Raw genomic sequence first — 144179 nt, 5'->3', positions numbered from 1 at the left:
CAAGACAAACAAAAGCTGTTTTGAATGCCAACAGTTTTCCTATAACCCTGATAGTGAAGGATGACGGAACATCTGTTAAGACATCAGGAAGTAACTTCCATGGTACTAGAGGAAGCTGTAGAGGGTAAGAACTATAGAGAAAGACAGAGATTGGAATACATCCAGCAAATAATTGAGGATGTCCGTTGCAAGTGCTACTCTGAGATGAAGTAGTCGGCATGGGAGAGGAACTCGTAGGGGGCCGCTTCAAACCAGTAAGAAGACTGGTGACTCAAAAAATGAGAGTGAGGAAAAAATGTGTTGGTGTTTACAAGTTTTTGGCTGTCCCCTGTATACAAATTGCCATGTAATTGTAGGAATCCTTAGGTCTTTGCAGAGACTTCAGCAAGATGATCAGTTGTCAACTTTACGCATTATCTTTACCACATGCTTCTGTAGAATAAGTAGTTTTTTTCACATTACTTACATTATTCCAGAAGGTTATGCTGTAAGACATTGTGTGGAAGTATGAAAAATATGCCAGTAATCCTATCTGCAGATCAACAAAAAGAGAGACTTCTCAGTGCAAAACAGGCACAACTGAGATTTTCTGTATTTACTAGCTGCTGCCATCTCAGTTTACTGTCCATCAGGATGTCAAATATTCACAACAGAGTGTCATCCAGTATGTGCTCTTTGAACTTTACTTCTGCTACACTGAAAGTTATTTTCATTTTTTGGAATTGCGTAATGTGAGTCTTTATAAAATTAAGGGTTAAACTGTTTGCTGTGAACCAGTGTCTGGTGTGAATGTGTTTGACTCATTATCAGTACACTAATGTCATTGCCAAACAGGTAAATCTTTTACGAGAGCTGAGAACAGAAGGAGACCATGTACCAGACATTTTGGGACACTGTATTTAGTGTCTCCTCACTCCAAATTTAGTCTTGGTCCTGTTGTATCATTTGTCAAAATGACCATTCGTTGTGTCAACTTTTATCAATGCCAGTGGAAGGATTTTAAGGGCATTCTATTATAGTTTTTCTTTTAGAATTTTATGCTCTACGAAAACTAAGGCCTTGGTAATATCACAGACTATGCCAGTAGAATAGCTTTTCCTTGTTTAACTCTACCAGAGTTGAATTGTCAGACATTACTTTCTCCATAGAGGAGCCTTTACAGAAGCTGAAATGAGCTGCTATTAAAATATTATTCTCGGAGAGGTATACTGTGGTAAAGTACCTTCTCAAAAATTATTGAGAACATGTGACAAAGGGATGTGGGCCTATAACTAGAGGTCACTTGATACCAACATGAAACATGAAAGGATGTTAAAAAGCATATTTTCAGCAGAGAAACTAGTCCTCTCAGAACACCCTCCTCTGCCTAAAATATAAAGGCATATCAGAAAGTCTTTGCCCTTATTTCTTATTAGCCAAAGTAAGGTACATAAAGGTACTTATAAATATATGTGCTATTCTATACATCTTACACTATTTTTCCATTTAGTCCTTACTCTGGTTCAGACATTTGCCCCATGGCGGCACTATATTTAAGATGTCCCTGTGATATTATTTGTCTGGATGACTGGAATCACTATTGAGCTGCTATCTTGGCTTTGTTATTGCATGTGAATTGCTGTCCTGCCAGAAACTCTTCAACAGACTGATAGCTTGGAAATCACTACAGGAGCAAAATCTGGACTGTGTGGTGGGTGGTCCAGACTATCCTATTGAAATGACTGGAGCCTGTCTGCAGTTCTGATTGCCGAATGTCACCTTGTATTGTGGATAACCACATTGCCCACATTGAGAATCCCTGAGTGCTTCTTCCTGATGGCAGCCCGCAGATATTACAGTGTGGAACATTAACTTTTGACATTGGTAGTTGCACATAGAAGCATGAATTCCAGCAGGTGCACTCCTAGCCTGTTTATTAAATGACAAACTTCAGTAAAATCTCATATAAAGATGTGAAACAAATACTAACAAAGAGATAGAGGGCCTGGCCAGTACTTACCTCAGCTCAGTACAGCCGATAGATACACATAAAACAGAACCGAAAATTTACGTTCCTAGCTTTCGGAACAAATGTTCCTTCATCGGGGAGGAGAGAGGGGAAAGAAAGGGAAGAAGGGAAAGGAGATTCAGTTACTCACAAACCAGGTTATGAAGCAATAGGGAAAGGAAAATATGGAGGGTAGCAAGGATGGAGGCATGGTTGTCAGAGGGAAGCCAAAGATATTCTACTATAAGTACTGTGCCAGCTTCAAACCAAAGCGGATGCATACAGAAGTAAAGAGGTATATAGTATAAAGATAAACACAACTATGTAGGATGAAAAGATGCGTGAATGGCTAAAGAGGAAAGGGAAAGAGGAGAAGACTGAAGAGTGAATGGGAGTGAGGTTGTTTAACGTAGCTTCAGTCCAGGGGGATGGCGGGATGAAAGGATGTGTTGGAGTGCAAGTTCCCATCTCCGCAGTTCAGAGGGACTGGTGTTGGGTGGGAGAAGCCAAATGGCACATATGGTGTAGCAGGTTCCTAGGTCCCTAGAATTATGCTGGAGGGCATGCTCCTCTACTGGGATTGGGCATCTCCTAGGCGGACAGTTCGTCTGTGTCCGTTCATGCGCTCAGCCAGTTTAGTTGTTGTCATGCCGATGTAAAAGGCTGTGCAGTGCAGGCATGTCAGTTGATAAATGACATGTGTAGTTTCACACGTAGCCCTGCCTTGAATTGTGTACATTTTACCAGTAGCGGGGCTGGAGTAGGTGGTTGTGGGGGGATGCATGGGGCAGGTTTTGCAGCGGGGTCAGTTACAGGGGTAGGAACCTCTGGGTAGAGAAGGTAGTCTGGGAATATTATAGGGTTTAACAAGGATGTTACGGAGGTTAGGGGGGCGACGAAATGCAACTCTGGGTGGTGTGGGGAGAATTTTGTCAAGGAATGATCTCATTTCAGGGGTTGACTTGAGAAAGTCATATCCCTGGCGGAGTAATTTGTTGATGTTTTCGAGGCCAGGATAATATTGGGTGACAAGGGGGATGCTTCTGTGTGGTCTGGGGGTAGGAACATTGTTGTTGGACTGGGAGGAATGTATTGCTCGGGAAATCTGTTTGTGGACAAGGTCTGCAGGATAGTTGCAGGAGAGGAAAGCACTGGTCAGGTTATTGGTGTAATTGTTGAGGGATTCATCACTGGAGCAGATACGTTTGCCACGAATACCTAGGCTGTAGGGAAGGGAGCGTTTGATGTGGAAAGGATGGCAGCTATCAAAGTGAAGGTACTGTTGTTTGTTTGTGGGTTTGATATGGACAGAGGTGTGGATGTGAGCTTCAACAAGATGAAGGTCAACATCCAGGAAGGTGGCTTGGGTTTTGGAGAAGAACCAGGTGAAATTCAGATTCGAAAAGGAGTTGAGGTTATGGAGGAAATTAAGGAGTGTTTCTTCACCATGAGTCCAGACCACAAAGATGTCATCTATAATCCTATACCAGGCCAGGGGAAGCAGCTGTTGGGTCTTCAGGAAAGCCTCCTCCATGCGGCCCATGAAGAGGTTGGCATAGGACGGAGCCATCCTGGTTCCCATGGCCATTCCCCTGATTTGTTTGTAGGTCTGGCCTTCAAAAGTGAAGTAATTATGGGTGAGGATGAAGTTGGTAAGTGTGACAAGGAACGAGGTTTTTGGAAGATCTTCGGGTGGGCGTTGGGAGAGGTAGTGCTCAAGGGCAGAGAGACCGTGGGTATGTGGGATGTTTGTGTAAAGGGATGTAACATCTATGGTGACAAGAAAGGTTTCAGGTGGGAGAGGAGTGGGAATGGATTTGAGGCATTCTAGGAAGTGGTTTGTGTCTTTGATGTAGGATGGGAGTCTGCGGGTGATAGGTTGTAGGTGCTGGTCTACCAGAGCTGAGATACGTTCGGTTGGGGCTTTGAAGCCTGCTACAATGGGATGGCCAGGATGGTTCTCTTTGTGGATTTTGGGTAATAGGTAGAAGGTAGGGGTATGTGGCTCAGGTGGAGTGAGTAAGTCTATGGAAGCCTTTGTGAGGCCTTGTGAGGGACCTTGGATTTTTAGGATATTTTGCAGCTCAGTCTGGATGGAGGGAATGGGGTCCTGGGTAACAGCTTTGTAGGTTGAGGTGTCAGAGAGTTGACGCAGTCCTTCTGCCACATACTCCACACGGTCGAGTACGACAGTTGTGAAGCCTTTATCCGCCGGGAGGATGACAATAGTGCGGTCTATTTTCAGCTCCTTAATGGCACGGGATTCAGCTGGGGTGATGTTGGTGGTTGTCGGGATGTTCTTCAAGAAGAACTGGGAGGCAACACTGGATGTGAGGAATTCCTGAAATGTCTGCAAGGGATGGTTTTGGGGGAGGGGAGGAGGATCCCTTTGAGAAGGCAGTCGGAATTGTTCTAGACAGGGATCAACACTGGGTCCAGTATTTGGGGGCTGTGTTTGGGTAGTGAAGTGATATTTCCAGTTGAGGTTCCGGGTGAATGAGAGGAGATCTCTAACCAGGGCAGTGTGGTTGAATTTAGGTGTGGGGCTAAAGGTTAAGCCTTTTGATAGAGCAGATGTCTCTGGAGGAGAGAGGGATCTGTATGAGAGGTTTAGGACTGAATTGGGACTGGTGATATGTGGCATTTGACTGTGGTTATAGTTGAGATTTGGTCTGTGTGGGGTGTGTGCTGGGATGGGGAGATTGAGTAGGGTGGCTAGGCTAGGTTTGTTGGCTATGAGGGGGGTTTGTTGAAGGTTCTGTTGTGGCATGACAACAACTAAACTGGCTGAGCGCATGAACGGACTCAGACGAACTGTCCGCCTAGGAGATGCCCAATACCCAGTAGAGGAGCATGCCCTCCAGCATAAATCTAGGGACCTAGGAACCTGCTACACCGTATGTGCCATTTGGCTACTCCCACCCAACACCAGTCCCTCTGAACTGCGGAGATGGGAACTTGCACTCCAACACATCCTTTCATCCCGCCATCCCCCTGGACTGAACCTATGTTAAACAACCTCACTCCCATTCACTCTTCAGTCTTCTACTCTTTCCCTTTCCTCTTTAGCCATTCACACATCTTTTCATCCTACATAGTTGTGTTTATCTATATACTATATACCTCTTTACTTCTGTTTGCATCCGCTTTGGTTTGAAGCTGGCACAGTACTTACAGTAGAATATCTTTGGCTTCCCTCTGACAACCATGCCTCCATCCTTGCTACCCTCCCTATTTTCCTTCCCCTGTTGCTTCATAACCTGGGTTGTGAGTAACTGAATCTCCTTTCCCTTCTTCCCTTTCTTTCCCCTCTCTCCTCCCCGATGAAGGAACATTTGTTCCGAAAGCTAGGAACGTAAATTTTCGGTTCTGTTTTATGTGTATCTATTGGCTGTACTGAGCTGAGGTAAGTATTGGCCAGCCCCTCTATCTCTTTGTTAGTATTTGTTTCACATCTTTATATGAGATTTTCCATTATTTAGTGGTCTCCCTATGGTATTGAACATTACCAACACAATTTCTTTCCTTCTCGTCCTTCCCTCCGTGTTTTATTCCTTCTTATGACTACTATTTCAACTTTAGTTATTTAATTTCCCTACCCACCAGTTACCCACTATGTACCCTAATCCTATACCACATTATTTACATTCATTCCGGAAACATGCATTCACCGTAGCCAAACTGCAATCCCACATACTTTTCCTCCGGTCCTGCTTAACCTTTGGAATTACCCCTAAAGGGCTTACCTTAAAAGTTCCCATCTGCGGGTGCAATTCCTCCTTCCACCAGTCTCTCCTGGACTTCCAGAACCTTCAATCCTTAGTCCTTACCCAACTTGTCCTGAATCTCTACACTACTTCATGTAACCACCACTCCCAACAGTTCCTATCTCTCTTCAAAGTCCTCCACCTCTCAAACCCTTGCTTGGAGAACACACTCAGGAACATCATCCTAGAAGCCAGCTGCAAACTTGAGTTCCATGCCACACACCACCTGAAAAAACTATCCACAGTGCTAGTGCAACACGTAAGAAGTGGGGTCCCTCTCCCTATCCATCACAAACACCAACCACAACAGAACCTTCAACAAACCCCCCTCATAGCCAACAAACCTAGCCTAGCCACCCTACTCAATCTCCCCATCCCAGCACACACCCCACACAGACCAAATCTCAACTATAACCACAGTCAAATGCTACATATCACCAGTCCCAATTCAGTCCTAAACCTCTCATACAGATCCCTCTCTCCTCCAGAGACATCTGCTCTATCAAAAGGCTTAACCTTTAGCCCCACACCTAAATTCAACCACACTGCCCTGGTTAGAGATCTCCTCTCATTCACCCGGAACCTCAACTGGAAATATCACTTCACTACCCAAACACAGCCCCCAAATACTAGACCCAGTGTTGAGACCTGTTTAGAACAGTTCCGACTGCCTTCTCAAAGGGATCCTCCTCCCCCTCCCCCAAAACAATCCCTTGCAGACATTTCAGGAATTCCTCACATCCAGTGTTGCCTCCCAGTTCTTCTTGAAGAACATCCCGACAACCACCAACATCATCCCAGCTGAATCCTGTGCCATTAAGGAGCTGAAAATAGACCGCACTATTGTCATCCTCCCGGTGGATAAAGACTCCACAACTGTCGTACTCGACCGTGTGGAGTATGTGGCAGAAGGACTGCGTCAACTCTCTGACACCTCAACCTACAAAGCTGTTACCCAGGACCCCATTCCCTCCATCCAGACTGAGCTGCAAAATATCCTAAAAATCCAAGGTCCCTCACAAGGCCTCACAAAGGCTTCCATAGACTTACTCACTCCACCTGAGTCACGTACCCCTACCTTCTACCTATTACCCAAAATCCACAAAGAGAACCATCCTGGCCGTCCCATTGTAGCAGGCTTCAAAGCCCCAACCGAACGTATCTCAGCTCTGGTAGACCGGCACCTACAACCTATCACCCGCAGACTCCCATCCTACATCAAAGACACAAACCACTTCCTAGAATGCCTCAAATCCATTCCCACTCCTCTCCCACCTGAAACCTTTCTTGTCACCATAGATGTTACATCCCTTTACACAAACATCCCACATACCCACGGTTTCTCTGCCCTTGAGCACTACCTCTCCCAACGCCCACCCGAAGATCTTCCAAAAACCTCGTTCCTTATCACACTTACCAACTTCATCCTCACCCATAATTACTTCACTTTTGAAGGCCAGACCTACAAACAAATCAGGGGAATGGCCATGGGAACCAGGATGGCTCCGTCCTATGCCAACCTCTTCATGGGCCGCATGGAGGAGGCTTTCCTGAAGACCCAACAGCTGCTTCCCCTGGCCTGGTATAGGATTATAGATGACATCTTTGTGGTCTGGACTCATGGTGAAGAAACACTCCTTAATTTCCTCCATAACCTCAACTCCTTTTCGAATCTGAATTTCACCTGGTTCTTCTCCAAAACCCAAGCCACCTTCCTGGATGTTGACCTTAATCTTGTTGAAGCTCACATCCACACCTCTGTCCATATCAAACCCACAAACAAACAACAGTACCTTCACTTTGATAGCTGCCATCCTTTCCACATCAAACGCTCCCTTCCCTACAGCCTAGGTATTCGTGGCAAACGTATCTGCTCCAGTGATGAATCCCTCAACAATTACACCAATAACCTGACCAGTGCTTTCCTCTCCTGCAACTATCCTGCAGACCTTGTCCTCAAACAGATTTCCCGAGCAATACATTCCTCCCAGTCCAACAACAATGTTCCTACCCCCAGACCACACAGAAGCATCCCCCTTGTCACCCAATATTATCCTGGCCTCGAAAACATCAACAAATTACTCCGCCAGGGATATGACTTTCTCAAGTCAACCCCTGAAATGAGATCATCCCTTGACAAAATTCTCCCCACACCACCCAGAGTTGCATTTCGTCGCCCCCCTAACCTCCGTAACATCCTTGTTAAACCCTATAATATTCCCAGACTACCTTCTCTACCCAGAGGTTCCTACCCCTGTAACTGACCCCGCTGCAAAACCTGCCCCATGCATCCCCCCACAACCACCTACTCCAGCCCCGCTACTGGTAAAACGTACACAATTCAAGGCAGGGCTACGTATGAAACTACACATGTCATTTATCAACTGACATGCCTGCACTGCACAGCCTTTTACATCGGCATGACAAAAACTAAACTGGCTGAGCGCATGAACGGACACAGACGAACTGTCCGCCTAGGAGGTGCCCAATCCCAGTAGCGGAGCATGCCCTCCAGCATAATTCTAGGGACCTAGGAACCTGCTACACCGTATGTGCCATTTGGCTTCTCCCACCCAACACCAGTCCCTCTGAACTGCGGAGATGGGAACTTGCACTCCAACACATCCTTTCATCCCGCCATCCCCCTGGACTGAAGCTACGTTAAACAACCTCACTCCCATTCACTCTTCAGTCTTCTCCTCTTTCCCTTTCCTCTTTAGCTATTCACGCATCTTTTCATCCTACATAGTTGTGTTTATCTTTATACTATATACCTCTTTACTTCTGTATGCATCCTCTTTGGTTTGAAGCTGGCACAGTACTTACAGTATAATATATTTGGCTTCCCTCTGACAACCATGCCTCCATCCTTGCTACCCTCCCTATTTTCCTTTCCCTGTTGCTTCATAACCTGGGTTGTGAGTAACTGAATCTCCTTTCCCTTCTTCCCTTTCTTTCCCCTCTCTCCTCCCCGATGAAGGAACATTTGTTCCGAAAGCTAGGAACGTAAATTTTCGGTTCTGTTTTATGTGTATCTATCGGCTGTACTGAGCTGAGGTAAGTACTGGCCAGCCCCTCTATCTCTTTGTTAGTTAAACTTCAGTAAAATTCACTTCAACCAAAAATATTGAAACATGCTTTAATTAGTTGAATAGCAGAATTTCTTATACAGTTGCAAGAGCCATCCCAATGGAAGGCAAGCTATGCACCAATGATTACAATCTTGCTGTAGGCTGGGAAACATACTGCGTGGTCAGCATTGTCAGTGAAATAATAAGCTCATATTACTAGCAGTGCCAAGCTCCTGTTCTGGAATACTCTGTTTGTATATTCACAGGCAAATGGCAAAAATTAAATGTAAAAAATAAACAAAGAAGTGCTATCTTGAGTACAATATGCTTGAGACCTCCAAACATGGCAGTCACATGACACACGGATGGGTTCCTTCTACAGCAGGAGGACCCACCAGCATTTCATGAACTGCCATTCTGCAGTAGGCTACCAATGAATCATAGCCTATAATTTGCTTTTTCTACAACTGAACGTCAGCTGCATCAATGTTGATTAAAAAGTAAGATAACAAAGGGTCTTGTGGTGATGGTTAAAATTTAATCACAGTTAAATTGTCTCTGTACTGCACCAAATGCCAGTTAGCAAAACATATTCTGCTAACAAGAAATTTAACCACAGTTAAGTCTATGGCTTACAAAGTGCCTGTAATACATTCAAAATAACGATAATCATTGTCTGTTGCAATTATGTGCAGTTTTCAGTTTGTCATCATAACAGGTATTGTTATTGTGCTATGGAGAGCAAGAAAAGGAGGCAAAATTTTTTAAAATTTGGAACTGAAAGTGAAAATTTTAGAATGCAAAAAAATGGACAGATGTGTTAAGAAGATTCTGGACTTGTTGATGGCTTGAACAGCAAATGATGCTGTACTACAATCTGTAATAAATACTAGTAGAAGTTATTCATTAATTCAATTGAAAGTTCATCCCATTTTTGGCTTTAAATTCAATACAGGTAAGGCATAGTGACTAATGTCAGTTTGCATTTGCTCATGCATAATATACATATTCCCGATGTTGCATTGGCTACCATAACTCGGAAGTAACATACTTCATCACATAGAGTTGAAGATGATAAGTCCTTTTGCAGTTGCATTTGAATGAAAGAGGAGACTTTTTTTTAAGCTACTCATCATCATTGAAAAGATACTTACTGACAAGATACAAACATGAGGCACTCCATGAAACAAAGAGAGAGGTATATATATAACATGAAGTTTCATCATAACAAAAACTTCCAAAGTGTGTAACTTGTGTTTACTTTCTGATATAGACTGACATTTATGTTAATATTACTGGCCAGTGGGGTAACATTCCAGACACTGACCTTTGCAATGAGAATAACAGCAAATAGATTATTTATAATAAATAACATCTACTACTACATGTAATACTTCTATTACATTAAGAAGAAAGGCACAGGACATCTTTAGAAAAAAAGTTATAAAAAAATTTGGAAGGAGGTAGATGCAAACCTGCTACCTTCCTCTTCATAGCTCACTATGCTAACAATTAAGCTACAGTTTCAACACAGCAGCCAGCTCTCAGTATCAGTATACATTGTGTACTTACCTTGTCTGCAAACATTATTATTTTGAAACTTCTTGGCAGATTAAAACTGTGTGCCCGACCGAGACTCGAACTCGGGACCTTTGCCTTTCGCGGGAAAGTGCTCTACCAACTGAGCTACCGAAGCACGACTCACGTCCGGTACACACAGCTTCACTTCTGCCAGTACCTCGTCTCCTACCTTCCAAACTTTACAGAAGCTCTCCTGCGAAACTTGCAGAACTAGCAGTCCTGAAAGAAAGGATATTGCGGAGACATGGCTTAGCCACAGCCTGGGGGATGTTTTCAGAATGAGATTTTCACTCTGCAGCGGAGTGTGCGCTGATATGAAACTTCCTGGCAGATTAAAACTGTGTGCCCGACGGAGACTCGAACTCGGGACCTTTGCCTTTCGCGGGCAAGTGCTCTACCAACTGAGCTACCGAAGCACGACTCACGTCCGGTACACACTGCTTCACTTCTGCCAGTACCTCGTCTCCTACCTTCCAAACTTTACAGAAGCTCTCCTGCGAAACTTGCAGAACTAGCACTCCTGAAAGAAAGGATATTGCGGAGACATGGCTTAGCCACAGTCTGGGGGATGTTTCCAGAATGAGCTTTTCACTCTGCAGCGGAGTGTGCGCTGATATGAAACTTCCTGGCAGATTAAAACTGTGTGCCCGACCGAGACTCGAACTCGGGACCTTTGCCTTTCGCGGGCAAGTGCTCTACCAACTGAGCTACCGAAGCACGACTCGCATCCAGTACACACAGCTTCTTCTGTAAAGTTTGGAAGGTAGGAGATGAGGTACTGGCAGAAGTGAAGCTGTGTGTACCGGACGTGAGTCGTGCTTCGGTAGCTCAGTTGGTAGAGCACTTGCCCGCGAAAGGCAAAGGTCCTGAGTTCGAGTCTCGGTCGGGCACACAGTTTTAATCTGCCAGGAAGTTTCATAGCAGCGCACACTCTGCTGTAGAGTGAAAATCTCATTCTGGAATCATCCCCCAGGCTGTGGCTAGGCCATGTCTCCGCAATATGCTTTCTTTCAGGAGTGCTAGTTCTGCAAGTTTCGCTGGAGAGCTTCTGTAAAGTTTGGAAGGTAGGAGACGAGGTACTGGCAGAAGTGAATCTGTGTGTATCGGATGTGAGTCGTGCTTCGGTAGCTCAGTTGGTAGAGCACATGCCCGCGGAAGGCAAAGGTCCCGAGTTCGAGTCTCGGTCGGGCGCACAGTTTTAATCTGCCAGGAAGTTTCATATCAGCACACACTCCGCTGCAGAGTGAAAATCTCATTCTGGATTATTATTTTGTATTTAAGAATGATAAGTTAGTGACATGCTTTTGATAGATCAGCATTGTGCTGTAGCATTGAAATCTACTGTACCAATGACTCCAGGAAATCCACCCAACTCACTGAAACCGTCCACTACAGAGTGTAATTCTGCTTGAGGAGGAAACTTTATATATTGTGGTGGTATGACCCCAATACATCACTGATAAGTCTTTTCACTGTTATACTATGAACATTAGCACTGTCACCAATAAGTATATTAAATGCACCAGTTGCATACACCCTTAATGTCATTAGAAGTCGGTTCATGGGCAAAACAGGATTAACCCTATAAATAGGAAATTCCAACCTCTCACTGATTTGACCTCATAATCACCACACTGTTTCTTTTGAATGACAAAATCTCTCTTCAAATGTTCTGTCCCTGTAATTTTCAAAATAATTTGCCCTTTTCACAAGTACACCAATATGGTTGCAATGATGATTTACATGTTTAAGATATAACATTTTTCGTCTCCTGTGCCATCTAAAACATCAAAATGCATCACCCTCTTAATACGATACATGTTTACTTTATTCTAACAATAATCACTTCAATATAAATGATCGTTCAACATTGGTCGACTTTAACCGTGATCAACTCCCTTGTTCAACTTTAACCGAGGTTGGTGCAGTCAAATTTTGTGTTGACAAGGGTTGAATGCTTACATAACTGTGGTTAACTTTTAGTCAAAGTTGGTGCAATCAGCCCATGTGGTCATTCTACTTCGTTGTTACCTTCAGATATTTCTGAAATGACTGAATCTATATGTGACTCGTTAATCCTGTAGTCAAAGAATACTGGGCTTTTGCAGTTCATGAAGTGCACAGCTTTTGCAATTTTCTAAATTGATAGTTGCCAGTCTTTGCACTGGGCTGATATTTTTGCCAAACAGAATTCCCTCACAGATAATTGTATCATTTCCAGAGAGTCTGAGATTGTAACTAACACTATCTGTCAATTCATTAATGTAACACTATACATGAAGTCAATGTATAATAGAACAGTAATTGTTCTATCTATCATACATCCCTCCAGGCAGGGCTGGTTTCAGCCTCAAGTAACACAAGTGGCCACTTGCAGTGTCAAACCGAGAGGGGCAAGAGAGGTGCATCTAGTGCAAAAATTGTCCACAGATTGTATTGAAAACAACCCGTTTCTATGCTCACCATATTTAGATTCAGTTTTAAAGATCCTACCAAGAGCCCTAGATATAGCAACTAGTGTATGAGGGAGGGGAAGGGGGTGCCAAATTATATGTTGCTTGTGTGGAAAAATAGAGAGGGAATCACCAAATTATATGTCGTGTGTGTGAGAAAATATTCTTGAACCAGCTCTGCCTCCAAATATTGCTTCAGTGTTTGTAGATAACATGTGGCCTCCTGCCTGTAAAGAAATTTTTGATCAAGTTGCAGATCTGGTTATATATCACTTATAAAAATATTTCCTTTAAGAGGTGTCAGAATCAGACTGAACAAACTGCTTTCTGAAAGCCTATAAATACCAAATTTACCTGGATTCTTTTATCCTTGGCTCTGTGGATATGGTGAATCAAGTTTCGTATGAATGGTGTTTCCAAAACACATGCTGATTTCCATGAAGGCCATTTTGTTCCTGATAGCTCATTATGTTTGTACTCTGAACACAGTCTGGAATTCTACTGCAAATAGAAGTGAGTGATTAAGATGGCAGTTCTACGGATCTGTTTTACTTCCATTATTTTAGAGGTATGTGAACTATACTTTTTTCAAGTCACTGGGAATGTTTCTCTGTTCGAGGGACCTGATCAATTTTGTGCAAAGTGATTTATTTGATAAATTAAAGGCATAGATGGACCATGATAATGCAGTAGAATGATTTATTTACTAAAAATATACGGAGAAAGAATTAATGGTTAAATACCTAACATTTTGTAAAATAATTTAAAGAAAGAGGCATAGTTTCATTATCATGGTTGCACTAAAAACAATTCAAGATGTAGTTTGTGAATTGTTTGTTTCAAAAATCTTTCAATTTTCACTTATGTTCTGTTTTAATCTAGAGTCCTTTTTCCACTTCTATTATTTGTGAGTAGTCTAACCCACTTTGGAGTGAGATTTCAGACAGTCAGGTCTTATTGAGCTTAATAGTTAAGCAAGTTTTGGGCAACTTGGTTTTAAATTCTAACAAAGGTGAAATTATGTCTGATACAGTCATAGACAATCAAGAGCCAATATGAAAAATGACAAAGTGCATCTCTTGTGTTACAATGCAGTTTGTGAAATTTGAAAAACAGTACAAAAGTATATAGAGAGAATTTAGTCATGGTTGGGTTTTGTAATTTTCCAAGGTTGTCTGCAGATGGCTTTCAATACAGGTGAAACTGTCACAAATGAAAAACTAATAAATCCATCTTAATTGCAACCATGACTGATTTCAATCTGTAACATTACCACGGTTGCTGTACCGGTGCCACAGAGTTTGGGAATGGAGTGGAATGACTTTTAATAAGTCCCTTGTCTCATTCCATTTCCAGTCAGTGAGCAGGAAGACAGACTGGTGATAGACCTCAGTAAGGTCCTGAATTTCTCCAGCTTCACATTCTTGTTCATGACTTTTTTACAGGAACATTTTCAGAGCTTTAAGAGTAACTTATTTTTGTGATCCACAATGCCTTTTTAAAGCATTCTAACTATTGTTTATTATGAAACACTAGTTAGAGAGAAACTGCTTACTTAGAATTAAGTCAAAATGGCCGAGATTGTAAAAGTGTGTAATTCTAACGTGAGGAAAAGCTACAGTTCTGTCATTAAAAATGAAATTTGTAAAAACTACAATGTCAAAGTAACAAATTTAAGTGTCTGAAGCTTACAATTTTGAGCCAACTCTTTAAGAAGCGAAATCAATGAAATCGACACTGAAAACCGGGAGCTAAGGGTGAAGCAAAAATATAGTGAAGTGACTCGAGGCAAAAGTAATCAAGTGTCCAAAGGGAAAGAAGTGATTCACGAAGTTAAGAGTTTAGTTACAACAAGAACAATGATCTGGTACATTTATGGATAAAACAAATATCATTTTCTGCAATTAAGTTGCCACATTAAGGATTATGCAAATGACCGAGAACTTGCAAAACACAGTGCACTGAAAATGAAGGGAAATACAGAAAAAATTATGATAACAAGCAAGGATTATCAGGTAAAAAGACTAGTGTGATTTTTCTAACAGATAAGAATGTCAAAAAACTATCTAGTATGTTTTGAGAAATAAATCAAGATGTACCTCTGAATAACGTGGTCAAACCGTGATCAGAAACTTAACACGCTGTCAGTACAGGCCTTCAAACAAAAACCACACAAGAAAATGACTGTTTTATGCATAATGGAGTCCAATGATGTAACAAAAAATGAAACAGGTGTCTGCGTAAAACCTCTGCAGAATTTTCTAGGAAAGAATAAAAAAGAAACACAGGAGTTACTATAGTTACACACAGGCACAATCTAATCTATAGTTCATGTCTAAATAAAAAAATTCGAAGGATGAATATTAAAATAAAGAAACTGTGTACTAATTAAGCAAACTGTGATGTGGTTGATCACTGCTGTGTAGCTTTTACGCCACACATGGCTTCCACCTGAACTATGAAGGGAAAAAGTTTGTATGTTATGATGTCAGTGAAATAATTAAAGAAAAACTCAAACAGAATAAAACTGCCTATGAATTTAGTGGTTTGAATAAGAACAGGAATATATTTAGGATAAAAGACAGTGACTCAACAGGCAATAAATCTCTTAGTCTTGAGCTAGATACAAGAAGCACCAATCGAAAGGGTGAGTGTTCACAGACAATAAATCTAAATCCATTACTGTAGTGCAAATGAACATTTGCTCAATTTGGAAAAATATTAGAATTAGCACATTTTTGTAGTACTGAAAATGTTGATGTTTTATGGGTATCAGACAATGGATGATAGATCATGTAGAATATTTTATTCCTCAGGTCTATACTTTTGGTGACATTATGTGTAAATGTCAAAGAAAGAATGGAGGTGCACTAATGTTTGTTAGAGATACAGTAATGTTGTCTAAGATAGATGTTAGCCCTTACTGTACTGAACTACACAGAGAATTTAGCTGTACAAGACATAGTATAGAGAATACTACAATTGGTAGTTTATATAGATCTCCATGAGGAGCTTGTTTCTCAAAAGGAGCTTGTTTCCCAAAAGGTACCAAATCAAAAAAATGAGTTAGATATAGCAGCCCCTACCTAATGGCTTGTTGGATCTAACAAGTAATATTTTCTTGCAAAAAGTACCAAATCTTGTATACAGAGATCATCAAATCTTGTGTTTTATATGAAAGTATACCAAATCCCTTTGAACTTCCATACCAAGATGTTCGTTTATGGTGAACAATTACAATGAATTCTGGTATGTCCGATGAATGTGCCAGAATTAACAGAAAAGCCAAGGAAATGTAAAAGATCCATTAATATGTGGAAATGGAGTGTTTTGAAACACGAAAAACATAATGCTGCTGCAAGTGCAAAATCTCAAATCATGCTGACAAGTTTTGCAAAGCATTATGTGTATCAGAAGATGATGTGATATGTGAATATACCAGATACTGGAACATTACAAATGCTGTGAGTCAACACTATAAATGCTGTGAATCAGAGAAACTTTTTAATGGGGTATATTCAAGTGAACTAACCTAAAAGAAGAAGGCCTAATTGAGGTAAGAAAGACTGTTCTAGAAAGAGAAACTAAACGCTACAGCATGCAAACTGCTCTTCAGTGTAAGGTCCCTGTTTGTAATCTGCATTCCTAAGTATTTTTATTGTTGGAAGAAGGAAGGTTGAGCATGCAGCTGATGAGAAAATGAATAGTGGAGCAAGAGTTTCTGAAACAAGAGGTGATGCAAGGCTTCACGTTGATATGAAGAAGCTCCAGGCTGAAATATAGCTCACATAACAGGTTTTAAATGCAGAGAACAGCACTGGGGAAGAAAAAAAAGACGCCTTAAAAAATGCTCGCCTCCAGAATTAACCATATGTAAGATGTGGAATTTATTTTGCGAAGAGAGAGCAGCTGACAGTACAATTTCAACAAATCTACTTATGCTATGTATTATAAAGTGAGCAATAAATTAATTATCTAGTAGACATGGTATCATGAGTTGACAGTAAAAAAGTTAGATTCATATTATGCGTAAAATTTATGTAAAGATCATTGCATACTAGAAGGCAGTTTCTAATGTTTTGTCATCAGATTCAGTCTGAGGCTTGGCAACATAAAACAGGACATCTGCAATGACTCCCTAGCATTCAGTGTTCATTTAAAAGCTGCTACTGAGGATATCAAAAAATAGCTTTCTGTGGAAAGACTTGCTCATAAACTAAAAGCAAAGTCTTTTTTTTATGAACTTAATACACTCCTGGAAATTGAAATAAGAACACCGTGAATTCATTGTCCCAGGAAGGGGAAACTTTATTGACACATTCCTGGGGTCAGATACATCACATGATCACACTGACAGAACCACAGGCACATAGACACAGGCAACAGAGCATGCACAATGTCGGCACTAGTACAGTGTATATCCACCTTTCGCAGCAATGCAGGCTGCTATTCTCCCATGGAGACGATCGTAGAGATGCTGGATGTAGTCCTGTGGAACGGCTTGCCATGCCATATCCACCTGGCGCCTCAGTTGGACCAGCGTTCGTGCTGGACGTGCAGACCGCGTGAGACGACGCTTCATCCAGTCCCAAACATGCTCAATGGGGGACAGATCTGGAGATCTTGCTGGCCAGGGTACTTGACTTACACCTTCTAGAGCACGTTGGGTGGCACGGGATACATGCGGACGTGCATTGTCCTGTTGGAACAGCAAGTTCCCTTGCCGGTCTAGGAATGGTAGAACGATGGGTTCGATGACGGTTTGGATGTACCGTGCACTATTCAGTGTCCCCTCGACGATCACCAGTGGTGTACGGCCAGTGTAGGAGATCGCTTCCCACACCATGATGCCGGGTGTTGGCCCTGTGTGCCTCGGTCGTATGCAGTCCTGATTGTGGCACTCACCTGCACTGCGCCAAACACACATACGACCATCATTGGCACCAAGGCAGAAGCGAATCTCATCGCTGAAGACGACACATCTCCATTCGTCCCTCCATTCACGCCTGTCGCGACACCACTGGAGGCGGGCTGCACGATGTTGGGGCGTGAGCGGAAGACGGCCTAACGGTGTGCGGGACCGTAGCCCAGCTTCATGGAGACGGTTGCGAATGGTCCTCGCCGATACCCCAGGAGCAACAGTGTCAATAATTTGCTGGGAAGTGGCGGTGCGGTCCCCTACGGCACTGCATAGGATCCTACGGTCTTGGCGTGCATCCGTGCGTCGCTGCGGTCCGGTCCCAGGTCGACGGGCACGTGCACCTTCCGCCGACCACTGGCGACAACATCGATGTACTGTGGAGACCTCACGCCCCACGTGTTGAGCAATTCGGCGGTACGTCCACCCGGCCTCCCGCATGCCCACTATACGCCCTCGCTCAAAGTCCGTCAACTGCACATACGGTTCACGTCCACGCTGTCGCGGCATGCTACCAGTGTTAAAGATTGCGGTGGAGCTCCGTATGCCACGGCAAACTGGCTGACACTGACGGCGGCGGTGCACAAATGCTGCGCAGCTAGCGCCATTCGACGGCCAACACCGCGGTTCCTGGTGTGTCCGCTGTGCCGTGCGTGTGATCATTGCTTGTACAGCCCTCTCGCAGTGTCCGGAGCAAGTATGGTGGGTCTGACACACTGGTGTCAATGTGTTCTTTTTTCCATTTCCAGGAGTGTATATTCCCAGATGGCAGTGTAACTATGAATTGATGCAGAATCAGTCTTTACCAAAAACACAAATTAGTAGAGTGTATTATTTGCACCAATTATATTATCATGTGTTGGGAATAGTTATTCATGAGGAGTGCAAAATTATTTCACCAAACATGATACACATTTTTGTAGTTGGCTCAAGAGTGAAGGTGAAAAGTCCAAAGGAAATTAGATATTGTCTGTGGCATTTTTTCAAGTCAGTCTTAAAACCATAATGTGATGTAAATAATGTTAAGTGTATTCATTTGTTTTGTGACAGTTGTGCATCTCAAAACAAAAATTATTGTATTTTTTGTGTTCTGTGTGATTGCATGACAATATATATTTCAAAATGCATGATTCATCAATATATATTGCCATTCGTACATGCCTGCAGATAGGTCCTTTGATATTGTACAAAAGAAACTCCCAAAACTTGAAACTGTAATGCTCCCAGAGGAATACGATGGTGTATTTCTGACAGTAGAAACACTTCACTCCCAGAATTCTGATTTTTCCTTGGGCAATTGGTAAGAAGTCAGTCAAATATCAGTTAAAAAAAATAGTGAAGCTAAACATCTCACTATTTATTATACATCACCAGTGGTTGCTCTGCATGTTGCATATGCAATGACACCAGTGTACAAACACAAAACGATCAGAAGTAAAAGATTTACCAAATAGTAGTCATGTACAACATGCAAAGGGGGAAAAAAAAGAAGGACTTGGTATCTGCACTTTCTGCAGTGATCTATAAATTAAACCAAATTCCTTTCTACAAAAGTGTGGTACAGAATAATAATGTATGACTAGTTAAATGGCCGGCCGGGGTGGCCGAGTGGTTCTAGGCGCTACAGTCTGGAACCGCATGACCGCTACGGTCGCAGGTTCGAATCCTGCCTCGGGCATGGATGTGGGTGATGTCTTTAGGTTAGTTAGGTTTAAGTAGTTCTAAGTTCTAGGGGACTGATGACCTCGGAAGTTAAGTCCCATAGTGCTCAGAGCCATTTGAACCATTTGACTAGTTAATGAGGATGGAGACAGTGATAACATAGACATTCACTAGGATGACCGATGTTTTGTGATGTGCTGGCAAATGTGCCAACACCTTGTAGATAGAGGAGGCCGAAATGCATGCTATCTAACGCAGACGGGCGTGAAGTCTGGAACAGGATATGTATGAATGCACTAAAGAAAAGTACGTAGCTTCTGTTTACTTAACTTTAATTCATCCTTGTGGTACATCGCTCTTGACTATACAAATGAGACTCTCTCCAGATATGGTTAATGGCGCCTTGCTAGGTCGTAGCCATGGACTTAGCTGAAGGCTATTCTAACTGTCTCTCGGCAAATGAGAGAAAGGCTTCGTCAGTGTAGTCGCTAGCAAAGTCGTCGTACAACTGGGGCGAGTGCTAGTACGTCTTTCTAGACCTGCCATGTGGTGGCACTAGGTCTGCAATTACTGACAGTGGCGACACGCGGGTCCGACATGTACTAATGGACCGCGGCCGATTTAAAGCTACCACCTAGCAAGTGTGGTGTCTGGCGGTGACACCACATTTTGAACAAAAGGTTGGTAATACTACAAAAAATTAGTTTCTGTATGTGTAATCATTATTAATGTAGTATCACTTAATGAATCAAATAAAATAATTCTGTAAGACTTTAATTAAATCCCATTCTAAAGGGCCCAGTAGAAATAAGTTATGCTGTAAGTAAGACAAATATTCACAAAATATTTTTGTACTGAGCATTCTTTGTTCATAAAATATAATTTCAGGGTGTATATCATCTGGGGCAACCTGGAGATCTGGGAAAAACCCAGGAATTGTTTTAGTTTTCAGTTAAATTTTTATAACTTTAACTGGTAAGAACCAATACTCTAACAAAGTATATTACTGTTTCTCGCTACCGCAGAATAATGCTGCAGCAATAAAACATGAATGACAGAAAAAAAAGAAAATAAAACTTAAGTTGCAAAGGAAATGTGCCATATACAACAACAAAACAGTCCTCATACAAGCATCTGCCAAGAGCAAAATGTGTCAAACACTTGAGAAAGACTATGCAATGCTTCACAACAACAAATTGCCTCCGATCAGTCTGACTTCACAACCACTTAAATTAGATTCATTTGAGCAGTTGTGAGCAGCGAGCTCATGTGCATGCGCCATTGAGTCGTGTATGAGTAGTACCTTGTCCTGCTTCTGGCTACTGAAGTGTGGCAGTTAACTTTATAAGCAATAGTAGCAAACAGCCAGATGCTACCTGGAAAAATTTTACTGGTGCGCCTAAGCTGCCAGATTCACACATGCACAACAGGGCAGGATCTAGGGGGCAGGGGACAAAACAGGATATCTGTCCCGGGCATTTCCGGGAGGGGGGGGGGGGGGAGCACCAATTTCATATTCTTGAGGAAAAAAACCTTGTTTCACAAAGTGCCTAGCATCCAGCGTACATTGGTCTATCGATTATTCATATGATTTTGAAACATGTCTTTTAGTTTTTGAACAAATTCTAAGTTAATTTCTAAACGAATAAGTTGATTTTTGAATGCGTGCGTAGTGTATGTGATGTCTCTGCCATGTGAATTCCCATTGCATCTAGAAATAAACTTTCCTCCAGGCAAAAGGTGACAGGACTATATGAGCTGAGTGGAATAAAGCCGAACGGGTGAATGCTGATCACTGATTATGTGGTTGACTGGGTTTGCAAATGATCAGCGTTGTTGTAATTAGGCCGGCCGAAGTGGCCGTGCGGTTAAAGGCGCTGCAGTCTGGAACCGCAAGACCGCTACGGTCGCAGGTTCAAATCCTGCCTCGGGCATGGATGTTTGTGATGTCCTTAGGTTAGTTAGGTTTAACTAGTTCTAAGTTCTAGGGGACTAATGACCTCAGAAGTTGAGTCCCATAGTGCTCAGAACCATTTGAACCATTTTTTTGTTGTAATTACTAGTGAAATCTACAGATTCAGACTACTAGAGTGGAAATAAATGACTAACAGAAATAACAGGTAAGAAAGGTTACGTATTATCTTCCTGGTGTATCCGAGAAAATGAAATTTTTACAGAAAATTTTTGGCCAGACTGCTACACCAGTAAGGGCCAGTTGGACTGTCACCGGCTAGCAGCCACTGGTGTTCTATTCTGGGAGTAATGTGGAAAACTCATTATCTGTGGTGATTTCAACAATGAAATGGCCAATAAGGACGAACATGTTATAAGAACATTTTTAATATATTAAGATCTCTAAATCTACATGCTAAAAACTACAAGCCCACATGGATAAAGTTAAAATTAATTTTTCTATAGATATGTACAATGTCAGACTCATTAGTATGGACTAGCGGACCATGAACCCTTAATTTTGACATTCTGCTGAGATCAGTAATCTAAGTCAGACACAGTAACCAGTATCAAGTGCAATACTACATGGATAAGAGGCCAGAAAGATGAATATATTAATCTATTTATTGATAGATTAACTGATGTTAGCTTTGTATACAACAAGGAGACTGGGAACGGCACTGGGCAAGCAATGTCTGGTAATTTCCCCAGGGGGGGGGGGGGGGGGGGGGGGAATATCCACTGAAATATGCTACTCTTGTTCACCATTAATCAAAATTAGCCCTAAGCATAAACAGAAAAGGAACAATTAAAATGGTGTACAGATACGCTAGTTCATATAAGGGAAGATATGCTCAGACTACAGGATATATAAAAATTCTTGTAAACAAGAGCATGAGCTGGATGACACCTCGTGTAGAGTTTATTTACAACATAAAATGAACTACAAAGACAAACTGACCCTGTCCAAAAAGCTTACATAAAAGATCCAAACCCATACACAAGACGCAGCACTGGACCTTGAATAAGTTACCAATTACTTTATAACCTTTGTGAGCAAGCTGAAAGACAAAATTAATCAAACTGGCACTTGTGCTTCGATATCCTTGGTGCTAAGCCACAGAAGTGGTATGCCTTCCACTGGAATGTTGTCACCCTCGAGGATATTATAAAAGCTGTGTCAGGATTCTCAAACTCCAGAAATATGGACTGTTATTGGTCCTCCAACTACGTGATAAAAAAAAATAATACATCTCATCTATCAACCTCTTTCTGTCAGCTTCAGTACGTATTTAGAATCTGGAGTGTTTCCTTGTGCACTCAAAATTGGTAAAGTGATACCAGTCTTGAAAAAGGAAGATATGCATCTGCCCCAAAACTACTGATCAGTTTTTATTGTCTCAATTTTCTCCAGATTTTTTTGAGAATCTAATGTAAAACCAGCTAAATAGCTATTTCAGAAAGCATGACCTCCTCTCCAACAGGTAGTTTGTATTCCAACATCCCAAAAATACCACTACTGATGTTTCTGAAGTTGTTAACTAAGAGTTAACTGCATTTGAACACAAGGATCTAGTACTACTTGACTTCGTTATGTCAGCAAAGCCTTCAACAGTGTACTGTTCAACACCATACTTGCAAAATTGGTGTATTATGGCATAAACAACCCATCTTTAGATGTAATCAAGTCAAAGAAACAGAAGGCAGTTTGTATTAGTCAAAAACAGATGCTCTTCTTTGAAGGAAGTTTGGACTGGAGTGCCACATGGCTCGATCATAAGTCCCTTTCTGTTCATCATTGCAGTTAATGATCTGCCTAACCATGTAGGAGCAGGTTCCATGGTGCATTATGCAGATGACACAACACTGCTCAATACCAACCATGACATGACAGAACTGAATCTGGCATCACAGGAAAAATTTGAACTAGCAATGAACTGTTTTTCTTCCAGTGAACTTCTATGCAATTGTGATAAAACACAGTAACTAATTCTGGGTATGGCTCCAGCTGTGGAAAGTAAATCTGTTAGGCTTTCACATTGATTTGAAATTAAACTGGGAGGAACGTCTTAGTCATGTCTACAAGAGAATAGCAAGAGTAAGCTATCTCATGTGGAAACTGACAGATGCAGCCACTGGTGAGTATCTGAAGGTTGCATATTTTGGTCTATTTCAATAGCATATTTTGTATGGCATACTGCTGTAGAGACATTCCATTTATGTCAACGAAATTCTGAAAATTAGAAAAAAGAAAAAAAAGTTATCAGAAAATAAGCAAAGTTACACCAAATGAACACTGCTATCCTCTCTTTATCAAGCTCCAGATATAAACTGTTGTTAATCTATACATATATACACTGTTGTTTTATGTCAAAAGCAACATAAATGAGTTCAACACCATAGACGATGCATCTACACAATACCAGAGGCAAACTGAATCTGGATATACTGAGACATAAACTCACAAAGACTACAAACTTGCACAAAATAACATGACTAAAACTTTTTAATGAACTTCCAATATCTGCTCAGATATTGCCCTATAATATTTTAAAGTTAAGAAGTATGACTGGTTACTCAAACACCAATTTTGCAAGATAGTCAAAATATGTGAAATAAATATGACTGACATTAGTACTCAAGGAAATTCCTAAACGATATGGAACTAAATTATAAAACCTTCACTGCAAAAATTACCCTTAATATAAGTGGTCAATGGTGAATAAACAGAATACTGAAACTGAATACTCTCTTATCAAGTGCTAGCATGTGTTAGTTTCTGCGAGAAGTTTTCAACTGGGCACTGTTTATTAAAATACTATGAACACTTACTTACATTTATGAAGTAAGTATCAAAATAGCTGTTCAGATATGGGAAAGATAATCACTTGACTGCAGGTTATGTTTTTGCATCAAATAACTATATGACTGTGGAATTATAACATTTGTACACATTTATTTTACAAGATACATATTTCTCTTTTTATATCATTCTTACAAAAATTAACATTCTTTATGAAACACTAAATCATCTGTAGACAGTAAAAGTACATATATCCTGAAATATCAGTCTCTTAACATTTATATAAATATCCTACATTTGTAACAGGTTTTTTACATTTGGAAAACAATACCAGCCTTTGGTCCAGGTAGTTTAGAAGCTCATTATAAATTATACATGAGGGTCAAGAACTGCATGATTAGGACCAATTTATAACTAACCACATTATACATGCTGCTGTATTTCGGTGGTACACAAATTTCAACAATAACAATCCTATGTCATTACTTACATTTCATGCCTATCTCTCTCTGCACACACACACACACACACACAGAAACTGACATTTATAACTCACAGATACAATACTTATTTTATAATATGATTGTACAATTGCAATTGTAGCCAGCTTAAAAAAGATAAATAAATAAGAAACAGGGAGTCAGTTTTAAACAGAACCTTCCATTTAGCTGTAAGCTTTATGATGTGAACTTGTATTCTTTGTATGGCAATGAAGTAGAATTAAGAACTGAGAAATGAAGAGGAGCACAAGTTAAAAACTGGCTGGGACAGTGTAAACAATGTGATGTGAAAACCATTTTATATTTGCTATGCTTCCCTTTTGTCAATCTTAGCTACTTGTTTTGACAATCCTAATCAGGACATCAAATCCACATTCTATACACTCTTCACAAGAAAGCTAGAGTATCTAGCCAACCTCAAATATAATGGAAAAGTTGGAACAGATGCTTCACACTCTCATATCATTTTCTAAAGACCAAGGCTTTCAGTACTCATAAATATCAGTGCAGTTAAGAGGAATAATACAGTTGCAATATCAAAACAACTCATTTTGCCAAGAAGGTTGGAATTTCCACTTACTATATTACCACTGACAAAGATATCAACCACACCAGACAGTGCACCTAAAGGAACAATGACAATAGATTGCTAGTGTCTACAGTGCATCTGTATCTGTGTTACATAAAATAATTATAAAATTAAGAAATGTATAACACAGTTATTTCTTTTTTAGATCAATGCTGATGACTGACACAAACAATTTGGTTGTAGAATGTGCATGCAGCATTTATTTCTTTTTTTATTCTTTCCTCTTCATTTTCTATGAAACAAAAATGTCCAAAAAAGCATTGCCTTCAAGTAGTAAATACAGAAGTTCTCAAGAACTATGCTAAAAATCTTGGTTAGTTAATAACAATCTACAGATTTTTTTAAAATGATTACCTTTCGAATATGTACATATATTCCAGTTACCAACAAGACTTTTAATAAAGGTCTGATTTCTTTTGTAGCAACTTTTTCCATCACAAGATAATTCTAATTGCACCTGAAATTGTTGAAATATGTATGTCAATGATGACCTGTGTTCTGCAGTGACTGCAGACCAGAAAAGAATGAGTTTAATGTTACACTCTTGAAAGCAGTACTTTAAGATGAAGTAAGAATTGAATAAAAAAGATAATTTCAAAAAGGCTATCAAGAGATTGAAATTTTAAAGCATATCACAATTATTTTTCATATCCTTTCTCTGAGAATGTCTTTAATTAAACTGAGATTCGATATGTTGCACAGAGTACTATTTTTCTCTCAGAACTTAATGTAACTGCAGATACATGATATAAAAAATAAAGTCTAGTAAATTACCAGTTGGGTGGTAAAGCTCTATGCATGCAGAATAATAGTTATTTTGTATGGAATATTATAAACTACTAATTTCCATCACTCAGTCAGAACAATTTTATATAAGCTTCAGGAAGAAAATAGTTGTGCTAATGTACCATTGCCATAAATCTCTGCTATAGCATCAACTATTTTGAAATGCCCATATCTATTTTTCTTTAAAATTCTAATGTTGTTGTGTAGTGAATGCCATTTTCATGATGTGATACAATTTTTGCTGCAGTAAATAAACAATAAATTTTAGAAGACTTTCTGATGCATAAGAGAGAAATCATAAAGCTCACAATATACAACTTGTTATCTGTTCAATGTGTACTAAGTAGTAGTCAACATCATTAGGACAAAGATAGATGGCAAGGTTGGTGACAGCAATTTTTGAGAAGCTGAAGGAATATCTTAATATTTTAGTCATGTACAAATAAAGATATCAACACATAATTAATCTTCTGGCATCATTTTCTACTCTCTTCCATACTTTCTCCAACACAGTTTACAACTGTGTACAATTTTTCCAATGTTGGCTAGGTCTCTATCACTTTATGTATTAGATCCCCACAAGTACTGAAACTTAATTACAAAAATGTAACACAATGGTACATTTCCATTATATAAATTTACAATTTAACTGAGCAGTCACAGTTCTTTTCCCTACCCTGCGTGCGAGCACCACTAGCCAAACATTTTTCTCACAAATTCTGGATTTTTAGTTTCAGAAAATAAGTCCTCAGCCACAATAGAAACAACATTATTGTATTAAGCTGTTTCACATATCTCTTATTTCATTATTACAACAAATATCATCCATGGATGATGCCATTTTGTTTCCCGTATTGCACACAATACTATTCCTAATGATAATGGAAACCACTTACATATTACAAAGTATATATCTTTTTTAAAAAGCTAGTAACGTTTTTGGAAGACAATAACAATGCAACATCTCCCTAAAATGATTGCCTTTTGGAAGACACTAATATGGTGAAACTTAACACTTTCAGTTTGCAATTGATTACAGTATTTTTTTATATAACTGAAGCACAGTTAAGAAGATAAACTGATGACAAAAAATTAAATTTATACACTCAACACTCACTTTCACATATAACAGAAGCACTGGTACTGTAAGAACAAAACAGTTTTGCAGCACATATAATGAATGATTCAGTCCTCACTCTCACTGTAGCTATAATCAACACTGTGAGGGTGGTTGCTGTTGATGTCCAAAACCTCCAGGGAACTTCACAGATGTGGGTGGAGGCCTAGAAGTGGGAATTGGGGGTGGGGGCTGTTTAGAAGCCCTCAGCCTGGGAAGGGGTGCTGTGTTACTGTCTCTGGAAGCACCCCTCGACTTACTCGAACCCCCACATTCATCTGCACCCATTGAAACTACATCTTCCAGGAAGCTGACTACTCTAGCTGGCTGCATCTGAAATGGAGTAAAGTAAACTCAGAATTATATACTAATGGTCAGCAATGTGATAAGTTCCTCAGCTAGAAGAAAACTGGCAGTACAGACAGATTCTGCTTGCTAAATTAATGCAAAGTACAGGAAAACCTCAATAACTGTGCTTTCATTACTCACGAGTTTTACTGTTGGTAACATATGCATAAGGGTATGTTGAGTAAAACAGTTGCAGCATTATCTGTCATTAAGTAGAAACAATAATACGTTATGTCTGCTCATCTTTTATCATTATAATACCATTGCAGCAGATCCATAGCCGTAAGTGAGCAAGTTTCATTTTCAAAACTGGAGGAGAAAAGAAAAGTAATGGGCCTGACAAGGTGAAATAGCTTGTACTAATGTTGTATTTGACAGAAAATATATTAGCATTTTTTATTGCTAAGAAAAATATGGATGTATTATTGACATTGAGGTTGGTAAGTTACTTGGCAAAGCAACTGTGAGAAGTATTCCTAACAACGAGGAATTAATTTTAAAAACTGCAGAATGTTCAGCCCACCTCAGTCCGACAAGAGTGACAATCTCATTTTGGAAAAGATTTGACAACTTTCCTTAAATGCTCATAAGTGTAAAATTGTGCACTTGACAAAACAAAAAAATGTAGTATCCTATGCCTAAAATATCACCGAGACATACAATTGCTTGGCTGTAACTATTTGTAGGGATATGAAATGAAGGGATCACACAGGATCAATTCAATGTTAGGAGGTGACAGACTTTGATTGATTTGTAGAATATAAGGGAAATGCAATCAGTCAACAATGGAGATCGAATTTGGGCACCTTCATAGAACACAGTTCAAGTCTGTGGGATCCATACAAAACAGGACTAACATGGGATACTGAATGTATGCAAAGAATGTCAACACAGGTGGTTATAGATGTGTCTAAGCCATGGGAAAATGTCACAGATATGCTGAAAAACCGAATGGCAGATCCAGACTCTCACATGAAAGCCTACTAAATTTGATGAACTAGCTTTAAGTGATGAATCTAGCAATATACTACACCCTGCTATGTATTGCTCTCATAGGAATTACGAAGACAATATTAAGTAGTTACAGTATACGTAGGGTGTTTAAGTGATCTTTCTTCCTGTGCTCCATATGTAAATGGAATAGGAAAAAGTCCTAATAACTGCTACAATGGGACATCCCTCTGCCATACACTTCACAGTGGTTTGTAGATTATGATGTTGAGCCACACAATGCAGTAAAATAATGACCAGCACACAATTTATTCCAAATTATTCTCTATTTATGTATGAACACATGTAATAATTCAGTAAAATGGGCACTCAATAATTACATAAATACATTAAACACACACACACATACACATATGATGACCCAACACCTAAACCTTTCACTGAGTTGTTATATTTACTCCTAAAATTATTTACATTCTATCAGGACCTTCCATTACCATACTAACAACTGTATTTTCCAAAATTTCTTGTAGAAGTGTGACTGCTCTACGAAAATGTTTCCCATGTATGCTATTTCTCAAAGCAGATGCTTCAGTATAATGTAGTCATGTTTAATTCTTTGTTAGGCATCTTCACAATTATCCTGGGCAGTTTTGTGCACCCAGATGAATTAAGCAATGCACAAGTTCTCTCCATCTGCTCCTTTCGCCTCATTGTCATGTCTTTCACTCTTTGACCTTAACTTCCTTTAATTTTTTGATATATATTCCTTCATCATCTATGTCTCAATCTCCTTTTTCATTCTTTTTCCTTTTTTATTATATTACTATGAATCATAACAAGTTGGAGTTACTTCATCTGATCTTCATCCTGCCTTTATACAGTTATCTACATAATTTATATGTGTTATGTACATAAAAATTTCAAGATTCCAATCACTGTCATTATACTTTTGTTGATCCAATTTTTATGTACAAGGTGGCATACTTCACTAACTGATAAAGCCATTTAATTAAGACTGTTGCCTAATTTACTATGATTTTTGATATGGCACTTACACCTGTAAGAGGCTATTCCCAACACAGAGGCACAAAACAGTTTCATAAACTTTTCTGATATCATAGGTCACAATATATTTCATTCACTACGCTAAGATTCCCACAAAGTATACTTATTGGTACCTGAGAAAACTTAGGTGGTGGTGCCTAAGAACCCACTAGCAAATTTTCTTATTTAAATTTATAATTTTTTGACTAAATTGTGTTGTGAATAATGGGAAAGTCAGACTGTTATTTTTATGGAACCATTGATTATTGTGTGTTTTGACCTTTGCTAAAGAATGGACTGAGTGAAACATCTATGTGTAATGTTCTTGGGTGGTTCTCTACAAAACACTGTGCTTACTGTGACAATTGATGTGAAGGTGAAATCTGTTCTGTGCCATACTAAATATTTTGTGTTGAAGACTTTTATAACAACAATCACTTCACTGATAGTTATCTAAAAACTGTGCATCAACAATATCATAGTTTATCTGTTAAATTCTGCCACTGGACTGTTGTTGAATGTGGCTAGCCTGATTTATGTGCTACTTGTGTTGCAAAGTTAAGGAACTGATTATCGTCTCAACAATGTGACATCAAATTTAATAAATTTGTAAAAAAGTTAATCAAAAACTATGGAGTTGCATACAGAATGAGGTAAACATCATGCACTATTCATTAAGGTTAGTTTCATGGTTCCTGACTACAGCACTACCAAAGAGGCAAAGAAGAAGAGACAATAAAAATCAGGTTGGTTATCTTACAGCTGGTATGAAAAAAAGACAGGTAACACTTAAACATGTACTGATAAATCATGATAATTGGAAGTAATAGTACTGAAGTTCAGTCACTGAAAGCAACATAAACAACACTGAAAGCTCTGCTTGCATCTGTCCAGAAGCTATAACAGTTCTCAATGTTGTTTATGTACCTTTGACAACTCAGCACCTTTACTTTTCAGTGAAAAATTTGTTATTCACACAAGAATAAGATTTGTTACCTCTTGAAATTTAATCCTACACAAAGTCTGCCTTTTAGTTCATATCTTTAGAAACATTTCGTGAAACTAGCAACTGCTTGTTAAATATTTTACTTGTGACATAATAAAGAAAATATAATCTTAATTATAATTAAGTAGAAATGCTGATATACTTGCCTTCTGATCATCCTGTCCAAAATAAATTCCTGGATTTGCCCTCGTTAAAAGTGAGGGCTTGTTGTAGGAGCCTGCACTGCACTGTGAATCTGCAATAGATCGCCCATCTCCTTCGTCTCTGCGACTCAGTTCACTGCACGGAGAGCCACCAGTTGCACGAACCTTACTTTCGGCAAGGAGATCAGCAGTAGACAGATCTCCACCACTCTGTTGGAACTGTTGCAGTGATAGCCACGGTGCCTTCGATGTCGACGTGTCTGTGCCTGACTTAGACTCCTCGGACAGCAATCCCAGTTTATCAAGACCAGCTGCGAGAAGTGCTTCACCGGTACCAGATTCCACTTCATTTCCGTGCTGCTGGTTCTCTTTGGCACCAACTGTACCCGCGGCTTGTCGAGATGGCAAGAGCAACTTCGACAGGGGCGGTGCGAGGCCGAGGCCAATGTTGCGCTCGTGGTACACGTCTGATATTGTCGGCGTCAGTTCACGATTCAGGCGCCTGAGTTGCGTTGCAATTATCTGGTCTTGTATGCTGTTGCTGTTGTTGTTCTGAGTGCTACTGCTACTAGCATTATTGCTGTTAGATGCCATTACATCAGGTGTCTCTTCAAATGTCTTGCTTTCACTTGTATCATTACTATCTGCAACAGGGAAGTAATGAATACGTGATGATGAATCTTTAATATTTGGTAAAGTCCCTTCATCACCAGAACTCAACGCCAGTGGTTTTCTAGACCCGGCACTTCCCAGATTCCCGAGCTCAGTTCTCACACTCAGCCTTTCTAACATTGAAGCTTGCTGTGGGTTTTGCACGGACGATGTTGCAGAGGTGGACTGAAGCTTGAGGGTGGGTGCATTATGGTAGTTTGATCTTGTCGTCTTGAAGACAGACTTCACTGGACTACCAAAGTCAGAATCTGAGCTGTGCTGCGACTCGCCTCCAGGGTTATACAGTGTCGAAGGTGGCAGAGGGTGCAGAGCCTCGACCACAGGTGCTGGCGGGGCGGGTACTTGTCGCGGAGGGGGCAGTGGAGGCAAGGGCATCTGCTGTGCCGCCCTGCGGAGCACTGTGTTGTGTCCGGATCCCTCCCAGTCTGTGGCAGAGCTCGCTGAACTGGAACTGGCAGGCCTGCTGCAGCGCAGTAGCGCCACGCTCGTCTCACCGGATGGAGGTGATCCGTCACCTCCTCCACCACCGCCCTTGCCACTGCCTGCAATATTGCCTGAGTACAGTGTACGTATACGTGTCTGGTGTGCGAGTGTAAGTGTTGCGATGTCTTGAACGACCGGTGGACTTGGAGTGAATGCGGCATCACTCTCACCACCACCTCCAGGTCTCCCAACGATGGTGGGTTTGGCTGGAGGAGCTGCAGCTGTTGAAGTGGTACTGCTGGTGTTTGCTGTGACAGTGGCAGCAGTCACTGTTTCTGGTGCACACGCTGTATGGCCGTCGGGTTCTCCTCTCCTACGGACATAGCTTGTGAAGGCTCCACCAGTACTGCGGTGTCCAGGCAGCAGAGAGAAAGGCAGTGGGGGTGGTGGCATTGCTACAGGTGGTGGGGACCTGGATCGTAGGCCTCCAGATCCACCTCCAACCCTCTCATCCTCTCCGTCTAGTGACGTCAAGCTCTCCAGTGAACTTGATGAGTCCAAACTGAGGCTCTTGGGTGCTTCTTGTGTATCTGAAAAAGTTGAAACATGCTAACTGATTCAAGCTTATATTTAATATCAATGAAATGTAAAAATACTGTGCGAAAATATAGAAGATTGTCTTGCATATCCAGGGGCAAACATAAGTTGTACACTAGACTCTCGCTAATCTGGCCCTCAGTAGTCTGGTCTCTCAGTAATCTGGCTCACATCGAAAAACATGTGCACAATGAATAACTGTGCGCAACAATGCTTAGTTAAACAATGTTTTATATACTGTTCTTGAAACTGTAGCTTTCTTTACTGTTTGGAATCATATCTTCTAAAAGGAAACACGTAACGCTAGACCTCATGAAGAAACTCGAGGTCCTTCGCAGAAAGCCGTTGCTATTGAGTTCAATGATGGACGATCAACTATTTATGACATTGAAAAGAAAGGAGATGATATTCGACAGTACTCAACACAAATGGATAGTGAGTTGGGAAAACAGAACATTATGTGAAAGAGTGAGAATGAAGAACTGGACGTAACTGTTTACAGATGATTCATACAACAATGCAGTAAAGGAATTCCAATCAGTGGCCTTATTATAAAGGAAAAAGCAGCTGCATTTAACAAACAGCTTGGCGGTAGTAACTTGTTTGCAGCGAATGAAGGTTGACTATCTAACTGGAAAGAATGACATGGCATTCAGCAGCTGACAGTCTTCGGGGAAAGTCACTCAGCTAATGATAAGGATGCTGATGAGTTTGTAAGCAAGATACAGAAGGTAGCAGAGGGAGAAGATTTAACTGCTGATGACTTGTATAATGTTGATGAAACAGGACTCTTTTACAAGATGTTTCCTTCAAAAACAATAGCTGCCAAGAATGAGAAGGAAGCTCATGGTTACAAGCAACAGAAACAGCCTCTAACATGAATGGTGTGTTGTAATGCAAATGGGAGTCATAAACTACCACTTGTAGTGACTGGAAAATCCCAGCATCCATGTTGTTTTCAACACACTGACATAAATACTCTACGTGCAGTATTGTGCTCAGAAGAAAGCGTGGATGGGCGGACAAATATTCTCTTGTTGGTTCCATGAAACATTTGTACCAGCAGTAAGAAAAGAGCTAAAGAAGAAAAAGCTTCCACTGAAAGTTATCGTTATAATTGACAATGCTCCCAGTCATCCTTCAGATGTTTCTCTATAGTCTGATGGTATACAAGCACTCTTTCTCCCACCCAGTGTAACAGCCCTAATTCAGGGCGTGGAAAGCAATTAACATACGTGATAAAGCATGGGATAAAGTGGAGAGCGCTACCATAATGAAGAGCTGGAGAAAATTGTGGCCATCCATTGATCCCAAGTTGGATCCAGTAGTCAGTGACAGCAATGAGTATGTCAATTCGGAATTATCAATTACTTTGTACACTGACATGTTCCACAGCCTTCCAGGAGGAGAAGAAATTGATGATGAAGATGATGAAGAAGTGGCTGAATGAGGAAAACTGTGATACGGGCCAAACTTTGACAGATGAAGAAATAATCAAAAGCGTGCAAGAAAGTAATGAGATGAAAGTGATGAAGAAGAGGACACAGGTGGAGAGATCATGAAGATTTCTCATACAACTGGTGCTGAGGCTGGAGTCTTCCTGGAGTACATTATGAAACAACCAGATACATGCACTACCAATGTAATGCTTGTAAAGCGGTTCCATGATAAACCATGCCACTGTAGCGTATCATCATTGCGACAGTTAAAAATTAGGGACATGTTTCATAGTGAGTGATACAACTGTATAATTATGTACAGTATATTGTACACTCAAGGACTACATTTTCTTTGAAAATTAATGTATTTTTAGATTTAATAAAGTATATCGTCTATGTTTTAAAATTGCATTCTTCGATGTAATAAAGTACAGCAACTATATTCTCTATGTTTTCAAAATAAATAAAAAACAAAATAAATTTCAGACACTCAATAATCCGGCACTTCTGCTAATCCACCCCCGTATGTGCCAGGAATGGCCGGATTAGCGAGAGTCTTAGTGTACTTCCAGTGACAAAGAGTCAGCACATGCAGTTTTCTTTTATTAAATCTACCATAGTTTCCATTCATGTCTTCACAGATTATCTCCCTCTAGTCCTGCTTCTTATTTCACACATTTATCAGTGCTCTGTGTAAGTAACATGCATCTTAGTGATACAACTATTATATAACACAACTGCTGTTACAAATAAATAGGCTTTGTAAAAGAGCAGATAATACACAGTGGCACGATTCAGCATATAAGTGGTAATTATAAGATACAGAATTAATAACGAGGAGCTTAGAATGTACAGTATTTAGTTGTAAATAGGAAACTATGTCCTTTTAATGGAAATTGAAATTTTTGTGTGTCTGGAACACCGTGGAGAAGAGTTCTCATATTCACTTCAACTCGTGCTGTAGTGGAGTGTGCTCTGATATGCAACTTCCTGATGGATTAAACTGTGTGCCGGACCAAGGTTCAAATTCAGGACCTTTGACTTTTGCAAGCAAGTGCTCTACCAATGGCTCCAAAAAAGGCAAAAGTCCTAAGTTCAAATCTCGGTCTGGCACACAGCTTTAATCTGTCAAGAAGTTTTAAGAGGAGCTGTTGTTGTCAAAAAATCACCCACCGTAAAACATGTATATACAGATGCTAAATATTCTGCTTGTGGTATTAAGAATCAAAACACTTTATTTTTCCATGACAAATCAATTTTTCTTCCTTTAACCTCCCTGACTCATCTTTTCTGGTGTTGCATATTTCACATTACTTTGTATTTTCTTCTTACATAACTCACTTGCCTCTGTCTTCACATCTGACAGCTGTTCACTTTACTTTGCTAATTGCTTTATTCAAAAGCATTTCCATCAGAGCCAGAAGCCAGATGGAAAAAGTAAGCAGATTAGATTCACTTTAGACATCAGGTTGTTTTTTCTTTTCTCTTTTAATAAACAAGAGAGGACAAAATGTTTACAAAATTATTAAGGCTTTCTTGGCCACTTGTCGACAAACTGCCTATTGGCTTCTGTCTCGAGTTCTTCGGCCGACGTTCATCTGATGATTTTACTGACGTTTCACCAGCAGGAGTGGCTGGCATTGCCAGAGGTGAACTAAGCCAAGTTCATGGCCGTAGACTATATGTACATGGCGTGCCAACATCCGAGGGCTTCTACGCGCTCATTTCTGGCACAGTTCTCCTCTTGCTACCTGCGACGGTCATTTGCTGCAGTACGGGAAGCCAGGATCTGTTTACCTTAAGGCTTTCTTCTTTCTTGTTGAAGCTATTCGCGTGCCATACATTCCCAGAGTGACAGACAGAACTGGCCGTACATTGAGCAAACATGGCGTAAAGATGATTTTCAAACCAACAAGGAAGATCAAAGAGTGTCTTAGATCGGCAAAGGAGACAAGGGACCCAATTGCATTGTCATGAATATACCGTGTACCGTGCACATGCAGAAAAGTTTATGTCAGAATGACTGGATGATCAATCAACACCAGGATCAAAGAACATAAGCGGCATAGCAGGTTGGGGCAGGTGGAGAAATTGGCCATGGCAGAGACTGAGTGAGACCGACCACGTAATAAAATTTGCTGACATGGAATTTCTGGCTGTAGAGAAGCATTATCACATCTGCTTGTTCAGAGAAGCTGTAGAAAAACAAAAACATGCGAACAGCTTCAAGAAGAAAGAGGAAAGCCTTAAGGTAAATGGATCCTGGCTCCCCGCTCCCCGTACTGCAGCAAATGACCGTCGCATGTAGCAAGAGGAGAACCACACCGGAAATGAGTGCGGAGAAGCACTCAAACGTTGGCGCGCCAGGTACATATAGTCTGCGGCCGCGAGCTTGGCTCCAGTTCACCACCGGCAATGGAAGGTGAAGCTTTGACAGTGCCAGCCACTCATGCTGGTGAAACATCAGTAAAATCATTAGATGAACATCGGCCAAAGAACCCGAGACAGAAGCCAATAGGCAGTTTGCTAAGATTTACTTCTTAGATGAAGTAGAATATGCATGCATGCATGCATTTTGTTTATGGTTCTCTAAAGAAAGCTGTGGTATATCAAATGCTAACTTGACTAATTCCTAGATTGGTGCAGTGTACTCACTGGACATTATATTTGCTGATTAGGGTAAAGGTCTTTGTTGATTACTACAAAGTTGGTGATTTATCACAAAGAATTTCTGGTGTACTGGTATGATTGCTCTAAATGCAATGATTGGGTTAGTTTCTTACACTGTCTAATAACAAGACTACTGATTCATTGTAGACAATTCAGAGCATATGTTGAAAGGGAAAAGTCAGAGGGTGACAGAGAATACAATATTTAATGAGTTGTGACTAATTACTTCTTGGCACATTTTGTAAAATACAAGGCAAAACAAATACAAATGTGCTTACCAAATAATGCAAGTAAGGCCTGGAGAACAAACTGAATGTTTCTTCTGTTTGCCTGCTTGCCTGTTCTTAAAGTAACCTCATCTTGGCCAACTTCCATGAGGTCAAAACCTAAAACAAACAATGTATCCATCACTTTAATGTAAATTATATATTTCTGCAGCATTCATACAACTAGGTAAATGGCACAAATTAACAAAAACTGAACCAAAACTTTCTCACAATACAATATATGCTTCATGAAATTTAAACTTTACAATACTTCTAAGCGATCACCTGGATAGCTGAGCACACTGAAGTGCCTGCTTCTGGAACACAGTGAGGCATGTTGACCCTGTATAAAATCTGCCTGGTGGATTAATGATGAGGGCCGGTATGCTGGCCAGCCTGGATGTAGTTTTTAAGTGGTTTTCCACGTTCATCGAGGGAAATACTCAGTTTTTTCCTATCTCCCACCTCAGTTATATAATTCACAAACACTTTGAAACACAGTGGCAGATAGGTAACAATTCTGCACAGGGGCAGTACTCTCGCACATGTGGGAAGTTCTCTCATCTCATTGCACAGTTCTCCCACTACCACGCCATCCTTTCTGAGCAGAGGAGAGTGAAGAGTGGTAACTGCAAACATGCTGCGTTTATATGGCAGTGCAGTTGCACATGCAACATTGAAAAGCTAGCATGTGGCTTGGTTTCATATTTCTTAATGACATACATCACAAACAAAACAAATGTTTTTCCTTCCTTCTCATCCCATCCGGTAAGTCCACCCTGAACTAGGGTTCTAGGTGACTTTTCTAAACTGTAGCCATTTCCCTAAACCTCTCCAGTCCTTTTCCTTCATCCCGTCTTCCTTTCCCTTCAACTCTTCCACCAGAAGGAGCCACTGGTTCCGAAAGCTTGTGAAAGTTCAATCCTTTTGTGTATATGTTCCCCTGCTACCGCTTGCTGAGTAAATTTTTTTATCTGTCCATTTACATTACAAAACAAATGTTCAGTATTATTTATGGCACACAGAAGACATATGAAAATTTTTATTCTATTGGCATACGGACAATTGGAGATCATTTCACCAACTTTTGAGCCCAAATTTACTGAGAGAGTGGGTGGTGGGGGAGGGGAGGGGGCAGGAGGGGGGGCAGTAAGGAGCTTTAAAATGTTTTTGGGAGTGGTGAGTGGTGACCCCATCTTAATAACAGCCTATATGCAGGTATGGTTGTTTCTCTGGGTAATTGGAGACACACCGTGCAAGTTACAACTCAACATACGTTGGATGAAGGGTACTGAAACGGATGGATGGATTATTCATAAGTACACATAATTGTTGGCAATTTTCACGTTATAAACAATGTTCCACACTCTGCAAAACAACATTGTTATGACATCCAGTTTATGATGAATTGTGCCAAAACACACTCCTTACAACATAACCTCTTTTTTAGACATTACACATCTGATTATTTTTGGAAAGATGTAATGTTTCAACTATTTTTCAGCCACAGATTAGGAACTAATAATCCAATGTTGACAAGTTATGTCACCTACCACCATCTTCTCCTTGCTGCATGTTTTTGTACTCTTTATTATACGTATGTATCGCCATTACTTTAACTGAAAAGATACTGCTGGAAGTGGTGTGTTGTGTATAAAGAACAGTTAACTAAATGTTGGGCAGCAGAGCTGCTTTTATTTGTTCATCATACCGTGTGCCTCAATTTCAGAGAACTGAGGATTGTGAGAAGCTGTGTTTTCATGCAATATTTGATCCTGTTACTATATTTTAATCAGAAAGCAAATTAAGATAACAAAATGATCATACCTAGGGAAGCAAGTAATTCATGGCAGCCAGGAACCCTCCATAGTTTCACACTGATAGGTATTTCTACACTATCTGTTTCAGGATTCTTCATGCTGAACTGTCCTATAACTTGTCGTATGACTCCAATGATGTCATCTGCCACTTCCACATTCGACATGAGTTTAGACAGAGCATACAAAGATGTACCTGTTAAACCTGCAGACAGGAACAGCAATGTAGCACTTACACATATGTGATGTAATCCAATTGAATAAAAGTGTATAATACTTATATTTACTGATATTAAAGACAACAGTAATTCTACAGCCACAACTTAAAGTTTCCATTGCAATTAATTCCTTCTGCTGGAGCAGAGAGAAAGAAAAGAATCTGGAGACAGATGGATTTGATCATTTAGACTGCTGGAGACAGAAATGCGGGGGTGGTACATTAGATTAAACAGTGATCAAAGGATAAAACAATGCCAAGGAAGAGGAATAGAAAGGGTCAGTAATGAATCAGATATAAATGGAAGCAGGAAGGCCAAGTGTTCATAAAAGATGATAGAAACAATATACACTCAAATATAAGAATAAAAGTCTACAAGAGAAATAAAATTAGGTTGAAGTACCACACAACATGAAAAGAAGGGGAAAAAGAAGCAAAGGATGAGAAGAGAAACATAAACAGGAAAAAGCAGTGTGTGAGGGTTAGCTAGTCACCAGGACGATGGAGACGAGTGAAATCAAGATTTCCTTAGCAGTAACAAAACCCTTGATGTGGAGTGAGTTTCCACATAACCATCTTGGTGATGGTTTACCCCTCAAATATGTTGCATTTTCTGGAGATGCATCACAGAATGACTCACAACTTCAATCCCTCAATGGCATTCTTACTTTTTCAAGCTCCACAGAGGCTATCCTGCACATCTGGTAGGTATAGTATGGCTGGGAAAGAAACATATGAAAGAGAACAACTTAGGCACAGGACAGATCTATATGTCAGAACACTGCCTGCAAATGGCAAAGATCAAAATTCAAGTCGCAATCTTCAAATGTCACGAAGGTTTATTTTAATACGCCACTAGAGATGTGATGATGACTAAACTTTGACTGAGGTTGTGTAACAGAAACACCCCCCCCCCCCCCACCTCCCCCCTTTCTGTGCACTACCCCAGCAAAGTCTTCAAGAGTGTTTCTGTGGCATTTCAGAAGGTAGATGAGAGGTAATAGTGAAGTGTATAATTGGTGTACAAACTATTTGCATGCATCAATTTATTCTTGTAGATTGTAAATGGCAGTCATGTTCATGCTTAAAGCTGAACATCACTGCACTAGATGCAATATCTGATGTAAATACTCTCACACATGGCCCCCATTTTATGAGAAGACAGTGTCAATTTTGGGGGCAAAGTGTAAGTACTGCATGAAGTAATTCACAAGAACACAAACTATATGGTAAATGGACTTAAGGAGCATACGATTTCACAATAATGTTGTGAGGACTGCAGAAAACAATGCAGTGTGGCACGAAGAAACTTGGGTAACATAAGAGATGCTTGTGCCGGGAAAGCTTTAAACATCACATAAGAGATGCTGCTTGGATACACGCTAAAAGATCAGTGAGGCCGGTAGATAGTACTTACTCTGCAATGAGTATGATTTTCTAAAATCTTATTCTGGAAAGAGGCCTGCTTTGTTTAAAAGTCTACTTACTCCACCAGAATATCAGTTTGTTATCTGCCCATACACTTGGAACTGCCTTGTGAGATTTTATGGTCTCATTCCAACTTATTTCTTTGCCAGACCATTGATACTACTGAAAAATCTGTTCTATGCACATTCCATTATGGCTACTTCATCAGAGTAGTATTATCTGTATTCTATTACAGCTCATGTACAATCATTCTACATGAATGACATGATGAATAAGTACACATAGATAGTGTGTGCACATAACATGCAGCACTCTGCATGACCAAGCCAATCTTCAGAAAATTCTTGGCACTTTGCATTGCTTTCTTTCTGTCATCATTTCCTCCCTACTCTGTTTCATCATTGTTTCATCCAGTATTTTTATTTCCTCTACTATTTTGTCCTCCTGAAATTTCTATTGATCCTCTGCCTCCTTCTTGTACAGTTTCCAGCTTGTTGTGTGCTCATCTCTCACATGTCAACTGCCTCTGCCTCGTTTTTTGCAGCTTTTTTTTTCTAATGTGACAGTTCATGAATCTTATTTGGCACACTCCACTGTTAACTTTTGTGCTATCTTACTGCTCTATACTTTTCTTGATGCAGTTCCCTATGCAAACATAATGTTATCTGTCTCCATTTTAATTACATTTTCAACATCATTCACTTTTACGCTTTCCTCTCTCCTCCAACAGAATGAACTACTGTTTCTGAAAGTAAAAGATGGTTTTCCTTGAGAACCTGTTGCCATCTTTTATACTGATAAGACAATTTTTTTCATCTCTACTTTGCCTAATATTTTAATTTTTGACTATTTTTGAAGTTTTATATTTAATTGTATTTTTATTACTCTGTTGAACAATGCAATATTCATGTGGCACAGAATCAACTCAGGGTGCAGACTGTTAGATTATTATATAATTACATTTGTGTTTATAATAACAGAAGATAAAAAGGACACTGTTATGAAACACATTAATAACACATCCAAGGCACAGCGGAGATGCAGGAATCATAGGAACCTCATCAAGCCCCAACACTCACATACTTAGTGTTGCATTGTTAATGAATGTCAGAATTTCATGTGAGGTCAAATTTTTAATTTGTTTATCATAATTTAGAATGTATGTTTTTTCCCAGTTTACTGAACCCAAATAAACACAGGGATTTCTTAAATGAGGGCTACATATGTTCCTCATAGAATGGATCTTTGGGTAGCAAACCAGTGTGACTGTGTCATAATCAAAGGCCACAGCTGTTTCCATGAACCACATCAACTGCTAAGAAGGTTGCTACCTCTGTGGAATATACATGTAGGAAATAGCTCCATCTTCAGAGTACAAACCATACTCAAAACACCAGGAAATCATGAATGAAAAGAAGAAAGTAGAATTTGAGAGAGAAAATGCTAGACAGATAAAAAAGTTCAGAAGGGGAATAAAGAAAGGGTGAGAAGTAATGGAACAGTAAAGAATGGTGCAGACATCCTATATGTCAAACTTGGCCATGAATTGACAGTGTTAAAAGCAGTTTTAAGAACAATTATATAAAATTACTGTTGACTTTTGTAAGGTGGTAAAACTATATTGACTGTTTATCTGTAACATCCTAGAATCTGTTTGTTGACATTATAAAATACAGTACTTTTTTCAGTATGACACCAAGACATACTCATATTACAAGAGTTCAGGTACTTGAATTTTTAAACAAATATTTGTAAAGATCTGAGATAACTGTTATGTGAGAATACTAACACTAAATAAACTATGGAATCAAAGTACTCAATCTCTACAGATCACAACTGTTCTTGGCATTATCATTTTCTAAGATTCTGTAACAACACAGATACGAATTTCCAAGTTTAATATATTGTTACCTAACAAAGCCTGCAAACTGGCACTACACTGAGTTAACCTTTCCTCTGGGTCACTCTGAGGAAAGAACACAGATGATGGAATGCCATTGGCTGCAGGTTCAAATCTGAATCCCACAGACATCAACAGCTCTTTCCATCCATTTACATGGCCCACTTTATTTTCTATGCTCTTTTGCGTTGTGTACATGGCATTCTTCTGGCCACGGTGGATTCTTTGCAGTGACTTTTCAACCTGAAATGATAAATTTTATTTTAAGTTAATCAGTAAAGAAATGAATCAGCATTCCATGAACTTACAACAGTAACAGTGCCAATAATATTTTCAAAATCTGTTATTCAAAATTCACTTGGGAAGCAGGTTTTTAATGGCCTCTATGGAGGGCAACAAATATGAAAGATGGCATGGGGTGGTGGGGAGGGAGGAGGGAGAGGAGGAGGGGGAGGGAGGGGGAGGGGTAATCCTCAAATGGAATAAAGGTAATATTAACTAATGGAAAATAAAACAATTCATATATGAAAAAGAACAAGAGAAAGTTGCATCGAAAGGGTGATAAAAGTGGAAGAGGGTCATAAAATGAGAGAGTGGTTAGAAAATGGTGAACAACAAGAAGAAAGTTTAACATTGTTTAACATACACTAAGTAAACTAGGTATTCAACAGAGAAATTTATGAAAACCACTGAAAACCAGAACAGAATAGCAGTTTGGAGATTTGAACACAGTTGTGACTTCCATGTCTTAACCACTATATCATCTCAGTCCTGATGCCTGATAGAAAAAACTACAGAATAAGAAAACTTTTTTACTGTACTTGACAAAGCAAGAGGGCCAAATTATTTGACAACAGACTTAAAAACCATTGCAAAGCATTGATATATTAGCCTCATCTGCAATGGCACACACATAAAATGGGTAAAATAGAAAACTGCAGTATAATCTGACAGTAAAACAGATTGTTACAAAGGACAATAAGAGGAGCAACATGTCAAGGTTCAAGATACGAATGAAACTAATAAAGATTCTTATTGTAACATTAGCATATATTGTACATCTTCAGTATTAATTAAAGAATGGCCCAGCTAATATTCTCCACAGTTGCAATTACTTACCAAATGGAGAGTGACTCTGAGAGCATCACGACACTTGTCAGGACTCTTGAGGAGCTCACACAGAGCCTGGCCCATGAGGGCCACCTTGTTTGATAGGCGCACGTCTGTTCCTACCAATAGGAAACCAGCCCAGTTGGCAGGATGAGCAAAATGCTTAGTATGTTGCACAGTTAGCATGGCTTCTGCTAGAGCTTTTGATACACGTGAACCCTGTGAATAGAGTTAAAACATTTCTATGGAACCATCAAAACAATTAAAAATTGAATATCAGTACTATCACTCACCTGTACGCAAAAGAAAAACTCTAAGTCAACTATATGTTCACAGAATGAAGACACATACACAAAATTACAGCTATTGTTCTCACTCAGTAAATTTCATCAACATCAGTGCACCAAAGATGAGCAATAATTTTGGTTTATCTCACTTGCAATGGTGGAAGAATGGAAGCACAGTTGCTCCACATCTCTTCCGTTTGACATTGCAAACAAAAAATCAATTGTTTTGCACCCATTTTGAGAATATATGTGTAGATAAACTGATCAAAGTGATTTTGTACAGTAGAAATCCACTAATCTGACCTTGATGGTGCTGGCTACTGAAAATGCCAGATTACCAAGTATCTTTAAAAATAGTGGTGTACCGAGGGAGACACAAGGTAAACAATGTCCAACTAGTGACCAGCCTTAGATTGTTTATCGTACATGCCGTGCTTCCGTTAAAGTGATAGAAAAATGTGTACTGTACAACACAACATTTTAGAGAACAAATGAAAAAAAAAATCACTGGACACATCCTGTACTGTAATTTCGAAATTTTACGTTAAATTCTGGACAGTACAGTAGTATACTGTAAAATATTACTGTGTATGTTTCACACTACAATACATACATAATTTCTATATTTTATTCACTCTAAACAAGACTCAATGTCCTTTTTTTTTTTAGTTCAATTTTTTCTTCAAAAACTCGTTGCGCATAGTACATAAATTTACAAATTCTGCAGTGTTGTACAATTTGCTGCTTTCAGCAAATCTTAAAAGTTTATCAATAGCAGCGGTTGCTTCATTCCAGATAAGTGAAGGTGTGGAGTTTGCCATGTCAGCACCTTCTTCTTCACTGGATTTGATATCTGGTTGTTGAAATCCTTGTTTGGCCCTGTCACACTTTCTACGATTAGTTCACCTGATGTTGTTGTTGTTGTTGTGGTCTTCAGTCCTGAGACTGGTTTGATGCAGCTCTCCATGCTACTCTATCCTGTGCAAGCTTCTTCATCTCCCAGTACCTACCACAACCCACATGCTTCTGAATCTGCTTAGTGTATTCATCTCTTGGTCTCCCTCTATGATTTTTACCCTCCACACTGCCCTCCAATGCTAAATTTGTGATCCCTTGATGCCTCAGAACATGTCCTACCAACTTGTCCCTTCTTCTTGTCAAGTTGTGCCACAAAATCCTCTTCTCCCCAATCCTATTCAATACTTCCTCATTAGTTATGTGATCTACCCATCTAATCTTCAGCATTCTTCTGTAGCACCACATTTCGAAAGCTTCTATTCTCTTCTTGTCCAAACTATTTATCGTCCATGTTTCACTTCCATACATGGCTACACTCCATACAAATACTTTCAGAAATGACTTCCTGACACTTAAATCTATGCTCCATGTTAACAAATTTCTCTTCTTCAGAAACGCTTTCCTTGCCATTGCCAGTCTACATTTTATATCCTCTTTACTTCAACTATCATCAGTTATTTTGCTCCCCAAATAGCAAAACTCCTTTACTACTTTAAATGTCTCATTTTCTAATCTAATTCCCTCAGCATCACCCGACCTAATTCGACAACATTCCATTATCCTCGTTTTGCTTTTGTTGATGTTCATCTTATATCCTCCTTTCAAGACACTGTCCATTCCGTTCAACTGCTCTTCCTTTGCTGTCTCTGACAGAATTACAATGTCATCGGCAAACCTCAACGTTTTTATTTATTCTCCATGGACTTTAATACCTACTCCAAACTTTTCTTTTGTTTGCATTACTGCTTGCCCAATATACAGATTGAATAACATCGGGGACAGGCTACAACCCTGTCTCACTCCCTTCCCAACCGCTGCTTCCCTTTCATGCCCCTTGACTCTTATAACTGCCATCTGGTTTCTGTACAAATTGTAAATAGCCTTTCGCTCCCTGTATTTTACCCCTGCCACCTTTAGAATTTGAAAGAGAGTATTCCAGTCAACATTGTCAAAAGCTTTCTCTAAGTCCACAAATGCTAGAAATGTAGGTTTGCCTTTCCTTAATCTATTTTCTAAGATAAGTCGTAGGGTCAGTATTGCCTCACGTGTTCCAACATTTCTGCGGAATCCAAACTGATCTTCCCCGAGGTCGGCTTCTACCAGTTTTTCCATTCATCTGTAAAGAATTCGCATTAGTATTTTGCATAAACTGATAGTTCGGTAATTTTCACATCTGTCAACACCTGCTTTCTTTGGGATTGGAATTATTATATTCTTCTTGAAGTCTGAGGGTATTTCGCCTGTTTCATACATCACCTGATATCTTTTCGAATACAGGTTCTTTATTCTCAATGTCTATCCAGTCCAAAACTTCATCTCGCAGCAGATTCCTTACTTCGTTTTGAGCAACATCTAGCTGTTTAAGAACAGCAGCATTTTCGATTGGAATAGTGGAATCTGTTTCTTCTTTGTAGGCTTTTGGCCAGAGTTTGCACCAGGGCATCCAAAGAGAAGCAGGGTTAATTTCATTCCACACCAAAATGGTTCCAAAAACATTTTTAATGTTAATTTTTAAAAAAATCCACCAATGAACAGTTTGAATTGATGGGCTCTTGAATAAAAGAAGCTCTGTAAATAATCCATAATTTTTAATTACTCCCTGATCCATTACCTGAATCAGAGAAGTCACTTTTGCTGGAAGATACGTGATGAATATATTCCCCGAGATCAATTCAGAAGCTGGAGAGTGAGCTCTGCAGTTATTTAGCAACACAACCCTTCTCTGTTCAGGCAAATATTTTTTTTTCTTTTTTTCCTTAATTATTTCTTACAGAAGGTACAAAATTGTTGGAAAACCAATTCTAACAATTCTGAAGTTACCCATGCACTGGAATGGGCTCCATAAATTACAGGAAGATTTATTAAAATGTCTTTAAAATCCCTTGTCATTTTTTACTTGCCAATAACATAAGGAATCAGCATGTGGTCACCAGAAGCACTTGACCACAATAAAACTGTCAACTGACCCCTTCTTCTTCTTCTTCTTCTTCTTCTCTCTCTCTCTCTCTCTCTCTCTCTCTCTCTCTCTCTCTCTCTCTCTCTCTCTTTTTTTTAGTTGAACATGGTAAACAACATCGAAGTACACTCATTTCATTGGCATTGTAGATTTTGCTAGCAAGTAAGTTATGATGCCTAATTTGCAAAAAGTTTCTCTGTATTCTTCAGATGCATTTTGATGTGCTGATCATGATTCCCCACCAACACCAAGCTTCCAAATTCCATGACGAGTTTTAAATCAGTGTAGCCAACCATAAGCAAATACACATTCAGTTTCTAATAAACTCAAGTCATCACAGAACTGTTTATTTTTTCCATAATCATAGTGCCAGTTGCACGGTTTCCTTCAGACCGTTTGGCAGAGTACTGCAACTCTCTATGAGGCAAACTTTCAAGGTTGGCCTTTATTTTTTTAACATCATAGATTGTTGGAGATCCAACTTTATATTCTTCCAGAACTTTATTTCTATTCATACCTTTCTCAATCTGATTAATGATGTCAAGCTTTTGTTGTATTGTAAGCGTAACATGTTTATGTTTCACTTCCACTTTGTTTTCAGAGTTGCTCAGTTTAGAAAACATTCCCACAACAATAAGAAACACAACTGTAATTGTGATATAGAACAGCACTGATTGTAATTACACTTTAATAAAACAGGATGTTTTAGTTGCTATAGGCAACTCATGCATGGCAGATGCTATTTGACATGTGATTGAAACTATTACTGGCAGTAGAGAACCCTAAATTTGCTGACCATTGCTGAGTGTGACTAAATTCTACCAAATGTGTTGAAAATATTCGGTATATATGAAGTGATGCTGGATTATTGAATGTTCCGGACTGTTGGATGCCAGATTAATGAGCTTTTCTGTTCTACAATTCTATCCACAATCTCTATATGTGTAACAAAGAACACGTGTCCACATGCAAGATTATAGAAGCAAATGGGAAAAAATACTTACATATGGAAATATCACTTACACAAAATGAATTGCTCTCTAAATGTCAAAAATAAATGTACAGTATGAGTGAGATGTCCCCATACCACTGTAACCCCTGTTTAGTATAAAATGTTACTATTCAGGATGGTAGCAATATTACTTGCTATCGATTGTTGAAATCCGTTGGAATTCGTGTTTACATGTTTCCACAGTTGCAGTCAAGTTTTAATTTGTAGCCGTGGCAAATGTGAGTGGTCATAGTTACACTATTGAGGAGCAGTTAATGACAACTGCGTGCGTGCATGAATGACAACACACACAGCTGACAATGATACATATTATGGGAGCATTCCAGGAAATATCTAATAAAGCTGCACCGCGGAAGGCAATATTTCTGGATTGAGAAAGATGAGCTTTTACTTTTGGCAGTGTTAATTACAGGCCACGGAGTGGAAGGAAGAAGGCACAAGAAGAAAAATGAGCAAGAGTCTCTGCTTTGATTTAACAATCTCCTATGAAGTTAACACATAAACACGCTTCAGAACTCAGTATACCAAGGGCAACACATGAAAAAAGATCTTAAGGTCAGACCTTTTAAACTGACGTTTGTAAATGAGTTAATGCTTTGTTAACTCAATTTCCAAATGCAGTGAACTATGCCAAGATTATGTTTTCAGATGAACATGCAATTTATCACAGTTCACATGCTACAAATTTTGTCGTTTGAGCCAAAGATAATCATCATCACACAGTTGAGTTAAAAAGGGACCTCACTCACAAATGATACGGGCAGGGATGACACCACAACATCTGCTTAGACCATACTTTTTTTAAGAGACTCAGAATGGTGCAAATTATTTACATGTTGCAAACATGGTTAATGCTTCAGCTTGAGGAAACGGGCCTCCCAGAACACTTATGGCTGCAGCAAGATGGAGCACCTCCTCACAATGCTCTTACAGTGCATGGTTCCTAAATGAATGATTTCCAGGATGGTGGAGATGTCATGGTTCATCAGCAATACCAGCACCCTTGAAATGGCCACCAAGTAGCCCTGACCTCATCATACCTGGTACTTTGTTACGGGGCATCATTAAGGCATGTCATTATGCTACAAATGAAGAATTGCGCAATGCTGCTGAGCACGCATTTCACACTACTACACCTGACATGCTCAAAAATATGTCAAGAAGAATATGGAAATATATTTACAGCATGAGGGGGAACATATAGATGTATTGAACACTTAATATGTAAGTAAATACTTGCACTAAAACAAATAAAATCAATTAGCATTTGATACAAGGTGACAGGGGGATGTCTCGTCCACCCTGTACATTGCAGGCAAGGGGATGAAGACTCTTAGGATGTGGTAATAACACATTCTGGTAGTTAATCATACATTTACATATTTCATTAATATCGAGGACTGACAAAAATGGTGACAGTCAATAGGAAGTGTATTATTCACAATACATCACTACATTTAACATAATAATTTCTATCATGTATACAATCATTAGATCAAAAGTATTTTTTGGAATTCATACCTGCAAGAGGGCAGAGTAGAAAGCTCTGAGTAGGAGGCGTGCTGCCGTGTCCGGCACGGGCCAGAGTGAGACCAAGACACATTGAGCGCCGGCAGCGAGCAGCGCCCTTGTCAGGCCGACCACACCGTCAGCACTTGCCCAGCCATGGTGGTCCCTCGTGTGGCTGCTGCTCACCACGACCAGCCGGGCGGACAGCCGCAGCTGCAGCAGGTCTGCCGCCGTGAGCAGGAACTCGCTGGGCGCCGGCAGCTCCGTAGTGCTCGACACCTGACACATTGGATTTTTGATAAAAGCTTTGTGACAATGCAGTTTTTTCAGTATTGCTCTTAGTTGCTAATAGTCTTTACAGACATCTTAAACATTTATTGTGATAATGGACATTTCTGGATGGTGGAACAAAGGTAATAACTGACAATCAAGACAGCCACTCATCCGAGGAATACTGGAAATGTGTGTCTACATATATAAACAACCTTTTGCTTTTAAGATGGAAGAAAGTTTGATAACAAAGAAGTAACTATTTTCTTTTAGTGTGCCTTCTTGCCTCCTACTACTTCGTCTATAAAAGGTCTCATTCATTCTCTATAAAACCATTTCACTATTATTTACTGGTTGAGATTGTGTCATTATGCCAGGAAAAGACTATATTAAAAATTAAATGTTATTTGAACACCTTTTTGTAAGTTGAATGTCTGATAGCTGGAACTTCTACGACAACATTAAAGTATGCTAGCAGATGTGGCCACAGCAGCTTCTAGTATAAGCATCCCTTTCAATAAGATGTACTGTATAGTTCCAAATGGCACTGGCAATGCAGCTTTACTGTTCTGAAAAAGCTGGAAGTGGAGGGACAGACACTGATGAAACCTCGGCAATAATTGGACTACTATATAAATATCTGTCCTATTACAGATGAGAATCAAACACAGTTCATCAAAGATCAGTGGCCAGATTAAAAACTTCATTGTTGGGGTGGTGGTGAGATAATGTATTCAAGTTCAGGGTTTGTCAAAATATAATATTACCTTATAATTTAGTAATATTTCTAAGTCTTTACATTTATAAATGCTGTAAATATTTTTTTCACTTATATTCAAATCTTTATACTTACCAAGCATACTGGATTTCCATAATGGATAGCAAAAAAAACAACAACAAATCTGAGTTCAAGGGTGAGTTATAAATCTTCCATTTGAAATAAAACTAAATGCAGGAGGGGAAATGGTATACTGGCCTTGTTAAATTCATTGTTATTTAAGTATGTTACTGTTTTATATAGTATCTCCTTAATATTTTTAGCATCAAAGAAGAAAGAGCAACTAACAGTATTTCTACAAATACAGGGAGCTGAACATCAAGTCAGTCTAACTCACAGGAGCATACAAACTTTGATATGAAAGGTGCATCTAATTGTCTCAGACTTTTCAATTTTAATTTAAAAAAATTACATCTTACAGATAAAAAACACCAAACAATATAATATGGGCAGCTACTATCCATTAAGAGAACACATGGACAATGTTATGTGTGAGACAACTAACAATTATACTTCTACTAGCCAAGTACCCAGCATGTGTTGCAATGCCAACCACAGAAACAAAGTATTTGAATTTAAATTCTGCTGCTTTTGGATATACAATTTTTGTCTCCGTCTGGTGCAAATGTGAATAAATCACAATGTTTTCCAATGCTTGAGTAAACCACTTACAGCTGACCATAGGAGAAGCATGGATTTGTCAAATTTAGTCCACTCTTGTAGTAATTGTTCCTGTGCATTGTTGATTGTCATTGCAAATGCAAGTCACTCTGAACGCTGCAATCATTTGAATTCAAATGATATATTTTTCAGAATTGGGATGTGTAGTAACAGTACGTCTTTTCCTGTAAATTTAAAATTTTAACTTTGGTGGCACTGTTCATTGTCTTTTTCACTGAAAGCCTGGTACCACTGCAAAGTTGTGGTGGATTTATGTTTCCGAGAAGAATGATATGCATCCCAATTTCCAATACTAAAACTTGTGGCAGCATGCCTGGCAAATCAAGTGCATTCAAGAATTCAGCTGGATAATGGACAACTTAATCCTGATTCATTGATGTATAGATAGACTGATATATTTTTGCTCCCACTGATAATTCATTCTGAATGCTGAATGGCATTAACATAGTTGTTTTTGGCTGCTAATACAGCAAGTATGTTTTTTGTAGTTCTGTGTGATTTTTTGGAGAAACTTTTTGAATCAAGTTCTCTGTGGTTGCTGTGATTTTAGAGAAGTTTGTTTGCAATGTAATGCATTATGTGGGTTCATTGGCTATTTTGCCATTCACAAAATCCAAAATTATTTTTATGGGATATGGAGTGTCATGTTGTAGTTGTACATGCATACTGGTCTTCATACATGCACACTGGTCTTCAAAGTTAATTTCTGTATGTGTTGTCAAAAAACTGACAATTTTAGACATGCATTAAGTTCACCAAAGGCTACTGAAAGTGTTATGCTGGTAAAGTTTGTCGAAAATCACCAGAGAGTAAAAGAAGTGTGCCATAGAAGAACTTTTCATTTTATCTCAAATATCTGAGGGTACAATGAAGTGGTTTCAATATTTTTTTGTGCACCATAGTACATTCATCCCCTACAATGAGTTGACATTATAGCAGTACTTTAGCCATTCCATAATTTTTGTTGAGATTGCTTGTTGGTGTGTCTGTGGTCTGGCTATTCAATGGAAATTTCAGTGCTGAATGCACTGTCTGCCACTAACCAAAGGAGTCGCCACAATTCCAAATGATGCACTAGCCTGTGCAATAATTTATCATGATCGTATAGTTGCCAAAGTAAGGAAAATGAGAAAAGTTTTGCCTATATCTCCGGGTGCATCTAGAAAAACAACCCATAATCCTGTCATAAGCTATGTGCTGTTCTGGGATCAGTTTCAAAAGGTTCATTTGAACAAATGTACCCAATTTCTTGACATCAAAGTGTGTTTCTCATTGCAAATCATGACTGAAAACATTGTTTGCAGATTAATTTGGCATTGTTCGCTGATCCATTCCATGTGTAGTATGTTGGCACTTTAGAGTAAAGTAGCATCCCAGGAAACATATCATGTCTGCACAATGAGAAAATTGCAGTTAACATTGTTGATGGTGGGTACAATGCTCTCGCACATACATTTTCTATTGTGAAGTACATGTACCATCCATTTCCAAAGTGCACTGCCAAATGAACAACTGGTAGATGTTGTTTACAGACTGAAAAAAATAAAACCTAACAAACAACACCATACTGCTTCATTGCTGCTAATGATGTAATATCCCAGTTGATACTGGTCAATTACACTGCTAGATTCTGTTGCATTTCCCACTCTAAAAGTCGCCATATCATTCCTTTGTAGACATATTTGCAATTTCATCACACTACAGTACTCAATAGTGATGTGTGCTTTGTTGTACATTTTCATGAGTAATCGTGAACATGATACAATCCAACAATTATCGACTTCAGCATCATTACTTCATACTTTCAAGTGATGATCTGCCACCATCTTCAGTTGCTCATCAATGATACAGTTGATGTCCGCCATTGCCAGTATATGTCTCAGCAATACAACTCTTGGGTATCATGATATGCATTTCACATCACATTCATGGTGAACTTTTGTTGAATACGCAACATGGACTATGAATCATGTTTCTGGTGATAACTTCAAATAAGTCTGGAGTTGTTCAGTTTCAGTTTTCACATTTATATTGACAGTGTATTGATGGATGGAACAATTGTCAAGATCTCAAGATATGATTTTCAGTGTTTTTATAAATCATCAGTCGATATGCACACAGTATTTATTTCCTCTCATCTGTCTGCAGACTTCTCAATTTGATTTTGAAATGATATCCACTGTTCCTCACCAAATTAAAACTGGATACTGCAATCTACAGTATGAGCGATGTGTTTCTGAGACTCGAACTACGCCACTTCTATGATGAAAAATTATATCACAAGTTAAATTCTTCACCAGTTATAAAGAACATCACTTGATCAATTGTTGATGCATGTCCTGTCTTTCATGTTAACTGACAGGTGTTTTGTCTGTTCTAACTACTACTTTGTGCAATCATCAGCTGCTATTTGTTCTGGGACAGTTCTGAATAATCGAATTAATCTATCATGTTCATTGAATAAAGTTTGAGATCCAACAAAATTTCTTCCATTTTTTTTTTTTTCCATATTGAATCAAGAATGCTGCCTAAACTGCTCATCAACGTTTTCCCAAGAAATAAATTTAAAGATATTTGTGATCTGTATTCAGCAGTGGTAGAACCGGTCTTGCACAATGATAAGTTTGCCCTTGCACTTTGAATGTTGTCGTGTATTATTCATGCACAATATTTGTTGCACTGAGCAATGTCATTTGGAAAAATGAGTTGTACTTGCATATGTTTGTCTAGAAATGTTTCGACTGGCTTGTGTCACTTGATACGAATGGCTGAATGGCTCAAGTATCAAATATAATTCTGAAACATACCTGGTTTTCATTCTTAAATTTGAGAGCACTACAATACATGGATACTTCATCCACTTTTCCACTAGACACACTTGGATGAAGACTGCATGTAATGAAAATATTATCATTGTACTGGAATGCAGCAAGCTGTAAATCAGTGTGCAATGTTCATCTGAACTTATCAGTACATACTCAAATGGTATACAGTCTTACTTCCTATTGCTTGACTGTTCCAGATGAACAGGCTTGAGCATTGTGTATTCAAGTCATTTCCAGTCTTGATTCCCATTGTTCATCCGTTTTACATGAATGGGTTTGAGCAGTGTGTATTTGAATGATTTCAAGTCTCACTTCCCATTGTTCATCTGTTTCTAACATTTTCTTTCATGCATGTCATTTAAATTGACCAGTCACTTGTCCTTTGGGTGGCATAACTGATTTCACAGTGAAACTGATGCTTTGTGATGACTATTACAAATTCACTTTGAAAAAGAAAAGAAAACATGATATCTACTAGCTAATGTCAGTCAGCAATTGGAATTTCATAATCAACACCACTTGTTACATCAAACAGAACTGAAATGTTACTATTTGCATACAATTCAATTCAATTATGTCTTGTGCTCACATTCGCACACCGAAACCACATGAACTGCTGCTAAAATATATTAAATACACACATTTCTTGCAACAACTCATGAACCAATTGTAAAATTAATGGCATATGAATTCATATGGGACAAACAAAGAAACATTCATTAAAATGAAGAATCCTTCAATCACGTCAGTCTGAACTGAAATGCACTTAGTGTTGTATGTGATCTGAATATGTGAATGAAACAGAAGAAACTGCTAATGATTGGTACAATGGGACATACCCTCTGCCATGCTCTTCACAGTAGTTTGCAGAGTATAGCTGCATGTCTTTAATGCACATGGACATGGGCTACCAAAATAGTAAATTTTCATTTTTTAAAATGTTGTGTACCAAAAAAGGTCATTTACCTTTAGTTTCAAAATGGGAGGTCACTAGGATTTTCCTTCACGAATAATATGCATGGGATGACACCTGATATTTGAGTGTAAGGGAGAGAGAGAGAGAGAGAGAGAGAGAGAGAGAGAGAGAGAGCAGATTTTTTAAAAGTAGTCTAAGGTCTTTTCTTGTTCTTCATTGCAATAAAATTAAATGATATTTTTGAACTTTGCTAACATAAGGAAAGCAATTACCCAAGGCTTTGTGTTGCAGAACAATTAACGTTTGACTGAAAAGTTTAAATCAAAATGTCTGGAGGGAACCTGGATCACAACTACAATATTAACGGACACATGGTGATAACAAGAATTTTTGAAATTATCTGGAAAGGTGTCACTGTACAGGCCAATATATAATTTATATTTGCTTGTACTTTCGTGTGTCACAACATTCATGAGTTGCTTTCATGTTCCATTGAGATTATTAGTTTCTAAAAGAAAAAGTGAAGTAACATTGTAAGCTGGCTACTTATTTATGTTTGATAAATAGAATATATGATCTATATAATAACAAAATCATCCAAGGCACACACACCCAGTGATCTCTAGAGTACACAAATAAATATTATTGATATTGTAAAGGTTCTAACAATGCATTGTTGACATTTTCCTGTGAAAGAACTAAGTGTCATAAATCATCGACTTCCACTTAAATGTAACATTTCTTTTATCCAAAACGAACAACAATTTTCACATAAAGCATAACTAACAAACAGTCAATAACACCTTTTTATAGTTGTGAATTAGACTCCTGCAATATTAAGTGGCTAGAGATGACTTCTGTAAAAGTAGTAAATTAGTCAATACCTCTGATCCCTCTTCATCTCCCTGCTCATGTCCAGGATCAGATCCTGCAGTGGCAAAGTACCTCTTTGGCTGTTGTGAGTCAACCACATCTCCTGGAGAGAGTACAATAGCTGACAACTTCCAGGACACATGTGTAGCTAGATGTACACATTCAGCTTCACCGATCTGTCGTAATACTGCTTCCTTGCTAGCCTGTAAAATAATTAATTAATTTCGTCTTTATTTGGCCTAGAGACTGTATACTGAAAAAGCTCCATGTGTTGATATATTGTCTCTGTATTAGCATCATTAAACAAAGATATTGATAATTCTTGTTTCTTGCTGTAAAAATTCACAAATATTCAATTGGAAACATGTGTACATCCTGCTCAACAGTACTAATAACTCTGAAACACATACAACACACTTAAAGCCGATGAACCAATGAGACTCACTGCCAGTTAATGCAACACACACACAAAATGTAACTATACAATACAAAATTATGTTGAAAATGTGCTCTATTAACTGTGATAAAAAATATTGAAAAATAATTTTGTGTATTTACTTAAAAAGTATCCGGACTTTGTTTCATGTTATGTTTAAAGCAAAATCCCATTTAAAAGGAAAAATCACTTGTCAACAAACAAATAATAGTATATGGCAAGAGAAAATAATACTCCTGTGTGTGTCATTGCCCACTTGCACCTTTCTCAGCAGCTCCTGTATCAAGTGTCTTAAATTATCTGTGTAGTGCAGGTGACTAATGGGGCCTCAATAGAGGGTAGTTATATTTCTATAGAGGGGATGATGAAGAGATGGGGGACGGGGTGGGATTATGTGAAGACTATTGCTAGCACACAGACTGCTCTTCCTGTATAACACAAAGAGTGTCCATTATGTTTAAGGCCACCACATGGCAGACAGCTTACCACCTACAGTGCTATCTGTCCTCATCCCACGAGAGAGACTGTAGAGATATTCATAACATAACACTGGGCACTGACAAATAGTCTGTTAGCCACAAACAGTAAGACACCAGTATCATCTCTCTGCCAGCCAAACACTGATTATGAAAATTTGTGCTATTATCAGAGATCAAGCTGGTTACTGGCACAGCAATTGCCACTACAATAACATACTTCAACTATCTCAGTTATGGCGGTTGATGACACTCGCCAGTAAATATATGTCATTCTTTCCAATGTCATTACCAGTGAACACCGAACCAAGGCCTTTCTTCCAACTAATATGTCATCATTGAATACAATGAGCTATAATTCTTTTTCAACTAGTAAGAGAAGGGTAGTTCACTAGAAATAAATATTCATGGAATTTTGGACAACTGAATCATAAGCTGCTTAAAGAAAACCAACATAATACATAATGTGCCATATTTCCATTATGTTACACCTGTTCTTTTTTTATTCTTCATATAGATTTCAGTCTCTTTATTTTATTTCTAAATTGAAATACTAATTCCATCCATGTGTTTTTCTTCTGAATCTACAGAGATACTGCCTTATGTATAAGTCCAGTACAATACAACAGTAACAGTATATCAAGAAAGTATTAACTCTCTCATATCCTTTCCAAATGTCTCTCCCTTGACCCAGGAAGCACAGTTACCTGATTCTTTAATAATTAAGATTCTTCACAGCATTTTCCTCTTTTGCTGACTGATGTAGCCTTTGGTTCTGAAAGCACTTCTGGGAGTGGGTGTATTATTAGTTTGCTTCTGCTTGGTTGAAAAAATGGTTCTTTCATAGTTATTTTGTTGAAGAGTTGTTCTGGGGATTCTTTTACTTCAAATACACTAACAACTTAAGTGAAATAATCACATTTATGAAAATAACAGATGAAGATAGGATATATAATCTTACGATCTCAGAATAATTGGGTTGTCTCTCCAATGTTAAGAAGAAAAAAGAAGAAAGACATGGAGAACTGCAAAACAGTGCAATTATTCCAAAATGCCTTTTATAAAAAGATGCACAACGTTTAGATCAAAATGGGCAATTTGATCTGCAACACATCCTGTTTCTGATGACTCTCGAAACTGTTGACATTCATTGCAAAATTTGTACTGTACTGAAAGTAATAAGTCATGGTTCTCATTTTGTTCCAAAACTGCAGGTGGCCAAATTTCATTCAAAGGCAATTTGTTAAATCATAAAGAAATGTGACAAGTATTTAATTCTGAATGGTGATTATACAAACATGTGATTTTTATGAGTTTTTTTATAAAATTACTTAAACTATTCTGGTATTTTACTTATACACTATGTGATCAAAAGTATCAGGACACCTGGCTGAAGACGACTTACAAGTTCGTGGCACCCTCCATCGGTAATGCTGGAATTCAATACAGTGTTGACTCACCCTTAATCTTGATGACAGCTTCCACTCTCGCAGGCATATATTCAATCAGGTGCTGGAAGGTTTCTTGGGGAATGGCAGCCCATTCTTCAGGGAGTGCTGCACTGAGGACAGGTATCGATGTCAGTCGGTGAGGCCTGGCATGAAGTTGGCATTCCAAAACATCCCAAAGGTGTTCTTTAGGATTCATGTCAGGACTCTGTGCAGGACTCTGTGTCTATCACAGGGATGTTATTGTCGAGTAACCACTCTGCCACAGGCTGTGCATTATGAACAGGTGTTTGATCATGTTGAGATGCAGTTGCCATCCCCGAATTTCTATTTAACAGTGGGAAGCAATAAGGTGCTTAAAACATCAATGTAGGCCTGTGCTGTGATAGTTCCATCAAAACAATATGAGGTGCAAGCCCCCTCCATGAAAAACATGACCACACCATAACACCACTGCCTCCGAATTTTACTGTTGGCACTACAAGTGCTGGCAGATAACATTAACCGGGCATTGGCCATACCCACACCCTGCCATTGGATTGCCACATTGTGTTACATGATACATCACTCCACACAACACTTTTCCACTGTTCAATCACCCAATGTTTACGCTCCTTACACCAAGCGAGGCGTTGTTTGGTATTTACCGGCTTGATGTGTGGCTTATGAGCAGTCGCTTGACCATGAAATCCAAGTTTTCTCACCGCCCGTCTAACTGTCATAGTACTTGCAGTGGGTCCTGATGCAGTTTGGAATTCCTGTGTGATGGTCTGAGCAGATGATCACCTGACCATGTTCGAAGTCCGTGAGTTCCCCGGAGTGCCCCATTCTGCTCTCTCACAATGTCTAATGACTACTGAGGTTGCTGATATGGAGTACCTGGCAGTAGGTGGCAGCACAATGCACCTAATATGAAAAATGTATATTTTTGGGAGTGTCCAAATACTTTTGATCACATAGTGTAGCTGAAGTGAGCTTAATTTTCATATACACCTCATAGCTATCCTATATAATGGTTTGAGTCACTCAGGAACTGAGATTAAACAAAATTCCTTTTATAATATTTTACAGCAAAAATAAAAGTGTCACATAGTGCATATTTGTCATTTCTGAAAATTATTACTAATGCTGTTAAACTAAAAGTTTGCTAGAAATCAAGAGTATACCTGTGCCCCAACCAAAGCTTTTGCCTGTAACATCTCCGCCACCATGGCAGCTTCCTGCTCAGCATACGGAATGTCACTCCAACCCCACTGCTCAGTGACTGAGCCAGGAAGTCTTGGATTTCCCACCACCAGTGCTGACATGTTGGTGCTCTGCTGTGTCTGGTCCATACCTGTAACACAGTGGCATATGAGAACTCATCCAGAAAAAGCTGCTGGAAACTTAAAATCAAATGCGATAAAAGTAACTGCTAGAAAATATGAGGGAACCGCCAGTTTCTTTACAGCTGACAAGAGGAGGCCACAACGTTCAGATCACGGATTTACTTCAAATTTTGTACACGTATAGTAGTGCATTAGGACAGATACATAAATGAGCAAAAGTTTTCCTGAAAATGTCATGATTTATGAGACCCCTTATACCTGTAATTGGGTAAGAAACCCAAAACTGCTTTGCACCTGAATGCTTTGTCCTGCAGACACAGAGACTGGCCCGGTTTGGCAGCTAACTTGCATAGTGGGGAGACCTTAATAATGTAGCAAGAAAGTGTATTTGAAATTTTTTAAAAAAATCATAAAATTTACATTTTTACTGCAAAAATGGAGGTGACTCCCAATTCAATGTTTAATGCAATTGCAAAACATCAGTTAAAAGTCGTGTCCGCATACTGCGATGGTCTTCTTCAAGAAGTGGATCTTATTGACACAGAATAATTGGGAACAATTTCTGCAGATGCAGTGGTGATAGGAGAAAAAACTTTATCTGTCTACCATCAAAATGTTAGGACAAAAGATATTACAGACAATGACCTCATTCATTCTGAAAAAGTAGACAAAGAAGGTCTATTCTGTAATGTTGAAGACTTTTCTGATGATAAAGATAATGAGCCAGCCAAGAAGAAGGAAGAAGCCAGCTATATTCTGTTGTAAACAAAAATTTATGTGGCGATAATGCTTACCCCAGCTGTCTGAGTCATTTTGCATATTTCCTGAGGCAGTCACACTCTTCTCCTATACTATTTGTAGTTTATATGTAAATCAGAAACACTATCTTCGACTTTCATGTAATTTTGCGTAGTAGGATACTTTAGTATAAGAATATTTTAGAAAAGGTTTCTCCAATATTATTTATATATATTATGTTGTGTTAGTGATAAATAATGTAATCATAAGCAGATGGGAGAAAATAAAGTGGTACCATGATTAAAGAATTTCGGCCAAACAAGGTGGTAAGGTAAACAGAAAATGAAAGGTGTCAACATGTGTGGAGGATGATTAACATCTGAAGTAATCAGCTCATTGGTGCAGCAGCAGAGGCAATATGCAGCAAAAACCATCTTAAATATGAGATCTTAATATTAATTGTGGTATAATAGAAGTGTTTGTGTTCGGTGCAATCAGTACGTAGAAATAACCATCTACCTGTAGAAGTGTGTTATGGTACAGCCTCTTCTAACATTAAGGAATTACAACTTTAAACATAGTAATGTGTGTGGAAAGAATAAGTAAGATTTGTATGTATATTTCCTTTCAGACCAGAATCTCAAGCAATTTGATGGAATACAGTGAAATAATATTTTTTCTGAGTGATAATTTTGTCTGATCGGTAAAGAAAGTTAAGTTTGCCTTAGCATAAGGATCTGTTACTGTGGAGTGTTTTTCAGTAGAGTCAATTTTGCATTTGATAAGCAGAGCAGGTGTTTATTTATTAGATAATGATACAATAATGAAATAATAAAACAATGAATAATGTTACGGTCTTAATGGTTACAGAGCCTGTCTCTGCAGTAGGGATATTTTTTTGAGAATGCACTCCTCTAGCTAACAAGGTAAGAAATGTAAGTAAAATAATGGAGCTGACCAACATGCTTGAGTAATGAAAAAGAGAAATGTATACAAACAAATGAGGTGCAACTGTAATGATGATCTAATTGTGAATTAGGCAACATTGGGTACTGTTTATATTGTGCAATTCATGACACTGCAGTTGGGAATGAGCGTTTAACCAAAAGAGCACTCTTTTAATGGGTTACAAGTCATATAATGCTGTATTATTGTATCTATAGGTTATCTGAAAACTTCTATTTGTGTTCTGAGGAACTATGAGCTTAAAGTAGTAATACTGTCACGAAGAACAGTAATTTTGCTGATTAACTGGTAACAGTGGTGCTAGACTGATGTGAGTAGTTCTGAGAGGTCAAACATTTGGTGTGATTTTGTGAGGATTTAATTTTCTGGTGGAATGAGAGTAGTGCTCAGAGTTGAGTAGAGAAATGGGGCAATGATTTGGTACAACTTCCATCCCCGTAATTTTCATTTGAGTGGTAATTAAGTTATTTGATACTGACTCTATTCTTTTTTCATAATGTAATGATTAATAAATCTATGCTACTGCACATCTTAAGTTTTTGCTATTTTGCAAATGGAAGAGAGACCCAAATCTTTCAAGTTTAACCAGTTTTGGACAGTTATGACTTAGAGTAATGTATTGTAGTGTAATGTGCACTTGATTTAAAATTTTTTCTAGTCCATCCCTTTCATACTAAAGTCAATTTTAATAATAATTATTGTGATGTTAAGAGGACTATGTAATGTATTTATTTATGATGTAATGACTACTATTTGCCATTGTGTTGAACAATTTTTTTCCTATACTTAAGTTAGAAGTAAAAGTAAGTGTACTAAAATAGGGTATTTTTTCTAATTGTCTCATGTACTGTGGTGGAGGAGAACCACCTGCAAGGGAACCGATAGCAGTGCATTTCCTTAATAACTGCCACTTGGACCTGTTGAGGTTTGGGCAACTTTGTGAGAAAATGTAAAAAAAGCTCATTAAAAGTGTGAAACTGCTTGTGAAAAATACTAAACATTGAGAAAGTGAAATTTTCTGTCTATTGCAACCCAGGAGGATTTATTATTTGAAGCAAGACAGGACTTGTATCAAATGATTTGTATCTATAAATGTAATCTTCACTTACCCAAAAAGGACATCACTTATTATGAAGATGCCTTAATTTTTGTTAAAAGTATAACTTGTGGATATTTTGTGCAAATGGACAATACACTGTATGTAAATACTTTGTATGGGGATTTTCATATGGCCAGTTCATGTAAGTATAAATTTAAACAAATATATGTACTGTAGTTTTTGATAAGATTTCGTATGTAAAATTTTCTGTGTGTGGATTTTAAACTCAATTTCTGGGGTCACTTGTGGTCACTGACTTTCCCAGTTAGCTATTTGCAATATCTATCTGGTCAATCCAACGAGGGAGTGATGTGACGAAGCAAGCTGGGATATTTTTACTTCCCCTCTTGTTTTGCCATCTGCCTACTTAAATTCGTTTTTTTTTTCAATTTTAACTAATTACCATTAACATATGTGAGTGTAATCGGTATTTTCATAAAAGAGAAAGGCTGGCCCTCAGTTTTAAAGAATGTAACACCAGATCTAATTTTGTGCTTAGTTTTATGGATATAATTGATTTTCTAATTTATGTTGACTATTCCTAGTTAGTATGTTTTGTTATAGGGAGAAATCTGTAATTGTTTCGTAACTTAAGTTCTATTGTTGACTTATAAACAAATATAAATTCTGTACTAATTTTAAACATTTGGTACATGAAATGCTAATTATCTTGAAGTATCTATTTGGCTCTAGTCAGAAACATGTTAGCAAAACTAGCCATTAATTAATTCCAAAGTAATTAACAGTTTTGTCAAAAGCATTGTCTGCATAACTATATATGTTAATTTCATGATTTAAACAAATAATTTGGCTTGATCCTTGTAGTAGAAGAAACTGTTAAAAAGAACCAATTTTTCGATGTTTTCAGTTAATTTAATGAGTTAAGTTTTAATTGTAATTTCTGTAAATTAAACTTCGAACAATGTGTAGTTCCAGGACCTATTATTGTGAGGATGTATAAGGGCCCAATTTTTGGTCTCAAACAGCCATTACGTCGACACCGAGGAGAACAAATCAAGAAATAAACAAGGGGCATACGACCCGGGACAACTGGGAGATCCGAGAAAAACCAGGGAGTTTTTTCATCCAGGAGAAAACCTGGAAAATCCTGGGATTTTTTTAGAATTCCAGGAATTTTTCGTTGTTTTAGTTTGCAGTTAAATTTTTGTAATTTTGGTTGGTAAGAACTGATACTCTAACAGAGGATATTACTGTATCCCGCTACTGCAGAATAATACTCCAGCAATAACACATGAACGAGAGGAAAAAATTAAAATAAAACTTCAGTTGCAAAGGAAATGTGCTACATACAACAACAAAACACAGTGCTGATACAAGCCAGCAGCAAAATGTGTCAAACGCTTTAGGAAGACCACGCAATGCTTCATAACAACAAATTGCCTCCGATGAGCATGACGTCACAAATGTTTACATCGAGGGCCACGAGAAAGAGAGGCCATGGTGCGTACGTCACGAAAGTAGGCCTGAGTTCTCTCGCTCACTCAGCTGAGCAGACACACTGTGTTTCAACACCTCTTAACTCATAACTAACGTACAAACAACTATTGCAACTTTTACTAGAATCCACCGTTATGAAGTCTTACTGTTTATTAGACCTCCAACAATCGGAAGACCATAGGCCTACTAATAATTTGTTACGGCTGTACTGCAGTACAATAAAATTAAAATTGTGCCGTTATGATTATCGGCTGCATGAAGCATCATATCAAGATGTAATTCTTGTTAGTACATAAACACCTAACCGCGAGTTAGCAGGTTTAGAAATGCATTTAGTCTGCTGAGTTGAGTGAGCGAGCACACGAGCTCAGGCCTATCCTTGTGACATACGTGCAGCGGCCTGTCTTTCTCGTGGGCCTCATGTTTATATTAGATTGTTCGAGCAGTTGCGAGCAGGCTCATGCGTATGCGCAGTTGAGTCGTGCATGAGTAGTACCTTTTCCCGCTTCTGGCTACAGAAGTGTGGTTGTTAGCTGTATAAGCAGTAGCAGCGAGCAGCCAGTGCTACCTGGAAAAATTTTGCTGGTGTGCCCAAGCTGCCAGACTCATGCATGCTGAACAGGCTTGGATCTAGGAGCTGGCGAGTGAGGGGGTGGGGGAGTGCAACTGGGGTGTCTGCCCCGGCAATTTCAAGGACGGGGGGGGAGGAGGGGGGGAGGGGGGAGCCAAGTTTATTCTGGAGTGCCTAGCATCCTGCACATGTTGGTCTATTGATTATTCATATAATTTTGAAATGCACCCCTATAGATTGTTTAACATTTTTGAACACATTGTAAGTTGATTTCTGAATTAATCATAGTGTACGTGATGTCTCTGCAAAAGGAATCCCAATCGCATCTAGAAATAAACTTTCCTGTAGACAGAAGAGGATGGGGCTATATGATCTGAGCAGAATAAAGCCAAATGGGTGATTGCCAAACACTGTTTGTTATGGGGTTGACTATGTTTGCAAATTATCAACTTTGTTATAATTACTAGCAAAATCCATAGATTCAGACTACCAGAGTGGAAATAAATGACTCACAGGAATAACAGATAAGAAAAATTGTGTATTATCTTCTCGGTGTATCCAAGAAGATGAAATTTTGACAGAAAAGTTTTGGCCAGATCGCTACACTAGTAATGGCCAGTTGTACAGTCCCCGGCTAGTAGCCGGGAGTAGCACAAGGAATGCATTGTATGAACGCGTAATAACTCCTAACCGGGGAATAAACACAGGATAACTAAGCCGGTGATTGTGGCAGGCTTAGTGAAGTCAACTAGAGAATGAGTCTTGTCACTGGCAGGAATAGTTACAGAATTAGTGATGACAATATTGTTTGTTAGGATGAGGAAAGAGAAGAAATTGGGACACCACACAAATTATGGAAGAATATGACAATTCCAAATTTATACAAAAATTTCGTACTACTATTACTTCTTTCCGATCTCATGCTTGAGGAGCTGGAGCATATGAATGAAATGTGAAACTATTCCTAACATAAGGCTTTTTGCTTTTATTAGGCCTAATAGGCATTTCATACTGGTACTTCATGAATTACATTCTGTCGTGCAATAAAAATGACCATTTGTGCCAAAACAGTCTCGTTTATTTGGTGTGTGTCACAATTGCTGCAATATTAGACAGGCCTATTTAGTTTCATCTAGCAGACAGTGACAAAATAGATGTAATCAGGTGGAGAAATCACACCAGTCTTGGGTACTAACTGTATTAACAGTTTTTTCAGTATTAGACGGCAACTTTTCGATTTTTCATGTAGCATAGCATTTGACGAACTTTGATGAGGTAATAGATTCTTTCACAGAAAAGAAATCATGCCGTGTAAAGCTGTAGCAAGATTAGAGAGAAAAAAATGCTAGGACCTAAGGATTAAAGAAATGTGTACTGTCTTGCTTGTCTCTTGTCTCTAAAGTTTTATGTATTCTATATTTCATTTTATGTTACACAAAACAGCACATTATTAACTAATAGGGAATAAAGAGTGCAAATTGTCTGAATAGTTCCACATAATCTTTCTCACTACTGACATTAGTAACTGAAAATGTTGGCTGCAGTATGCTAATGTCTACTCTGCGTGCAAACCACATTACATCCGAGTTATGTGGGCAGCCACCTTTCTTGCAACCAACACAGGAGGGCTGTCACCGTACATGCGGCCACAAGACAGTGACCAAGGCACCAGAAGAGGTCACGTGTTCCACGAACCTCTTTCCTACACCAGCCACATGACAGGAAGCAAGACTGAATGTACCTTGGCATTGAGAGTTGTTCTTCAGCTGTCACACATGTCCTGAGAGGCCAGTTTATTCTGGTGGGCTTCCTGGATCAGGTGCCAAATGCTTATGCATTTCTTCAATTAGGAACACACTCCAGAGCCACTGCTGTGCCATCATTGCTATCTGAGCCTATCTTTGTGTCTCAGAACCTGCAACATGGCCTTGCTGAAGAAGACATCACCCCAATGTTGTGACCAATCTGTAGACTTGTAATTTTCTGTGTTTGTCGTTAAAGAGTGTCTTTGCCAGACTTACTAATTTGTGGACTTGTAAAATGTCTAGTTTTGCCTTTACTTTGGCTTCACAACTTGGAAACTGTGTCATAGTGAACTTGTGATTCAATCTAGTTCCTTTCGGACTTTGTATCTATATGGAAGTGGACTGGGATCTATATTTTAAAACTCAGATTTTGATTCTGCACAAGGCATCAGAAGATCAAAACAAACTGCAAAACAATTTAGAAAAGATATGTGAATGGTGTGAAAAGTGGTAGTTGACCCTAAATAACGAAAAATGTGAGGTCATCCGCATGAGTGCTAAAAGGAACTTGTTAAACTTCGGTTACATGATAAATCAGTCTAATCTAAAAGCCATAAATTCAACTAAATACCTAGGTATTACAATTATGAACAACTTAAATTGGAAGGAACACACAGAAAGTGTTGTGGGGAAGGTTAACCAAAGACTGTGTTTTATTGGCAGGACACATAGAAAATGTAACAGACCTACTTAGGAGACTGCCTACACTACACTTGTCCATCCTCTTTTAGAATACTGCTGCGTAGTGTGGGATCCTTACCAGATAGGACTGTCGGAGTACATCGAAAAAGTTCAGAGAAAGGCAGCACGTTTTGTATTATTGCGAAATATGGGAGAGAGTGTCACAGAAATTATACAGGATTTGGGCTGGACATCATTAAAAGAAAGGTGTTTTTTGTTGCTACAGAATCTTCTCACGAAATTCCAATCACAAACTTTCTCCTCTGAATTCAAAAATATGTTGTTGACACTGACCTACATAGGGAGGAATGATCACCACGATAAAATAAGGGAAATCAGAGCTTGTACGGAAAGATATAGGTGTTCATTCTTTCCAAGCACTATACAAGATTGTAATAATAGAGAATTGTGAAGGTAGTTCGATGAACCCACTGCCAGGTACTTAAATGTGATTTGCAGAGTATCCATGTAGATGTAGATGAAGATGAAGGTGGGCTAAGAACTTTAAGTCAAAACTCTTTCTTTCTGCATTACCAGGCCTTCTGTCTGAAGCAATGTTTTGCATTTGAACCACAAGACTTTATTTTGTTTGTGGTTGTTTTAAGACTTGCTTTCAAGAAGGAACATTGTGTTCTCTTACTTCAAATAAATTTCGTGTTCATTTTTTATCTGGACCCTTTTCTGTTCGGTGATTTGTTTGCTTTTCTTCCAAATCAGTGCTTACATGTGTGCTTATAGCCCAGGTAGACAGTGTTTTGTGTGTGCTTTCATCTCCTTTGGTTGTTTTGTAGTTCTTGCACCACCTTTCGGTTTCTTCTCCCATAACAGTTGGTGATCTGGTCTTTGTGAAACTTCACTCTGCATGAACTTCCTTCACATACAGTGGATGTTTCTGTGTGTGCCTCTTCTCATTTGTGTGACTTCAGATCTTTTATTGGACACAAGCTTTCGTCACCAGTCTTCAGTGTTTGAGCCTGATACATTTGGATCCTGATATTTTGAGACAGTTTATCTTAAACCTGCTACAGCATGTCTAATGCAGTGGAGCAACCTCCTATCTGCTCTTTACTGAGTGAATACTGGCAGATGTAACAGTGCCTTCTGGATTTCCTGATGTATATTTCCACGATGTTGAAGTTGCCCTCAAGGTTGCTCCCTCCCTGACTTTCCTACAGTTTCTGGTTCTGGACACAGCACCTGCATTGGGGGCCAGTATCTTCACGACTCTGAGGTAACTAGTTGACGTACCCTGGGTGCCACCTGGGCTGATCACATCCGGCCACCACTGACAATGCCTCCTGCTTCTTGCACACCGAAACACCAGACTCTTCCCGAAGCTGTCCCCATAGCCCCACCAAAGTCTGCCACCACAGGCCTACACTACTGCCATTTCCAACTCTGGGTGCAGTATCAATTTCTTCGTCTACTTTGACCCTATCATGTGGTCTTTCCTCAGCCCGTTTCCAAACACATCCTTCATTGTGCCTTCTTTCCCAGCCCCTTCCTACTCCACAATCCCCAATTTTTGCTCCTTTTCGTGCCTCATCCTTGGACATGTCATACAATTCCCCTATCTATGCCTAATTTAAGCACCCAATGTCCTAATTTCTCCCAAGTGTTTCCACACACCCGATGTTTATCTCGAGTGTTACTGCATAACAAGTTTTGGTCCAATGTGGTTCTACTCAACAATATGCTTCTGCTCAACACACTCCCCCTCATTGCTTTCGCACAACATTATCTTACCACTGCTTTTGCATTATCAATTTCCTTCCCAAGTGCTTGTGCTCAACATTTTTCCCTCCCATGTGGTTCCACACACGATGATTTCTTTCTGCTACATGCATTTGCATCCACCTTGCACCCCAGCTACTATCACTTAGTGCTTTTCCATCCCAAGTGCTTTTGCATGATGACTTTTCATTGTTAATGCTTGGACACAACCTTTCTTCCATTTCCTTTTCCACATTTTTCTATCTTGTGTTCAATTTGACACTTATTCAGTCTCCATTACAACTGAGTTACATGGGCAGCCAGGTTTCTTAAACTGATATGCAAGGGCTGCCACACTACTTGTGACTATCAGCTGGCCCCACAAACCTCTTTTCTATGCTAGCCATGTGACAGGAAGCAAGACTGAATGTTTCCTGGCACCATAGGCTGTACTTAGGTGCATGGGCCCTAAGGGGCCAATTCACTGACTGAACCTTCACACTGATTTTTGTGGGCTCCTCTGTATTTCATCAACTGAGCATTCACACTTAAATTTGTTCTTTAACAGTGACTTTTGTTTGATGAAAGATGCAGTCTCTGTTGTGGGTAATTTCATATAACCTTCAGATTGGTATCAAAGAAGAAAATCGTATCTACATGCACCACAAAATGCAACTACACCATCTCTTCGCAGATATTCAAGCATACTGCAGCTATCAGTAATCAGTTATTCTGCTATGAACTCCAGTAATAACAATTTGCATGTTTCTCACAAAAATATACATGTAATCAAATTACAATGTCAAAACATAAATCTTTTATCTTTGAAGGGTGATAAGATCATGTGCTTATGTTCAGTGTTGGTGGAAAAGTATCCTTATGAAAGTGCCCAATAATTTGAAAACGAAAAGGGCCCTTACTACTTTACACCAAGACAACTGAACCTTTTCTGTTATACAAAATACCTTTGTTTCACTGAAAGATACGCTAAACAGTTAACCTGACTGGACTGAAAATTTTATGAATTTAACAACTTTGAAGTGGAAACTAGGTTTCTATGGTGAAAGTAAATACATTAAATCAAAGTACTACAATAACAGAAATTCTACAATGGAAACAATGAACAAAAATAAGGAAAGACAACAGTCAGTTTTACCATGGCTGCAGATGTGCACATTTAGGTATCTTCATACTTCTGTGTGTAATTACACCAGAAAAAGATCAGTAGCCCCAAAGCAAAATGCAAAGGCATTTCGAAGTGCCGTAAATCAGTCATCTGCAACTGAGTAGTTGTCTTTACTTATTTTTGTGAAATTAGTAGCATTTCCTCAATGTGTCTTTGGGCAAATGTCACTCTTCTCTCTCACCAGGTGCAGCAGTGACTGTTGAACCAGCCGGACTGGCCTTGCTGGCTGTGAGTGCCCTGGAGGACCGCTGGGACGCACGGAGTGATGAGAGTGATGGCACTACGAGCAGGCTGAACCTCTCGCACAAGTATTCACATGGCCCCTCTGTGGCTGGCTTCAGAACGGGGAATGGAACCAAATACAGTTCACCTTCCAGCACCAGCAACAGTTCACGACGGCCTTTGCTGCCTGTGAATGTCGTTTGTGCCAGAAATGTTATTTCCTGCATACATCGGTTACACTAAGAGATTAGGAAAGGTAAGGACCACAATTCCCAAGAAGTATAAAATATTACCTAGTAATAACATTCTGTACTAATATAACATAGCCTATTATACTAGGTATGTAAAGAATAGTTTCCATTATTTATAATGAATCTGAAATATAACATTACTGTGATGATAAACAAAGAGTAATGTTTATTCTACATAAGGCTTCAAGATTACTGAATAAGGAATTTATATGAAAAACCACTAATTTGGTCTAATTCTGGTTCAGGAAGTTCGGCCACTATATCAGTTGTTTATTGCACATGGAAAGATACATGTATATGTTTGTCAGACCTTTAAGTTGTTCAGAAAAAAATTCACAAGTCAAAAGACAGCAAAAGTGGTGACTGTGTATCATGTTTTATATTTATTATGGTAATTACCTAAAAACTACAACTGTAAAACTGACACATTTTCTCCAAAGAAAATTACTGATGGCGTACTCAATAAAATTGGGATTTTATAACTTACAAAAAGAAGGAATTAGTTTTTAATATCCTAGTGATAACAGTGCAAACAGAAAACAAGTAAATTTTGGATTAGACAACAGACAGTGAGAGAAATCAGCCTTTGTCTCCTTTAGCGCTTTCACATCTGCTAGGGCCAAGCGTCCTGCCTGCCTGGCCAGCTAAAGGGATGAACCTATGGCGTACCTCGTTACCAGCAGCCTGACACAAGAAAATGTCTGCTGCAGGCTATGGACACTGTCAGCTAATTGGACGTTCCAGTGTGCACAGAACTACTCTTCAATAATACTCTTTACAAGATCTTATGACATTGTGCTGCCACAGTGGCTGCAGTTCCTGATAACTGTGAAAGAGAACTTCAAAACTAATCCAAGCTTTCTGATACAAGTTTATTCTGGATACCTATGTTTCAAGATAAATAGTTTTCAAGTGGTCAGTTTCTAGCGAAGACAGCCAGAACCCTGTCTGTCTTCTGTTCCACAAGGCAGCGAGTACCACTGAGAAACTGCAATTAGTTTGGTGCGCTGTTTGTTTTTTGCAATATATGATGTGGCAGTTTTATGGGAGAATTCATGCCCTTTCACATTACATATATTTTTATCATGTGTGCTATGTAAATTAGGATATCAGACTACATTTACTTGACCACGTATGCCATTTCCTGTTCTGCGTGGCCACGAGTGCTGCCGAGAAACTGCACGTATCTGCTGCACTGTTCGGACTTTGTAATATCTTACATGTCAGTTCATTAGAATGATTCATCCCCTTCAGATTATATGTGCTGGTGTCATTTGTCTTGCGTAGGTCAGAAAATCAAATTGTACCTATTAGAGCAACTCATAAGCAGAAACCAACCAGGAGCAAGTGAAAACTGTAGCCCTTTGTGATATTATGAAGAAGAACAGAAAAGATAGTGTTGGCAGCAGTTCTGAAACATGGACAACAGCAAACTGCCATTCTATTATCTGCTCCCACACCCAGGCATACAAGAATGTCCTTAGCCGTCAGGCCCACCCACCTGCTCAGCATATATGAATGCCCGTAGCCATCTGCTTGTTCTATCTACCAGGTGTACATGTATGCCAGTAACCATCTGGGCGCTCTACTTGCAGGCCATACATGTATGCCTGTAGCCACAAAAGGGTTAAGTAACCATTCCTGGCATTCAACTTAGGTGGTTCAGAAAAACCTAAATCATAAAGTCTAAAGGAGGGTTTGAACACTGTTGCTCCCAGTTATGAGCCCAGTGCCTTATCCTTTTAGAATATTTGCACTTCTGAGACTGCCATTCCAGACTCTTTGTCCAACTTAGTTTCAGGAATTGCAGATATGTAATTTTATTTTTCTCAAAAATTTCATTTGTCACTTTTGGACTAAAACAAATTGTTACAAGTAGGTACATGATAAATAGCTCACCTGCTAACACGTAAATATAATATCAGAAAAGTTGACATAGTCATCTAAGGGCAGAATTCTGATTCCAATAAATTGAACTTTTTTATTTTCTTGTTTCGTATGGTGCTGAATGCATACACATGGAAGTTTAACTACAATAAACCTTTGTAACAGACTTGTACTATTACCTTTAGCACAAAGAGAGGGGAGGCAGTCTTCGAATGGAGCCAACAACAGCTGGTAGAGAGCTGCTAGGCAGGACGGCCCCTGCCAAGACTGGTGTGGTGGCTGTCGTGACCGTGTCGAGCCAGGACGTGACGCTGGTCCACTTGCTACACTGCCACCCACGCTGCCAAGGCTAAAAACACAAGTCACAGCAATTAGAAAGGGCTTACCAACATGAGAAATTGGCAATGTCATATAAAACTGTTTGCAAATGATCACAATTATGCTCCCATACTGGTACAAAATATTACATACTGGCACAAAATAGCACTGAAATACTGAGACCTTGTGAAATCTGAACTAAACTGAAAACACCTTAAAATATATTATATGAATGGAAACGATTAGAACCACTATCAAATTAATTTCAAGTTTGTATTTTATGTTTGAGCCAATAACTAGGGACAGGAAAAACTATTTTATTTGGAAAAAATTATTTTATTTTATGGCCAACTTTGTGGCCATGTCTGGAGATCCTGGAATCAATCCTGGACAGAGGTAAGGATTTTTCTTCATTCTGGTCCATCCTGGACAGCCTCGCGGTCCTCTCAGCTTGCTATAGTACTAGGGATCTTTCCCTGGTAAAAGGTGGCCAGGGCAATTGGCCTGTCACCCTCTCCATCCTAATGCCACAGATTTTGTAAGGTTGCACTCAATCTGCATTAAGCTGTCAGGCCAATAGCCTAGTCACAGGACTGCACCATAGACTTTACCTTTTTCTGGCCAATTTCGGTGTTATTTACTTTCTAATGATTTCTTTTTCAAATGGTGTAGGCTCTTTATTTTTGTCTTATTTAAATGTTTTTAGTGTTATGTTGAAAATGAAAATATATATATACATATATATATATTAATATTCCATATCACATTTACATTATTGATAAATAACAAACATTTATCTTCAACCAAATAAATCTAATCAATTAAATAAAAAATAGCTCTGTTACCATATGTAGTTGGATGTTTTTTGAATGACACCATCATCATAAGTTTAAATTTTCTCCCGAAATCTGTCAACACTTCTCCGTAGTGTATATACAGCTACACTGAGTGTGCCTGGACGTGGAAGACAAACTACCTTCAGCACAATAGCAGACATTTGACAATGACACAGTATCTGCTGCCATGGAATGTTACTTTTCACTAGATTCTGAAAGGATCTGTATCCCTTCAGAATACTTACACTGCTGAGACCTGCCATTCCAGACTCCTGAATATATAAAAATTAATCTATTTCACCATTATCAACCTAGGCTTGGAACAATGGCTTACGGGTTTGAATGCAGTTTTGGATCTGTGGTCAAAAAAGTTGCTAGCCAAATTTGAAGGTACAACCCAGTGTACTTCATTCTTCACTTCACCTTTGCTTGATGTAATTGTCTCTCCATGTTTTTCAAAACCATGCTGATTCATCACCAAAAATTTCTGTTCCCTACAATATTGAAACCATTTTCAAATTCTTTAGACTTTGAAATAGAGATAAGTCTTATCTACCAACATGATGTTTCTCATTAACTTTGCACAACAAATCTTAACAAAAATCATGTGTTTTGGAGAGATCTTTGACTTGATGTATCAATTAAAGTACACATATTCACAGGAAACACAAACACACACAAATATTCACAAACATATAAATAAATATGGTACCTGCTCACTCAAGTGGCTGATAGAAGCAAACCAAGTAAATACTATACTGATTGTTTAATTTAGTATTTTTTGTATTTGCACTGTGAATTATACAATTTAATCGATGCACAGCACAAATACCTCCAAAACAGGTCACTTTTGATATGATTTGTTGTGGGAAATGTGATGTTGGCAAACAAAAGTTGCTAGCAAAATGGATCTCTTCTGAAGCAGGGTGTTTTCATCTGACATCACTTCCAGGCAATCAGTTCTTCACACAAGAAATTAAACTTCTTTCTTTGTTACACACTAAATTCAATCTTATGAAAGAAGTTAAGAACCAATTTCAACATTAAATAACTATTGATTATTCAAATTAATAAACCGTTGCCTTAAAATTTAAAGCAGTTTAAAAAGGACATAAAAACTGCTAATTACATGTTATGTTGTTAAAAGCAGCAGATTTTGCATTATTGTTTATGTGAATTAATTAGGGTGCATTATATGTTGCAACGAAATTCTTTAATTTTACTGACACCTATGCAATGTTGCCACTAAACCATTTCTCTGTAATATTCTTTTCCCTTTTTTCTTTTTCCAACAGGACTAAATATGTGAAGATGGTTGAGTCATGGCTAGATTTTCAGTTATTAAGAGAACAGATTATGAAAGACAATGGCCTGGGTTCCAACCCAGCACACAGTTTGAGCTTTTCAGGAAGGTGCACAACGGTGAAAACTCTGGTGCAGAAGTAAAGATTCTCTCTTGCTGGTTGGCAATATCAATAAAATGCGATTAACTTTGATCAGAATACATGAGCACTGGTTACCTGAAAAGACTGCTAAGACTGTAGTTGCTGGAATTGAAGAGATGGTTACGATTAACCATACGCAGGAAGCCAGTTCGATCAGCATCCTGATTTAGGCGATCACCAAGTTCTTCCAAGTGCTGTGACCAAATATCTGAAGCATCGGCATCCATATCGCCCATGATGCCTCGTCCCCTGCGCACATAATTTTATTGTAAAAACATGCAATAATATATGACACTGTATTAATTAATATTTTTTTCTGTGCCATCTCACCAATTTTTAGGACCACATACACATTGAAAATTCATGCCCCAATTTCATCAGAAAGAAAATAAATGTACCACTACAGTACCTGGACATCGTGTGTAGTTCCACGCCCAAGCTGTCTCGAACACTTTGTATATAATGCTCCAGCAGAGAGCCTGATGTCGCCAGGAGTTCCTCTCCATTAGCTTCTTGCTCTCGTTCAGCCTCAACCTCACTAACAGCCACTTCATGGAATCTTACCACACCTAAAAATAAATACTTACATTACTTACAATACTTACAATTCAGGCCACTCTTTCACTGTAAAATTTTAACAATCAATTTGGAGCTCCTGGGAACAAAAAGACAGCAAACAGTACAGATAATTAAATGAGACCATTGCAGGAGCACACCAGCTGTAAACATCATGCTCTGCAGAGTGATTTGTGAAACTTCAGTGCATTACATACAGCACAAGCACACTCTCAACTGTCCAGCCTATCATCATCATCATCATCATCATCATCATCATTTAAGACTGATTATGGCTTTCCGTGTTCAGTCTGGAGCATAGTCCCCCTTATAAATTCCTCCATGATCCCCTATTCAGTGCGAACATTGGTTGGTGCCTCTTCTGATGTTAAGCCCATTACTTCAAAATCATTCTTAACCGAATCCAGGTACCTTCTCCTTGGTCTACTCCGATTCCTCCTACCCTCTAATGCTGAACCCATGAGTCTCTTGGGTAAACTGGCTTCTCCCATGCGTGTAACATGACCCCACCATCTAAGCCTGTTCGCCCTGACTGCTACATCTATAGAGTTAATTCCCAGTTTTTCTTTGATTTCCTCATTGTGGACACCCTCCTGCCATTGTTCCCATCTACTAGTACCTGAATCATCCTAGCTACTTTCATATCTGTAACTTCAACCTTATTGATAAGGTAGTCTGAATCCACTCAGCCTAATGTGGCTGAAAATCAAGCCAGATAACAAAGAAGCCTGAGAGGCTGGAGTTCCATAAATTTTATCTTCCAACCCCAGCTGACTATTCAAAACATGTTTTTTTTTTACACAAAAGCCTACTTCCACTAACATTTTCTGACTGCTTACGTAATACTTGCTGGATATAACTGTTATTATGTACATACTACACCCTCCAAAATGATCTACACTGAAAAGAATGAATATATGATCACGCACATGGAAAGTCAGGTCTAACAAAAAAGATGAAAGTTCCAGGTCTGAGGTTTTTAAAAAGTCTTTGATATATAACTGTTTCCCTCCTTTAGCTCTCTTCCGTGCTGCAATATTCCTTCCCTTATGCAAACAGGTGACATCAACTGGCATTCTTTCCTCCTCTTCACAAATGTACTGCAGTGCTGCCTCAGTCATCTTGAATCCTTCAAAATATGGGATGAGATTTCTCCTCTCATCTAAGTTTGCCTCCTCCTTGTATCTTACTTGCTGCTGCATCACCATTTCCACAATATCGTTGTCATTTAGTTCATCAACTTCATTATTTGCTATCATTCTGTGATTTCATCAGCATCAACATTCTCGCAGTCCAGTACATTTTTGAGCAATGAAACAACATTATTTCCATCTTTGACTTACGTTTCACACATAAATGTAAAGTTAAAACACCCATCTTAATGGTCTAAAAGCATTTTCCAAGACTTTATAAGTGATATGTATATAATCTCTTTCCACACTTCAACCAACCACCTTATGACATCTAGCAAGTTGGTCCTCTTCAGAATGGTTACATATTCTTCATTATTATCAATCGCTCATATCAATGAACTTAAAAGTATTATGAAAAGAATAGATTGCTACACACCATATAGTGGAAATGTTGAGTTGCAGACAGGCACAACAAAAAGACTGTTAAACAATTAAACTTTTGGCCAAAAAGCCTTCTTCTGACTTAGACAAAACAAACACAAACACAACCACACACACACACACACACACACACACACACACACACACACACACACACACATACAAACTCATGCAAATACAACTCGCACCCACAACCACTGTATCTGGCTGCCAGGGCCAGATTGGCGGCGATTCTCAATCTTCCAGATTTTCAAAAGTTCTAGGTTTTTGTGATTTCCCTATTAAGGTGAAACTAAGTTTGTCGAAGCCAGCTGCATTAATTCAAATCATGATGGAAACTTGTTCCTTACTTTTCTTGTATCCGGGTGCCATAGATTTCATTTTTGACGCTTGCATTTTTGTAGGAAGCATCTTGTAATTTAAACCACTCTCATCACAACTTTTGAACTGTTCAACGGAAATTTCCTTCTCATGAATTAACTACAGAAGACAGTCTTTATACAATGGCACAGCCTCTTTATCAGTGCAAGAAACCCCTGTACCAATGATAATCTGGTGAATACCAAATTGGTTTTCCCACCAATCAACCATCCATGACTGGCAGTAAATTCTGAATTTTCTTCTGTTTGCCGCTGAAACTGTAGATCTTTTTCCCACAATATCGGTGCAGTGCTGGGCAAAATTTTCCTCCTAAATGTGCATGTCACAAAAATAAAGCTTCTTCAGCTTCTTTATGCTTATCTTTCAACACTGTTTCCTTTACTTGTATTGCACTTCCACTAGCTTGAGAAGCACACCACTTTCCAATTTCTGCTTAATTTTTCTTCCAGTCTCCAATATTATTTTTTCCTACCCTAACTCCAAAGCAACAGTTCTGGTAGCTACCCCAGAATCCAGTCGCATTACAGCACATACTTTCTGATCTACAGTTATTAAAAGTTTTTCTCGTGTAATACCTATTTTGGACTCTTTAACTGAAACAAAAAGGATTGCACAAAACAACAACTTAACAATGCATGCACTTTGGTTGTCCCACAACTGAAAAAACAAAATCTACAGGGTTGCCAACAACTGTTTGTGAGTGCTGGGAAAGGGCTTTGGTTCCAGTAATTTATTCAGTATTAACAATACAGTATGTGCCTTATAGCTGTGACTCCAGAGGTGCTAGAAGTGCAGAAGATTCATAAGACATTTTGAAAGACCACATAGCATTGTAGCCAGTACCTGCTCGCTAAAGCTCTGGAAAAGTACAGTACGTACAATAAATTAATCCTCATTTTATTGTGGAGAAATATTATCATGATATTAACTAAGTAGGCTCAGTTAAGCAGGCTGGACTGTAAGAAGGTCAGATAGTCATGAGCCAGATGGTCGAATCAAGCCTATAGCAGTCACCGTCGCTGTGTCGTCAGCCTTGCCACCAGAAGAAGGTGCATTGCTGTAAACAGCACTGCCACCATGGCAATGACTCACTTTTGCAAATCATGTGCCTTCTGCCAGACAAGTATTTAGGTCTCTGCTTGACTGCTCTACAGCCAGCTCACACTCCAAGCTTTATGACATCCTCAGTCAGACTTCTTTTGTCAGGTGCACTCTATGCTCTGGGCTCTATGCCAGGCATTTCCAAAGGTCCATATATAACAGGAGTTCTTTTGCTGAGCGCACTCTGCCTCCTCGCTCTTACCAGCCACCCCTACAAGTCCATCAGACACTATCCCAAGGATTTCGTCTACATATGAACATTACAGTGAAATACCAGCAATTACTGCTTCATTGATCAACCATCAGACTGAACTGAGTAGTGCAGACTCACATTTCAAGAAACTGTCATTGTGTCTGTTTACTGAACTCAGTAAAATTCCATTGTTAATAGTCAGATGGGTACATCAATCGTAGAATGTTGACCCCCTCAGTAACAAACTCTACAACGTGCTCGTTAAATTCAAAGACAATATGTTAAATACAACAAGATGAAACAATTTATATAGTAAACTGCAGATTCTAGTGGCACAAATGGAACAATTGTTACTAACACATGGTGCAGTTGACAGAACAACAGCTAATGTGATTATAAAATCTTTACTAAACTGAAGGTTAGCATTTTCTTCTGCTGTCCTTTCATTTAGGAACACATTTAATACCCAAATCAAGGTGTTCTGCAGTGGATCTGGCCCAGTTCCTTAATAACAAAAGTGCAGAGTCTTGACCACAGTGCCATGTTTGGCCATTTCAGAGATTAAATATCTTTCTCAGGTTTCTTGTGTTTACTTTACTGGACATATTACACAACACAAAAAAATTGTCCAGATGTCATACTTAAACATGCATCTGTTTATGTAATAAAAAGTTCTGTTCACTTGCCTTTTGTTGGCACAATGAGCCAAGAGTAGAGGTAGCCTGCAGCCAAGCTGTAGTAGAGCACAGACGCCTTTTGCCTGTTGACTATCTCCAGTAGCTGCTCGACAGAATTGGGGGTGTTGTCATCGAGGCGGGGAGCCGGGGCAGAGCCACTGTGGTGGCAGGGGTCAGCAGCCTGCCTCTCCAGCAGCAGGTCCACCAACGCTCGTGTCCGCCCCCTCTCTGCGACTAGAAGTGCCTCCTCCTGGCGCCCGAGACCCACCAACACTCGCTAAAATCAAAAATACTTTTTTATCAGTGATAAGACGTTGTGTGTGTGTGTGTGTGTGTGTGTGTGTGTGTGTGTGTGTGTGTGTGGGCGCGCGCAAGCGTGTGCACATGTTCGTTTTGTGCTTTGTGAGATGCTGCAGAGATCAGATTGAGGCAAGAATTCATAACACTACTGCCACAATGTAAGTGCAATATTTAATTTATTTACTACCTATTTACTTAGTTTCACTTCATAAATACAACTAACTTTTTTATCAATCCTTAGCTGTTTTCACTTCTGTACATTTAACCCCGCATTCCAAAAATCAACAGTGCCAATTTTTCAAACAGAAATATTAATGGTTTCTTCATTTACAAATATTTTCCCTACTCACAATTAATATAATATTTATTAATATGCAAGTCAAAGAGTAACATGAGATAAATTACAGAAATCAAGGAAAAAATGAGTAATCTACAAATTAAAATAGAAGAATTAAGGATCAAAACAGAGCAAATCAACAAACTGAAAAGACAAATGAAACAGATTACAGATAAAGATTAACAAACATTGAGAAGGATGATTTTTTTGAGGAAAAAAGAAAAAAGAAAAGATAGTAATGGGCTGAGAGAATGAAGGAATGAAGAAATCCTGCAACAGGTAACTGAAAACCAGTTTGTATAGAATTGACTAAAGTGGTCGGTCAACCATGAAGTTTAAATCAATATATATAGTAAAGGTAAGTGTAGTGTGTCTGCGCATGTGGCAAAAACTTCGCAACAGATTTTTGCAGCCCCAAGGGTGTAATACAGTGTGGTAACCCTCCATTCCCCATCCATGAGGAAGGTATTGTTTTAGAATTGCAGGGGTTAGTTGTGAAGGTATGGGTGTTTAAAGATGGGATATGTTTGTAATGAAATAATAAATGCAAATGTGGTTTGTCCATGCATGCTACTATAATTCTCCCACACACTACACCATGGGGGTATATTATACTGTAGCTCCCCACCCCCAGGCATGAAGAACGTTTGGTTTGGAACTGGAGAGGCAGGGTTCAAAATATGGATGCCTAAACAGGGCATCACAACAATGGACTTCTTATGGGAAGATGGTGAAGCAGTTTGAAATCAAGTGTCGAAGTGGCCGAGACTGGCCAGAATGTTCCTTCTAGAATATTCAAGAATGTTGCAGAATGTGTCAGAATTTTATAGAAACTCCTTGAAAATTTGAGAATGATCTAGATCTCCAAGATAATCCAGAATTAATGGGAGGTGCATTACTTACACATTCTGAACATTTTCAACAAACACTTACAGTGTTTCCAAAATCAACCCCAGCAGATGAAATTGATGCATGTTTGAAGAAATCATTTCTTTGGTCTTGAGTGAGGAAAAGACAATTAAGAAAAAATATTTACATCTACATGGATACTCTGCAAATTACATTTAAGTGTGTGGGAGAGGGTATATGAGACTTTAATTTGCCATGACAAAGAAGCAAAACATTTTGTTGAAAAACTCTGTACAAATTAGTGAAGGCACTCACCCAATTGACTATGTGACTGTCCAAATTGAATTTACAAAAGTTTTATGTAGCATTGTCAACAGTCCAAATGAATTAATATGTAAACTTTTTCCAAACACTGTTCAAAATTACCCAAGTAGGTTATTTGAAAGAGCCAATTAAGCAGTAAAAAAGTAATTGACAATATTAATTTAAAAATTCAAAACATGAAGTGAACATGAACATTTATCAAACAATGTAATAGCAGCAAAAATAATACCAGGAAAAGATAAAGCAAAGACAGCATTTATTCCGAGGCTTCTGCTCATTCACCTGTTGTATACTATAGTAGTTGTGCAGTGTTAGCTGTTGTGTTTCTGGAGATGTGAGTGTTTGAAGTGGTTGCTATACTTTGTGGTGGTCACCAGGACATCTCTCGTGTATATTTTGGAATAATTTTGATGTTCTATAAAGATGTGATTAGCATAGTAGTTCATTTCAAATTACAGTATTGCTCAACACTTCAGTGGATTTAAGTGTACAAAAGAGCATTTTTGAGCATTCAAGAGTTCTATTTGGTGTGTCATACTAACATTTTTATGATTATTTGAATGTTCATTTTTACTATGTTCACAGAATGTTCACAGAAAACAAATGAAAATAAAACTCATGCAAAGTTTTTTTTTCAGCTAGTAAAATAAATAAATGCAAGTCAGTGCAATATTGACTTTTCTAATGAGATTCAGTGACTTATTTTACTGTCAAAGAAAGTGAACAAAGTTACTCTAGTATCTCCAATAGGTTCAGAAGTACCTCAAAACTATTGAATTATCATTTTACACAACCAGTTACAATTTTGCTAATGAAGGGAATTTTTCTCATATTTCACATGCATCAGGAACGTTATCTTTGTTCACACAACAACATAATTTCGCTCACATGATATAAGAGGTTTGTAATTGTTGAATTAAAGCTTTTCCTCTGAATAACATGTGCATACAACATGATACTGTTTTACCTATCACTGACCCATAACACTTCTTGAACATCTGTTTCCTATCTACCTTCCACTAACATGTTTCCTTGATAGTATATTTGGTCCCACTGCCCACTATTGTTGCCAAACATTTTTACTGTTGTACATTCCATAGATAAAGTTATTTCCTTTGTTCTGTTTACTGATTTCTTCTACTACTATTATTACTATTGCATTCAGATTCTCACTGAATCTTTAACTGTCAGCAGTCAGTTTCTGAATAACATAATGTTCTATACACTCTTGTACGAAATATTTTACCCTCCCCCTTGTAACCTCAAACATCTTTCTACATTTATTCTTCATTTCATTTCCAGTAGCTCCTAAAGTCAAAAGCCACTTGTATATGAATCTCAGTACATAGGCTGCTCATTTATGCGAATAAATTTGTACATTAGTAACATCCAAAGCAAATTAGACTGTTCCTACTTTTTTTGTTATTTTACACTGTGAATTGTCCCACTTAGCCCAAGAGCACAAACGTTTACAAACCTGGAGAGCCTGGTATGAAGCTGTCTGGAGGTCATAAAGTGAGAGCTTGTAGTCGGGAGAGCCCCGCGCCTCCCTGCGGATGGTTTCGAGCAGAGCCGCTGCCCTTTCCAGCTGGCTCTGACTTCCTTCGAGGTCCCCGTGCCCCCACAGTGCGAGACCAAGCCTGTGCCTTATGCGAGCCTCCTCTTCCCGACGACCAAGGTGTTCTGCTATCTGCAGACCCTGCTGCAAGTATGCTACTGCTTGGCTTGTATTGCCAAGAGCATGATGTATTCGACCTGAATTAAGCACAATATTCACTAAATACATGAGGATGGTTTGTGCACAGCAACAGTAAAATATATACTTAGAAAATAAATGATTATATGTTACTTTAATTACAATTTTCACAATGGAAATACAGTCAAACCTGTTTATAACAATGTGGAAAGGACAGATGGTTTATAGTTGCTATAGCCCATAGTTGCACAAACCAGATTTTTGCTCTGCTTTTTGATTAAAAATTCTGTGTGTGTAAATTTTATGCTGCCATAGAGTTAACCCTTCAAAAAGTAGCAGAAATACAATAAACACACAGTAATTACTATACAGTATTTGTGGAGAGGGACTGAAGACGAATTTTTCTTATGTTTATGCAATACATACAGCTATAAAATGCCAGTAAAATGTAAAATCTTATAATAAGTGTAGAAAGAAGTAGCAACAACATAAGCTGTTCAATAATGTCGAACACAGTCCTGGATAATGAATGAGATAAAATGTTGAGCACGTTTAAAACTTGCTGTTAAGTACTGTATAGTGTAACAATCATGACACTCCATCATTCCAGTTACTGTATTATAAAATTTAATCAACAGTACCAAAATGAAAAGACAGTATTTTGCACATAAATTATATGAAGGTCTGCATTTTCTCCTATGTCTCTCTTTAAAATGTTCTACAAATGTAATGCAGTGTACCTGACACACTGAAAACATCTAACACACTTAACCACAAAACATCAATAACGAATACACTATTATTCCATTTCTGTACTTTGAAAAATTTCACATATTGGAGTTTAAGTTCTAGTAGTCTAAGATTACAGCAGGAATAATGTTATTAAGTTCTTTAACCAGTTATTCAGCTTTCAAGTGCAGTGCTGTAACACATAGTACAGTGTACTGTACTACTTAAGGTAATCAGTTATATTTGTTTGCTTTTTGTATCTAAGCTGTACGTATGCATTTTGCATTTGACAATGTATTCGGTTTGGTATCTGATTTGAAACCAACACTCTGCAGAAAACAAGAGTTTGAAAATAAGTGTTACATTGTTGCTAGTAATCCCAAAGTACATGTTGTTATGGTCTTCAGACCAGAGACTAGTTTGATGCAGCTCCCCATGCTACTCTATCCTGTGCAGGCCTCTTCATCTCCGAATAACTACTGCAACCTACATCCTTCTGAATCTGCTTAGTGTATTCATCTCTTGGTCTCCCTCTATGATTTTTACCCTTGATGCTTCCCTCCAATATTAAATTGGTGATCCCTTGATGCCTCAGAATGTGTCCCACCAACCGATCCCTTCTCCTAGTCAAATTGTGCCACAAATTCCTCTTCTCCCCAGTTCTATTCAGTACCTCCTCACTAGTTATGTGATCCACCCATCTAATCTTCAGCATTCTTCTGTAGCACCACATTTCGAAAGCTTGTATTTTCTTCTTGTCTACACTGTTTATTGACAATGTTTCACTTCCATACATGACTATATAACAAACAAAAATGAACACTGGATGTTACAGCCAATATATTTCTCCAACAATGGAATAAAAATAAATCATTTTATACGATAAGTCCCAATATGCGATGTCACACTAAGCAATTTTTTAAACACAGCACTTACATAAGATTTAGACAGGACCATTAGATTTCACTGTTATAGCCAATATGTTATTAAAAGTGCTGTCGCTTTTAACAGTACCGACTATATAGTGTAATCCCACTTTCATGTTCCCAGCATCAATATTATCCTGCTGTCCACATTTTTTATTGCTCCCTTGAAATTTTCTATGTTCAAAATGCTGATGTGCAATAGCTTTTGCATGCCATAATTAAAAACCCCACCTTTTACTCTTAATGAAACAATGTTCATGGAGAGAAACTAAAGAACTATGCGACTGTCATAAAATGACATTCACAAGGCTTTGGCTTTGAAGCATTGTTTACAAACATTACACAGTTAATTTTCTTAAACACGGGACTTGATAGTTCTGAAGCAAGAAGTCATTAAATGTCTGAACAGTTTTTGCCACGAGTGCTTTTTCTTCTAACGATGCTGACCTAACAATGAGTATATTGTGAGTGGTGTTGTTTGAAGTTGTGTTATTGAATGAAGTGTTGGGAAGGGCTAAACTAAAGTATTAGTTTGAATGAATGGAAATTCACAAGGATAAACAGGAGCATTCATAATGCCTCTTCCAGATAATATATTATGGTAAATCCACAGTTCCTACTACCTTCCACCATCTGCTGCACTCCAGATTGGTTCGCTGTGCCAGCTGCACAAATAACTTTGTTGCACCAGTACACTCAAAAGTTACTTAATGCACTGAGCCGTGGCTAACCATGACTGTGGGGACCAACACCAGGTGCTACACCATCAGCTTCCAGTGCAAGTCTACAAACCAGCTGTGTGCGCTAACTCAGAACCAAGCCACCAATGCTGGTGACGTCTACGCTTGCCTACATCTAGGCCAATGCACAGCTTCCAGGATCAGTTTACGCTGTGCTGTTAACTATTAGATATTATGCTGCCCTCGAGATTTGGACATGTTGTTATGCTAAACAGCTTTTGTATCACCTCCTGGTGTAGTTCTACATCATTATAAGTTGTGCTGTCATAGCCGTATCAAATAAACAAATTCAAAAGCTAGTGTTTGTTTGTGTTGTGTGCCACAACATATACAAACTAGTTGCAGACTATTGCAGATTAGGCACAATTTAGGAAAAATGTATGAACTACATGGAATACTATTTTGTAAAATAATGCAATAACTTTGGCTTGCAGGGAGTTGTTATCAAATAGTGTATGACGTGTGTTCCGTTTTGGAAAATGTAACACTTTCCAAGTTGGAGGCTAGCTTTGGACCTAATAGAACAGCTTAAGTCACTATGAGTGAAACGAACATCAAGTCTATTTAAATACAATCAGGATAGTCACACACACTCTTGGTACTGCTTACGGAATACATCCTGATTTACGAACTGATGGTTACGTTGGGACATGTGCAGAGAAGAGGGGAGAACTATGTGGGGAGAAGAATTATAGACCTGGAAATCGAAGGACCAAGGAGACGAGGAAGACTGAAACTGTGATGGAAAGACAAGGTAGCAGGGGACCTGCGGGGGGAAGGATGGTTTAGAGAAGAAGCACTGGATAGGCATTTAAGGAAGAGAAGGATCCAGCAAAGCAACACCAACCCAACATGATGGGGGAAAGGTTGAGATGATGATGATGGTTACGTTGGGACCTTGTGGAACAGCAAAAATTTAACTGCACATTCTATGCTACATCATGTGCACTAGAAGTACAAGTATATTTCATTATGCTGCCATGTTTCTACATAGAGCTAGTCTCATGGTGGCATTCATGCAACACAATTCTATCACTGGGTCCACCATATCATGTAATGATCAACATTGCCTGTCGCTAACTGCTGTTCCACATTTTACATATTTTTTCTTAAAAATCATTTGTAGCATATAACATAGCAACTTTTATCATGTGAAGTTAGATGTATTTCCTGTCTACAGTTTGGTCCATGTATATGCATGCAACATGTGTCTGGGTCCTGTAATCACTTTCAGAGGTCTACTAAATATTTGATTGGGACATCACAACTTTTGGAAGTATTAATAAACTAGAAAACCAGGAGAAATTAAAATAAATATAAGTTTTTGTAAAGAAATGTGAAATATCAATGTGTTCAAGAAATGTAAAACTTATGTAAGACCACAGTTTCAAATTAAAAGTCAGTTGAGTTAATAAAATTACTTATTATTTGCTTTATGAAGTATGTGCTTAAAAATTATTCCCACCATTTACATTTTCTTGTAACTTACACAATTTTTAAAATCCGTTAAAGGTGCAAAAGGAAATTTTCACAATGGTATTTGAATTTAATAGAGCATTAATGCGCAGTACTATGTCTGACACTTACTTCTCAATACACCTCTGACATCAGCAAAATTTCCATTTACATACTCACTAGTCCCAAGAAAAACTAAGAAATACTGTTACTTCTGTTACTGTAATTATTTTTATTTTACTATCTCTTCAGCCCCGTGGCAGAGAACATTTCCAACATAGCTGATAAAGGAATTGTAACACTACTTGTATTATTTTGCCATAATCAATTAATCAGAAATTTTTCATAATGTATTGAACAACAAAAAATCCAGGATGGAATACTGACAATATTATGGAAAGGATAGATTGGTATTCACTTTATAGTGGAACTGTTGAGTCACAGACAGGCACAGTGGTTTTGTTGTGCCCATCTGTGACTCAGAATTTCCACTATATGGTGAGTAGCAATCTATCCTTTTCATAATATTGACAAAATGTACTGACATTTATATCAACTGCCAGATTTGTATTCACAAATCTTATTTTCTGTTCCCAATATAGATTCAAATATAGAACACTTCATTTTAGTGACTGCGAAGTCAACAGAATTTTTGAAGTAAAACATACAGCGAAAACTGCTAATAACTAGTATTATATATGTAATGAAAATAAGGACAAGAGAAAAAATCCAAACAGGAGCATTATAGCTGTTTCTATTTATGCTGATGATCACTGACCATGTGATGCAATTTGGAAATAGAGCATTTATGCCACAAGAGTACCAAATTTGATCAGCTTTCTTGCTCCTACATAAATCAATAACAGTGTCTTAAAAATTTTGATGGTACAACTAAACCACAAAACAGTGTCAAAATAATATTGACAATATGGTTGTCTCACGTACCTAGACTGCTGTATGCCATTGTCTTGGCAAGCTTGTCATTTGTTTGTGCAGCAATGGATAAATGCTGCTCCTGATATCGAACAGCTTCTTCAAAGTTGCCAAGTGATTCATGCACTGTTCCCAGATTTCCACAGGCACGCCCCTGTAGTGCCGCCAGTCCTAGCTCTTCCGCAGTGTCCAGGTCAGCCTGGTGATACCTGAGTGCTGTTGCATATTCTCCCATCTGCTGGTAGACAGTACCCAACCCACATGCAGCGTCTGCCTCTGCCACCTTGTCTTTCAGTTCCCTGTTATGATGTAACATAGGATGTTGATTAAACATAATCACATAACAAAGATCCATGAACACTGGTAACCTTCTTAACTATGTTAGAACTCATAAAAATTTCAAAGAAGTGTAATTTTTTCCATTAAATACTAACCTAAAATGTAGAAAAAGTTTTGTAAGACACATCTATTGAACAACACTGACAAAACAACACCCCTGAATAAGACTATTACAGCTGATGTCTGCCAAGTATTAGCTAAAATCAAATGTATCACTGTTTTTGTTTACTTTTTAACAGGCAGTTATGAGTGTCGTTAGCTCACTTCTTTTCAGAAATATGAGTAATTGGCATATATGATTAAAAATCAGTGTGATATCTTTTTAAAGTGAAGGAAACTAAATGTACAATACAATGTTTATACACTGTGGTAAAGGATTTCATCAGTTCTTAAAGATCACAGATACATAACAGCAACTAAAAACATGTCAAAGGTACAAGGAAATCGAGCTATTTTCCAGCATGCTACGATCACAAGTTATATGTCAAAAGATATGTTTTTAAGAGATCTTTCCTTTTCACTCACCCAGATTAAAGCAAAAATTGATGAATATTGTCAATTAAACTGAAAACTGAAGTATGGTAAAAGGCGTTGGAATATAACATGTAGAGGTGCATTTTCCTTCTATAGTCAATGCCAAGCAGCCTACTCTGGTAATGTGAGTGTAGTGATATCTAGTGTATTGTCAACATCCAGCAAGCAGGCTCATTTTACTTGTGTGGATAGAGTATGTTTCACACTACTTTTTATAGTAACTGATGTAATCATTTCATTGTGACACTGTAGAGGCAACCAGAAATAAGGCTGTCAATTTGTTGATCACTATAGTGCTGAGTTGATGTTTATGGATGTGTTAGTGATTGGAAGAATCTCAGTTGTATCAAGAACTCTTTAGGGGAATGTGTGTGTGTGTGTGTGTGTGTGTGTGTGTGTGTGTGTTTGCACAATGTGTGAAATATTTGTGACAAGGAAGAATATGAATTTCATTGCTCATCATTTTCACTTACAGCAATTTATGCTGTCATCTTAGGTTCCTACCTAACCACACACTAAGAAATAACTACATATTCAGAAATGAACAGTCAAATATTTATTTCCTCCTTTGTTCTCTAATCAGATGGAAAAGTTAAATAAGATTGAATATTGTAGAACATACTTGTGTTATGTTCATAACAAAGTCCCAGAATGTGTTAACAATGCTAAGATGGAAAAAATGTTAGTGTTTAGCATGATGCAAACTTACCACCTCTAATTCTGTAAACTACAACGTTATCTATTGCGCTACAGATAAATCTCGATTATCATAATATCTTTGATGCTTTATTAATTGACATTTGATGATAAGGGTGATGTGTTTGTGATACATTTTCAATGCAGCACTGCTTTTAAATGGTATACTTTGACGCATGCACTACAAAGGAAATGAATAATCGAAATTCACGAAGTTCACACAGGTGTCATTCACAGAAGCTCACAACTACCTATAGCTGAAAATCCATTAGTGATGTCACAACTGCAACAAGTAGGGTGAAGGCTACTCAACCCTCCATTATGTATTTTAGTGTGGTGGGGTGCTGCGTTGGGTGTTGGGTGATGTAACAAGTCGCCAGCCAACAAGAGTTCGCTAGCCGGAAATGGCCGATGTTCCCTTGATTCTGACCAAACATGTTCTTCAAGACTCGGTGTTTGAATTTAAAAGGTTGATAAAAGAATACTGCTGCTGAATTTAGTACATCAGTACATGCAAAAAGACAAGGCTGACTTGTAAGTGGCACAAGAAAAGGTGGCAGCTTCGCCTCTTTGTCAAGTATTGGCTCGGTCCAGAACACTTCGCCTCGACTGTCCTGTTTCTCCACTGCTGCCGCAACCTAGCAGTAGTTGTATCACAATTGCGTGGTGAGTCTTAACGTTGCAAGTTGTGTTGGCAATGCTGATCATTGATTACGTCAGCATTACCTCTCTCCCATCTCCCCTCTCTGAAAAGGCCTAAAATATTCCCTAACTCTGCCACCACCTGTGGCGTGAACCATTTGCCTTTTGTGCTACTTATAGCTCATTGAGTCAATCAAAGTCAATAAGAAGAAAACAGGACAAAGTCTAATGAGATGTCGAGTGAGAACATAGAATCGAGGTACACCTTACTAGGAAGAAACACAAAACTGGGGAATTTTCGGTGATCATTCGTGCTCTCTGTATATGTTCAATATCTTCTGTTAGTCCTATCTAATAAGGGTCCCACACACTTGACCAGTGTTCTAGAACCGATTACACGAGTCATTTGTAAACAATCTTCTTTGTCAACTGATTGCACTTCTCCAGTATTCTACCAATCAACCAAAGGCTCACACCTATGTGATCATTCCATTTCATAACCCTACAAAGTGTTACACTCAGGTATTGTATGAGTTGGCTGATTCAAACAGTGACTCACCGATATTAAAGTCACAGGATACTATGTTTTTCATTTTGTAAAGAGCACAATTTTACATTTCTGAACATTTAAAACAAGTTACCAATTGTTGGATCACTTTTAAATATTATCAAGATCTGACTGAATATTTATGCATCTTCTTTCAGACAGTATTTCATCATAGATAACTGCATCATCTGCAAAAAGTCTGAAGTTACTATTAATATTGTCTGCAAGATCATTAATATACAACATGAACAGCTTGGGTCCCAACACACTTCCCTGGGGCACACGTGAAGTTACTTCTACATATGACGATGACTCTCCATCCACGATAACATGCTGTGTCCCCCCTATCAAAAAGTCCTCAATCCAGTCACAAAATTCACTTGAGACACCATATGATCATACTTTCGACAATAAGTGCAGGTAATCTGAGTTTTATTTTGCATTTATCCTAAGTGACATGCCAATATTGTTTTTATTGTTTCAAAAATGCTTGTCTTAATGCTTGTTCACCAGTCATTTAGTTCACCATGTCATTTAATTGAAGCTTCCAGTAGTATTTTCATGCTATTATCAATTAACAGTAAACAATATGTATAAATTCTCAGGTGATCATAAGTCACTATCCATGATGCAAAAAGGCAAATGAAGCTGTGCTATACATATTTTACATTTTCTTCACATATGCAATACTCATGGCTCATTACATTGTTTATATATTTTTCTGTCACTTTTTAATCCTATATCTGGAAAAGCGTGACTTAATATGCTATGACTGCACGTAAAATTAACAGAAACAACTTCACCCATGAAAAACTGTAATAAAAAAAGGGTCACATGAAATTCCTGCTGGCAAGCATGTAATGTATAGGATTAAAGTTCACACAGAAAAATCTATGGCTTCAAGATAATGAATCTGTCACCGAAAGAATAACTTTATGAGAAAATTGAAGCTAAACCACAGTATTTAATGAATGCTGAAGAAAGAATGTCCATTCTGCATGACTGCCTAGTACGAGTTACAACTGACGGTTCACTTTTCTTTGATATGTTTAAATTTTTCATTGAGGTTTGGCCTCTATTACAGAGGTGTGATCAGTGTGCTTAACATACAATAATCACATAAGTGTATGTGACGAAGTAAGATACCACACTTAAGAAAACTTACCTGGCAATGGCAAGCTGATGTTCCAGGCAAGAAATAGCTTGTTCAAAATGACCCAGGGTACTGTGTATGTGACCAAGCTCACCATATGCAGATGCTTTAGCTTCAGGGCTTCCAAGTTCATGTGCAACAACCAGTCTTTTTTCAAAGCACACTAACGCTTGCTGCAGGTTTCCTAGGCACTTATGGGAATGACCTAACCCACGATAAGCACGTTCCTGGTCACGAAGACTTTTCAACTTTAATCCAATTGAAAGATGTTGTTCATGACATTTCACAGCTTCTTCAAAATCACCCAAAGCATCATAACAGTCACCCAGATTACCGAATGCTCGACCCTGTTGAATAAAATACTTTTTATCAATCCACTTTACATGAATTTATAAGATGCAACCTTATTTATAAATATGGTTATCTAGTATAGTGGTTATCTAGTATAGTCCTTGATCTATCACCTAATATACTCATAACCTGTTAGCTGCTAAGGGTATAACTCCACATAAACACAAGCATTAGAGAAAAAATTTCTGTAAAATGAGCACTTGAATAATGAAATATAAAAGTGTAATTGTTTCAATTCAGAATGCAGACAGTGTTATTTAGTCAGCTTGATGTAAAGAATCCTAATTTATGCGTAATAGCCACGGCATGGTTTGATAATGGAAACATCACAGACTCTGAGATAAATCAACTAGAAATATAACCTAAATTATTTAGAAACTGACTTCTGAATATATTATGCTACGATCATTGCTCAAATATCAGAATTAATTCCTATTCAAGTTATACTACTGTCATTACCTAAGAGACCGATACACATTGATAATGTAACTAAAGTCAGATAATGAAGTACTCTGAAATGCTTTGTGCTTTACACTTAGGATTGACTTGATAACAAAATTAAAAAAAAAAAGAAAAGAAAAATATGTTCACCAATTGTTATGAATGAGAAATACGCTGTCATCTCCTGCCTGATGAAAAAAACTCACATAAGAGACAAAATTATTTAATCTACTCACCAAGCAGCAGCAGAACACACACATAAAAGACTGTTGTGATTGGCAAGCTTTCAGAGCCAGTGGCTCCTTCTTCAGGCAGAAGGGATGAAGGGGGAGGATGAAGGCTGAAGAAAAAGCCCTCAGAAGTCTAGGAAAAAGAGTAGATTTTGGAAAGTTACCCAGAACTGCAAGTCAGGGGAGACTTCCTGTATAGGATGAGAAGGAAAGACTGAGAATGAAACATCACCTATCCCATCAAAGGCAGGGCTACCTGTGACACCAGTCATGTAATCTACAAGCTAAGCAGCAACCAGTGTGCTGCATTCTATGTGGGCATGATAACCAACAAGCTCTCTGTTCACATGAATGGCCACCAACAAACTGTGGCCAAGAAACAAGTGGACCACCCCACTGCTGAGCATGCTGCCAAACATGACATCCTTCAGAATGAGATTTTCACTCTGCAGCAGAGAGTGCGCTGATATGAAACTTCCTGGCAGATTAAAACTGTGTGCCAGGCCGAGACCTGAACTCAGGACCTTTGCCTTTGCCTTTGAAAAGGTCCCTAGTTCGAGTCTCAGTCTGGCACACAGTTTTTTAATCTGCCAGGAAGTTTCATGACATTCTTCACTCGAATGACTGCTTCACAGCCTGTGCCATATGGATCCTTCGTACCAACACCCGCTTTTCTGAACAGCGCAGGTGGGAACTTTCCCTGCAATATATCCTACATTCCCATAACCCTCTTGGCATCAACTTTCATTAGTCATTGTCCTCTGCATCCAGACCCTTCTCTGTTCCCTTTCCAGCACTATACAGCCCTCATTCCTCCATCATACGCAGTCTTTTTACTTCTCTCCTTTTCCGCTAGTCCCCCTTTCCCCCTCCCCACCTCTCCACTCCCTCCGTCTTCTCTGTTCCCTTTCCAGCACAATAAAGCTCTCATTCCTCCATTGAATGCAGTCTTTTTACTTCTCTTTTCCGCTACTCCCCCTTCCCTCCTCCCCACTCTCAGCCCCCTCCATCTAACCTCCTGACTGCACACAGCTGGCCAACCCTCTTTCCAACTTATCCCTCCATGCTCCCCAACAACACATCAGTGTCCACCATACCTACCCTACTATCCCTCCCCCTCCCCACCCCAGCCTCCTCTTTACCCTCACCCAGTCATCACTCCCATCATGCACTGGTGCTGCTCCTCGCAGTGTGGCCTCAGTTGCCTGAGACTGCAGTCATGTGTGTGTGAGCTGGGTTTGCTGTCTAATTCTGACAAAGGCTTTACTGGCTGAAAGCTATTATTTGTGACAGTCTTTTTGTTGTGCCTATCTGCGACTCAGTATCTCCTCTATATGGTGAGTAGCAACTTTCCTTTTCACAATATTGTTACATTCCACTCTGGATTTTCCATTGTTTGATTTTAGAACACAACATACCTTATCTAATAGTGCTGTGGATGAGGAAAGTTGCTCTAATGTAGCAAGCTGCTGCTCCAGATATCCTATTGCATCTTCATAGTGACCCATGTTGAGACGGGCAATTCCAAGGTTACCAAAAGCCTGTGCTTCCACTGCATTGTCTTTCAGCTCTTTTGCCCTTTCCAGCTGTTCCTGGTAGCACTTCATGGCATTTGTATAGTTGCCAAGTGACATGTGCACAGCTCCTAGATGCCCATGTGCACGACACTCTCCCTTGAGATCACCCATCTCCTGCCGGAGAGTTAGTTCCTATGAAAAAGCGGAAATATTTGATTAAAAACTACTCTCTATGAAGTAAACATCATGTGAAAGTAATATGAGTGAAATTACAGTTCTTCGCAATTATCCAGTTATCATCACTATTTTTACTTATGCATGTCTCTCTCTCTCTCTCTCTCTCTCTCTCTCTCTCTCTCTCACTCTCTCTCTCCGTGTGTGTGTGTGTGTGTGTGTGTGTGTGTGTGTGTGTGTGTGTGTGTGTGTGTCCCCTTATTGTCTTACCCAGCTCACTCAAAATTACATTTCTTCTCATTAAAGGCTCCCCCCCCCCCCCCCTCTCTCTCTCTCTGTGTGTATGTATGTCTGTGTGTGTGTGTGTGTGTGTGTGTGTGTGTGTGTGTGTGTGTGTCCTTATTGTCTTACCCAGCTCACTCAAAATTACATTTATTCTACATTAAAGGCTTAGATTAAAGAGACACATTGCTAAATATACTCACAGGAATATATCATCACTTACCTGAAGAGAAAAACATTGACAATAAATTTTCATTTTTGAAATCTACATATTATTTTGGTGGGCAACCCACCTCTATCCTCGCTAACTACTTTCTCATTTTTACTTATCTCAATGACTGTACTGCACTATACTACACTATGTGTTATCAGAAGATAACTTTCCCGGAAGCCTTCAAACTATCCACGTTAGCAGTCACTTGCATGAAACCCGAATCGAGTTAAGTGTCAGTTCCGCAGGTGACATGTTATTCTGAGACTAAATCTAAAAAGAAATTTTTGATTCTGGTTCAGGCTGATTCTATTAGCAGCTGGAAAGAGTCATGAAGCTAGAAACAGATTACATTCATGGGTTCTGAAACATGGTTTCATAAATTTTTAGATAGTGCTGAGAAGTATGAAATCTGTCAAAAATGAAGCAAAATGTGTAACATCTACTATACGAATCTAACCTGAGTGTGGTATCCGAGAGCCTTGTCAAAGCACCGGAGCAATCTGTGGCCAAGCCCCAGAGCCCCATATGCAGCTGCTTCAAGGCCCCTATCGCGGCCTTGCCGTGCAAATGTCAGCTGCCTTTGGTACATCTTCACAGCCTCTTCTACATCACCCATCTTGATAAGCACATCACCAATATTACCAAGTGCTCGGAATTTGCCTGGGAGGTGCTTCATCATATGAGCTATGGCTGTAAGAAGAGGAATGGCTTCAAGCTACCATCAGACATGAAAACACAATTTATATGCAGTGTAAATGTAATAAACTTGCAGAGATGTGATAGTAGAAAGTCTTGCGCAGAATATAAATAATGTAAGGAGTAAAAGTACCCACTCATCAAGTAGTTGAGGCACTGAGCACTTCACAGACACATAAACAAAGCTGAAGAATTTATCCTTTAGTGAAGGTGTATTTCCTCAGCGACTGAAGATCTCAAAAGGGAGGCCACTATTTAAAAATGGGGACAGACATATAATAGAAAACTACCGTCCCATTTCACTTCTTCCTGCTTCCTCCAAAATATTAGAGAAACTGATGAAATTGAGAGTTGCTAGTTACCTAGACAATAATAAACTTTGGAATAGTAATCAACATGGTTTTTGTGCAAAACAAAGCACAGAAACTGCAGTCATTGACTACACCAAAGAAATAATTAAAAATTTGGAGAAAAACAAAAGTGTGGTAGGAAACAATTTAGATCTGTCTAAAGCTTTCAATACTGTCTACCATGAAATCCTCCTTGAAAAGCTGGAAGCAGTAGGTATTAGAGGAAGAGTTAAAATGTGGTTTGAGTCATATCTCTAAAACAGATCTCAGATTGTAGAGCTCACCATCATAAATACAAATCAAAAAATAAGGTTAGTTTCAGAAGCAAAAGAAGTTTTTTAGGAGTACCCCAGGGCAGCATCTTAGGGCCACTACTCTTCCTCATATATGTCAATGATTTACAGTTACAATATGATACAGCCAAAATTGTACTATATGCAGATGACACAAGTCTGATAGTGAGCGACTTTAAACACTTGTTACAGTCAACTACTGACAAAATCCTAAAAAGTATTGAGACTTGTTTCAGTGCAAATAAACTTACACTCAATGCAAGAAAACAAATTACATACAGTTTGGTAAAATGATTCAGGATGAAGACATTAATCTACAACTGGATGACAGACTAATAGAGAGAGCGCATTTTGCAAAAGTGTTAGGAATGCATATAGATGAAGCTATGAATTGGAAACACCATGTAAAATTTCTTACACACAGACTTAACTCAACCTGCTTTGCACTGAGAGTTATAGCAAATATTTGCACTCTAGAAGGCATCAGAATGGCATACTTCGGATACTTTCATTCTGTTGCCTCGTTTGGAATACTGTTCTGGGCCAGCTCAAAATCTAATTTTAAAGACATTTTTATTTTACAAAAACGGGCTGTTCGAATAATTAGCCACAGTCCGACACAAGCTCACTGCAGACCTCTTTTCAAAAAGTTAGGAATACTTACTCTGCCATCAGTCTATAGACTTAAATGTGTACTCTTAACCAAAGCTAATCTAAGCAATCTCCACAGAAATGCAGACTGTCACAACTATAACACAAGGAACAAGAATGATCTCCACATAGAACAAGTAAGAAGAACACGAACTCAGAAGCATGTAAGCCACACGGGCATCAAGCTCTATAATGCACTGCCTCAGTACATTAAAGGTTTAAAGAACAATACAAATTTTAAATTGGAGCTTAGAAAATTTTTAATTTATAAATGGTGCTACTCAATAAATGAATATCTTGAAGACCAAGAAAATGACTTTACAAACTAACCTCCAAAATTTTCTATCTTCATCTGTTTCTGCTTTTATTATACTTTACCATCTAGAGTACTAGTTATATATTGTTACTGAGAAACAAATTACTATAAACCATTTTTGTGGAGAGAAACTAAGTTTGCTGTCATTTATTAGAGACAATTTCATTTTGTACATTCTATATTTTAATTTCTGAGTATGACAAATCCAATTGTAGACAATTTCATTTAGTATATTCTATATTGTTAATTTCTATGTATGACAAGTCCAATATTGTTTGTACAATGACACGGATGCTAAATAAATAAATAAATAAGTCATTGTTGAGCTTTTGCACAAGGTTATTAATCAGAACTAAAAAAGAAAAAAAATACATGCACAGCTACACTGCTCCCACCAGATACATTGTTTCAGTGCTGTAGCTCAACTGGACATATTTGGGCTACAGTGGTGGCACAATGTACCTGACAGGGACAGTGTAGCTGTGCAAATGTATGTGTATGTTTTTGTTAGTTAGTTCTCATTAAGAATATTGCTCAAAATGTCACGATGCACATTCAATATGTCATTCTTGAGCTGTGAATGTCACTTCTAACTGTATTGGGATACTCGGCTTGACCATTACCGAAACACATTTTTGCTAGTCACTTCTTGAGATTCACAACAAAATTCTTTTAACATAACGAGTGTAATGACATACCAACACAAGAGCAGTTCATGAAAACCACTATTTTGTCCTTATTAGATAACAGCATTGTGATCATTTCTTTTTCCCCAAGTACCTGCATGATACACTGGTCAAAAAACATTTCATAGAGTGAAGTGTAAATTTAGTAGTGCAAGAACCAATACTTCATTCACATAGGCAGTACAACGTGTCCTCCCGTTGTCTGCATCAAAAGCTGGTACACATAAAATGGGCAAGAATTTATGTACACTTGACACATGCCCAGTGGGTTCAGTCTATTTTCATGCATAAAGTTTTGCAATGCATTCTGTTGGTGACAACATTTCTATGTGAAGAGAAAGTGGATAGCATTAGTGAGTGTAAGTAAACCAAAACTGAGTACAACAGACAACTATGAACTACATTCCATATTACTTAACAAAAGAAGTGTAATTAACTGAAGTGTAACATTCATGGATTCCAATATACGTACTGTGCTATCAGAAATGACGTCACAAATTAAGTAATAAAACAATAAAAGTTCTAATTTACCTAGGAAATATTTTTGGCATTCAAGTGCAGTTTCTAAATTTCCCAAGGCAAGATGGGCCAAACCAAGGTTGCAGTATGCACGTCCCATGTTCATCTTGTCTTGTAAGTCTTTGGCAAGTGCTAGATCCTGATCGTAGTAACGAACTGCTTCACGATAATTACCCAAACAGTAATGGGCATATCCCAGGAAGTGACATGCTTTGGATTCCCCTTCGATATCATGTAATTCCTGGACAGAAAACATCAAAGTAACTGTGTTATTACTGCTTAATAAAGTTCCATTGCATACTTGTGTAAACACGAAAGAGAAAATCTAGTAAAGAATGAGATATTCTTTACGACAATAAAATTACAGCACACGTATTGTGTATAATTTAAATGAAATGAAAAAATTCTCAATGCAGGAGGGCCAGCATTATATGACAAAATGATGATGTTGAGCTTGCTGTGTATAATTAATGTGACAGATTATATAAATTCTAGACATGGTTTTGTGTACGTCTTCCTCATTTACCAGTAAAATCTACACCACCTTAGGTTATTCTATTAGGTTTGTGCTGTAAATAAAGTTCTTATGGTGAAAGATCTGTGACATGTTCTAGTTACAGTGAGTATCATTCATTATACTACATTAACATGCTACATTATATTTATCTCTGTTGCACAATTTTCTACTTAAATATTCAAACAAAAAGCACTATTGCGATGCTTATATTGCTTTCTTTGCTTGTTCAATTTGTCATATTGTATTTACACATGATGGCCTTAAATTCATGTTATTTTTTCTCTGTTTACACTAATGTGGTGCTTTGAGAAAACTCTGGTTAGAGTTCAGTACAGGCTAGAGGTCTATGATATGCAATTGTATTGCACTCTACATGAAGTGGAATCGATGATATAACTAGACATGGCATAGTGAATGCCAGGATAATGTAGAAAATCTAAGGAAAATACTTGTTATACTGGTTATATATCATTCCTCTGTCATATTTAAGACTTTTAAGTTTAATATATGAGATAATTGACTGTTGAAAACAACAGGCCTCGTCAGTTGGTTTGTAGGCTAGAGCTAGTGTGTGGGCTGTTAGTACTCTCTGGTAGTTTTAGAGACTGTGCCAATCTCAGGCCCAAGTAACAGAAATGGCCACTTGGGGTGCCAAGCCTAGAGGGGCACCAGAGGTGCCCACATGCAAAATTTTAGAAGTCTTACCAAGGATCCAAGGAAAGGTAATTAATGTGCGAGGAAATGGGGCAGAGTGGGAAAGGGCAAATGATATGTGGCTCGTGTGGAAAAATGTTTTCGAACTGACCATATGTAGAGATAAACAAAATCTAAAGTAAGCCTATATGAGGTCCATTAATCTGTCATATTTTATTTTAGTCACTAATTAACACAGCTGCATATGTGCATGCTAAAATGCTGGACACATGGCTGGATTTAGAAGAATGTTCCATTGCAGTAATATGCAGTTTTAAGTGTACTTTTTAAGTTTACATATGTACTTAGTGCAGCTGAATACTAAGTGTAAACTGACAGTGACAAAAATTTGTCAGTGCCTATAGCTTCAATTCAAAGTGTAGCGTTTAAGAGCATATGATGCAGACCACTGAAAGGAAGATAAGTGTTGCAAGTCTTAAGGTGCAATGAACACTTTACCTGAGAAAGCATTAGGTAATTCTCATAGAAGGGCACAGCCTGAGCAAATTCGCCTCTCGACGACAAGCAGTTGGCTAGGTTTAACAGAGCACAAGCTTCACCTGCAGTGTCTTTAAGCTCACGGGCTGTATTGAGATGAGCACGATAATGAAGTAGTGCCATTTCGTGTGCACCCAAAGCTTGGTAAGCAACTGCCAGGTTTCCATGTGTTGACGCTTCTGAACTGCGGTCGTTCACTTCTTTCGATATCGTCAGCTCCTGTTTGTGGTACTTGATAGCCTACAGAAAATAGAACAGTTATGTAAGTACATTAATCTACAATTCATTAATTCAAATTTAAAAAACAGAAAAGCTACAGTATCAGTTCTGGAACTTCATTATGTAATAAAACTACATAAGTCTCTTCATAATCAATTGCATTAAAATTTTATTAATTTATGGTTTGTTATTAATGCGTTATATGCCTTATTATTTTATTTTACATTTATTGATGGGGTTATAAAGAGCAGGAAATGCATTTTAATAAAATAGTATATTATTTATTTGCTTCCAGTTTAATAAGTTTCATACCTGCTCATAGTATCCCATGGCACTGTACGCGTTTCCAATGTTGCCATAAGCACGACCCATGCCAGCACGGTCATGCAGCTGTCTTGCAATGCTGAGATGAGCCTGGTGTAGTTTGAGAGCAGCATCATGTTCCCCCAGCAACTGGTAGACAATACCTAAATTCGAACATGCCCTCCCTTCTCCAACTTTATCTCGTGATGCAAGTGCCATATCCAACTGACGCTCATGCCAGCGTTTTGCCTGAATTATAAAAAACAAAATTAAAATATGTTTAAGAAACTTTAAAAAATACATTCACAGTTTAGTTGTTGCACTCATTCTTAGTAGAATCTAAACTTTGAGACTTCAAATACCACTGTGCCATTCTCCTATTTGGATTTCAAGAGTTTGTTTTGTACTGAATATGTACGAGCTGCCTTTAGCATAGGTAGCTTGCCAGGATAATAAATATTTGTAACAGAGTTAACACCTGAGTGCTAGACCACGACAAACATGGATATTTATCTTTTAAGGAGAGCACTTACTTATTTTAAAATGCCAGTACATTATGTTATGAACAATGCTAAGAAAAGATTAACACAATCAAACGTTATCTGGAAGACAAATAAAAAATTTAAATACTTCTCTTCAGAGTGCAGGATAGCACTCTCCAAGCTACAACTAACAATGAAGAAGTTACCACAAATATTAATCAAGAAAGTAGAGAAAATGAAACAACTATATTTGAAAATTCTGGTCACTGGTGGAAATATCTCGAATATAAGTTGTGTATTTATACACACATAATTGTTAATTTTGTTTACACAACTTAGCTCAAGTTGTGAAAAATTAACCTTGATGAATGTCAGCTTACTACTTTTGTATTTAAAATAATTCTGCAGCTTCTATTTTTGTTTTGATACAAAATATTGAGGAATAACAAATTTATAACTAAAACAAACCTGAGCATAATCTCCAGCACAGCGAGCTGCATGTCCAAGGCCAGCATAGGCACGAGCCTCAACAGCGCGGTCTCCAAGCTCCTGCGCAATGCGCAGCACATTCTCATGGAATGCTATCGCCTGGCCAAAGTTGCGTCGGTAGTGATGTGAAGAACCAAGATTGCTGTACGCACGTGCTTCTTCCACCTGCATATAACACTTTTCATTATGCACTTTTCACATATTACTACTATTACACTACAATGGAAGGGCATAAGTACATTTCACAGCAGAAACAGATAAATATGCTACTACTTGCATATTATAAATATATTATTCTGTAGCTTATAACAAGGATACCATGAAATCAAAAAACCTATGTACTGCATACATCCCTAAAAACCCATACGTGAAAGAAACTAATGATATTCTTGCTTACAAAAAAGTTATGGCGTTTATATTTTTTTATGTAAAGCAAGATAAAGAGTTTCAGAATAAATAACTATGAGGATTCTGAGTAACACAGATTAGGTCAACAACAGTAAATACATGTGTGCTTATGTTACATTTCTAGTGACTAAGATATAATCCATCAGTTTCAGATTTCATTGGGAAAATTATTGTTTCTAAACAGCTGTCATAGTCATTCTAAAAATACAGAAGAAGGTAGTTAGAAAAATGTTCAAAGCTGGTTCCAATGAGCACTGTCATCCTCTCTTTATAAACTTGAAAATACTTACAATTATCAAACTCTACATTTATGTTGCACTATTTTATGTTACGAGCAAACATCATCAAATGCAAAGAAAATTTTGACATTCCAAGGTACTGACTAAGAAGACATAGGTAGTCCCCACAAAATAATTAGTCTAAATATTTTAAAAAATTCCCAGATTCTAGTCATTCTGTATCCTTAAGCAACCCCAACATTAAGGTTTACAGCTAATGTGCAAAGTATTATTATTTTTTGGCAGAATTGTATTGTAAAATAATAATAATAATAATAATAATAATTTAATGATGAAGCCTATTTTGCTTTACTGGTCAGTGGCAAATGAAGAGCTGAATTGAATATGACTATTATCATAAAATGTTTTGGACATTCATATCCATTTCAGTGATATGGTACGAGTGTCCAATAAGTTTCAAAATAAATGACAACAGCTGCAAAACCTTTCAGTCTTTTTGTCTTTCACTGTGATGCAAAACATTTTATCTTGAGAGTAGAACTTCTAACCCATAATGTCTTGGTCTTGCACAAAAACATTGCGGCCTTTTTTTCTGTACCCATTATGCATTTCATTCTCTTAATTTTCTCACACAAAACATTTTATCAAATTACTACAGAGTAAATGCAATTTACGTGGTATGCTGTAGCATTAAAACACCTTATAGCAGGTGATATAATCCAAAAAATGTAATATATGATGGGGGGAAAACATCAGTAGCTAGTTGTGGTAAAACTTTCAAGACACATGTTTATGTAAAGCAAAGAAAGTGCTCAGCTACAAAGTGGAGCTACAAAGACGACAATATTGGACTAGATATCACATTGGGACTACTTTCTCTCAGGCACACATTAAAATTTCAATTTCATTGCCCATTTTATTACTAGATAACATAACTAAAAAGAACAGTCACAGAGTAAGCAACACAATATCAAACCTGATTTCCTAGACGCCTTGCAAGCCTTAGGTGCTGTGTATGACAGTCAACAGCACTCTCAAATTCCCCCATTGCCAAGTACACTGCACCGACATTTCCAATTTCTCGTGCTTCTTGCAGTCGATCACCCATTTGCTTGACTAGTTGCACACACTGCTTGTGTGATGCCAATGCATTTGGGTAGTCTCCAATTGCAGTGTACACGTGACCTGCAAAGAGAATGTTAATTAATATCCATGTTTCTCTCAAAATACCCACTTAAGCTGTTAGTGGAAACAGCTACTGCATTATCCTTGCATAATTCTGACATTCATGGTGTTATACAAATCTAATTGTTAATGCAAATGTAATAAAGAAACATAAGGGGGGGGGCACATTATGAGGTGGACTGAGGGTCTGAATCAAAAAGGGCAAGAGTAAAAGAAAAAACATAAAAAGAGAGATAAACTACATGTGGTTTGAAAGATTGGAAACACATTCATGATTCTTTCCTTCTCAAGGTGTTAAAAGTGATAAATATACTTTCAAATAAATTCACATCCTTTTGTCTTTCCCTCTCCTTCCCTCTTTCCTGATGAAGCAACCGTTGGTTGCGAAAGATTGAATTTTGTGTCTGTGTTTGTGTTTGTTTGTGTGTCTATCAACATATCAACACTTTCGTTTGGCAAGTTACATCATCTTTGTTTTTAGATATATTTAAATAAATTCAAATATAAATGAGGCATATTCACCAAAAGTAGGAAACACAATGAAGCTAAGGGGGGAAAAGGAACAGCCTGCTTTACACACTACTTTTTCATTTTATGATTTGCTTTCTCTTCACAGGATTTTCACTATTTCACCAACATAATGTTTTCTAATTTGATTGTCTTCAACCAACATACCACTAATATATTCTCTTCTCTTTATATCATCTTCATACCCACAGTTTAGCTCTGTACCTCACAACACCCTGGGCATCTCTTCCACATTTCTGTTGGATTTATTGACTTTCTGTCAGAACCAAGCAAGGTGGCATAATGGGTAAAGCACTGGACCCATGTCCAGAAATAGTAGGATCTGAATTGCTGTGCAGCAACTCAGATGTACGTTTTCATAAGTTTTATAAATTGCTTAATATGACTGATGAGATAATTAATTTGAGAAAGAGATGGATGACTTCATCCCAAACATTTGTCCAATTTGAGTTTTTGCTCTATCTCTAACGATCATTTTGCCAACAGAACATTAAATCCTAGTCTACCTTTCTAGCACAGCTTTCTAACCCTGGGCACATACTCACTGGTCATCTTCTACAGCCAGTTCCTACACATCTACATCTGATCTGGCTCCATAAGCCACATTTTGGCATGCTTTACTGGCTAAAATACTTTTACACTACAATATCTTTTTCATTCTCGATACAATAATAGCTTTGTTTGACAGTTTTTGATTAACGTCAAACATGACCAGAACTCCTACATGTGAAACAGACAACCAGCAAAACACCTAGTCTGCTTTACAGCAGTTTTTGTGTAGAAAAAGAAACTGCTTACTAAAATTCATTAATTACTAGATACAAGAACTTAAAATACTAGAGGCATAAATGTGACACCATGAAGTAAGCCTGCCATAGCAAATTCTTTTTTATCTTGACTTGTAAGCCTTGAATACCAACTAAATATGCAGAAAAATCTTATAATGAACCAAAAGATCAAAAAGTGTTAAAGTTAGAACAACTAACCTTAATGCATGAATTAAGTAGAATCCATCCTTTCTCTCTCCTTTTATTGCCAATTTAAAATACTGAAGTGGTAACAAAAAGAAAGTGCTAACTCATAAGAGCATATTCTCAAATACTGCATGTTAATATGTTTGGTTAAATTCAAAGGCAAGACATTACATACAATAAGACTCAACCATTTGTATAGTAGACACTGGTTTCTAGTGGAACATATGGAACTACCAGTTACTAACATATGGTGTAATTGGAAACACGACATATACTGTGATCATACTAATCTTTATTAAACTGACGGTTGATACTTTCTTCCCTCGACTCCTTCAGTTCTCAACTGAACATATAACCATATGATTATGATGAGTATAAGGACACAACCAGTGAGAGGCAGAGGAGGACTTCCACTACACAGCCCTTACTCTTTTTTTTCCCCCAAACTGAGCTCATATACTGCCCCACCAGACAGATAGACATATTACCTAAGTATCAGTATGAAGAAACCCCAAACATATGATGGACACTGACTAGTAGCAAGTATACCCAGAGGCATTGCTCATGAATACCATCCCACCACAAAACTGAAATGAGTTGTAACCTCCCACTCCCAAACTCAAATTTTGGGTATGCTCTTGAAAATATGGTAAATTTACAAACTATACCAGAAGGTTTATAGCTTGTTTCATTGCTTTTGCCCGAGACGAAGTTTATTTTTGTGAAGTCTTTTCTTTCCCATTACCTTGATATGTTAAATATGAGATTCTACACATTAACCACTAAAACAAAACTATTTACCATGTAAGTGTGTGTGTGTGTGTGTGTGTGTGTGTGTGTGTGTGTGTGTGTGTGTGTGTGTGTGTGTGTGTGTGTGTGCATGAGGACTTTATCGTGGAAATATACAGTACACACATAATTACCAAGGCTTGTCAGTGCTGCAGCTGCTGCTTGAGTGTCTTTGCATTTCATAGCAAGAACAAGCTGGTAACGATGGGAAGTCAGCGCCTCCTTGTAACTGCCCTTGCTGAAGTACGCAGAACCTAGGTTGCCGTGTGCCCGACATTCGCCTGCTATGTCACCCAGCGTTTTGGCGACAGCAAGATCTTGCTGCATGTAACTGATGGCCTATATCACATAGAGACTGTAGTCAGAAACACAAGGCATCCACCACACATTTAAAATAATTCAAAAAACATACCTGATTAGCCACTCTTTCTACTAATTATCTGAATATCTAGATTCACGACTGAAAGGTTCTGTTGACAACATGGCAAGTTATAGACCTACATGACAAGTAATAATGTAGTGTAAATAGGGCTAGAGTGTGGTGCGCAACCTTGTCTGAAATCTTGGTTATGGTGACAGACTGATCTGTAGTGTAGTCTAAAGTCTAGATTAAATTGAAAAGTGATAATCTGGTGGAAGTTGGTGAAGCCAATGAATGTGAGGAAAAGACCCCATACATTTTAAAATTGCACTAAATGTTCACATTTTAAAACAAGCTTCATAGTTTACTTGTCAGTTTAGACAACAACTACCAACTTGAGAAGGAAAACAGAATAAATAAAATATATATCAGATGATGTGTGGTACACAGAACACCAAGCAACAAAGTGTGGAAAGAAACAAAAATAAAATTGAATGAAGTAATGGCTGCACCTGGTTTGAAGTACAGCTCAGAGGTGTTGACATTACAAAGGCAAGAAAAAAGGTTGCAGCCTGAGTGATCGAATAAGGAATGAAAACATCAGAGCTGACTTAGGGACTCATTTGCCTAATTAATTAATAAAGAAGAGAGTAAGATGGTCAGAATATATTGACAGGGCATCACAAGAAAGAATAACAAAACAAGTATTGAACTAGAAGACCATGGAAGAGATAGTTAGAGTGAGATTTTCAAGCAAAGTGCTTAATTCTTGAAGACAGTTTCTATGGTTACGCAAAAACAAAAACTTATGAAATAATAAGTTTCAAGAATTTATTCTTTTAAGCATAATCGTATGTTGCAAATACCAAAGAGATTCTGTGATGTACATTATTTCTACATAATACTGTTACCTTATCCAGTGAGTTAAGTGCCCAATATGCAGAGGATAGGGCAGAGAACACGGAGCCTCTAAGCTTGAGGCTGCAGGTACCAATGCGAAGAGCGGCTTCCAGCACGACGACAGCAGCTGCATACTGGCCCACTGCCAACAGTTCCTGTCCCACCACTGAGATTATCACAAATGGTGACTTGTCCAGTTTCATTGCCTCCAGTTGCCGAAAGGTTGGTTCCAGGGTTGCTACGGAAAGGACGAATACATCATTCTAAACCTTTACTCAAACTACATTTCTCATGAATACTATCTTCTGTTTCACCTGATCTTTTTTTCCCTTCAGCTATTGTGAAGGAACTAATGTAGGTGTAGAAGGCACACACTTATTCCATGAATATAGTAGGAAGATACCTGTGTTTTCATTTGTCCATCCATCCCAAGTTCCAGCATTCTGTAGACGAATTATTAACTAGCGGAGTTATACAACTATAGTGTTCCTCCTACATCTACATCTATACTCTGCAAACCACTGTGAGGTGCATGGCAGACGGTACCTCCCATTGTATCAGTATTAAGGTTTCTTCATGATCCATTCACGTATGGAAGATGGGAAGAATGACTGAATGCCTCTGTGTATGCAGCAATTATTCTAATCTTATCCTCAGATTAGTGAATGATACGTAAGAGGCTGTAGTGTATTCCGAAAGTCACCATTTAAAGACAGTTCTTGAAACAATGTTAATAGACTGTCTCCGGATAGTTTACACCTGTCTCCAAGAGTCTGTCATTTCAGTTCCTTCAGTATCTCTGTGACACTCTCCCACAGATCAAACAAACCTGTGACCATTTGTGCTCTCTGTATATGTTCAATATCTCCTGTTAGTCCTATTTGATAAGGGTCCCACACACTTGAACAATATTCTAGAACTGGTAACACAAGTGATTTGTAAGCAATCTCCTGTGTAGACTGACAGCACTTTCCCAGTATTCTACCAATAAACCAAAGACTACCTTCTGTGTGATCATTCCATTTCATATCCCAACAAAGTGTTACACCCAGGTATTTATAGTCATAAGATGCTACATTTTTTTGTTTTGTGAAGTGCAAAATTTTACAGTTATGTACATTTAGAACAAGTTGCCAACATCTGCACCATGTTGAAATCTTATCCAGATCTGACTGAATATTTATGCAGCTCCTTGCAGATAATACTCCATTACAGATAACTGCATTGTCTGCAAAAAAGCCTGACTTTACTATTAATATTGCCTGCGAGGTCATTAATACACAACATGAACAACAAGGGTACCAACACACTTCCCTGGGGCACACCAGAAGTTACTTATATATCTGATAATGACTCTCCATTCAAGATAACACGCTGTGTCCTCCCTACCAAAAAGGTCCTTAGTCTAGTCACAAATTTCAGTTGATACCCTGTATGATCGTAATTTTGACAATAAGTGTGGTTGTGGTACTGAGTCAAATGCTTTTTGGAAATCGAGAAACTCTGCATCTACCTGCTTGCCTTGATCCAAAGCTTTCAGTATGTGAGAAAAGTGTGAGTTGGGTTTCACATGATTGATGTTATTGAAAACCATGCTGGTTGGCACTGAGGTCATTCTATTCAAGGTACCTCATTATGTTTGAGCTCAAAATATGTTCTAAGATTCTACAACAAATCGATGCCAAGAATATTGGACAGAAGTCTTGTAGATCACTTCTACTACCCTTATTGTAGACAGGTGTGACCTGTGCCTTTCTCCGAGAAATGGGCACGGTTTTTTGTTCAAGTGATCTATGATAGATAATAGTGAGAAGAGGGGCTAACTTAGCCACAAATTCAGTATAGAATCTGGCAGGGTTCCATCAGAGCCTAGAGCTTTGTTCAGTTTTAACAATTTCAGCTTTTTCTCAACACCAGTGACACTAATACTTATTTCATTCACCTTTTCAGTGGTACGAGGATTAAATTGGGGTAACTCTCTTTGGATTTCCTTTGTAAAGGAACATTTGAAAAAGGAGTTAAACATTTCAACTTACGCTGTGCTACCCTCAGTTTCAATTCCTGTTTCATTTGCTAGGGACTGGACACTAGTTTCGGTGCTACTGACAGCCTGTATGTACGACCAGAATTTATTTGGATTTTGTGAAATGTCATTTGACAATATTCTGCTACAGTAGTCATTGAAGGTATCATGCATTGCTCTCTTAACAGCCAAATGTGTTTCATTCAGCATCTCTTTATCTATGACCCTATGCTTTGTTTTACACCTATTACACAATAATCTCTGTTTCTTTAGAAGTTTATTTGCAGTGACTGTATACCCTGGAGGTTCCCTCTAATTATGAACTATTCTACTGGGTGCATAAAGGATGACAATTATTGAACTATATGAAATAAAATCATCATAACTACTGAACGGTTTGTGTCAGGACATTCAAACTGCACAGCTGGTTGCGGGGAATGATGGAAAATAGTACGCACATGCACCTTGTTGTTGGTTTAGTGATGAAGCCCACTTTCATTTGGATGGGTTCATCATAAGCAAACCTGGCGCATTTGGGAGGACTGAGAATCTGCATTTCACAATCCAGAAGTCTTTTCACCTTCAACGGGTGAGTGTGTGGTGTGCAATGTCCAGTCATGGAATAACTGGTGTCATATTCGTTGATGGCACAATGACTACTGTATGGCATGTGATGGTTTTCGAATATGATTTTATCCCCATTATCCAAAGTCACCCTGATTTCGACAAGTTGTGGTTCATGCAAGATGGAGCTCAACCCCATTGAAGCAGGAGAACATTTAATGTCCTGGAGGAGCACACTGGGGACCGCATTCCATCCTTGGGGTACCCACAGGCCACCGGAATAGGCCTCGATTGGCCGCCATATTCACCAAATCTGAACACATGCAACTCCTTTTTGTGGGTCTATATTAAAGACAAGGTGTATAGCACCAACACCAAAACCACTGCTGAGCTGAAAACAGCCATTCAGGATGTCATTGACAGCATCAATGTTCTGACACTTGAACGGGTCATGCAGAATTTTGCTACTCGTCTGCAATGATGGCAGGCATATCGAACATGTCATTACCTAATCTGAATATATCTATAGTAACGCTTACATGTTGGATAGAGTTTGTGCACGCCATAGTTTGTAACTAATTTATTTTCATATACACTCCTGGAAATGGAAAAAAGAACACATTGACACTGGTGTGTCAGACCCACCATACTTGCTCCGGACACTGCGAGAGGGCTGTACAAGCAATGATCACACGCACGGCACAGCGGACACACCAGGAACCGCGGTGTTGGCCGTCGAATGGCGCTAGCTGCGCAGCATTTGTGCACCGCCGCCGTCAGTGTCAGCCAGTTTGCCGTGGCATACAGAGCTCCATCGCAGTCTTTAACACTGGTAGCATGCCGCGACAGTGTGGACATGAACCGTATGTGCAGTTGACGGACTTTGAGCGAGGGCGTATAGTGGGCATGCGGGAGGCCGGGTGGACGTACCGCCAAATTGCTCAACACGTGGGGCGTGAGGTCTCCACAGTACATCGATGTTGTCGCCAGTGGTCGGCGGAAGGTGCACGTGCCTGTCGACCTGGGACCGGACCGAAGCGTCGCACGGATGCACGCCAAGACCGTAGGATCCTACGCAGTGCCGTAGGGGACCGCACCGCCACTTCCCAGCAAATTAGGGACACTGTTGCTCCTGGGGTATCGGCGAGGACCATTTGCAACCGTCTCCATGAAGCTGGGCTACACCGTTAGGCCGTCTTCCGCTCACGCCCCAACATCGTGCAGCCCGCCTCCAGTGGTGTCGCGACAGGCGTGAATGGAGGGACGAATGGAGACATGTCGTCTTCAGCGATGAGAGTCGCTTCTGCCTTGGTGCCAATGATGGTCGTATGCATGTTTGGTGCCGTGCAGGTGAGCGCCACAATCTGGACTGCATACGACCGAGGCACACAGGGCCAACACCCCGCATCATGGTGTGGGGAGCGATCTCCTACACTGGCCGTACACCACTGGTGATCGTCGAGGGGACACTGAATAGTGCACGGTACATCCAAACCGTCATCGAACCCATCGTTCTACCATTCCTAGACCAGCAAGGGAACTTGCTGTTCCAACAGGACAATGCACGTCCGCATGTATCCCGTGCCACCCAACGTGCTCTAGAAGGTGTAAGTCAACTACCCTGGCCAGCAAGATCTCCGGATCTGTCCCCCATTGAGCATGTTTGGGACTGGATGAAGCGTCGTCTCACGCGGTCTGCACGTCCAACACGAACGCTGGTCCAACTGAGGCGCCAGGTGGAAATGGTATGGCAAGCCGTTCCACAGGACTACATCTCTACGATCGTCTCCATGGAAGAATAGCAGCTTGCATTGCTGCGAAAGGTGGATATACACTGTACTAGTGCCGACATTGTGCATGCTCTGTTGCCTGTGTCTATGTGCCTGTGGTTCTGTCAGTGTGATCATGTGATGTATCTGACCCCAGGAATGTGTCAATAAAGTTTCCCCTTCCTGGGACAATGAATTCACGGTGTTCTTATTTCAATTTCCAGGAGTGTAGTTCAATAATTGTGACTCTTTATATATCTAGTGCATGCTCCACTATTCTTTTAAACTTGGGCCAGAGAGTTCCTCTGCATGCTCCTGACCTGTACTGAAAGTTTCGAGTTCCTCACCGAGATATGATGTAACTGATTTTTTATCTAGTTTACTGAACATATATATATCTTCCTGCTTGTTTTAGTTGTCCTCTGTACTTTGTTAATCATTGTAGCCACAACTGCGTCATGACCACTGATAGCCATTTCAATGTGGACATCTTCAAAGAGGTCAGGTCTATTTATTGCCATTAGATCCAATATATTTACATCATGCGTAGGATTCCTAACTATCTGTTCCAGGTAGTTTTCAGAGAAAGCATTTAGTAAAGTTTCATAGGATGTCTTATCACATTCGCCACTTATAAAACTGTAATTTTCCCAATTTATTGTTGGATGATTAAAGTCTCCACCAATAACACAGTATGATTGGGGTACCAATGTACAAGTGAACTGAGATTTTCTCTGGTGGTCGGTAGAAGGTCCAATTATCTTTTTATGCCCATCCCTGATACTGAATCTTGCCCAAACAATCTCACAGGCAACTTCAGTTTCTATTTTGGCGGATCTGAGTTTTTTGTCTACTGCAACAAAGACACCCCTTCCATTTCCCATTTACCCATCCTTTCAATATACACTTAAATTTCCCCCAAAACTCTCACTGCTATCAATTTCACGTTTCTACCAGCTTTCTGTACCTATTATTGTGTGAGCTTCACTACTTTTCACGAGCACTTCAACCTCTGGCACTTTGTTGTGAATATTACTCTTCTTTTGGAACTGAGTTCACCAAACATTACCATGGGCTTCTTCGTTGGTATTTATATATGTGACGAAAAGGTCACACGGCCTAATCGGTGAATGGTTTGTTTAATATGTAGCATCAACCACAAAAGCTTGTGTTTGTAAATGTCATCAAACAGCTAAAGACACTGCATTCAATTTTTTTTCCATTCCAGTTGTTTGAATCGCTACTCCCCTTTGTTGATCAAACTGGCTGACGGCACATTTGTTTGCTTGCATGTTGGCGATCACAAAAGAAAGTAGATAGACTAAATAAGGGTCGTGTGCGCTGCAGTAATACACTCGTAGATATTTTACAGGTATATTTTTGGGTGAAAACTGGTCTTTTACGAGGCCAACAACGAGATGATTTACAACTGCTCGTATAATTTTACTGCAAGAACCGTAATGGGCATGAACGCCTCACAGACTATTTCCCTGCAACGGGTATTCACACGACGAACGACGGTGTCAAAGTATATGCTTATCTCGTTAATAGAAAAACGGAAGGATGTGATATATTTGGCAGTTTACTTTCGTAATTTGCGAGATCACCTTCACCTTCAGCTTCGTCATTTCCAAACATATCATCCAATTGTTTACTGAAAAGTAACGCGTTACAAAAGCGCCAACATTTTAATGAATGACGAAAAACATTTTTAAATAAGTTTACGGTATAATAAATTTGCGTTACTTCACGTGTGTGTGCTATAGAACGGAAAAAGGTGTTAATGAATTAATTGGAAATGTTCCGATGCATTCCATTAGTCTACCAAAGAATTTGTGTGTTGAGACTCTGAATATATAATAATATATTGTAACGATTTCTTTTCTGTTTCTGACTGTATCAATCCAAAAGAAAGCAGCGAGATCCGAGGGTATATAGAAAAGTGGTTTTCTTATTTTGTTGGTAATGTTTGCGCAGGACATCCACCAGGAGATGTGAAAGGTATATTAATAGTAACTACAATTTCAGTTTACGTAAAAAATAAGACAACTTATACATTTAAGGGGGGATGTAACGGAAAATGAAAACATTTACTTTAAAAAATCATTACAGCCATATTCATTAATGTACAAATCTAAGGTTTTGTATGTGTAAAGCAAAAGAGTTGTGTTTTAACAGAAAAATATAATGAAATATGCAGGATTAATATTTTGCCAGAAATTTGAACTTTTAATTTTTTATTGTCTTTTTTATAAAAAGTCATAACTGAAATTCTAATCATGCAATTAATCTGAAAATTGTATTGTAGTGTCCTGAAAGGTTATAAGACCACTGAACTACAGTTATTAATTTATGGTACAAATTGTATCATTAACATTTTTTAATTTTGCACATCCAAAATTAACTTTTTTCCACCTACAATCACCTAAAAATCAAAAAGTAATTGCAGGATCTCGTATTTTTTAGCCCCAGGGAGACAGCAACACGTTGTGAGCTGTTCCTGAAAATTTCTTAAAATTATTGCATATACTTTTTCAGAAAAGGCTTCTAATAACGTAAAAAAATGTAAAACAGAGAAAATGAGGTTCAAAGATTTTCTTCTCATATTTATACATGTAATAAGCTTACCTCAATTTTAAAATCCTCCATACCGATACTCCTGATCCTCCAGGTCTCTTCTCTCCTCTTCGAATCTGCCTGGCCTGTATTTGCAGGTAAGGCACTGGTCTGTTAGCTTTCTTGACCCCACTCTCATCGATAGTGTAAAATACTTTTGTTGTAAACACCAGGTTCTATACCAACTCTCTTCAGCATTTCAATTCTGCTATTATTTCCGTTATCGTAACATAAAACTGCATCATAGACACCTATTTTGAGTACTTCAAGTCCACAGAATGTCCTTTTTGAGCATCTAATCCAAATTAAATTATTGAGGCTTTCATTTGCATTTTGTCTCTTTCTGTGAAAACACCTCCTCAATAAACCAGGGTCTGCAAGAAACCTGAATGTGGGCTTAATTGCATTCATAACAGGTTCTGGTAACGAGTGTTTATGTGAATGCGTCTCATTTCTGTTGCCGACCTTAATCCAATCGTCTTTTAGACAGAGGGTGTGCAATGGTGCTTGCTCGGTGGATAGTTTGTGGGAAAAAAATTGCCTACACAGCACGCCTCATTGCCTCTAAATTGTATGTGCTTTTCCTGACAGCTCTCCCATAAAATAACTGAAGAGAATCAAATTCTTTCAGTGTAAGCCTGTCTTTTCCTCCTAGCGGTTTTCCATCCTCAAGTACTTCACCTTCTTCTTTTTCAGCAAGCGATGAAGCCTACTACCAAACCTCTTTTGGATGTGTTCTACACATTCCAATTTTTCTATTGTTGTATCGTACGGATTTTCATCAGTTACAGCTTTGAACAAAGAGGAGTCCCCATCACCAAGGTATTTATAATATCTAACACCATACTGGTCCTCAGATCTGGAGAACAGCCTCACAACTGCAGCAGCCTCCATGACCCTACTTGAGCCACTATAATTTTTAGAGACTGCTACTGCATGCTTTTCTTGCCACAGTTTCTCACTGTCTTCATTGTTGGAGATTTTCCTTGTTGCACACTGGTGGCTGTATTCAGATATAATTTCTACATCTAGAACTTTACCTGAGTCAACACCAATAACAGATTCAACTCCATAGAGAGATGTGTGACCCCTTTTCATCCAGGTCCCATCTACAGACACACACAGGTCAGTAACTATTGTAGGAGATACACTGTCATGAATATCTACCCCAGGATCTATTTATTTTTAGTTATTTCCATCAATTCCTCCACTGCTTTCTTCATAGAAACTTTTGCAGTATCGCATACGGCATCAGACATTTCTTTATTTTTATTTTTTTTTTCAAACCGTGCAGAAGGTAGAGGCATGTTCAGAAAACCACACAATAGATTAACCTCCTTCCGTGCTCTGTCCTAGGTATCTCACTGCTTTCTTAATACAAACTTTGGCAGTATCGCATATGGCATCAGACATTTCTTTATTTATTTTTTCAAACTTTGCAAATAGTGGAGGCATGTTCACAAAACCACACAATAAATTAACCTCCTTCCCTGCCCTGTCCAAGGCATCTCAGAGGAAGAAAATGAAAATTCATAGCTTCACGAATTACAAATTAATTTAAAATCACAAGCTATTCCCACTATTCTTTGTTCAACAACAATCATGCATTCCGTATTTTTAAAACTAACATGAACATGAAAACATTATAGCCTGGCAGAGAAGTTCTAAATCAATAAATCTGAATCAAGTGGAATCCATATCAACATCTGTAACTTCTAAGAATGTTTGCCTAATGAAGTCGCAGGCTCCAAACGATAGATATCGACCGTGCGATTCTAAACCGATCACGCTCTATTGGCCCGCACACCGGAGGTTGCACCGTCAGCTTATTGAATCAAGCAACGATCTCAAGAAATTAATAATAAAGAGCGCGTAACCGTCGCAGTTTTCCCAGACTTACGCGGCGTTACGGTGGCCTTATACTATAGTTGACATCACGAACGATGGCAGTCGAGTTAACGCTTATTCTGCGCGCCTACGTCACGCGTTCTCCGACAGCCAATGAGCGTTCAGTAGAGTTACGAGCGCTCTGCTGTGAATGTTGTAAGCAATGTGAGCATTACACACGATCGCAGCGAGTTATTTAATGAATTTTTTATTCTATTTATAACGATATGGTGTTGCTTATGGTGGTCGTGGGCGACAAATTCTACTCAAGTCATGGAATTGCGGGACACAGGCTTTCATCATGCGCAAAGCGCGTGTACGTGCGTACCGCAATTGTCGCTTGGAACATGCTACAAGGCAATCCCCGACCTTTAGCTCTACCTGCGCGAACCGCCGTCGTTCTCGGATTGGAAATGAATTATACGTAGATGGAGAATAGAAAGAAAGGTAATTACTCACCCCTGAGAGGAGACTTCATGGAAGCCTCGACGAGACCGGCCAGCAGCTGCGTCGACTTGGGGTCTTGGGCCAACCCCGAGCTGAATGCAGCCAGCGCGTCCCCGTGGCGACCCAGGCATTGCAGAGCCACTCCCTGTCGGTAGTATGCCTGCAAGAACAGGCATACCGCTCTGCAGTTACGAACGGCTACCAAACACACACTTAGACAAAGCGTTACTCATTTCTGGACAAACACATAGAAACTGCTGCTGTGGACCTCGAATGTGTCGTTGAAAACCTCGCACCGTGCACGTGACCGTCATCTTAAGCCGACGATGCTGGTCATTGGCGGCAGACCTGGGCAGGGAGCTATTTTGGCACTTGTGTTTTGTCACAACGTGTACTGTCCACCTGGGGTCTTCCGCCAATGATCACCATTGTTGCCTGGTGGTGAGGAGCAGGTGCAACGTCAAAACATAGCGAGGTTTCACCAACGCTGTCCAGTATAACGTCTGAGACCTTCGTTAACATTTACGACGTTGGGAAAGCCTCAAGGTGTACAGCCAAAATACTAGAAGTGCTCCGGCACATCACAAAATAAAGACATAGATCTTAGAATTTCTTAGGGAAAGTCATCTTCTTGCGTAGGGTGCTTTACTTTGAAATGACCACTTTATTATGTGACTTAGCGATTGGGTTACTTCACCCCGTTGGTCACTGGAGCTCAACACAGCTATGTGGACTGCATCATGCTACACGCATTATAAAGTTCTTTTACGGCGATGGAAGTAACAAAGGCATGTAAGTCTGTATACGGAGTATACGATAAGTAATGGCGTAAAAGCATAAAGTTGAAACTACACAATACCGGAAGCAAAAAAGTCTCAGTAAACATGGGCTCTAAAACATATACCCAAAAGCTGTGAGCAGTTCTTTATCCTCGATACTCTGAAACAGATCTGTTCTACTGCAAGCTCTCTGCTTTCCGTATTTTGAGAGGTGGTAGTATGAACCAAAACAAGGAAAACTTGTCCAGTCAACGTGGGCTCTAAAGTGCGTACCTTAAGAGCTATGAGTACGTATTCATCTTTGCAACTGTGAAACGCATCTCTTCTACTGAACAAGTACTCATAGCTCTTAAGATACGCTCTTTAGAGCCCATGTTTACTGGACATTTTTTGCTTGGTTTGGCCTAGACTACGTCCCCCTAAAATTTGGAAAGCGAAGAGCTTGCAGTAGAAGAGATTTGCTTCACAGTATCGAAGATGAACAAGTGTTCATATATACATAATTTTCATTTTTTATTTCTTCTTTAAGCTGCCATAACATTTGATGTTGCGTATTGTTTTTATCACCAGGGAACTCGATAATGCCCAATCGGCGAAAATAGCAAACCGCTAAAACATAAAATAAAGTGGTTATTTCAAAATAAAACGCCGTACGTAGAAAAGTGACTTCCTCCAAGACATTACGCAGTTATAAAATCAGTGTGTGTTTATAAGTCAGGAACCATAGGGACTTTCAAACTGGCCTTTCCGTTGCAGTTTAATTATGGCACCGATTAAAGAGAGGCAAGTGCTCGTTATTTTTCTGGTGATAACGCACAGCTATTTGTGTCTGGACGAATAATTCAGGAGGCTTAATTGAGATGAAGCAAAGCGCATACAGTTTTGCGTCGGCAAGCGGATAAATGCACGCGGCCCGGAGATGATCAAATGAAAAGTAAGCTTTGATAGCACTCAAAGCACTGTGTGTAATTCATCGGGGTTTACATTGCCGAAAAGATGGTTTAAAAAGTTTTGCCAGATGACAATCCGGGCACGATGCGCGCGCAGAAGACTGACCAACAACGCAGGTATTCCCTTCAGCTGAGCAGAGTGATGGTGAGTACACCTTCACAAACAGAACTCGAATCTTGCTCCGCTACATAGATAGATATATCAATTCTTTATCAGTCTGAAGAAAGGCGGCACTTGTAATGGGCGCTTCTGACAAGGGAACCTCCCCATCGCAGCCCCCTCAGATTTAGTTATAAGTTGGCACAGTGGATAGGCCTTGAAAAACTGAACACAGATCAATCGAGAAAACAGGAAGAAGTTGTGTGGAACTACGAAAAAAATAAGCAAAATATACAAACTGAGTAGTCCATGTGCAACATAGGCAACATCAAGGACAGTCTGGGCCCACAGGCGCCGTGGTCCCGTGGTTAGCGTGAGCAGCTGCGGAACGAGAGGTCCTTGGTTCAAGTCTTCCTTCGTGTGAAAAGATTACCCTTTTTTATTTTCGCAAAGTTATGATCTGTCCGTTCGTTCATTGACGTCTCTGTTCACTGTAATAAGTTTAGTGTCTCTGTTTTGCGACCGCACCACAAAACTGTGCGATTAGTAGACGAAAGGACGTGCCTCTCCAAAGGGAACCGAAAACATTTGATCGCAAGGTCATAGGTCAACCGATTCCTCCACATGTCTGATATATTCTACACGACACTGGTGACGGCATGTGCGTCACATGACAGGAATATGTTGTCGACCCACCTAACTTGTACACTTGGCGAATGGGTAAAAAGATTCTTCTACCTTGCTCGATTTAGGTGTTCTTGTGGATGTGATAATCATTCCCAAAAAAGTGACGGACAGGTAATAATTGTCTGAAAATAAAAAGTTAAACTTTTCACTCGAGGGAAGACTTGAACCAAGGACCTCTCGTTCGGCAGTTGCTCACGCTAACCACGGGACCACGGCACTCCTCAGCTCGCATTTGTCCTTGATGTTGCTTATCTTGCGCATGGACTACTCAGTTTGTATATTTTGCTTATTTTTTTCATAGTTCCACACAACTTCTTCCTGTTTTCTCGATTGATCTGTGATCAGTTTTTCAAGGCCTATCCACTGTGCCAACTTATAACTAAATCTGAGGGGGGTGCGATGGGGAGGTTCCCTTGTGAGCAGTAGCGAGCGTACCCAGAACTATTAGACATGAAATCAAAAAAACTAATACGAGTTGCTCCCTTCCGCTCCTCGCCCCAATCCTCAGCTTAGATCCAGGGTACGATATTGATTAAGAATATTTTCCCTTTAAGAGAAGGCACATAGGCTATTGCTGTTAAGTGATACAGCCAACTTATTTCGTTGAGAAGGTCAGTCGTAAGAAGAACCAATACCCCCGTACCGGTCGTCAGATAGTTTTGTTTGCTCATTCCTTCGAAGATCAAAGAAGCTCACCCATCTTTGTGTAGTGTGGGACTCGGCACGTTACAGTCGAATCCCATTTTGTCGATAGGAAAGTGTTGTCCACCTATGGTTCCGACTCGTGTGATATCGTGTCGAGTGTGTGATATTACGTAACACGGTCGTAAACGTGTACCCTCAGTTGCAGCGTATTCCAAAGTTTATCTGCGGGAGTTTGAGCGAGCACCTGAAATAAATAGGGAGAAATATCAATTTAGTAGCATACATTAAATTTTGAAGCAGAGCTGAACTTTGCACCAATTTCACGTACTGTTCCTAACCTTAGAGAAAGGAGCCCCATGTTGCTAGTATTTCAAAATCATTGTCGTACCCTACACCATGAAACGGTTACTCTAGGACAGCAATATTGAGTTATGGTAGTTATAAAAGTGGATGAGTGTGAAAATTATAGGCATCTTACTTTTATTAGCTTCTGACTAGAATAATGTATAGAAGAATAGAAAGAAAAATTGAAGAGATAATGAACGATAAGTTTGGTTTCAGGAACGATAATTCAAAACTCAGTTCTTTAACCGTTGTACATAGTAATGCAACGAAGAATAAAGGAAAGTCAGGCTATCGTGATAAAATATGTGATCGTAGATAAGTCAATCCACTATATAAAGTGGTGTAAGACGTTCGACATGATGCGATGAAAGGCGATGAGTCACAGAACCAGATGACTGAACTACGGAGAATTGCAGCTTAACATTGTGTACATTGTGTTTCGAAGAAGCACGGATAGAACTGAAAAAAATTTTGGGGTTAGGTACAAGAGTGCAAGGGAACAGATACTAATACTGAAATTCACAGATGATGTAACAGTACTTCTGGCCTAGTGTTAGGAAGGGTACAAAAGCTTTTGAAGGGAGTGGACATCATAGCTAGCATATGGTATGAGTTAAGAACAAGGAATGCTAGTAAGAAAGTGATGAAGACTAGCAGGATAAGTACATAGAAAAGGTCGGACACAGAAATGAAATTGGGAAAACACAGGAGCAGGAGAAATAAATAATTCCAAAATAATGAAAGTGGAAAAACACAAGAGCAGGAGAAGTAAATAATTCTATCTAGGAAACTAAATTGCACAGGATGACCTATAGTAAATGGATCAGTAGGTTGGCGCAGGTGTTACAAAGCCTTCTACAACAGAAGTGAGCTCCTAGTACCACATATCTACATAGAAATGAACAAATAGGTTATAAAAGTGTATTGCCTGATAGCACAACACTGCCGTGAAGTGGAACGTGGCAATTGGGTTAAGAAAACGTGGCAAGCATTTTAAAAGAAATGCTGCATCGGATGTTAAATTACAAGCTGACAGATAAAATACAAAAAGAACTATAACGTAATGGAGACTGTTTACTAGAATAAGGGGCACGTTAGTGAGATAGGTCCTGTGACATCCAGGAGTAGCTGGCTTAGTGCTCAGGGAAGCATCGGATGCGAAAATTGCAGGCGAAGACAACACTGGAAAATGGAAAAAGATTACGGAAAATGTTGTATGTAATAGGTAAGATAGATCCCGTCACAATTGTTCCTGTCTGTGGCACAAAAGATGTCACTTCTGATGGTGTTGCAGGCAACGCGCTTCATCTCTTCCACTAAAATTGTAGGAGAAAGATAAACAACGTAGTAGAAAGAGCCGAATGTTCTGAATTAAGATACCTGCAAAACCCTAGATGGCAGAAATAGACAATCTGTCGAAAAAGAACGAAAAGTCAAATTTGAATCTGGACGAAAAAATTGGAAATTTCGAATGAGCCAACTTGCTAGTTTATAAGAGCAGGAAAAGTTTCCAAAGATAGTGGAAATAGCCGACTTTTTTATGAAAGAAACGACATGTTATCCTTGATAAATCAATAGCTTGTAATTAAAACTTGTTTATTTATTTATTGCGCTTCAGCCTTACTTTCTAGGCGTTACAAGAATTTATAATGAAAACAGTAAATTAACAGTTGTTCTCTTTAAAATGGTGCTGCAGTTGTGGTGGGCAGGTTTAACTCAATCCTCCATCACGTGCCAACATTAACCACCTCGTTTTGCTATCACAACCTCGTGTTCTGCAGATTTGAACATATTCTCCCAGCACAGTTCAAGTTCCAAGCAGCGTGTTTTAACTTGGATTGTCACAACACTTTTTTCAAAGGACAGACAAGTAGGCTACATCAACCACTTTAGATACACTACTGGTCATTAAAATTGCTACACCAAGAATAAATGCAGATAAACGGGTATTCATTGGACAAATATATTATACTAGAACTGACATGTGATTACATTTTCACGAAATTTGGGTGCATAGATCCTGAGAAATCAGTACCCAGAACAACCACCACTGGCCGTAACAACGGCCTTGATACTCCTGGGTATTGAGTCAAACAGAGCTTGAATGGCGTGTACAGGTACAGCTGCCCATGCTGCTTCAACACGATACCACACTGCATCAAGAGTAGTGACTGGCGTATTGTGACGAGCCAGTTACTCGACCACCATTGACCAGACGTTTTCAATTGGTGAGAGATCTGGAGAATGTGCTGGCCAGGGCAGCAGTCAAACATTTACTGTATCCAGAAAGGCCTGTACAGGACCTGCAACTTGCGGTCGTGCATTATCCTGTTGAAATGTAGGGTTTCGTAGGGATCGAATGAAGGGTAGAGCCACAGGTCGTAACACATCTGAAATGTAACGTCCACTTTTCAAAGTGCCGTCAATGCGAACAAGAGGTGCCCGACACGTGTAACCAATGGCACCCCATACCATCACGCTGGGTGATACACCAGCATGGCGATGACGAATACACGCTTCCAATGTGCGTTCACCGCGATGTCGCCAAACACGGATGGGACCATCATGATGCTGTAAACAGAACCTGGATTCATCCAAAAAAATGACGTTTTGCCATTCGTCCACCCAGGTTCGTCGTTGAGTACACCATCGCAGGCGCTCCTGTCTGTGAGGCAGCGTCAAGTAAAACCGCAGCCATGGTCTCTGAGCTGACAGTCCATGCTGCTGCAAACGTCGTCGAACTGTTCCTGCAGATAATTGTTATCTTGCAAACGTCCCCATCTGTTGACTCAGGGATCGAGACGTGGCTGCACGATCCGTTACAGCCATGAGGATAAGATGCCTGTCATCTCGACTGCTTGTGATACGAGGACGTTGGGATCCAGCACGGCGTTCCGTATTACCCTCCTGAACCCACCGATTCCATATTCTGCTAACAGTCATTGGATCTCGACCAAAGCGAGCAGCAATGTCGCGATACGATAAACCGCAATCGCGATAGGCTACAATCCGATCTTTATCAAAGTCGGAATCGTGATGGTACGCATTTCTCCTCCTTACACGAGGCATCACAACAACGTTTCACCAGGCAACGCCGGTCAACTGCTGTTTGTTGTGTAAGAAATCATCGGTTGGAAACTTTGCTCATGTAAGCACGTTGTAGGTGTCGCCACCGGCGCCAACCTTGTGTGAATGCTCTGAAAAGCTAATCATTTGCATATCACAGCATCTTCTTCCTGTCTGTTAAATTTCGCGTCTGTAGCACGTGATCTTCGTGGTGTAGCGACTTCAATGGTCAGTAGTGTATTTTTTCACATCATCAATTTCACACAATATTTATCTAGTTATATTTCCAGTCATTTTAACTGCATGTTTTTTTTCCGATTTTCCTGACAAATTCTGGATTTACCATGTCTTCTACGTAGCATAAGTGGCCTATTTCCAGAACTTTGTATTTTTCGTGCCCTTCTGATTTAGCGCAAGTTGTTTATTTCCGCCGTCTTGGTTTCCGCCAAATTCTTGCAGTGAATGTAGGCGAGTTCAGCGATAAATGTAGTTGCACTCATCGGTGGCGGAAATCGTATCTGCTGTGTCAGATACTGCCTTAAAAAAATGGCTCTGAGCACTATGCGACTTAACTGCTGAGGTCATCAGTCGCCTAGAACTTAGAACTAATTAAACCTAACTAACCTAAGGACATCACACACGTCCATGCCCGAGGCAGGATTCGAACCTGCGACCGTAGCGGTCGCTCGGCTCCAGACTGTAGCGCCCAGAACCGCACGGCCACTCCGGCCGGCATACTGCCTTAAAACCCTTTTACGTGAACGACTTTCTTTTCTCACTCGACTACTCGTGGCAGGTGGACTTGTAGCGCCCGTAGCGTATTATTCTTATACTGAAACTCCCTGCTTTTCACGAGTGATCATTTGTGTTTACACGTCGGTTCCAAAAATGCGGAAGTCCTGAATTCTGTCTGCTGTGGGACTGCGATTTAAGGAACCATACTTCTTGCAGTAACCTGGAATGTGGTAATTGGGTTAATTAACTAGCAATGGTAGTAGAGGGTATTAACAACCAGAGCAAAATTCATTGCGAATGTGCTTAATATTGGTGTACTGTAATGTCTTCACAATGGTGAAAACTGAAGAAAATGGAAAAGTGTCTGCCAAACTTCGAAACATCGTAATTTATTTGTTTAATAAAATAAATACGCCGGCCGCTGTGGACGAGTGGTTCTAGGCGCTTCAGTCCGGCGCCGCGTGGCTGCTACGGTCGCAGGTTCGAATCCTGCCTCGGGGATGGATGTGTGTGATGTCCTTAGATTAGTTAGGTTTAAGTAGTTCTAAGTCTCGGGGACTGATGATCTCAGATGTTATGTCCCATAGCGCTTAGAGCCATTTGAACCATTTTTGAAAATAAAATGGCTCTGAGCACTATGGGAATTAACTTCTGAGGTCATCAGTCCCCTAGAACTTAGAATTACTTAAACCTAACTAACCTAAGGACATCACACATATCCATGCCCGAGGCAGGATTCGAACCTGCGGCCGTAGCGGCCGCGCGGCTCCAGACTGTAGCGCCTAGAACCGCTCGGCCTCGAGACCGGCTTTTGAAAATAAATACAAGCACATTGAACAATATTTAGATGGCAGTACATATAGCGTTTTTACTTTATCGTTTGTCTCTTTTCTTCATAAATGCCAAATAACATCGAAAATTATTTTTCTGCTTCAATGGAGACATTTTTAGAGTTGGAGCAGTTATCACTGACATGTTTATCTATTTACGTTATTATTATTTATGCAGAATATAAAAGTGTTTTATTTGTCCAGGTATCGTGAAACCTATATATTTTTTCACTTTCTGATATTAGGTCTCTTTTGGGGGAAAACACCAGTAGGCAAAACATGATGTTGCCGTGCAGCCTAGGCAATTTGTCATGAATTAAGAAGACACAAAAGCACACAATCCTTCACTATAGCACGAGCGAGCTCAGCGAGATTAGGTTAACTTTCCGACGTTAGCAGAGAACGTCGCAGTCCCCTACTTCTACACATGTGCACAGTGCAGTGCACTCAAGATTAAAGAACTCTACACTCGGCACAGTCAACTGATCACTGACTCCACGTCACCGAAGCGATTGCCCGCTGATTTACGCGCTGGCAGTCGATGCATGAAACATGGGAGCTGAAGACCCAAATGCAGTAGGGTTTACATTAACAGCAGGTATTTTTAAATTAATACCCACACTAGTAATCATATTCTTATTTTGATAGGTAGTCGATTTTGAACAAGAATTCCAGGTAGATGCCGTGTTTCTTGAGTTCTGCAAGGCGTTCCATACAGTTCCCCACAGTCGTTTAATGAACAGAGTAAGAGCATATGGACTATCAGACCAATTGTGTGATTGGATTGAAGAGTTCATAGATAACAGAACGCAGCAAGTTTTCAATGGAGAGAAGTCTTCCGAAGTAAGAGTGATTTCAGGTGTGCCACAGGGGAGTGTCGTAGGACCGTTGCTATTCACAATATACATAAATGACCTTGTGGATGACATCGGAAGTTCACTGAAGCTTTTTGCGGATGATGCTGTGGTATATCGAGAGGTTGTAACAATGGAAAATTGTACTGAAATGGAGGAGGATCTGCAGCGAATTGACACATGCTGCAGGGAATGGCAATTGAATCTCAATGTAGACAAGTGTTATGTGCTGCGAATACATAGTAAGAGAGATCCCTTATCATTTAGCTACAATATAGCAGATCAGCAAGTGGAAGCAGTTAATTTCATAAATTATCTGGGAGTACGCATTAGGAGTGATTTAAAATGGAATGACCATATAAAATTAATCGTCGGTAAAGCAGATGCCAGACTGAGATTCATTGGAAGAATCCTAAGGAAATGTAATCCGAAAACAAAAGAAGTAGGTTCGAAATGGTTCAAATGGCTGTGAGCACTATGGGACTTAACTTCTGAGGTCATCAGTCCCCTAGAACTTAGAACTACTTAAACCTAAGGACATCACACACAGCCATGCCCGAGGCAGGATTCGAACCTGCGACCATAGCGGCCGCGCGGTGCCAGACTGTAGCACCTAGAACCGCTCGGCCACCTCGGCCGGCTAAGAAAGTAGGTTACAGTACGCTTGTTCGCCCACTGCTTGAATACTGCTCAGCAGTGTGGTATCCGTACCAGATGGGGTTGATAGAAGAGATAGAGAAGATCCAACGGAGAGCAGCGCGCTTCGTTACAGGATCATTTAGTAATCGCGAAAGCGTTACGGAGACTCAGCAGGAGAAACGCTTAGTAGTTCGGTACGGGCTTTTGTTGAAGTTTCGAGAACATACCTTCACCGAGGAGTCAAGCAGTATATTGCTCCCTCCTACGTATCTCTCGCGAAGAGACCACGAGGATAAAATCAGAGAGATTAGAGCCCACACAGAGGCATACCGACAGTTCTTCTTTCCACGAACAATACGAGATTGGAATGGAAGGGAGAACCGATAGAGGTACTCAAGGTACCTTCCGCCACACGCCGTCAAGTGGCTTGCGGAGTATGGATGTAGATGTAGATGGCACAGTCAACTGATGACTGACTCCACGTCACCGAAGCGATTGTCGGCTGATTTACGCGCTGGCAGGTAGTCGATTTTAAATAGGAATTCGCTTACGTGAAACAGGCGATAAAGAACTACTTACACAAGAATGAGAATTTTTCACGAGAAGAGGAGAGCAGCATGAAGCCACTCGAACGACTGATTAGAAGCAAAGCGAACGAACGAGGAGTGCTATTCCTGGTGTGAACGTAATACCTTGGGCCACTTGGTGTTGAGCTCGCGCGCGCGGATCGCGTCCTGCAGCGCCTGCGCGAACTGTCCCATCTTGACGAGCGCGGCGGAGCGGTTGGAGTAGAGGATGTGGTTGGTGGGGTCGAGCTGCAGCGCGTCCGTGTAGAGCGCCACGGCCGTCGCGTAGTCGCCCGCCTGGCACGCGGCGTTGCTCTGGCGCGCCTTCTCCAGGAACAGCGCGCGACTCGCCGCCGGCAGCTCCGCGGTGCCCTCCACCTGCAGGGGATTGTACACACATGTATAAAGGCGGATGACAGTGCTGCCAAAGCAGTTACTAAACACAGCCTTCCGAAAGGCCTTCACAAAAGAAGACGAAGTAAATATTCCAGAATTCGAAGCGAGAACAGCTGCCAACATGAGTAACTCTGTAAATATCCTCGGAGTAGTGAAGCAACTTAAATCACTTAATAAAAGCAAGTCTTATGGTCCAAACTGTATACCAATTAGCTTCCTTTCGGAGTATTCTGATGCATTAGCTCCATACTTAACAATCATATACAACCGTTCGCTCGACGAAAGACCCGTACCCGAAGACTGGAAAGTTGCACAGATCACACCAATATGCAAGAAAGGTAGTAGGAGTAATCCACTAAATTACAGGCCCATATCGTTAACGTCGATATGCAGCAGGATTTTAGAAGACATAGACACCCCCTCCCCCTATTGTGTTCGAACATAGATCTGTACCTGCAGATTGGAAAATTGCGCAGGTCGCACCAGTGTTTAAGAAGGGTAGTAGGAGTAATCCATCGAACTACAGACCTATATCATTGACGTCGATTTGCAGTAGGGTTTTGGAGCATATACTGTATTCAAACATTATGAATCACCTCGAAGGGAACGATCTATTGATACGTAATCAGCATGGTTTCAGAAAACATCGTTCTTGTGTAACGCAGCTAGCTCTTTATTCGCACGAAGTAATGGCCGCTATCGACAGGGGATCTCAAGTTGATTCCGTATTTCTAAATTTCCGGAAAGCTTTTGACACCGTTCCTCACAAGCGACTTCTAATCAAGCTGCGGGCCTATGGGGTATCGTCTCAGTTGTGCGACTGCATTCGTGATTTCCTGACAGGAAGGTCTCAGTTCGTAGTAATAGACGGAAAATCATCGAGTAAAACTGAAGTGACATCAGGTGTTCCCCAAGGAAGCGTCCTGGGACCTCTGCTGTTCCTGATCTATGTAAATGACCTGGGTGACAATCTGAGCAGTTCTCTTAGGTTGTTCGCAGATGATGTTGTAATTTACCGTCTAGTAAGGTCATCCGAAGACCAGTATCAGTTGCAAAGCGATTTAGAAAAGATTGCTGTATGCTGTGGCAGGTGGCAGTTGACGCTAAATAACGAAAAGTGTGAGGTGATCCACATGAGTTCCAAAAGAAATCCGTTGGAATTCGATTACTCGATAAATAGTACAATTCTCAAGACTGTCAATTCAACTAAGTACCTGGGTGTAAAAATTACGAACAACTTCAGTTGAAAAGACCACATAGATAATATTGTGGGGAAGGCGAGCCAAAGGTTGCGTTTCATTGGCAGGATACTTAGAAGATGCAACAAGTCCACTAAAGAGACAGCTTACACTACACTCGTTCGTCCTCTGTTAGAATATTGCTGCGCGGTGTGGGATCCTTACCAGGTGGGACTGACGGAGGACATCGAAAGGGTGAAAAAAGGGTAGCTCGTTTGGTATTATCACGTAACAGGGGAGAGAGTGTGACGTATAGCGATCGCCCTTTTTCCTTGTTACGAGCGGTATCTCGTCTTTGCTCACGTTTAAAAGAGAGCATGGCTTATGGACGCTCTTGTTAAATTCATCGAATGCAGGTCTCGAGGTCGACACGCGCACTACAGTGAGGTGGCAGAAGTCATGGGATTCCTCCTAATATCGTTCGGACCTTTTTTCGTCAGGAGTAGTGCAGCAAGTCGACGTGGCGTGGACTCAACAAATCGTTGGAAGTCTCCTGCAGAAATATTGAGCCATGTTGCCTCCATAGCCGCCCATAATTGCGAAAGTTTTGCCGTTACAGGATTCTGTTCACGAACTGACCTTTCGATTATGGTCCATAAATATTCGATGGGATTCATGTCGGTCTATTTGGGTGGCCCAATCACTCGCTCGGGTTGTCCTGAATGTTCCTCAAACCAGTGGCCCGGTGACATGGCTCACTGTCAACCATAAAAATTCCTTCGTTGCTTGCGAAGATGGCGTCCATGAATGGCTGCAAATAGTCTCCAAGTAAGCCAACATAATCATGACCCAGTTCATTCCATGCAAACGCAGTCCACACCATTACGGGGCAACCACCATCTTGCACAGTTCATTGTTGACAAATTGCTTCGTGGGGTCTGCGCCACATTCGAGCCCTCCCATCAGCTCTGACCAACTGAAATCGGGACTCATCTCACCAGGTCACGGTTTTCCAATCGTCTACGGTCAATTCGATACAGCTACGAGACCAGGAGAGGCACTGAAGGTGATGTCGTGCTGTCAACAAAGGCCCTCGCGTCGGTCGTCTGCTGCCATAGTTCATTAACGCCAAATTTCGCCACACTTTCCTAATGGATAAGTTCGTCGTACATTCCATACTGATTTCTGCGGTTGTGTCACGCAGCGAGAAATCAACCCAAACACCGTTGCTTTCGGTTGTTAAGCGGAGGCCGTCGGCGTGGTGAGAGGTAATGCCTAAAACGTGGTATTGTCGGCACAGTCTTCACACTGTGGACCGGAATATTGACTTTCCGAAATAGAATGTCCCATGCGTAGAGCTCCCACTGCCATTCCACTTTCAATTAATTCTCGCCTTGCGTCCATAATCACGTCGGAAACTTTTCACGAGAATCATCTAAGTACAAATGAGTGCTCTGCCAATGCCCCTTTAAACCTTGTGTACGCGACAATACCGCCATCTCGATATGCTCATACCGCTGTCCAATGACTTCTGTCACCCTCAGTGTACCTACGCTTTTTTTTTTTAAGGACTGTACCGGTGCAAAAATCCTTGTCCTTCCGTTACAGTTAGGGTTACTGACCTGATAGAAATTCTAATCGCGGAGAGCGAGAGGCGTGGTCGGAGGGTTCCGCGTGGGCCATAACTCGGCGAGAGGCGATGGGCGAGATTATTGAGCGCGTCCTTTTCGATAACGCCTGGACATTCTTTCGGCGTTTCGGCACCTTATAATTTCCCAAACAAAAGACGTGGCCCGCCGGCGCGCGGAATAAAAAGGCGAGGCGCGCCACAGATAGGAATGTCCATTTCAAATACGGCGCGGGGCGCGACTCGTAACTCTTCCGCGAAGAGCAGAGGGGTCAGCGCGGCGACCCCTGCAGCCGCCAGCCGGAAGGCTCCCCCAACGCAGAAGACAGAAGACAATGGTCCCGCAGCCGAGTCACCCCGCGACCCTCTAACAAAGGCGCCGGCGCGTCTTCTTCTCTCCTCCTGAGGACAGATGTTCGCACAGGCGCTGACCACGGCTCCGTGCCTGAGAGGTTAACGTCCAGCACGAGATATTCGGCTCAGTGATCTTCTCACAGTGCGTGCACGGCGCGCTACATAACCTTCACCGTGTGTGGAATGAGATTTTCACTCTGCAGCGGAGTATGCGCTGATATTAAACTTCCTGGCAGATTAAAACTGTGAGCCGGACCGAGACTCGAACTCGGGACCTTTGCCTTTCTCGGGCAAGTGCGGAGCACTTGGTAGAGCACTTGCCCGCCAAATGCAAAGGTCCCGAGTTCGAGTCTCGGTCCGGCACATAGTTTTAATCTACCAGAAAGTTTCATATCAGCGCACACTCCGCTGCAGAGTGAAAATTTCATTCTCGAAACATCCCTAGGGCTGTGGCTAAGCCATGTCTCCGCAATATCCTTTCTTTCAGGAGTGCTAGTTCTGCAAGGTTCGTAGGAGAACTACTGTAAAGTTTGGAAGGTAGGAGACGAGATACTGGCAGAAGTAAAGCTGTGAGGACGGGGGGTGAGTCGTGCTTGGGTAACTCAGATGATAGAGTACTTGCCCGCGAAAGGCAAAGGTCCCGAGTTCGAGTCTTGGTTCGGCACATTAATATGCCAGGAAATTTCACCGTGTGTGTTTCAACGCCTCGATATGCTATCAGCGTTCTCAATTGCTCTCGCTCGCTCTGTATCTGGTGCAGCAAAGAAGTCGCCGTGGCGTGTCACTGAAGCTAAAGCTCTATACCTGTATGCAGAAAGTATGGCTGTCCTTTTTCCCTCTGTTCGCGAGATCTGGGCTTTCGGGTGACTAAGGCTATTATTTCCAAATCAATTTGGCGAGATTTCTTCTGGATTCCGATCAGACCGAACACGTCGGCAGCGGTTACTGACTTTCTTCATAGTTTTCACACATGCCTCGGTATTACCGGTTGACTGTTTTGCCTAATCACCCACGAGAATGACGTCATCACTATCCCAAAAGATTGTCATCGTCACTTCGACAGCACAGAGAGCTATCTCGAATTTATTCTTTCTTGTTGACTGCCGATGCCACTCCAGTGACTGCCTTTTCGTTACGATTCATAGTAATGCGCCCACATGTCACCTGAAATGATCCGAGACAGAAAGGCCTCAAACTGCTCCAACAGTTCAGATCAGATGGTTTTTCTCTGAGTCTTGTGGTCTGTTGTGGGCATTCGTGGAGCCCATCTTGAGCACTCCTTTGAATGTCGTAGAGCCTTAGCCATTGTACACACACCTGCAGCGTTCACTGCCGACTGCCGGGTTGGGATGGGCCGGTCTGCACGAATAATGGCATCCGAACGATTCACCACGTCGCGATCAGTGACTGTGACAAGACGTCAAAAACGTGGCCGATCGTGGAGCTCAGTTTCTGCTCTTCCTGACACTTCAAGTCTCTCAGCTCATTGCCCAAAATTATTCCTATCAACTGCGTCATTGCCATATACTGCACACAGACGTTTATGGATGTTCACCGCAGTTTCTTTTTCCACAAACAAGAATTCAGGTACAGCACGTTGCTTGTAAAGAATTTCTTGCATAGGCGCCATTTGAGGATTCACTACGGCGCCGCCATTTATCAGGGTGGTTAGAAACGCCGATCACTTGCAGAAGACACATCAGATCTGAAGAACATAAAAAGACATTTTCCTGTATATACACTTTGAAGCAAAAATGCTGAAATGTAAGCCCAGGACGACTTGCCACGAAGGGCAAAAAAGCGGGGCTTAGAATATCGTCGGCGTACTGCTGTGTCGTAAGGGTGCCGAGAATAGACAATCAAAGGAGTCCTACCGGCTGCTGTGGCCGAGCGGTTCTAGCCGCTTCAGTCCGGAACCTCGCGACTGCTACAGTCGGAGGTTCGAATCCTGCCTCGGGCATGGATGTGTGTGATGTCCTTAGGTTGGTTAAGTTTAAGTAGTTCTAATTCTAGGGGACTGATGACTTCAGATGTTAAGTACCATACTGTTTAGAGCCATTCGAACCATTTTAAAGGAGTCCTGCTATGAAAAGAAATGGCACCCCAGAGCATCACTCCTGGTTGTCGGATCGCTATCCAGGGCGTCTCCAAACACGTCTTATTGACTGGAGTAGAACTGTCTTATGAGGGCCGAAGATCAGCGGAGACGTTCCAGACATCGGTGGGACTTCTTTGGTTGTCATCAGCCGCACCATTACAGCATATTCTACGCCCCTTTTTTTGCCCTCTACAGTGAGCCATCCCGGGCTTACATTTCAGAAACGTTATGCCCGCCCGCATACGGCGAGAGTTTCTACCTCTTGTCTTCGTGCTTGCCAAACCCTATCGTGGCCAACAAGGTCGCCAGATCTCTCCCCAATTGAGAACGTTTGGAGCATTACAGGCAGGGCCCCCCAACCAGCTCGGGATTTTGACGATCTAATGCACCATTTTGACAGAATTTAGCACGATATCCATCAGGAGGACCAGCATCTCTATCAATCAGTGCCAAGCGAACAACTACTTCCATAAGATCCAGAGGGGGACCAAAGCGTTATTGACTTACTCAGTTTCTGTAGCTCTTTGTCTTGAACAATTATCCAATGTCTTTGAAACGGTAATAATTTGTTTAGCTGTACATGTACATCACATTTACCAATTTCCGTCCCATTCGGATAATTCCTTCGTGGTAGGTCGTTTACTTACCTTCTTTTTTGTCTTAAAGCATATGTAATGTGAGCTGTTTTTGATCTGTCGAGATGCTGAATGTTCAAGGTTCTCGTAAAACCAGGCGAGAGGATTGGGTACAGACGTGAGATTGGAGAAGGTGGTGTAGTAAAGACGTTGAGCTGAGTTTTGGAGAGAACTGAGTGGTAAGGTAAGTGTGGAGGGCAGGTACGGTTTCAACTAGGCAGGGAAAGGATGGAGTAAAAGCAGTAGGATTGACAAGGGCTTATCTGAGGACCAAAGCTCGGTAATGATTTCACGATATGAAGTGGAGGGGGGGGGGAGGCAGTGTTGTAAGTTACTCTAGGAGAGGAAGATGGGACGTGTCGATAGGGTCGCGGCAGCAGCTCACGGTTCCCGACCATGAGAGATACAATGGGGTGTTTGGACTTAATTTTACAGGGAATGTAGGAGAGGAAAATTGCTGTTTGACGAGGAACTGGAAATTTATGAGCAGGTGAGATAATAGGGAGCGGTGAACAGTGGCAGCAGCGGAAGTCCATGCAACATTTTCATAGGTGAACATGAATATGAAATGAGGGTCGTGTGTCTTGGCCGCATGCTAGGCCACTTACCAGTTTTACTGGTTTACAAATTCTGCCTACTAATCTGCGATTGTATTGCTGTTTGATTAATATTTTTCTATATCGATTAAAAGACGTTTATTTATTACATGTCTAGGCACAGTTATCTTCAGACACTGCAGAAAAGATGAAAATAAAGAAAATAAAAAAATTACTTACATTAAAAGCGCATAAAAAATGAAATGTTAATAGCATTATAAAATAGCTTCGCACTAGCGCCACCTTGCGGCAGTTTCCCTCCAGTTTCGCTTAGTGGTGCTGTGCTGGCAGCTGTCGTTTTAGTTTGTTCGATCAAAACTCAAGCAGTATTGGAATGCAGTTCTTTAGCGTATTTCTTTTTACCTCTTTAACAGTAACTGAAGATGACTATGCCGAAACATACAATAAACGAAGATCACTTGAGCTAATAAACAGGAAACTTTCATTGAAAAGAGGTAGTAATACGGGTTACAAGTCAAATATAATAAGCAAAGATTAAAATTTATGAAGAATCATTACTAGAAAAAGGGATAGCTTGATGAGACACGTTAATTAAAAATCAGTAAATTTGGCGGCGGACGTCAAAACTTGTAGCTGCAGGCTGACTGGAATATGCAGCTCACATTATGAAGATGTCTGGTATGTATGCAAACATGAAGATGTTTCCGCCGAAAATAAAAAAAAAAAAACGCGAAGACTACGACAAAGTTCAGAGACACAAAATTAAAAGGAAATGAACGGGTTGTATAAATGATGGTCCAAAAATAAACTGACATGAAGAAATTTCTGTGTAAAAAAGAAAAAAATTGTTGTAAACACTTTTGGAAGTTGACTGCCAACAGCCGTTAAGTAATGTATTAATTGCATATTTGAACCATCAGCTGATTTTATTTTAAACCCAAATTCTACCGGTTTCGGTCTTGGACAATCTTCACGGATGAAGGGTTAAAAGTCGCGTGGAGTGGCCGCGCGGTTTGAGGCGCCATGTCCGGATTGCACGGCCCCTCCGGCCGGAGGTTGGAGTCCTCCCTCGGGCATGGGTGTGTGTGTGTGTGTGTGTGTGTGTGTGTGTGTGTGTGTGTGTGTGTGAGTGTGTGTGTTGTCCTTAGTATAAGTTAGTTTAAGTAGTGTGTAAATCTAGAGACCTATGAACTCAGCAATTTGATGCCTTAGGAATTTACACACCCTTGAACCTTTGAAGGGCTAAAATAGTTTAAGCCACCATATTGCATTAGTCATTACTTAAAATGTGTAGTGCATACCATGAATGTAAATATATGAGACTGGACTTTAAAAGCAAACATCCAAATTCTAAATGTATACTGCTCTGTATCAGCTGTCACTGACTGTAACTGAAACTATTATTTTCAACGAAATTCACGGAAGATTTTGGGCGAGTCCAGTATTAGGACGGGCATTAAACAAGACTTTGATTTCTTGTTCTCTTTAATAATGTTCTGAAAAAGAGTAAAAAGATTCTAGGAGAAAGAAGATAGTGGAAGTGGAGTTCGGCGTATGTTACTAAAACGACTTATTTTATAGGCATTTAATAGCAACTCTTTTACAAATAATCTTCCCATAAAAACTAACCGAGAAACTTAGATTTCAAATGTCTTTTAAGAAGTCGTGACCTTACCTGAAGCGTTAGTAAGATTACGGGAAAATTAGTGAAATTGATAAGTAAAGTAGTTGCATAAAATTACGCAGATCAATGGATTCGACACAAAGTAGTGAAACGAAACTGATAAAATTGGAAGTTGCAAAGAACTGTAGGAGTAATCTTTGAATGACCGTCAAAATCAGACACTACAACACACCTCCAGAATTAGGAAAATTTGTTGTTGTAGAAAGTATGTACTCAAACGTCACCAAGAGAAATAGTAAACAAGGAAAGAAAGATTTTGAAAAAAATACCTGGATGCAGCGAGGACAGAAGAGGGCGAGTTTAGGCGCAGAAGGAATGCAGACCTCTACAAGAATCAACAAACGATGTCCCTTACTGTAAGGGATAGGTGAGACGGGTTGTGTGCGGGTGGACAAGTGTAGACTCACCAAATAAATGTCACGTTTATATGAGCAAATAATGCAACATGTGGATGTATGAAATGAAATGTACGGTAGGAATGGGAGTAACCAAGAACACAATACAAAACAAAAATCATGTACAGAATTTTAATACCGAATTTAAATGGCTCCCAGAAGAGTAAGGAAACGAAAGAAATGACAGGTAATGTGAAGCAAAACTGAAGACATTTTAATTCGAGCAAAGGAGGCAGAAGCGACCCCGTATTACCCTGGCCGCACACACGGGAACGCGCGGAATTGCAGTCGACAGATATATTGATAGCTCACAATGAGCGAGCACGGGAACTCGGCAGGCGGGTATCTGATTTCGAGGAACCCTGGTCTGCTTTCCAGTTCGGCAAACTGGTTTAACCTGCTACCGCCTTCAGTAAAGAAGACGCTACTGCCACAAGCCCTTAGCTTAACTCCCGGTGCTTTGTTCTGTTTTGATTTTGCGCTGCCGAGGCTGTTTTGCTACTCTGTACATGCAAAGAAAAAAAGGAACTAAATTATACATGCCTGCGCTTAAAGCGAAGCTATAAATAGTGAAAAAACGGCAGGGACTGATGCGTTTACAATGTCACGAAGAATCCTGTTTTAGCTTTCTAATTACATTCTGCTCAATCGCGGATGCATTCCGCCAGTTTCCTGTCAGCAGTGCTTTACACTTCGAGATTCCGAAATACTGTAGTAGCAACTCAATTCCAACTTTTATTTCTTTAAAGACAGTTGTATATCAAATTCTTGCAAATTCTTAGTGTCAAATTAGAGTCTCCCCCGTCGGAGGTTCGAGTCCTCCCTCGGGCATGGTTCTGTGTGTTGTCCTTAGCGTAAGTTAGTTTAAGTTAGAGTAAGTAGTGTGTAAGCTTAGGGACCGATGACCTCAGCAGCTTGGTCCCATAAGATCATACCATAAATTTCCAATTTTCATATCAGAGTATACGCTCATAGTGTGTCTACTGCAGATATTGGCATTCTCTCTAGTATCACATGTATGCTCTTCGAGTTGTCAGTGACTTCACGATGACGTTTGAGAGCCAACTAGCAAGACACCACCACCACCAGCATTTATGACACGAATCGACTTCCATTCATCCCTCCTGATTCCACATGGTTCCCGCCAGGAGTACGTCATTAACGGCCGCTCCTGCTGTAACATCTGGTACTTCAGAGTATAATCCAAACGCAAACAGCAGTCGTAAGACGCAACATCAGCTGTCAAAAAACTATATTTTGACAACCACTTCACATTCTGCAGTGAGTCCAAGAAGTCGCCATATTCCTTGGGGAAATGGTATGTCATATAATTTACATGTAAAAACTACGTATCCAACAGATATGTGTTCCATCGTATTCTTACTCAAAGATCAGAGCATCTGCATTAATCCTTAATATCTGCCCAGCACATCAGCAGTTATGCTTCGAAAATAGTACCTTCATCATTTTTGCGAGCTTCTTTATTAATCTTACCCGAGCCACTGGGACTTGATTATTCCCCATAATTATCTGTATAGAGTGGTAAGGTCCGGACTTCGGGGTGGCTACTTCAGTGTTTTTGGAGATTTTGCTGAACCACATCCTATCCAGAACTCTCAAAATTGTTCGTCAAGTAACTCACGCGCCTGAGTAGCAAAGCGTGCTGGAACTCCGCCCTACTGGAAGCACGCTTGATCTTCGCCGTTGTGCTGAGGTATCAACCGTGTTTTAACAGTTCCAAATAAGAAGTCCTATTCGCGCACTCTTCAAAAATACACTGCCTGACAAAAGAGAAGTATCCAGAATGGAAGGAGGAAACGAAATTTCACGATTTAGAGGTTCAAATGGCTCTGAGCACTATGGGACTCAACATCTTAGGTCATAAGTCCCCTAGAACTTAGAACTACTTAAACCTAACTAACCTAAGGACACCACACACACCCATGCCCGAGGCAGGATTCGAACCTGCGACCGCAGCAGTCCCGCGATTCCGGACTGCAGCGCCAGAACCGCTAGACCACCGCGGCCGGCACGATTTAGAGGATATGTGACGTTATTTTAGTGATTACACTATCGAATCAAATTTACAAAGAACATGACAATATGAGCCCACTTGTCAATATGACACTGCATTCCCTTTAACTTGAGTGAATCCACTGATTCGGTTATGAAGCGAGCCATAAAGCTGTTGTATCCCGTCCTGAGCCAAGCTGGCCCACAACGGTCTTTGTCATCCTGGATACTGGCAGTGGGACGGAGGTGACTTCCGATCTGGTCGCACACATGTCCTGTTGGTGACAGACCTTGCTAGTCACGGGTGTACCTCAACATCACGCAGACAGTTCATAGGGGCACCTCCCATGTGTGGACAAGTTCATATGGCTCTGAGCACTATGGGACTTAACATCTATGGTCATCAGTCCCCTAGAACTTAGAACTACTTAACCTAACTAACCTAAGGACATCACACAACACCCAGTCATCACGAGGCAGAGAAAATCCCTGACCCCGCCGGGTGTGTGGACAAGTGTTTTACTGCTGAAAAATGGCTCCACAACACTGGCTCCTGAGGGGTAACGCAAAATAACAACAATCATTGCAGGTCTTCAAGTTGGACGCCATTTTGGCGGCTTGCTTGGTAATACATGAGGACGCATGATGTCCGTGACGTACAGATGGCTCTGGGCACTATGGGACTTAACCTGCTGAGGTCATCAGTCCACTAGAACTTAGAACTACTTAAACCTAACTAACCTAAGGACATCACGCACATCCATGCCCGAGGAAGGATTCGAACCTGCGACCACAGCGGTCACGCGGTTCCAGAATGTAGCGCCTAGAACCGCTCGGCCACCACGTGACGTACAGTCGTGCCGTCAGAGTTCTCTCAGTGACTACAAACTATGACCTGAAGTCGTACCCGATGGCTGTCCACATCATGAGGCGAGGAATAACACCCTCATACCTCTTCAAAACATTGGAAGCATGGGACTTCTCTGCAGGTCGCCGCCCTACCACCGACGTTGGTTATCCGCTGTGACGCAGAACCCTGATTCATCGTTGAACGCAATGCGATGCCGTCCGTCAACGGTACATGCTTCCCGGTCACAGCACCACTCCAAATGCAGTCGTTTCTGTGGTTCCGTTAATGGTAGCATGCTCGATGGACGTTAATTTCCTAGTCGGATTGCTGCTAGTCTCCGATCAATTGTGTGCGATGACAGAGAATGTTGCACGGAGTCTATTACTACTACTCGGATGGCAGGTCCGGATGTGAAGGGGTTACGTTGCGCTTAGTGCACAATGCGGGGTTCATTTCTTGTGGTGGTCAGACGTTGTCTACTAGAACCTTGACGACGAGTATGACTGCTCTCAGCTTCCCATGCAGTCCAACATAGGGCCACAGTCTCATCCGATTGCCCCACAACTCTAAATGTTGCACGAGTTGACCAACCGACCAAACGGAGACAGAGTGTGAGGCCCTCTCAAGTCAGGTGCTGATAATGCCGTCTCACACGACCACGCCGCATCTCTCTGTCTTTTACAGTGATCACTCAACATCTGACGGCTGTTAATGTAGTACCACTGCCACAGATACTACTACAACGCCGCGCCAACACAAGGTTGGCAGTCCGTCGTCTGCCGAGCACAGCGCACTCGAGCGGGCTGTGCAGCTCGACGGAACTGGAGTGTGCCTCGTCCACTTCTTAGCTAGATTTCAACCTAGGCAGACGCACTTTCATAATCGGCCCTCAGCCAGTTCTGTAATGTTTGCATTGATTCTCTGAGGAGGGCCCATCAGGCTTAGTCCCTGAGAATATGTTGTATTAGTTCATGGTATTCCATGTTTCGAGATTGTCAGTTCATAGCCGCAGCTGCAGTCCTACAAACTACTGAAGATAAGTAATTTCATTGTACTATGTGTTTCTTGAATAATAATGCTTCTCTCTAACAGTATGCCGCACCACATATTATTGCAACCTGGGCTCCTTCAGCTCCTATCAACTCTGCCTCCTACTTACTTGCATTTAGTAACGAACTGAAAACACCCACGCGTTTTGTGCCTCTAAACAGTGAGACACAATACTTAACACCACTTATATTCCCTACTAGGTCTAGTAGCAACACTAAACACGAACAACAGTAATGCACTATTGAGGCCGTTCTATCTGTTACAGAGCACTGATTGCAACTCCAGTCATATACACACACGCCGATGGCGTATTATCTAACCATATCTTCTGGGCGCTTTAGTGTTTTGGTCTGGTGGTGTACTTGATACCTTAGGGGTTGCGAAGCAACTTAAATCCCTTGATACGGGCAACTCTTCAGGTCCAGATTGTATACCGATTAGGTTCCTTTCAGATTACGCTGATACAATAGCTCCCTACTTAGCAATCATATACAACCGATCGCTCACCGATAGATCTGTACCTACAGATTGGAAAATTGCGCAGGTCGCACCAGTGTTTAAGAAGGGTAGTAGGAGTAATCAGTCGAACTACAGACCTGTATCATTGACGTCGATTTGCAGTAGGGTTTTGGAGCATATACTGTATTCAAACATTATGAATCACCTCGAAGGGAACCATCTATTGATACGTAATCAGCATGGTTTCAGAAAACATCGTTCTTGTGCAAAGCAGCTAGCTCTTTATTCGCACGAAGTAATGGCCGCTATCGACAGGGGATCTCAAGTTGATTCCGTATTTCTAGATTTCCGGAAAGCTTTTGACACCGTTCCTCACAAGCGACTTCTAATCAAGCTGCGGGCCTATGGGGTATCGTCTCAGTTGTGCGACTGGATTCGTGATTTCCTGTCAGGAAGGTCTCAGTTCGTAGTAATAGACGGCAAATCATCGAGTAAAACTGAAGTGATATCAGGTGTTCCCCAGGGAAGCGTCCTGGGACCTCTGCTGTTCCTGATCTATATAAATGACTTGGGTGACAATCTGAGCAGTTCTCTCAGGTTGTTCGCAGATGATGTTGTAATTTACCGTCTAGTAAGGTCATCCGAAGACCAGTATCAGTTGCAAAGCGATTTAGAAAAGATTGCTGTATGGTGTGGCAGGTGGCAGTTGACGCTAAATAACGAAAAGTGTGAGGTGATCCACATGAGTTCCAAAAGAAATCCGTTGGAATTCGATTACTCGATAAATAGTACAATTCTCAAGGCTGTCAGTTCTACTAAGTACCTGGGTGTTAAAATTACGAACAACTTCAGTTGTAAAGACCACATAGGTAATATTGTGGGGATGGCGAGCCAAAGGTTGCGTTTCATTGGCAGGACACTTAGAAGATGCCACAAGTCCACTAAAGAGACAGCTTACACTACACTCGTTCGTCCTCTGTTAGAATATTGCTGCGCGGTGTGGGATCCTTACCAGGTGGGATTGACGGAGGACATCGAAAGGGTGCAAAAAAGGGCAGCTCGTTTTGTATTATCACGTAATAGGGGAGAGAGTGTGGCAGATATGAGACACGAGTTGGGATGGAAGTCATTAAAGCAAAGACGTTTTTCGTCGCGGCGAGATCTATTTACGAAATTTCAGTCACCAACTTTCTCTTCCGAATGCGAAAATATTTTGTTGAGCCCAACCTACATAGGTAGGAATGACCATCAAAATAAAATAAGAGAAATCAGAGCTCGAACAGAAAGGTTTAGGTGTTCGTTTTTCCCGCGCGCTGTTCGGGACTGGAATGCTAGGGAGATAGTATGATTGTGGTTCGATGAACCTCTGCCAAGCACTTAAATGTGAATTACAGAGTAGTCATGTAGATGTAGATGTAGAAGTATCATGATGACATCCACGCCAAAATGATAGCGAGGCACGGGTTGCACATAGTTGTGATTTTCTAAAGACCAGACAACCCTATCCCACCTGTGTGAACTGCGACGTATCGCATATCCACCCTGGAGGGGCAGACCACTCGCTACGGATCGCGCTATTCGACGGTAGCCACTGGGAGGGGGTGCCCGCGCTAGGATTGCTGTCTACCGGTCGTGCATCGGAGGCGCTCGCCGCTTTTGGGCAGGCTGGCTACCCTACCCTACCTACCCTATGCTGGCTCCCCTCCCAGCTCGCTCTCACGACAAAGATCACGTCATTAAAGAGGGCTCCGATCCGGCCGGCTTTAATGAGGACGAGACCGAAGCCGAGTCATTAAGGAGCGCATTATTTATAAAGATTGGCCTTCTATCTGCGGTTCATCGGCCACGGGCCCGCGCCGCAGGAAATAAGTACACGCTCCGTTTTGATAAACTCTCGTTAGGCCCGTATGCCGTACAAGGCTGCCACTTAGGCGAAAACGGGAGCGCCGCGCAGATACCGCGCCGCTCGTCACGACCCTGATGCCCCGCCCGTCACAGCGCCTCTCCCGACAAAATTCCTGCTCACTTCCGTTCGGACGGCGCGCAGTCTTTTCCTTCTGTCTGCTTTACCAGTTCTACCACTCGTTTGATACCGTCCTCCATCTATCTTGCCCCAGTCTTTCCATCTGTCGGTATCTGCTGCGGCCCATGCACTCCGTAATCAGCTATGCACACTCTAAGATTAGCTGCCTTCTTGCCCTCGAGCTGAAGAGTATTCCGATTCCTTCCTGTTTCATGCCGACCTCCTCCAATTCTGAATTCAACTGTTTCTTACATCCTCTCTGACCCTTTCTTCCCATATCAGCTCTGGTCTTCCAACTCTCCTAGTTCCTTCAGGTGCTGCGTTGACCATGTTCCTAATCATTACGTCATTGGCTCTCCGTACATCTCCTGCCCATTTCCACGTTTAATCTTAATGTAACTGAAAATGTATGGCTCATTCCCGGACGGAATGGACAATATTCAGGGATATGACAACAATCATTCGAATTAATAAATCTAAAATGCATACCTTAAGAGCTGTGACCACGTAACATGTTTGATACTGTGAAACGAAACTCTTTTAGTGGAACCTCTTTGCTTTCCATGTTTTGCGCGGGGTAGCATGGATCACAACAAGAAAAAAGTTGCTGCTAAACACAGGCTCTAAAATGCGTACCTTAAAAGATATGAGCATTTGTTCGGTAGAAGAGATGAGTTTCACAGTAGTGAACATGAACAATGGCTCATAGATCTTAAGATACGCCCTTCAGAATCCATGTTTAGTAGAAACATTTTTCTTGCTTTGATCCACACTACTTCCTCCCAAAACATGGTAAGCACAGAGGTTGCAGTAGAAGAGATTTCAAATGGTTCTGAGCACTATGTGACTTAACTTCTGGGGTCATCAGTCGCCTAGAACTTAGAACTAATTAAACCTAACTAACCTAAGGACATCACACACATCCATGCCCGAGGCAGGATTCGAACCTGCGACCGTAGCGGTCGCTCGGTTCCAGATGGTAGCGCCTAGAACCGCATGGGCGCTCCGGCCGGCAGAAGAGATTTGTTTTACAGTACCGAAGATGAAGAAGTGTTCATAGCTGTTGAGGTACGCATTTTAGAGCTCATGTTTAGTAGTTTTTTTTTTATTACTGATCATTCCTGTCGTATCCCTGAATATTGACCATTCCCACCGTAACGTTCTGTACAAATTATGCAATTCGTAGTTGAATCTCAGAAGCTTTTGAAATGTGGTGATACAGAAGAGTGCATAAGATTAAATGGGTAGATCACGTAACCAATGAGATACTGAGCAGAACTGGGGAGCAAAGAAATATGTGACATAACCTAACTAGAAGAAGGCATCGGCTGATAGGACACGTTTTGAGGCACTAAGGGATCACCAGTTTTATACAGGAGGGAGGTATGGGAATAAGAATCGTGGAGGCGGACTGAGTGATTCAGAAGGATGTAGGTTGCACGAGTTATTCGGAGATGATGAGATTTGCACAAGATAGCGTACCGTGGAGAGCTGCATCAAACCAGTCTTCGTACTGAAACCATATTTTCTCCTCCCGGCACGATATTCTTCCATTGGCCCAAGATCTTGCTTCAAGATTTTTTTTTCAAATATGCCAGTTTGCTTTTTATCGAATTTTGTTAATGTCCATGTTTCAGTAGTGTATGTTAGCACTGGACTCATTAAAATCTTATACGTTATAATTTCAGCTCTTTCGAACACCAACTTTGATTTCTGGTGTTTTATGATGACGTGGTAGCACTTGTCGATGGATAATATTCGGTTTTGGATTTGAGAGGTCACCTTGTACTTACAGTTTACTTCCGATACAAGTTAAGGGAAACTACGCATAACATATGAACCAATTTCTATGAATGAGGATTTTTTAGCAGGATCTTCCTTAGTTTCAGGCATATGCTTAGTTTTCCCCTTCATTTATTTATATGCTAATCTTTTTAGCAGCTCTTCTAACACTTTTAAAGGCTTCTTTCATTGTTCTTGGCGTTCTTGGAATTGTATCACCTGCACATGCAAGCAACTGAATTGATTTGTACGGGGCAGTATCCCTTGTATTGGTTCCTGAATCTCTTAGAATCTTTTCCAAGGCTATATTAAGCAGAACGCAGGATAATGAATCTCCTTGTCTTATTCAATTTTTTGCGGCCACAGCCTTTGACGTCGTATTTTGTGCCTTAACTTGATTGACTCTCGGTGTTTTCCATAGTGGCTCATGCAGTAGTGAAGGAAATGACTACGCGAAACAGAGAGAGAGAGATGGCACGTAGTAGAGTAAAACTTGGAATCCGAACGATGATTTCGCTTGTGTGTATAGTAGTGGAAACCCCGTTATAAGACTACCAGAGGGGAATCGCACCTCATGACTTTTACATTTTTTTCTCAATGGTGTGAAGAAGCTTGATGTAATACAAAGTGAGGCACATGACCAAACGCCAGACAATACAAGTTTTCTCTCCCTTTCTTGAGCAGATTGATGCCTGTATTGTACTCCGTATCAGGGAACGGAACAATGACGACGCTGCGTCTTTGATAATGTTTGTGGCTCATAAAAGTACTTTACGTCAACCGTTTAGGTCCAACTATCACTGTGTCATAATTTCAAACTCGCGATGTGTCATCCGTGTATGGCTGAACGACCATCGTCTGTCTGTGCACTGAACTAGAGTTCACAAAGTTAACTGACGTGGTGCGCTTGACGACATACGGTGTATGGCCGCTCCCAGTGCTCTAATGAATGCCATACAAGGTGTCATTCAGCAGAACATACAGATGCAACGGAACCACAAAAAAATAACTGCTGAAAGTGATATGAGTAGAATAACCGCAAAGTTTGGTTCATCGCGAATATCTTCCACGCCGTGGTGTTTTTCGACAAGTCAAACGATAAATCGAGCTGGAGCTGTCATTTACTGAGCGGGAAACACTACTACTTCACTAAAGGTAGATGCTGTATTCGGCTTCCTGACACAAAAAGGAAAGAACTATATAAATATATATTTGCTCAATTTCAGATTAGGTGCTTAATTAATGCTTTACTTTTCTTTTGTGTGCTGCGTGTAGTGGGATGAACGAGCGCTGGCACAGTCAACGAGTTGCCATGACGGACTTACTTAACATCATTTCTTTCGCTTCTGGGGTACGCAC

General features: G+C 39.9%; 1 protein-coding gene across 1 annotated transcript; it reads right to left on the bottom strand.

Moving 5' to 3' along the window:
• Nucleotides 1-24708: 24708 nt before the first annotated feature.
• On the bottom strand, nucleotides 24709-141368 carry LOC126101383 (tetratricopeptide repeat protein 28). The gene is made up of 31 exons (XM_049912049.1): nucleotides 141291-141368; nucleotides 129149-129322; nucleotides 125846-126097; nucleotides 115536-115683; nucleotides 106229-106455; nucleotides 105091-105295; nucleotides 102457-102665; nucleotides 100813-100998; nucleotides 99872-100111; nucleotides 99302-99580; nucleotides 97645-97873; nucleotides 94579-94811; nucleotides 93353-93643; nucleotides 90925-91259; nucleotides 87014-87300; nucleotides 82000-82277; nucleotides 78922-78989; nucleotides 78722-78870; nucleotides 74620-74779; nucleotides 74286-74459; nucleotides 71791-71960; nucleotides 69433-69660; nucleotides 58873-59042; nucleotides 55358-55549; nucleotides 49016-49282; nucleotides 43231-43440; nucleotides 42123-42354; nucleotides 38577-38771; nucleotides 36762-36869; nucleotides 30686-32367; nucleotides 24709-27520 (listed from the first exon to the last, which is right to left on the bottom strand). The coding sequence occupies exons 1-31, from the start codon at nucleotides 141366-141368 to the stop codon at nucleotides 27284-27286; spliced, it is 7893 nt and encodes a 2630-aa protein (XP_049768006.1). The 3' UTR covers nucleotides 24709-27283.
• Nucleotides 141369-144179: the final 2811 nt, after the last annotated feature.

Source organism: Schistocerca cancellata, chromosome 9, assembly GCF_023864275.1.
Source record: "Schistocerca cancellata isolate TAMUIC-IGC-003103 chromosome 9, iqSchCanc2.1, whole genome shotgun sequence".
Classification (NCBI taxonomy): Eukaryota; Metazoa; Arthropoda; class Insecta; order Orthoptera; family Acrididae; genus Schistocerca; species Schistocerca cancellata.
Note: the sequence above shows the minus strand (reverse complement) of the source record. Positions and strands in the feature narration are given on the sequence as shown.

Bases quoted from the DNA above. Each gene is read 5' to 3' on its own strand.
- LOC126101383 (XM_049912049.1), bottom strand. From the start codon at position 141,368: ATGGTCAACGCAGCACCTGAAGGAACTAGGAGAGTTGGAAGACCAGAG. The intron at 91,260-93,352 runs GTATGTTGTGTT...TTTATTCAACAG, and splicing joins CCACAGCACTATTAGATAAG to GGTCGAGCATTCGGTAATCT. The intron at 55,550-58,872 runs GTATACTCTTGA...ATTATTTTACAG, and splicing joins AAGCTTTGGTTGGGGCACAG to GCTAGCAAGGAAGCAGTATT.